The sequence below is a fragment of the Mauremys mutica genome, chromosome 3 (genome assembly GCF_020497125.1).
Source record: "Mauremys mutica isolate MM-2020 ecotype Southern chromosome 3, ASM2049712v1, whole genome shotgun sequence".
In the NCBI taxonomy this organism is placed as follows: Eukaryota; Metazoa; Chordata; order Testudines; family Geoemydidae; genus Mauremys; species Mauremys mutica.
This window is the reverse complement of record NC_059074.1, coordinates 101,308,760-101,432,425: the sequence shown is the minus strand read 5'-3', so window position 1 is coordinate 101,432,425 and position 123,666 is coordinate 101,308,760. Positions and strand designations below refer to the sequence as shown.

At 44.6% G+C, this 123,666-nt stretch overlaps 3 protein-coding genes across 4 annotated transcripts; all 3 read left to right on the top strand.

Moving 5' to 3' along the window:
* Nucleotides 1-37,563: 37,563 nt before the first annotated feature.
* On the top strand, nucleotides 37,564-67,632 carry SLC18B1 (solute carrier family 18 member B1). 2 transcript variants are annotated; one of them, XM_045008669.1, is made up of 14 exons: nucleotides 37,564-38,352; nucleotides 39,112-39,257; nucleotides 40,590-40,685; nucleotides 43,441-43,514; nucleotides 55,226-55,373; nucleotides 57,077-57,233; nucleotides 59,086-59,222; nucleotides 60,764-60,865; nucleotides 62,480-62,571; nucleotides 63,944-64,039; nucleotides 64,857-64,931; nucleotides 66,125-66,218; nucleotides 66,323-66,375; nucleotides 66,679-67,632. In XM_045008669.1, the coding sequence occupies exons 1-14, from the start codon at nucleotides 38,307-38,309 to the stop codon at nucleotides 66,743-66,745; spliced, it is 1,383 nt and encodes a 460-aa protein (XP_044864604.1). In that variant the 5' UTR covers nucleotides 37,564-38,306; the 3' UTR covers nucleotides 66,746-67,632. The 2 variants fall into 2 exon arrangements, with proteins under 2 accessions (XP_044864604.1, XP_044864605.1); XM_045008670.1 differs by lacking the exon at nucleotides 37,564-38,352 and adding an exon at nucleotides 38,463-38,751 and having other exon boundaries at nucleotides 66,679-67,629.
* An 8,574-nt stretch (nucleotides 67,633-76,206) lies between these two features.
* On the top strand, nucleotides 76,207-88,468 carry LOC123365787 (pantetheinase-like). Its single transcript, XM_045008668.1, has 7 exons — nucleotides 76,207-76,473; nucleotides 76,550-76,680; nucleotides 80,830-81,022; nucleotides 82,829-83,120; nucleotides 84,780-85,153; nucleotides 86,743-86,913; nucleotides 87,184-88,468. The coding sequence occupies exons 1-7, from the start codon at nucleotides 76,261-76,263 to the stop codon at nucleotides 87,301-87,303; spliced, it is 1,494 nt and encodes a 497-aa protein (XP_044864603.1). The 5' UTR covers nucleotides 76,207-76,260; the 3' UTR covers nucleotides 87,304-88,468.
* A 4,519-nt stretch (nucleotides 88,469-92,987) lies between these two features.
* Nucleotides 92,988-104,993, top strand: LOC123366716 (pantetheinase-like). The gene is made up of 7 exons (XM_045010370.1): nucleotides 92,988-93,240; nucleotides 93,314-93,444; nucleotides 96,904-97,096; nucleotides 99,359-99,650; nucleotides 101,666-102,039; nucleotides 104,235-104,405; nucleotides 104,727-104,993. The coding sequence occupies exons 1-7, from the start codon at nucleotides 93,028-93,030 to the stop codon at nucleotides 104,823-104,825; spliced, it is 1,473 nt and encodes a 490-aa protein (XP_044866305.1). The 5' UTR covers nucleotides 92,988-93,027; the 3' UTR covers nucleotides 104,826-104,993.
* The last annotated feature ends 18,673 nt before the right edge of the window (nucleotides 104,994-123,666 follow it).

Below are 123,666 nucleotides of genomic sequence, written 5' to 3'. Positions count from 1 at the left end.
AGAGTTTATATCTTCAATATATAAACAATACATGAAAGATTCCCATCTCAAAAAGCTCTGAGCCCTCTGCCATCACTGTAAAGCCCCATAGCTTGTATCAGGAGCACCCGGTGAGCCCCACCTCTTTAGAGTGCTGTTGGCTGCTCTCCTGATAAACCCCACACCTACCACAGTCTTCCACAAAGTCTTAGAGAAACAGGCTCTGAAGGCAATTAGGAGTGAGGAGAGTGAGTTCCAAACTCAAGGGGCTGCTGTTAAGATCAACCTGCCAGCAGCATTTTTGCTGTATACCAAGAGGATTTTAAGCACTTTGGCTGATCACAACTGTTGCAATATTGAACTGGGAGAGGTGTCCCTTTCTCTTGGCTAAGGATTTTGGTATTCTAGAAGCTGTGGGGGGTTTCCTATCTCTTTAGGAGAGACTTTTGGCACCCTTACTTGAAGAGACTGAGAGGAGTGGTTTTGGTGGTTCTCTAGCTTCTACTCTGAGGTCTTCTAGTGACATGGACATTCTTGATCTCTGGAGTGGCACCTTCTCAGCCTTAGACTCCCTGTCCCAAGCTGTACTATCAACATGCAGCAATAATTAAACCATGTTTCAGTTTGGTTTGGATATTGCTTTGTAGTCGAGAGGGTGCCAAAGTGCTACTTGTATTATCGTGTTTCTTGGTAAGGACCCTCTCACTAGAGCTGGTCAAAACCTTTTCAACAGAATGAATTTTTTCCAATATGTTGTAATATTCTATGGAACAGAAATTCCAACTTTGACCAGCTTTTGCTTCTTCCCGCGAAGTTCCTATATTTGCCTTACTCTCTATGGGAGGTGTAGGGGAGCTCTTGCCATCTGCTCCAATGCAGTGTTTTCTCCCTCCCTTCAAAGGCACACTTGCAGTGTTCCCCATTGTGCATGCCAGACTATGAATCACACCAACTCTCTGGTTTGTGCTTTGGGATCTGGGGTAGCTCAAATCCCTTGCATGCCTTTGCAAGAATTTGAGGTACCAGGATTGAAGAAGCTGAATCCAAAATTTAATCTAAATGCTAGAAGAGGATTGTAGGATGGTGGATTATGGGGCCAGTGGCCGGTTGGTCAGCTGGCTCATTATAATGAAACCAGTGATACCTTGTTTTCAGTATTATCTACTGGATCACCACTGGAAAATTAGGATGTTTTGTTCACCATTGCTCTGGCTGCTTAAGCATAATGTCTCTCTCACCCTTCTTTGACCACTTGCCCTTGATAACCCTGTTTTATAGGCCATCAGGACTTTTTCTCCATCTTGGCATCACATAGCTCTTCCTGTTTCTAGGTGCCCATTGCAAACAATGATTTTTCAACCTAAATATTCTGAAATTGAGTTCTGAATGAGACTCTTTGGTGCAGGACAACTCATACCTATACACAGAAATTTTTGTAGCGGCTGTGGGTATAATTTCAAAACTCTATAATTTTAAAACCCACCAACTGCTTCCAAAACTTTACTTAATTTTCCACCCCAGACATGCTTGCATGAGACAGCTCTTCCCAATACCCTGAGAAGCTTGGCTGACAGGATGTTGAATTTTTCGGAGATGTGTAATTTTCATCTTTGCTTCCCCCAGGCAGTAAAGTTTAGTCAATGTACGTGGCAGAGGGGCATTGCTGGCACATGATGGTGGATATCACGTTGGTAGATGTGCAGGTGAACAACCCCTGATGGTGTGGCTGATGTGGTTAGGTACTATGATTGTGTCCCTTGAATAGATATGTGGACAGAGTTGGCACCAGGGTTTGTTGCAGGGTTTGGTTCCCAGGTTGGTGTTTTTTGTTGTGAGGTGTGCAGTTGCAGGTGAGTATTTCTTTCAGGATGGGGGGCTGTCTGTAAGTGAGGACTGGTCTGTCTCCCAAGGTGTGTAAGAGTGAGGGATTGTCCTTCAGGATAGGTTGTAGACCCTTGATGATGCGCTGGAGAGGTTTTAGTTCGGGGCTGTAGGTGTCGGCTAGTGACGTACTGTTACTTTCTTTGTTGGGCCTGTCTTGTAGTAGGTGACTTCTCAGTACCCTTCTGGCTCTGTCAATCTGTTTCTTCACTTCACCAGGTCTAGCATCAAATTACCTTGTGTTGCAATATTTGTACATAAAACATCTTGCTATTCATATGATATCAGGCAGTGGTTATATGAAGCCTTGCATTTAGGTACAAAATATTTGCAAATGTTTGGAAGAAGCTTATGCCATCTTAAGCATTTGATAAACAACAAAGGGTTTTCACCTGTAGGTGGAAAACATGGATTGGAAGTAACCAGTATCTTCTGTAAAATATTTCCCATCATAAATGTTCTCCAAGTTAAAAGAATGAAGATTTTAGTGTACTTACAAAGAAATAAATTTCAGTAAAGATACTTCTAGAATTCTTTTTCTTGCTTTAGGCCCCCATTGGATCTCTCCCCAAATCTCTGCCCTGGCCCTGCCTCTTCTCCAAGCACGCCCTATTCCTACTCCTCCTCCTCCTCCCCGCTCCCTCCCAGGCTTGCGCTGATCAGCTGTATGGCGGTGCAAGTGCTGGAGGGAGGTGGAAACAGAGCGGAGGCATGCGGGGGGCGGGGCATGGAGCTCCAGTGGACGTGTTTTTTTGCTCCGCCCAACGTTATGATATTTCACCTGGGTGATCTGGTCACCCTAAGTATTTGCACTGTGTGGTTTTTTTTGTTTGTTTTTTGTTTTTAAAAACACATCTTTCAATTCACCTAATACTAGTACTGAAGTACAATCTCTTTATCATGAAAGTTGAACTTACAAATGTAGAATTATGTACAAAAAAACTGCATTCAAAAATAAAACAATCTAAAATTTTAGAGCCTGCAAGTCCACTCAGTCGTCCTTCTTCTTGTTTAGCGAATTGCTCAGACAAACAAGTTTGTTTACATTTGCAGGAGATAATACTGCCCGGTTCTTGTTTCCAATGTCACCTGACAGTGAGAACAGACGTTGTAGCCAGAATTGCAAGATATTTACGTGCCACGTGCACTAAAGATTCATATGTCCCTTCATGCTTCAACTACCATTCCAGGAGACATGCATCCATGCTGATGATGGGTTATGCTTGATAAGAATCCAAAGCAGTGCAGACACATGTTTATTTTCATTATCTGAGTCAGATATCACCAGCACAAGGTTGAATTTTTTTTTCTTTTTTGGTGGTTCAGGTTCTGTAGTTTCCGCATTGGAGTGTTGCTCTTTTTAAACTTCTGAAAGCATGGTATACACCTCATCCCTCTCAGATTTTGGAAAGTGCTTATGAGTTTTAAACCTTGGATCCAGTGCTGTAACTATCTTTAGAAATCTCACATTGGTTCCTTTTGTGTTTTGTCAAATCTGCAGTGAAAGTGTTGTTAAAACGAACATGTGCTAGGTCGTCATCTGAGACTGCTATAACATCATTAAATATATGGCAGAATGTAGGTAAAACCTAGCAGGGGACCTACACTTCTCCCCCAAGGAGTTCAGTCACAAATTTAACTAATGGTGTGTTTGTATGTGTGTTGTTTTGCTTAACAAGCATCATCAGCATGGAAGCATGTCCTCTGGAATGGTGGCCGAAGCATGAAGGGGCATATGAACGTTTAGGATATCTGGCATGTAAATACCTTGCAATGCTGGCTGCAAAAGTGCCATGCAAATACCTGTTCTCACTTTCTAGTGACATTGTTTACATTTACAGGAGCTAATGCTGCCCTCTTCTTATTTACAAACTTGTTTGTCTGAGCGATTGGCTGAACAAGAAGTAGGACTGAGGGGACTTGTAGAATTTCAGAGCCTACATTGTTTTGTTTTTAGTGCAGTCATATAACAAAAAAATCGACTTTAAGTTTCACAATAGAGGTTGCACTACAGTACTTGTATGAGGTGAATTGAAAAATACTATATCATTTTTAGAGCAAATATTTGTAAAGAAAAATAATATACACTTTGATTTCAATTACAACATAAAATACAATATATATGAAAATGTAGAAAAACATCCAAAATATTTAATAAATTAGTATTGTTTAACAGTGCAATTAACTGATTAACTCAAAATTAATTGCAATTAATCGCATGAGTTAACTGATTAATTGACAGCCCTAGTGGCTTTATTAATACAAAACTACTTTGTTGCCTAGAATTGGCAGCTAAAGATCGGTATGGCTTGTTTTTTCATAAGTAATATGTTCTCAGTTAGCTGTAGTGTATGTGTCATTTTCATCCTCTGTGCTACTTTAGAGCAGCGTGCTCTGGGTGGTTTTAGTAATAAAGCTGTTTGTCTGGAATGGCCAGTGAGAGGTCGGTTTGAATGGGTTTTTCATTAGTATTAGATTATTCTCTCCTATTTTGTATAATTTTGGTCATCTGTGCAACTTCAGAACCTAACGTTCTGGGGCTTTTTTTTTGGTCTTAAATGGTTCTGGGCCCAAACAGGTTAACCAGTTCTCTTTACTAACATTGTTTTCAAGGTTGCCTAACTGTATCAGCTACAGTGTTTTTAAAATCAGTTTTATTTATTAAAATGTTGTTCTTAGGTGTTCCAGCTTTCAGCTTTCATCTCCTGCCGTTAAATCCTATTTGGCTTACTCCATGCAAATGATCCTAATTCAGTAAATAAACTGATTTAAGGCAGAAGACTTTAGCCCAGCATGTATAAATAAGTAACAAGGTAAAGAGTAACCAGATCCTGCTATGATTTCCCCCTACCCCCCCACTTTGTTTTTCTACTGGGCTGCCTAGCCATGAATTCACACTATTGGCTCTGCCATAGACTTGCTCTGTTTCTAAATCAGCACTGCAGTGTTTCTGCAGCTTTTGCCCCGTGACTTCTATGTCAACAAAAAGGTAATTAAAATGGCACAGCATTACTAGTGCAGGTCTTCTGTCCTTTATGGTGTAAGACTTTCTAGATGTGGTAACTGTGTTGCACAATGTGGACTTCCTGTAACAGAATCCCTTGATTAAATAGGTAATGGAGGTTTCCAAAGCGAGGCAATCGGTTTTTCTGATTTAGTCCCATAGCCTTGCCCACACTTGTGGTAATTTTTGAGCAACTACCAAGCTTCAAACATGGCCTGTTCCCAGCCTTGTGTTTTACACTTCAGCTTTTATTCTGCTTGTCCTTAAGGCCTGTGCCTTGGATAGCTACATTGCAGCAGTATATGAGCACTTGATTATATTGTCAGAGGACACCAAAATACCTGTTTCTCCTGAAGATGCTTTGATGCTGATGAATAAAAATATGGACGTTTTGAAAGGGGCCATCAGAACAGCAGCCCAGCAGGTATTGTCATTGGCTATTCTGTACTTAGATGTATTTATTTAGGTGGAGGCTTTTTGTTTTAGCCTGTCTTGTCAAGGTGCATGTATCATTGTGCCTCCTGAAGATGGTATTTACGGCTGGGTCTTCACAAGGGAAACCGTTTACTCCTATCTTGAAGACATCCCAGATCCACGGGTAACTGGATTCCACATAGAGACCCTGGAAGATAGTCTTTAGTATTAAAAGGGGCAATGTTATGGTGGGAGAGGGGTAAAAATCTCTATTCAGCAGTGAAGACCAATAACCATAGTGGCTTGTATAGCTCTAAAAAGTATAGGCTAATAATGAACATATAATATCTGAAAAGTCTTTTGTGACTGGTTGCTTTCATGATTGTTCGGTTTCCCCCCGTGGCAGGTAAACAAACTGGCCTGGCACGTCAGCAGGTTTGGCCAACCGTGGCTCCCACTGGCTGCGGTTTGCCGTCCCAGGCCAATGGGGGCGGAGGGGAAGCAGCGCGGGCGAGGGATGTGCTGGCCTCGGCTTCCTGTCACTGGTCATGGTGAACCACGGCCAGTGGGAGCCGCGGTCAGCCAAACCTGCCGACGTGGCAGGTAAACAAACTGGCCTGGCCTGCCAGGGTGCTTACCCTAGCAAGCCGTGTGCCAGAGGTTGCTGACCCCTGGTATAGTCTAATTAAGTAAAATGGAGTAACTGATGTACTTGTTGGGTCCAAAGCTTATTTGAAACAAAATATAAGGGCTCTGCTTTTTCAATGAGTTCTATGTAGGTTCTATGACAAAGCCAGAACCTAAGAGATATTCACTATTACAATGCAGGAAACCTGCTCAAAGGGTTTTTTTGTTTTGTTTTTGTTTTTAAATTCTTTAATCTGTTTTCTAAAATGAGGGAGTAGCTTCATTCTAATAGATATTAGGCAGCATTTAAGGGAAAATGGTTCCAATAACTTTATAAATCTAGTGCTAAAACAATAAACATTTAAAAAAACACTACTGAACAAACAAACCCATAAGAAAAATATCAGTTGAACTTGAAAGACTTAAAAGAAGGACTTTCAGACCTTCTAACGTCAATTCCTTGCTTAAGTCATTCCTGTCTTTGTCCCATTGCACAGGTTACTAGAATTGGGAAAGGATTATAAAGTAAAAGAAGTTGTCAAATTGTTTTCTGTTATAGCACTTGAAGTCCCACAAACACATGAGAATTGTGTGTCCTGTATTAGAAATGGTCATTAGAACTGCATTGAGCTCTGCAAGGTCTATGCTTCTATCCAGAGATATGGCAGAGACTAAAAAGCAGAGCATGGGACTATGGGAGTTATAAAAACAACACACAAATGATGGGATGGAACAAGCATTATGGGATGGAGAAAATGGTGTAGGCCTGTATTTGAGGAGCCTCTGAACTCCTATCAGAGGCATTCTGCTTAGATACTGACTTTCAAGGACTACAGATCCCATGCTGGGAGTCCTCTGGAACTGGACGGGGCTTCCCAAGTCAGAAACTGAGTTGCTGCTCCTTTTTTGGGCTTCGGGCAAAGAAAAGCTGTGATGAAGCCCTTTTGTTGAATTGCAGGGGTTGAAGATGTGCGACCAGGGTTAAGACTGAGCTAATGTTGACAACATGGTAGTGCTGGGCCCCAGCCCATGGACTCTTTGTTCCCAGCTAGGTGTTCAGAGCGGAAGCTGAAGATTGTTGGTTGTACAGAAGAACTAAATTTGGCTCTCAGATGATTTGAGGAAAGAGTGAGTTGCCTTGAGGCTATGCTCTGTGTTTGAAGATACAGTGTTAAGGCTGTCTGGCTACATTTTAAGTCTAAGAAGAAAAGAGGGAGAGATTCATTGTATGATCAGATTCACAAGCTATTGCTGTCTCATACAACAATCTATATTACCAGCTATTGCTGTGCAATCTAAACTGGTCCCCGTTCAAAATCACCTCACTCCTTTTTATTTCAACTGGATTGCCTTTGCCAGACTTACAGAGCACTGGCCTGAACTCCAGCACGCCAATGCACAAAAGAGAGCCCAGTACTATAAACTTAAGGGAGACTCCCCACTCAGGAATGGGGTGGATCTGTGTGTAACGCTGAGTGTGTGTGTGTTTGGTTAGGTTTGTTGTTGTTGATGAAAACTGCAGCCATTAGCCGAACTATAGAAGGTCTACCTACTGACCTCTTGCTGTTATAACTAACAGAGGGGTGACTAGAGGATTCCTACCTAATTCCCCATCTCAGCTGGGGCCTTCTGGAATCTCTTGTCTGTAATGACATAGGGCACCCAGGCAACAGGTGTGAGTTGCCTGCTCCCAAGTAACCTAGGAACATAAAGAGGCTTGTGTGGGAACTTGACTCCTAGTTCCCAGGAATCCATGGGCGAATCATGAGTATCCCACAAAGCACTATGAAAATGTCACATAAGGCATTGCACCAAATGATGGCACAGGACACACTGGGATACCTTTCTGTAGTGCACCACACTTTCCATAGCCACCACTGCTCTTGGTTGGTATGTGCAGGGCCATTGCAAGCAGCCAAGCAGGCAGACATCCAAAGGCTATACAAATGTTGGCAGTACATCAGTGTAACTTATATCAATGAAACTTAGTACAGTAGACAGCCTTAATTTCTTATCTGTAAAATGAGGAAGAGAATGCTACTTCACAGGAGTGTAGAAATGATTAATTTTGGTCTATAAAGTGCTAACATTCACCAAAATGCGCCAAAAACCTCTAACAACTTAGCAATCCATTGACTCCCACATTCCCAGCTCATTTTGACAAATGACTCTTGAAAACATTTTAAAACATTAATAACTGCACAGACCCCAGCACAACTGGAAGATTCGCCTTTGTCTTGGACCCTAAAATAAGTCCTTTATATTTGGAGGCCCACCAAAGCATCATGTCATGTAAAAATGTTTCTAAAATCTTTGGGCTGGCCCTGTTCAGAGAGATGTGATCACAATGGACAGGAAAGAGTAATGTCTCTTGAAGGAAGGGCCAACAATATTTCACAGGCTTATACAAATATACAGTACCAAAGTGAGGAATGAGCATTCCCAGAGTGTTCTGAGCATTTCAGGGTATTGTCCATGAGATTATATATACCTAGAGCAAATTATTATTGTTTTCATGTTAGCGGACATGAAAATTAAAAATGCATGCAGACTTTTTTCAATATTATTATGACCTGGGTGAAATCTTCTTATGGATTAAGCTAGAGCCTCACTTAAGATTGATTGGTGTAAAGGCACTCTTCAGGGACCATAACTGTAAGGAAAAGCCCGCACCTAAAACAAAAGGAGTATTTGAACCTGACCAGGAGCTTTTGCATAATATTGTTTGGGTCAGAGAGTGTGAAAATTGGCAGAACCCAGAGGTTCGGTGCAAGCCAAGAGAACAGCCAGAAGGAGCTGCTGAAAGTCAGGTGTATGACCTTAGAAGAAAACCTGGGAAGACGTTTGTGGGTCAGGGAGAAGGTTGAAAAGGTGTGGTTTGTTTTGATGCTGTGAGCAAAGAAGCTGTTTCCTGTTTGATTCCTTCTGTGTTCAGAGACACAGGACTTTGGACTTTCTTTGGAAATAGTCCAGTGTTTCTTTGATACAGTTTTGATTATCTCCAATTTCTACTTCTAACCAGAATCATCCACTAGACCCTAATTTTTTGGATAGCTGCTTGAGTCAAAATAGGTAAGTGTTCAGAGTGGGATCTGGTTTCCAATGAGAGAGATTGTGAACTAGTATAACTGTTGAACCAAGTTGAAGCAAATGATGGCAGCGCTCACGGAAATTAAAGATGGCCAAAATGAATTAAAGCAAGACCTAAAACAAGATCCGGAGGTTTCCCAGAAAAGCCTCAGAGGGGACTCGCGGACTAAGCTGAAATCCCTCTTAGAGCAGCAATTACAAAGTGCTTGGACAGACTGGGAAACACAACTGCAACACACTCAGGCTGGAATAGTAGAATGGATTGATGAAGTGACCAACAATCTGATGGCCATGAACCAGAAGTTTTACCAAAAATAGAGGTGACCAAATAGCAGGTTCCAAATTGGCCAAAGCCTAACTGAGAAGAGTTGAAGCAAGGACTTAAAGAGCTGAAAATTTAGATCCTGAAGGAAATCAAAGGATCACAGACCACAGAGGAAGGCAGCCACCTGGATGATGACATGAGCCAGCCAGAGGACTTGAATAAGACTTGACACTTACAATTGCTTTCTGCTCCATTTGTAACCCACAGAGGAGAGAGATTGGGCTGTGTTAGCCCAAATAATGCAAGAGTCACTCTGAGGGAAGAACTCCTGGGAGGCTTATTTGGCTCCATTAGACATTGTAACTCAGATTGATGGCTGGAAGGGACTGAAAAGGGGATTGCGAGCAGCCAACTTGGCTGATCTGTCACGGCATTCTTGCATGCAAGCCAGACCAAGGAAGGGTTGTATCACCATCTGACTTGTAACCCTGCATACCTGAAATACCCTGTTGCTCTTATAACCAGCCTTCAAGCATGTAGGTCACAATCCATCCTAAGTGTCTGGGTGCTTGACAGCCCTGGTTTAGCTGCTCCAACTTTGGCAGCCTGTCTACAACCCCACTGCTCCACTCTGGCTTCCACCAGCCTTGGTTATAACTAGCACGATGACCCCAGATTTCCCTAAGCCTCCACTCCTCACTTGGACAACTCAGAAAAATAAATTTCATTGCTTGTTTTAAAGCGACAAAAGCATGTTGCAGCTTATTAAATAACTGGTGTAAACATGTCCTTCCCTCCACACACACAACTGAGTGTGTTTTTATAATAACAAAACACATTTATTAACAGTAGGACATAGGTTAAGTGATGCCAAGTAAAAGATATAAAAGTGGAGACAATTACAAGCAAAAGTGAAAACATGCATCTAAAACTTAATCTAGCGAGGTGTAGACTTTGTTCAAGATGGCTTTTGTTTTCCCCTCAGTCAGGACACCTTCTACAGAAGCTTCGGGCTTCCCTTGTCTTCCTAGATGGAAGATCTTTGCCTGAGCACATTTCTCACCTACATTTAGTTTCCAGAGACTTCAACTAACAGGGGTTGAAGTACCCATCTTTCTCAGCTTGCAAGACCTCTGGCCAGTTAAGTTTGTCTAGGGAGGGATGCATAAATGGCTCTCAGTCTTTGCTAACAGAATGTTGGGAATCATTAAGAAAGGGATGTCTAATAAGACAGAAAATATCAATTGCCCCTATATAAATCCATGGTATGCCCACATCTTGAATAGTATGTGCAGATGTGGTTACCCTATCTCAAAAAAGATATATTTGAATTGGAAAAGGTTCAGAAAAGAACAACAAAATGATTGGGGTATGAAACAGCTTCCATCTGAGGAGAGATTAATTAGACTGGGACTTTTCAGCTTGGAAAAGAGACTACTACAGAGGGATATGATTGAGGTCTATCAAATCATGACTGGTGTGGAGAAATAACACAGCCTTAGTTACTTTACTCCTTCACATAACACAAGAACTAGGGCTTGGCAAATGAAATTAATAGGAAGCAAGTTTAAAACAAAAGGAAGTATTTCTTCACACAATGCAGTCAGTCTGTGGAATTCCTTGCCAGAGGATGTTGTGAAGGCCAAGACTATAAAAGGGTTAAAACAACAACAAAACTAGATAGGTTGATGGAGGATAGGTTCATCAATGGCTGTTAGCCAGGATGGGCAGGGATGGTGTCTCTACCCTCGGTTTGCCAGAAGCTGGGAATAGGCAACAGGGGATTGATCACTTCAGTGATTACCTGTTCTGTTCATTCCCTCTGGGGCACTTGGCATTGGCTGCTGTCAAAAGACAGGATACTGGGCTACATGGACCTTTGGTCTGACCCAGTATGGCTGTTCTGATGTTCTTATCAATCCCAAAGTTCAATGACTTTATTTCAAGAGAGAAGATGGTCTCACATTGTTCTTCCCTTTCTGTGAGCTTCCTATTCTCCAGTATGTAAATAGGGCTTCCATTGTTTTAATTCCACCATGCATAATTTACATTGACAGGTAAATAACTGCACTGTTCCCTGCTGTCTGGGAGAGACCTGTCTCCTTCTGTTGTTGTTTACCTTATGTAAATGGTCCTTCATTGTCTCTGCCTGATGACTGGGTTGGTCAGAAGAGGAAATTCTTCAGCCAAGTGGCAAAGCAAGCACTCTGTATCTATTACTGCAGAGCGCTTATTTTCAAAGTTGGACTACCTCCAAGACAGCAAGCTCAACATGAGTGAGGATACCCTGAAGAAAATTACACAAGCATATGCAAACCAGGATTTCTGGCAAAACTAACTCTGAGACACAAAGATACTGTTGTACATTAAACAAAAAAGTTTAAATTATACTATAATAAAATATGTGTATATTATTAAAGTTGTGTGGTATGGGGAGTTTTTTTGGTTTGTTTTTCTTACCAGATTTTTTTTTCTCACTCTATTTCATCCTGGTTTTAATTTTTGGAAAATAAACACCAAAAAAATCAGATTTTTTTTTTGGGGGGGATTAGTATTCCATGTTCTCAGTTTTTATTTTTAGTTATGATCTTAAAACTGCTGGACATTTGGGGTTGCAAATACCTTAGCCAAGCTAAGGGAGAACTTCTATTGTGTAAAATGCAGGCAGGAAATGTGATGCTTATATTGCAAAGAACCCCCCCCCAAAAAAAAAAAACTGGGAGAGCCTCTTTGCAGCAGTATCTTGTGAGGGCAGCAATGGGGAGCATTGCCATTTTTGGGCCCTTGCCTGATTCAGAGACTAGCGATCAATAATTGCTAGTAGCCATGGACGACTTCACAAAATGGCTGTGACAGTAGCAGGGGCCCTAGTGAATGAATCCTTCACCAGACTTGGGGTCTTGGGTGAGTTACACAAATGAGATACTTTGAATCCAGAGTGTTTCAAGAGGTTGGTGAGATTTTAGGGATCCATAAAACTCTCACCACCCTAACAGACCCACAGTCTGATGGGAGGGTGGAAAGGTTCAATAGGACTTTGGGAGTTCAGTTGGCTACCTTTGTGGAACAGAACCAAAGGAATGGGGACCAGCGTATCCCACTCCTTTGGACTGCTTATAGAACAGCCGTCAATGAGAGTTCAAAGTGTGCAGCACTCATGTTTGGTATGAGCTAAGGACCCAGCAAACCTCTTGTATGGAGTTCCTGAAGGGGAACAAAAAGATCTGAAGTATGTAGAAACCCTACAATCCCAAACTGAAAAAAAAAATCACACCTTTGCTAGGAAAAAAATTTGAAGATTGCCTCTGACCAAATTGAAAGGTTCTAGGCTGTAAGGTCATGTGGGGAAACTTTTAAAAGAGGGGACCTGGTCTTGTTCCATAATCCTACAAGAGCCAAGGGTAGGAGCCCTAAACTGGATAAATGGTGGGAAGGACCCTGTACAATACTGACCTGAATACACAAAGTGATGTAAAGGGCACAGTTGGGTCCCGGTATGAAACCCAAAGTTATCCATAAAAACCATCTAAAGAGGCCTTGGGGGACAGTTTCAGGGGGCAGTCATGCTGATATCCTGAGAATGTGTGTGTAGAAGTCTGAGGTTGAGAAATTTGTGAGGGGGCTGTCCTAGCCAGCCAGTTCCCCAGAAACAAATAACACACCTTAGGAACACACTGTAAGGAAGTCCAGGTAGAGAAGTCCTAAGAGATTTGGGTGGGAATATAATTCTTTTGAGCTGGGGATGTGAAAAAAGCCTGACAGAAATACACTGTACATATTTGTAGATAGTTAACCTAATATAATTTTTCATTTGTTAAATTGTTTTTTTTCTCTCTTTGGGTAATATGAGGTGTCATCATTTTGAGCACCATCAGGCTGATGGGTGGAGTTATAGCGGGGGGAAGTGGGGGTCATGGTTATACTGAAAGTTATGGTGACTGCCTGGATCACAAACCTTTGAGACTGGTTATGAATGTACCCTTCAATTAGGGTAAGGATAAATTAATCACAAGCCAAAAGGGGTTGTGAACCTGCCAGGGAGTTTTGGGCTTAGTGGTAGGAGAGATTTTGCTGAGTATTGATTAGATAAGGGTGCCTGTGTGTAGGCAAAAAAGAGAGGTCAGAGCCACACAGAGAGCCTAAAGGAGCAGCTGGAAGCATAGTGTATGACCCTGAAAGAAAACTTAGAAGAGTTTTTGGGTCAGGGGCTGAAAAGAGCCATGAGCAAAAGACGCTGTTTCCTGCTATTTGATTCTTTCTGCGTTCAGAGAGAGACAGATATTTGTACATCTTTATAAACAGGGGTGGCTCTACAAATTTGGCCGCCCCAAGCAGTCATGCCCGGGAGGCGCCCCCGAGCCGCGGGAGCAGCGGACCTCCCGCGGGCATGACTGCGGAGGGTCCGCTGGTCGCGCGGCTCGGCTGGACCTCCCGCAGCTGCGGGCGGTTTGTTGGTCGGGCGGCTCCGGTTGAGTGCAGGCATGCCTGCGGGAGGTCCAGCCGAGCTGCGGGACCAGCGAACCGTCCGCAGTCATGCCTGCGGGAGGTCCACTGGAGCCGCCGGCCGAGCGTCCCCTCCGCAGTCATGCCTGCGGCAGGTCCGCTGCTCCCGGGGCTCCGGTGGTCCTCCCGCAGGCATGACTGCGACAGGTCCGCCGGCCCAGCCTGCCGCCCCCCCCGGGAAAGGGCCGCCCCAGGCGGGTGCTTGCCCCGCTGGGCTCTGGAGCCGGCCCTGTTTATAAATAAACAAAACTGCATCAAAAGAATTCCTGACTGCCACCAATTTTTCCTCCTAACTGAAACAATTTACTAATTTTTGGCTAGCTGCGAAGGTTAAAAGGAGTGACAGTATTTATGAAGAGCCTGGGGCACCAAGCCATGAGTTCAACATACCATGTGATTTGGATCCTGAACCAGAGGGTTACTTTTGAAAAGTTGCTGTGGGCATAATAAAAGCAAGAAAGCCCCTTTTTGTCCTCCTCCCCCCATCTTTAGGCCTGAAAAGGAATAAAAGATTGTGGCTATTCATCTTGTCACATGTTAGAGTCAAGTGCCAATTCCAAAGTTCAGAGGGGTAGCCGTGTTAGTCTGGTTCTGTAAAAGCAGCAAAGAATCCTGTGGCACCTTATAGACTAACAGACGTTTTGCAGCATGAGCTTTCGTGGGTGAATACCCACTTCTTCGGATGCAAGCAGTGGAAATGTCCAGGGGCAGGTGTGTATATATAAGCAAGCAAGAAGCAAGCTATAGATAACGAGGTTAGATCAATCAGGGAGGATGAGGCCCTGTTCCAGCAGCTGAGGTGTGAAAACCAAGGGAGGAGAAACTGGTTCTGTAATTGGCAAGCCAATTCCAAAGTTATAATTTATAAATATTTGTAACTGTTTTGATCATTTTCCTTTTTAAATATAGTAAGACTCCACATGCTAGTGTAGTGAATCCATATTTTCTATAACAGCACATGCTTAACTTCTTAAAGTTCTATATCAGCATAGAAAGTTCATAGCCAATTGTACCAGCTGACTGTGTGGCAGCAGACTATGTGACTTTTTAGAATTACTACTAAGGCCTTGTCTACACTACAAGACTATTTCGAATCAACTTAGTTCGAATTTGTGGATTCGACCTTATGAAGTCGAATTTGTGTATCCATACTAAATACACTAATTCGAATTTCTGAGTCCACATTCACGGGGCCAGCGTCGACTTTGGAAGCGGTGCACTGTGGGAAGCTATCCCACAGTTCCCGCAGTCCCCGCTGCCCATTGGAATGCTGGGTAGAGCCCCCAATGCCTGCTGGGGGGAGAAATGTGTCGAGGGTGGTTTTGGGTAAGTGTCGTCATTGAATCGTCAATCACAACCTCCCTCCCTCCCTCCTTGAAAGCGCCTGCGGGCAATCTGTTCGTGCACTTTTCTGGTCAGTGACAGCGCGGACGCCACAGCACTGCAAGCATGGAGCCCGCTGCGATCATCGCCGTTTTCTCCTCCTCGCACTTTATCGTCCACCTCTTCCACAGTCAGCTGCTGAGAAATTGGGCTACTTTTCAATGGTGCTGCAAGCACTGGGGGACCATAGGGGACGTTTTACAAACATCAACGTCGGGTGGCCGGGCAAGGTTCATGATGCGTGTGTTTTCAGGAACTGTGGGCTGCTCAGACGCCTGAAGGAAGGTAGTTTCTTCCCGGACCACGAAATAACTGTTGTGGATGTGCAGATGCCTATAGTCATCCTCGGGGACCCAGCCTGCCCGCTAATGCACTTGCTCATGAAGCCCTATACAGGCGCCTGGGACAGTGACAAGGAACTCTTCAAATACCACCAGCGAGCAGCGTGACCTGTGACTGTTCAGTTTCTTTACAGAGAAGCTGAACCTGCCCCTGTTTCTTTACCCAGTTACTGTTGACTCTCCTCTTCGGTTACATACCCCGTTCACCCCGTTACCCCCACTTCCAGCACACATGTAAAAATAAAATACATGTCCCATTATTACTTAACAAAGGTTTCTTTATTCATGACTTTTCGTGAAAGGGTTGAAACTGGGACGCAGACTGTGCTGGGTAGGGTGTGCGGTGATGTAAAGACCGCCTCTAAACTCAAGGAATGACAGGCTCCTGCTCCTAGAGCGGTCCGCAGTGCCGGAATGCTTCTTTCAACAGAGCCTGCCATCCCTCTTTATGGAATTCTGTGTGCGGGCGGATATGTGACCTTGTGGTGGAGGAGGACGGATACAGATTCCTCAGCTGTGTGACTCTGCGGTCCAGGACAAGGACCGCTGTATAAGATCTGTAACCGCCCTCCCCCGCTGCAAAGTCACATCTCCCCCGCCCACACAGATCCTGGAAACCACCTCCCATACCGACCAGGGTGCCTACTGACTGCACCGTGTGTGTGACCCGCTGCTGATCCTGCCCCCGTGTCTGTACCCTGGGAAAGGTGACTGTCCTATGCAATTAACCACCCCCTTCCCCACGCCCCCCATTCAAACACAGTCTTCTTTGAAAAAACATAACGGAAACAGTAATTAACAGCAAAGCATTTTTATTAATTAAGTAGACAGTTAGGGGATGGGATTGGGATTGGGACTATTGTGAGTCTGGAAGTGAAGGACTTCAGCAAATGTAGGGTATGAGAGCTTTTGGGTACCTGAGCACTGTGCTGTGGTGCAGTGACAGTATTCACGTCCCCGGCCGCCCCTCCTCCTGATTATTTTCGGTAAGGGGGGTATGGGACTTTGTGGCACAGGAAGTGCGGTTGCAGATACACTGCAGGGTGTCTCTGTCCTCCTGCGGTCCTGCAGAACATCCACAAGGCGCCTGAGCGTGTCCATTTGCTCCCTCACTCGTCCAAGCAGCGTTTCAGTCGCCTGCTTGTCTTCCTCACGCCACCTCTCCTCCCGTTCGCTGTGTGAGCGCTGGCACAGAGAGACGGTCTCCCTCCACTGGCTCTGCTGGTCCGCCTCTGCTAGGTAGCAGCCCATACGTTCCTCGAACATCTTGTCCCTTGTCTTTTTCTTTCGCCGCCTAATCTTTGCCAGCCTCTGCGAGGGGGATGCTGTGGCAGGTCTGGAGACAGTGGAAGCTGTGAGATGGGAAACAGGGAATGAATTCCTTGCAAAGATACATTTTTGCGAACAATTAACTGAGTGTAGGCTGTCTCTGTGAATTCTGGGTTGAGACCCCTGTGCCTGCTGGGGCACAAATAATTTTCGCGGTGGATTCTGGGTAAATGTCGCCAGTCATTCCTTCCTCCGGGAAAGCAACGGCAGACAATCATTTCAAGCCCGTTTTCCCAGAATTGCCCTGGCATACGCCATAGCGTGGCAACCATGGACACTGTTTTGCCTTTTGTGTATGTCACCGTATGTGTACTAGATGCCGCTGACAGAGGCGGTCCAGCAGCGCTACACAGCAGCATGCTTTTGCTTTTGCATGACAGCAGAGATGGTTACCAGCCATATTGTACCATCTACCATACCATAAATTGGTAATAAGATGGTAATAAGATGGGCATGGTTACCTGTCCTTTTGCACTGCACCATTTGGTGTTGTCATAAGTGCCCCTGGCCGAGCAGCCAGGGGCGCAAAAGCAAAAATTGGGAATGACTCCCTGAGTCAATCCCTCCTTTTTGGTATCTAAAAATAGAATCAGTCCTGCCTAGATTATGGGCAAGTGTACTAGAGAACCACTGTATCATAGAACCAGAGAGCACAGCTGCTCTGTGTCCGATCCTGCATAAATTTGGAGCTGTATGCTATTCACAGAGGGTGCTCCTGCAACAACACCACCTGTTCATTCCGGCCTTCCCACAGCCTTCCTGGGCTACCATACCATTGTCCCACCACTTGTGTGATGAAGTAATAAAGAATGCAGGAATAAGACACAGTGACTTGTTTGTGAGAAATGAGTCGAAGGAAGCCTCCAGCTGCAATGATAGTCCAGGCAGGACATTAATTACTGTGGATGAAGGAGCCCATCATCCCTCTGCTAGTCCAGGGGCAATTCAATCTTTTCTTTACACAGGAAGGGTGGGGGCTGATGGAGCTCAGCCCCCTGTTGCAATGATGAGGACGGTTACCAGCCATACTGCACCATCTACCATGAAAAATTAGGGCCAGGTGCCCTTGATCGACCTCACAGATGCTAGTACGCATGGTTACCAGTCCTTTTGCACTGCCCCATGTGCCAATAGGCTGATGATGAGGACAGATACCAGTCGTTTTGTACCATCAGCCATCCATAGCGTGGGGGGAGCAAGGATGTTGGTGTTGAGTGCTGTACCATCGCGTCTATCTGCAGCATTCAGTAAAGATAGGGTGACATGTAAAAGAGTCAACAGAGGATTGTTTTCACTTCTGGGGGTGGGTGGGGTGTGCGCGCAAATTGCCGAACTATGCCCTGACCCACCGCAGACACTGTGTTTGACCCTAGAAGCATTTGGAGCTCATCCAAGAATGCAAATACTTTTCGGAGACAGCAGGAACTGTGGGATACCTTGCGTCCTCATTCCCCCCTCCCTCCATGAGCGTCCATTATATTCTTTGGCTTTCCGTTACGCTCGTCACGCAGCTGCGTGCTGAGTCTGTGCTATGCCGTCTGTCCGTAGATTTTTTTAAAAATACTTTGGACCAGGCGTAAAATTACAATAATTGCCCTAATTAGATGCAGGAGTCTCCGAGCGAGATCACCCTGAGGACGGTCACTGAAGGAGATAGAGAGCGCATGCTGCGTGAAAGCTAGCACGAACCAGGGCCCGATGCAGCCATGCTCGGGGAGGCAGTGCTCCCTGAGTACCTCATGAAAGCCTTGCGCGGAAAAGTGTGCTACCACGGAGCACCCAATAAGGCAGCTCTCCCCAGGAACCTCCTGCTGATGCTTTTCGATTAACGCAAGGAGAGCTTCGTGGAGATCTCCAAGGATGATTTCTGTTCTATCCCCATATATAGAGAGCCCTCCTTTTCACACACTTAAGATTCCTGTTATATTAAGAATAAAAGTTAACATGGTTAAAGCACTTACCGACTGCTCCTTCCCCTGATTCAGGATCCGGGTTCATGGCCGGGGAGGGTTGGTAGGGGATCTCCGTGACGGTGATGAATAGATCCTGGCTGTCGGGGAAACCAGCGTTGTAAGCGCTCTCGCCTGCCTCGTCCTCCACAAACCCTTCCTCATCTTCCCCGTCCGCGAACATCGCCGAGGAACTGGCCGTCGACACTGTCCCATCATCAGAGTCCATGCTCACTGGTGGGGCAGTGGTGGCAGGCTCCGTAGCGTCCGTTTGCCGGTTTGATTTTTTGGTAGCCTTGTCTGGGGTCCTTTATTTTCACGCGGCACTGCGTTGCATCCCGGCTGTATCCTCTGTCTGTATCATGGCTTTGGAGACCTTCTCGTAGGTCTTTGCATTCCGTGTTTTGGAGCGCAGCTCCGAAAGCACAGACTCCTCGGCCCACACACCGATCAGATCAAAGAGTTCCCAGTCAGTCTATGCTGGGTCCCTCTTTCTATTCACAGATAACATGAACTCCTCTGCTGGAGAGCTCTGCATCGTGGCAGGTGCTGCGGAGCTCGCCCCGATGTCCAGCCAGAACGTCAGATTCAAAGTGCCCAGACAGGAAAATGAATTCAAATTTTCCCGGGTCATTTCCTGTGTGGCTGGTCAGAGAATCCAAGCTCCGACTGCTGTCCAGAGCGTCAACAGAGTGGTGCACTGTGGGATAGCTCCCGGAGCTACTAAGTTCGATTTGCATCCACACCTAGCCTAATTCGAGCTAGTCATGTCGAATTTAGCGTTACTCCACCTGTCGGGGTGGAGTACCGAATTCGAACTAAAGAGCCCTCTAGTTCGAATTAAATGGCTTCCTGGTGTGGACGGTTGAGCGGTTAGTTCGAATTAACGCTGCTAAATTCGAATTAAAGTCCTAGTGTAGACCAGGCCTCAGGGTCCATAATGGGAGATGATGGTTGACTCTTGTGAGCTGCCTACAAACCCAATATGGTGGTGCTCAGTGTAGTTTCTAGGAACTGCAGGTTCGATTCTTCTCTGGCCTATGCTGGTTTTACATGAGTGTAACTCCATGGGCGTCAGTGGAGTTAATCCTGATTTGTCAGAATAAGTGAGAAGAGAATCGGGTCTTAAAAGGGAAGGATGGATGCAAAGAAGCCGTTGTCTGAGAAAGATCACTAGACTGAGGTGGGCAAGGAATGGGGAGAGAGCTGAATTGTAAACAGGGGACCTTTTGATGTAAGGAAGCTACAGCTATAAGGGCGGCAGTGATGGTATATGGAAAATGTTCATCATCTCCCTGAACAGATTGTTTTGATTGTTCCTCTCTGCCTTAAAAATGGAGGCTTGGTTTACTGTTTCTTCCTTTCACAGCTCTAATCCCTCTCTGCAGCTTTCCCTCATTTCCTTATTTGTGCCTCTTGCTTCACCTACGCCAACCTTCTGTCCTTGTCCCTTTGCTGAACTGAGGATCACCATCAACGCCTCTTCCCATGTTGTTGTCATGTGGTTGTTGGAGGGGCAGCTTCTGGAACAGAGTTTTTGTTCTTGTATTTTGCTTTGCTGGAGGCAGATATGCAGAGGAACCGTCTAACCTCACAGCTTCAGGCTGCTCCAACTCTGCAGGAGGAATGCGATAGGGGAAAATAATATCACTGCTCAGTCACAGTATGCAACATATGATAGGCTGTCCTAATACATAGCTGCAAGGACGGATGTAGACTGGGAAATAATTTTAAAGTTTCTTAATCTCACTATAAGAAAACCATTCTATTCTGTCATATGGTGTTAGGGTTGCCAGCTTTCTAATTGCACAAAACTGAACACTCCTGCCCCGCCACTTCTCTGAGGCCATGCACCTGCTTGCTCCCTCCTCCCTCCCTCTGTCACTCGCTCTGCCCCCACCCTCACTCACTTTCATGGGGCTGGGGCAGGGGGTTGGGATTGGGGATGCGGGCTCTGGGATGTGGCCAGGGATGAAGGGTTTGGGATGTGGGAGAGGGGTCCGGGTTGGGACAGGGAGTTAGGATGTGTGTGTGGGGGGGTGAGAACTCTGGCTGGGGGTGCAGGATCTGGGGTGGGGCTGAGGATGAGGGGTTTAGGGTGCAGGTGGTGCTCCGGGCTGGGGCCAAGAGGTTTGGAGTGTGCTCGGGGGAGAGTGTGGGATCTGGGTTGAGACTGGGGATGGGGAGTTTGGAGGGAAGGAGGAGGCTTAGGGCTGGGGCAGGCGGTTGGGGTGCTGGGTCCCAAGGGCGCTTACCACGGCTCCCAGGCCTTTTGCTCTTGTTGAGCATCCTGTAGGTTTTCTTGAGCAAGGGCTAGAGTGTCTTTGAGGATATTTTGCAAGTTGGTTACAAAGTCCAAAATGTTAGTTCCTAGAGAAGATGTAACCCCCTCCCATTGCTGCTTCACCAACTGTAGTGGCCCCTTAACTTTGTGGCCATAAACCGAGATCAAAGGGTGAAAACCCCAAATGAGGATGTGGTACAGCTCTGTAGGCAAAGAGCAACTGCTGCAACGCTAGATCCCAATCATTGAAGTGCTCATTCATGAATTTACGTATCATGGTCCCCAAAGTCCCATTAAACTTCTCCACTAGACCATTTGTTTGATGGTGGTAAGGGGTCACAACCAAGTGGTTCACCCCATGAGCTTCCCAAAGACTTTTCATGATCCCTGCCAGGAAGTTGGTTCCCGTATTTGTAAGGATGTCGGCGGGCCAACCTACCCTGGCAAAAATATCTGCCAATGCCCAGCTCACACTTCCAGCCATGGTGTTGCTTAGAGCTACTGCTTCCAGCTATTGGGTGGCAAAATCCATGAAGGTCAGTATGTACAGCTTTCCTCTGGGTATCAGTATGTACAGCTTTTCTCTGGGTGTTGTCTTAGGGAAAGGACCCAGAATATCCACAGTTACATGCTGAAATGGAACCTCAATTATGGGGAGTGGTTGGCACCCCTCACAAGACCTGACATAGGTAGAAAGGTCCTTGCCCATTCTCTCCCATTGGAATGACTTCCCCAAATGGTCCTATAGCATGGTCACTAGGTTTTTGGTCCTATATCATGGTCACTAGGATGATCATGGGCTAAGCTCAAGAGCTTTTCCCTTTACTTAGTTGGAACTACCAACTGTCTCTGGGGATGCCAGTCCTCCTTGTGTCCACCAGAAAGGATCTTCTACAATAAACCTGGACCTATTAGAAGAGCTGAGAGGTAGTGGGTCACTCGTGCCACAATCCAAGCTCCCTTGAGGCTCTAATCCACTTCCTGCTCTGCCTGGAACTGCAACCTTGATGCTGGAGACATTGGTTCCTCACTGGGTTGTGGACTTGGGCTTGGTCCTCCCAGAAGCGATGCAGGTGATGGGGGGTGTCGTCTTTGACTGTGAACCACTCTCTGCTGGTGCACTAAGTTGTATTTCAGGCTCTGGTTGAGCTTTTTGTGCCAGTTTAGCTGCTGCTGCAGGTGTAGGCTCTGTGGCGCCCTTTGGTGCTGGCTCCCCTGACTCTGGTGGGATTGCAAACACAGGCTCTGGTGCTGACTGGTCCACCAGTTCCAATCCTTGGGCTGGTTCTGGCTGGGTCCCAGGAACTGGATCTAAAACCGCTGCTATAGACTCTGGTCTGGGGTCTGGTTCCACCACCCCGGCTGGGTCCCTGGGCCTGTGGTATCAGGCGAGACAGACTGGGTCCTTGTAGGAGGCTCAGGAATGGAGTTAGGCATGGAGGCCTGTTTAGCCTGGCTGCGGGTGATCATCCCCACCCTTTTTGTTAGTCTCGCATGGTTGGCTAAGTCTTCTCCCAGCAGCATGGGGATGGGATAATCATCAAAGATTGCAAAAGTCTGCATTCCTAACCAGCCCTGGTACTGGACAGGCAACTTGGCTGTATGCAAGTTAAAAGAGTTGGCCTTAAAGGGTTGCATTGTCAGCTTGGGCCTCTGGGTTGATGAATTTGGGGTCCACCAAGGATTGGTGGATAGCTGACTCCTGTGTCGCTGCACACAGTAATCTTCCTCCTGCCCACACTCAGTTTCCCTTTGGTCTGGGGGTATTTGCAAGGCATCTGGGCCTGAAGGCTCTCAGTGGGATCCCGGGGTGATGAGTTGCTGTCAGCTGGTGCTCTTGGGGCAGTTGGCCTTCATATGCCCCAGCTCATTATATTTAAAACATTGTCCAGCTGACTGTGGGCTGAGGCAAGGTGGGTGGTAGGAGAGTAGGGTGGTGGGACAAGAGGGCATCTGGGGTCTCCCTGGCTATGTGGAGGGCTCCTCCTTGTGAGGTGGGGCCTGAGGCTGACCCCGATGGTGGGGTGTCATCTCGAATTGCCCCTTCTAGTATCCCCACCAACTGCTAATAGCTTTCTTCTTCTCCACCACTTCCAACCATTTGGCTCCAATCTCCCCAGCCTTGATTAAAGTTTTGGGCTTACCATCTAGGCTGTACCTTTTTATTTCCTCAGGAACACCCTCTAAGAACTGCTACATTTGTATTGGGAGAGACAGATCTTCCCGAGGTTTAACATTTGCTCCTGATATCCAGGCATCCCAATTTTTTACAATGTGGTAGGTGTGTCGGGAAAATGCCATGTCTGGTTTCCACCTTAGGGCTCTGAACTGCTGACAGGCATGCTCGGGTGTTAGCCCCATCCTAATTCTGCCCTTTTGTTTAAAAAGTTCTTACTCATTCATGTGTTCTTTAGGCATTTCAGCTGCCACCTCTGCTAAGGGTCCACTGAGATTTGGCCTCAGCGCCACCATATACAGGTCAGTAGGGATGTTGTACCCAAGGCAGGCCCTTTCAAAATTTTCTAAGAAGGCCTCTGTATCATCACCTCCCTTGTATGTGGGGAATTTCTTGAAATGGGGAGAGGTACTTGGAGGAGGACTACTAGGGCTACCTGGTTGACCCAGTTTAGCCCTTTCCAGCTCTAAGTGCTTCAGCTCTGTCTCTGCTCCTAAGCGCTTGGCCTCCATTTCTATCTGCAAGTGCTTCGCTTCTCTCCTCTCCTCCGCTTCCAAGCGATTCATGTCTAGGAAGAAATTCCTGTCTTCCACAGTTAGAACTCAGTCTGGGTTAAGGGCAGCCTTCCACCCTGGCACCTGGATCTTGGATTGGGGAGGGCTGACCATTCCTTTTGGGGGAATCTCCAGCCCCCATCCCCTCCCTGAATTTCTGTCATGGAGATGGATGTCTGGGCTTGATCTGGGTCTGTTTTCTCCGTGGCGTGCCACTTTGGGAAGACTGGTTGCTTTAGGGTTTCGGTGCCCGACTGCATCCGCATGCACAGGGCTGCCTTAATCTAGCCTAGCTATTTCATTGCCACAAAGCTTGAAAAGAAATGAAACTGCTTGTTGGACTTCCTGGCTTTGCAGGCTGAACCCTTTGCATGCCTGTTCCCCCTCAGGCAGCACAGAAAAGAAAGAAAGGAGGGGGAAACCTCCCTGGCTTTGCAGGCTGCCAAAAGGAAAAATGTGTGCTTTTAAAATCTTGAGATCTGTGCTTCTTGGTCAAAATGATCCCACCGCTCTGCCACCAAGCTCACAGATGCCTTGTTTATATGAGAAAAGTTGCAATAGTGTAACTGAACTGATTTAGCACTGATTTAGTTATTGGTGCAAACCCCGTAAATTACTGATATTCTAAATTTAATGTAAGTAAGGTTTAGTCCAGGGGGTTGCACTGGTAAAACTGGATGAATTATAAATTGATTTAATTACTCATAGACAGATGAATGGAGAGTTTGTTTGATTATGAGGGACAACATGGATAATAATAAGGTGGCAGGCTGGCTGCAGATAAGACCAGGCAACATTTGCCAGACACTTTTTTTGTTTATGCTGACAACATTGCCTTATCGAATGGCTGGAGCAAAGGATGTGGGAGAAGTCGGTTTCAGAGTTTGTGGTACTGTCATAAACAGATGGTTAAGGGTTAATGTCTCTTTTACCTGTAAAGGGTTAAAAAGCTCAGTAAACCTGGCTGACACCTGACCAGAGGACCAATAAGAGGACAAGATACTTTCAAATCTTGGTGGAGGGAAGTCTTTTGTTTGTGCTCTTTGTTTTGGGGGTTGTTCGCTTTTGGGACTAAAAGGGACCAGACATCAATCCAGGCTCTCCAAATCTTTCTGAATCAGTCTCTCATGTTTCAAACTTGTAAGTAATAGCCAGGCAAGGTGTGTTAGTCTTAATTTTGTTTTCTCAACTTGTAAATGTTCCTTTTTGCTGAGAGGATTTTACCTTTGTTTGCTGTAACTTTGAACCTAAGGCTAGTGGGGGTTCCTCTGGGCTATATAAATCTGATTACCCTGTAAAGTATTTTCCATCCTGATTTTAGAGATAATTTTTACCTTTCTTTCTTTAATTAAAAACTTTCTTTTTAAGAACCTGATTGATTTTTTCTTTGTGTTAAGATCCAAGGGGATTGGATCTGGATTCACCAGGAATTGGTGGGGGAAGGGAGGGGGGATGGTTAAATTCTCCTTGGGTTAAGATCCAAGGGGTTGGATCGGTGTTCACCAGGAACTTGGTGAACAAGCCTCTCAAGGCTGCCCAGGGAGGGGAAGGTTTTGAGGGGACAGAAAGTGATCCAGACATTGAAATTTCTGGATGGTGGCAGTGTTACCAGATCTAAGCTAGTAATTAAGCTTAGAAGTGTCCATGCAGGTCCCCACATCTGTACCCTAAATTTCAGAGTTGGGGAGGAACCTTGACAGGTACATACTCAGTTGCTGCATCCCATAGGAAGAACAAAGAGTTGGATGACCAGCTAGCTCAGTTATTCTGACATGATTGAGTGAGTTTGTCCACACGTGATGCAGAGCAAGCCATGTTTAAACTGTGTTTGGCTGAAAACAGACTATGAATAGGTTATAAACATAGCAAAATTGCTGTGTAGACAAACTCCCAGCTTCACACCTTTAAGTCAGTAGGCGTAATAGATTTTTTTCCTACTGGCAGTTTCATAGGAATCATGTATAAGAATGTTACCACAAATTTACCACGAAATCTCCCATATGGTAAATTCTCTACTTTGGTGTGCATTTAATACAAATACTGTAGCTTTATTTATTGGAAACAATTGCTCACGACAACTGATTAAACACTGGATAATCAAAAACATGTTTCAAATATTGGAACAAAATCACATGCTTATATTTTAATATATTTAAAGGTCCCCCAAGTTAACATTTTATCTTTTCAAATCCCAAAATTACAAACATACTGTGCAGGAGTGTACTGCCCCTTTACGGACCAGTCTGGCGCTCATAGAAAGAATAGTCTGAGTGCAATGAAAATTCCCTGTTCTGCCTTAGTGACCTATTTAAACAGAAAGAGGAAGCTGGGTTGGGGGACAGAGACTAGATGTTGCACTACTAGCAAGAGGTGTTGATGTCTCTCCAGCTTCCTGAGGGATGGCCTGATCAGACCCAGAGATTTTGTTTTGGGCTTTTAAGGTTTGGGAGTTCTGAACCTTAATCGTGAGGTAAGGGCCTTTTAAACTGTTTTCCAAGTGTTCCGTTCATGGGACTTAATTTAAAAGGGGGACATACTTATGTTCATTAGGGTATTCTGAGCAAGCACACTTGTCGGCACCTAAGTAGGATAAAGTTGGATGAGGTGTACCTGCAGTACCACACCTGGACATGAGGCAAGGCATTCTGTGGCTCACCTTGCTACGGTGGTCTAGTACTGTTCCCTTGGGAGCACCCTTCTGTCAAGAAGGGTCATGGATGACATCCTAGAAGCAACAGCAAGCAGATAATGATGGAAACCACCAGGTTCAGGAGGCACCATTTAACTCCTGCAAGAAGCACAGCTGGCAGAGCAGGAGTGGAACCAACAGCTCCAGGTAGAAATGGCCCTACTATTTTTATTCAGCGGACTTCTGGATTAGGAACCAGCCTGGATGGAATCTACCAGAGCCTCATTTTAACCAGTTATGACCCGGAGGCCTATTTGACCATGTTTGAGTGGATTGCGACTGCAATCAGCTAAGAGAGAAATTCCTGGGCAGTGCTACTGGTCCCGCTACCAATGCTGAGGTGTAAGCAGCTTCCAACGCTCTAGCTGAGGATAAAACCAAATCATATAAGGCACTGAAGACATCTGTAATGGACAGGTTGGCCTCTCCCCAGAAGCATATTGGCCTTGGTTTCAGGCAGAACCCTTTCCTATGTATATCCACCCACGCGTGATAGCCCAGTGACTCCAGGATCTGACTTCTCATTGACTAGCATTAGAAACCAAGAGTATGAGGAACTAATGTACTGGTATTGCTTAAGGACAATACTGTCTGTCCTCCAAGACACAAGCTTCTATCACAGCTGGGAAGATACGCAGATATTGCTTGAGGACAATAACGTCTGTTAGTTCTCCCATGGTCTTGATCTCTGGTGCCAGGATCCAAAGGTGCAGGTCTAGAACCCGAGTCTGAGGGCACCCTGGATCTCTGACATGCCCTTGTTGCCTCCATGGGAGATGAACGCAGCAGAATCTTGCCAATCCCGTAAGAGCAGGCCCCACAGGAAGTCCTGTCAGAGCAACCAAGGCCTGCGGCTGCCCGATTGGCTTGCTTTTGCTGTTTAAGCCAGGAAGTGACTGCAGTGGGCTGTCCAAGCAACTGGGCAGACTACCTGCTGCTGCCACATTGGACCCTGCTCTTGCCTGCCTCCTGCAATCTACATCTAACCCTGTTTCTGATTCTTGCTGCGCTCCTGGTTCTTGCCTTGCCCCTGCCCTCGCTCCTCTCTCCCACCTCACTTCTACTCCAAGCCTGATCCTTGCTTCTCCTCTGGTCCTGCCCTTATGCCTTGCTCCTGACCACTGCCTACCATTCCCGGCTCTGACTTCTGCCCCGGCTCAATTCTTGCCTGTGGCATTTGGTATCTGACCCTGGCTTTGTTTCTTGGTTCTGACTCTGGCTGTACCCCAGCTCTGGTATTTGGCAGCTGACTGTTTCTGACCCCCACTTCTGTTCACTGATATGGACGCCTGCTCTGCCCACTAGATCTGACTCCTACTCTGACACCAGGCCAGACCACCTAAGTCTCGGTTCTTAACAAGTTACTTGGAACCAAGTGGGGCCTCCTCTGCATAGTACTGGAATGGCATAGGTGGGCTTGCCACTATCCAACAGTCTCGCCTTAGCACTAGAATCACAGTAACAGGTTAATTAACTCTGGACCAAGAATGCATTACGACCCAAGAGACTCAGGTGGTAGCAGTCGTTCTGTGAACAACTTGCTCTCTTCCTGGGACAAGTGGGCACGCTCCAGGCTCCTGGAGGACCTTCCTCATCTGAGCTGGTTCCTGCAGTCCCCCTACCTGAGTGCTTCGGTGATCACCAGAAGTTTTGGGAATTTTGGAACCAGTTCTGTTTGCTTTTCTTACTTCATCTTCACACATATTCCCCGGATTAGGAGAAGGGAGGACTGGTGGTAAGCCTTTCAGGGGAAGTGTTGGACTGGGCTTCACCCCTCTTGAAGCAGGGTAGCTGTGTTTTGAACAACTGGGATGCTTTCTTACAAGCCTTCTCTGCTATATTTGACAACCTGCATTGAGTCCATACTGCTGAAGCAGCATTGTGGAATCTTTGGCAAGGACAGTGACCCATCACCACATATATGCCACTCACTTTCTGTGAGATTGGCATAAAGAAACAGATACTATATCATCAATCTCTAGTCCCCTTCCTAATTCCAAACTGCTCCCAAAGAACTTGGAGCAAATGTTGATATCGATTCTCTGCTGACTGGCAGGTATCATACCTTTCAGCTCAGTCAACATCTTGCTGGAAAACTGAGAAAGGTATCTTAAACAAAGCCTTGAACCAAAACTGGCTAGATTAAGTTTTAGACTTTTAGATGCATGTTGTCACTTGTATTTGCCTTGTAACCATTTCCAACTTCATTGCTTATCCTTAATTCGCTTAACCCTATCTTTTGTTAATAAACTTTTTATATTTTAACCTAAACCAATCCAGTGCTTTGTTTAAATTGAACCATTTGGTAATGCCAGTTAAGATATCAAACCGTTGTCTATTATATCTGTATAGGAGCAATAAACCTTTAATATCTGAACTGTCCAGGAGAGGGCAACGTAGAACACACTTTTCTGGCAAAATTCAGATCTGAAAGTGAGTTGGGATCACTCTCTGCAAGTAGTAACAAAAGCTGGTGGAAGCCAGTGGGAGACTGGTGTGTTGCTGACAGGCTGCTGGGGTCAGAGCTGCCTGACCAGGACTGCAGCTATACACTGACACTCAGAGTGTAATCTGCATGCCGGTAGGCTGTTTGTGAGGTTGGGAGCTATGACAGCAAAGCATTGTGAGGCACCCAAGATTGCGGGGCAGGAGGTGACAACCCCTCACTGGTCTGGATTGCACCTGGGAATGTGACAGACCTCACTTCAGAGTTTAAACAAATCCCTCTTTCGGAGCACTTTCCCCTCTGGTCCACTCATACCTTTAAAAATCTCTTGAGTGGAGTAACGCAAATGGAGCTCCAACAGAAGCAACCCCAATACAACCCCCTTCTTCACTCACAGGGGAAGGGGGAGCCTCAAGTGTGGCTGCTAAACTGCCTCTTGGCTCTACATTTCTGATGCAGCCTGACTGTGGCAAAGCTCCACTGTACCCCGGCCCTCGTTGAGACCCCATGCCCTGAGGTCATGCCCTGCGAACTATTGCCCGAGTAAGAGGACCTAGACCCATACCCAGGGCTCCTTTTGGCAGCTGCTCCCCAGCAGGGAGCTGCAAAGGAAGCTCTTTTTCCATTTGAACATAAACTCCTATTGCCTTCACTCCCTGCACTGCAGATCCCAGGTCACCTTTGGCCTGAGGGCACAACTTCCACCCCTCTCCGACTCCAAGAACCTGGCTTGTAACATTAGCTGATAGCATCACAGGATTCACTGATCCGTGCACAGTAACCTCTGCATCAGTCTCCAAACTGACTCTTCCAGCATCATGTCCAGAAAACTTATGGGAGTGTAGTCAATTAGTTACTTTATCATCCATTTATCATTGTATTATGTGATGTTATGGTCAGTTTATATTCTATTTCATATATAATCATGTATGCTAAATAGATTTAAGTTGTAGGATTATAGAAGTATAGAAGTGATATGTATGAAATTCAGTGTTGATAAATGCAAAGTAATGCACATTGGAAAATATAATCCCAAATATACATATGAAATGATGGAATCTAAATTAGCAGTTACTACTCAAGAAAGATCTTGGAGTCATTGTGGATAGTTCTCTGAAAACATCCCATCAATGTGCAGTATCAGTCAAAAAAGCTAACACAATGTTGGGCATCATTAAGAAAGGGATAAATAATAAGACAGAAAATATCATATTGCCTCTGTATAAATCCATGGTACGTTGACATCTTGAATACTGTGTGCAGATGTGGGGTCATCCCATCTCAAAAAGGATATATTGGAATTGGAAAAGGTTCAGAAAAGGGCAAAAAAAATGATTAGGGTTATGGAACAACTTCTGTATGAGGAGAGATTAATAAGACTGAGACTTTTCAGCTTGGAAAAGAGGCCACTAAAGGGGGATATGATAGAGGTCTATAAAATCATGACTGGTGTGGAGAAAGTAAATACCTCCTTCTCATAACACAAGAACTAGGGGATACCAAATTAAATTAAAAGGCAGCAGGTTTAAAACAAACAAAAGGAAGTATTTCTTCATGCAATGCACACAGCCAACCTGTGGAATTCCTTGCCAGAGGATATTGTGAAGGCCAAGACTATAACAGCATTCAAAGAAGAGCTAGATAAATTAATGGAGAAATAGGTCCATAAATGGCTATTAGCCAGGATGGGCAAGGATGGTATCCCTAGCCTCTGTATGCCAGAAGCTGGGAATGGGCGACAGGGCATGGATCACTTCATGGTTACCTATTCTGTTCATTCCCTCTGGGGTACCTAGCCCTGGCCACTGTTGGAATACAGGATACTGAGCTAGATGGGTCTTTGGTCTTACCCAGTATGGCTGTTCTTGTGTGATGAGTGTGTATTAGGTATATAAGTAATGCATGGCTGAAATGGAAGGCCTACAGCTGGATACCTTTAAGATTTTAGCTTAGCCATACTAGGCCATAGGTTTAAGAATGCTTAACATGAGTGAGTGACATAAGAATAACCCCATGCCCATAAGGTCACAGAATAAGATGTGCTAATAGGTGAGGTTACAGAAAAATACATTGCAAAAACTGTAAATGTATTGTCTGAGACCACGAGACTCCTGACTGTAACTTCTTAAAATGTCTGTCCTGACTTCAAGATACAAGGCATGCATAAATACTATTGGGAATAAGAGGAACTATGAACAACCTATGTAAAACAGGGCACCCCTGGGATTCATGGGGTGTGAAAGTACAGATAAGGGAAAGAAGGCTGACACCTTCATGCATATGCATAAGGTGTTAGGCGTGGTCAGAATTACAATTACAGAATTACCCTGGCTGGGTAAGAATGGGAAGATCCAAGACCCCACAGGAAACCGTAACAGGAAACATCCCTCTGGCAATGATCATCTATTAAGAGGTCAATCAGATCCTAGAATATCATTGAGGATGTGAATATGACTACAATTATAATTATTGCATTGATTTTATAGGATTTCTATATGCATGGGTAGTTGTCACTTTATTGCTAAATTACATTTATGTCATGGAAGTAATGGAATCTGTGTCCAGAGACCTCTGTGACATTCTTTGCTTCAGCCCCAGGGGCTGCGGGACCCTGGAGCTGGCAGCCAGTAGGGTCCGGGCAGAGTTCCAGTGACAGGTGAGAGCAGCGACAAGTGATGGGGGGTCTCCTTGCAAGGTTCCAGCGACAGGTGACAGACTCCTGAGGGGGCCCTCCTTAGGGTTTCAGTGATGGGCGACAGCCTTGCATGGGGAGAAGAGAGGGTGACGCCTCGGGTGAGCGGCTGGGGGTGTCCCGTTTTCTCTTTAGGAAATATGGTCATTCTGCATCTCCCAGCTGCTGTGGGTGGAGTGGGGAACCCCACAGCTCCCAGCCACCATGGGGGCTGGGGAAACTATGGAGCCACAGAAGCAAAAGTCACAGACAGGTCACAGCTTCAGTGAATTTGTGTTTATTGCCTGTGACATGTCCATGACTCTTACTAAAAATAACCAATACAAAAATCTTAGCCTTACTTATTGCTTTAATAACACCTGTAGTACAGATAAGTCTTTGTACTTGTGATTGTGTCTGTAGTCATCATCCTTGGACTTCATGTGTTACTAGAGCCACTAAATTTGAGAGAAGCATCAGAGGCAGGGCCGGCTCCAGACCCCAGCGCGCCAAGCAGGCGTGTGGGGCGGCATTTTGCTGGCAGGGCGGCATTTGGCTCCGGCGGACCTTCCGCAGTCATGCCTGCGGGAGCTCCACCGGAGCCCCGGGACGAGCGGACCTGCCGCAGGCATGACTGTGGCGGGTGCGCTGGTCCCGCGGCTCGGACGGAGCTCCCGCAGGCATGACTGCGGATGCTCCACCGGAGCCGCGGGACCAGCGCACCCGCCGCAGACGCTTCTGCCCCGGCCGCGGGACCGGGGAAGGGTGGCGAGTGCGCCGCCCTGCTTGGGGCGGTGTAATTTCTAGAGCCGCCCCTGATCAGAGGAAATTTCACTCTGAGCTTGAAACTGTAGCAACCAGAGCTGAACGCAAGGTGGTGTAATATACAATGTCACCAAATTCACTTTAAATAAAATAAAAGGCCACAGGAGGAACAAAAAGCCTCCTTCAGTCCCACCATCTATGACTGCAGCCATCTTCACAGGAAGAAGTAGTAAGAACTATTTCTCTCTGGCTCCCTGGGACTTCTGAATCTGGATCCTGAGGTAAGAGCCTTTAACCAGTTTTCTAGGTGCGCGCAGTTCTGGTTGCCCCATCTCAGAGAAGATATATTAGAATTGGAAAAGCTGTAGAGAAGGGCAACAAAAATTATTAGGGGTATGGAACAGCTTCCATATGAAGAGAAATTTAAACAAACTGGAGCTAGGGTGACCAGATGTCCCGATTTTATAGGGACAGTCCCGATTTTTGGGTCTTTCTTATATAGGCTCCTATTGCCCTCCACCCCCCTCCCGATTTTTCACATTTGCTGTCTGGTCATCCTAACTGGGACTCATATTAGAAAAGAGGACTAAGTGGGGATATGATAGAGGTCTATAAAATCATGACTTGTGTAGATAGAGTGAATAAGGAAGTTTATTTACCCTTTCACATAACACATGGGACTCTGGAGCAGGGATCACCTAATGAAATTAATAGGCAGTATGCTTAAAACAACCATAAGGAAGTACTTCTTCACACAACACACAGTCAATCTGTGGAACTTGTTGCCATGGGATGCTATGAAGGCCAAACATATAAGTGGGTTAAAAAAGAATTAGGTAAGTTAACCGAGGATAGGTCCATCAATGGCTATTAGCCAAGATGGTCGGGGTGCAACCCTATGCTCTGGAGTTACCTAAACCTCCGACTGCCAGAAACTAGGTCTGGACAACAGGGGAGGGATCACTCCAAATTGCCCTGTTCAGGGCCAGATTAACCTTTTGTGGGCCTGGCACCAAACATATTTTTGGACCCCCATGTAGGCAATGGAGCATGGCGGGGAGGTCAGTCCCCGGAGCGAGGGGCTAGCCATAGGCAATGGGGCATGGCATGCAGGGGCGGCCCTGCTCCGCCCAATGTGAGGGCACTATTTACAAACCGGCAGTTGCCAGATGCACAGTGGCCTGCCTGGCCCTGTGCTGCCAGCGTGTCCCTTCGCCTTGGGGGCAGGCCCATGTCGTGCCACCCAGAGCCCCTCACCCAACATCCTCCTGACTCCCTGTGGCCAGAGGCCCCCTGGATCCACCCACAAATGCACAGTGCCCTGCACAATGCCACTCCTGCCCACAGCCCCACCACAACTGCCCAGCACCCCCCCACACACAACCCCCACTCCCTAGTGCCCCAACACACACAGATTGTCCCCACCCTTTCACAGCCCTGCACGCGCATACACACACCCAGACTACCCACAGATCCACTCCCCAAGCCCTGCCTCCCAGTCGCACTCACCGGCCCTGCTGGGAGGCGACTGTCTGCCAGGCTGAGCTGGCAGTGCAGCCAGGGCTGGTCCCAGGGCCGGGAATCGCTCTGGCCCCTCGGGAGTGGTGCGATCAGCCAGGCCAGGGCCTGCCCCGGCCAGGCTCCTTCAAGACGCATTTGCCTGGAGAGGCCTAGCCAAGTGCTCCACACTGTTTTCCCCCCCCCCCACCACCACCCCCCGCCACACACACACCTGGCTGACACTGGCCAGGCTTCTGCACCAGACCAGGCAGCTCAGCTCCAGGAAGACAGGTGGGGCCCCACAGGTGGTGGGAAGCAGAGACTGCCCGGAGCTGGAGGTGCACTGGGGTCCGACCATGGGGCCGAGAGGAGCAGGGGTGGAGGGGCCAGGGGACAGAGAGGAGCCCTTGGCCAGCCGACAGGCAGGCCAAGAGGAGCAAGTGGTGGGTGGGGGGAGCCAGTGGGGTCTCAGGGCACAGTGCAAGTGGAACAGGCCGGGGCCCCTTCTGAGCATGGGCCTGGCTCCATGACACCACTGGCACCATTGTAAACCCGGTACTGGCCCTGTTCTGTTCATTACCTCTGAAGCATCTGGCACTGGTCACTGTTGGAAGACAGGATACTGGGCTGGATGGCCCATTGATCTGACTCAGTATGGATGTTTTTATGTTATGTTCTCCATTCATGGGGCTTCATTAAGAGGGAGACATACCTGTGTTAATTAGTGTGTTGGTTTCTCATTAGTCTGATCTGAACAGCACACTTGTTGATACCAAGGTCAGATTAAGTAGGGTGAGGTGCATCTGCAATAGCACACCTGGCTACAAGGGAGTGCATAGGGTGACCCACCCCTGTATACATACATAAAAAGTTTCCATCACAGTGTGCAGTGAATGATAGAAAAAAATCTACACACAAGTGCAAATGAACAAATAAGAGGAAAAAATAAGACTGGTGACCCTGAGAGTATTGGTTTACCATGTTATGTCATATTTACTTCCTGTTTAACAGTTACTCTTTTGCAGGGCCGGCTCCAGACCCCAGCACGCCAAGCGCGCGCTTGGGGCGGCGTCCCAGCGGGAGGGTGGCAGGCGGCTCCGGTAGACCTCCCGCAGACGTGCCTGCGGAGGGGCCGCTGGTCCCGCTGCTCCGGTGGAGCATCCGCAGGCGTGCCTTCGGGAGGTCCACCGGAGCCGCGGGGCCAGCGGACCCTCCACAGGCACGTCTGCCGGAGCCGCGGGACCGGCGACCGCTAGAGCGCCCCCCGCGGCGTGCCGCCGTGCTTGGGGCAGCGGAAATCCTAGAGCTGCCCCTGCTCTTTTGACTATAATGCATGTGTCTCTGTTATCCCTTGGGAGTATCCAACTATCTGGCAAGTAACTCAAATTCTAACCACAGGGTAACTTTCCTTCCAAGCTGCCTTGCTGATCTTGCCAGGAAGGAGAGAGGGGAGTGGAGGCCCTGCCAATTAATGTTATCTGGGAAGAGAATAAGGAAGTTAGCTCCTGCTGCACTGGAGGCAGGATTCAGATGAACCCAGGCCTGTCCATCAAAATCCATAAGGAGATTGGCATTAAAGGAGGTAACCAGGTGCATAGGAGCGCTACACAGGTAACACCCCAGCATCCATCCGTACCCACCCAACATGCCCAGGTTCCTCTCTTCTTTGGATGTCTTCTAAAATTTTCCTCACCGCCATTGTTTTTGCAGAGGGAGCCAGCTGGCCTGTTGCCTCATTTGTGTTTTCATGTGAGCTGAATAACTTAGGATCTGCTGAAAGTTTCCAGCAGTATTTTGAGAAGGAGACCAGGCATTCTGTGTGACCCCTCTGTTTAGCAGTAGATCAGAAGAGGGGTTCAAGACTGGGCATAAGGTGCTCTATACTCCACCACATAGAAGAAAAATCCAGACCTTCCACCCAAATCTTGGCTCAGAGAAGTATGAACTTCCATTGTTCATCTTAATGGGAAATTGATTCTGAAACCTAATGATGACAATGTAAACATCAATGTTAACCACTCCACTGCTGATCAAAGCATACAGCAAAAAAGAGGTAGAATCATAGTGTGAAGATATACACAGTCTACTGAAAATGACATTTCTTCTCAGCATTGTGAATGGGTAAAGCCAGGGGTTCTGGAACAATTTATATAGAGGGGGTGCTAAGAGCCATTGAACTAGACTGTAAACCCTGTATATGATGGAAACCACTTCAAGCCAGGGGGTGCGGCAGCACCTTTACTTCCAACATCCATAGGTAAAGTTTGACTTATAGGCAGTTTTTTTTAAGTGTATCACCAGTTATATTTTTCCAGTATGACCCTAGGCTCCAGCTCGCTGAAATGTCTAAACCTCAGAGAACCTTTCTGTGAACATGGGCTGAGGTTTGTTGCTGGTTTGTCTTTTCTTCATCATCATCATCATGTTCCTATTACGCCTCTGGCGTTTATGGCAGTGACGAAGCTCCTCCACTCCTGTTTGTTTCTGCCAAGTCTTTCAGTGGTTCCCCAGGTTTTTTAGCTGGGCTTCCATAGCTCTTTGCCATGTTGGTTTTGGGTGGCCTCGTTTTTGCTTGCCTTCAGGTGTCCATCTTATTGCTACTCTGGTGATGGAATCAGTTTCCATTCGAAGCATGTGACCGACCCATCTCCAATGCCTCCTGGCAATGATGGTGCTCAGATCCTTTTGGCTGCATTGTGTCAATAGATCTTGGTTTGAGATTGTTCTGGAACAAAAGATATGGAGGATTTTTCTGAGGCAAGCTGTATGGAATGAAGATGGTTTGGACATATCATACTTTCTCATTCCCCAGCATTCTGCACTACAAAGTAGTGTTGAAAGTACGTCACTCTGATAAATCTTGAGTTTGGTTCTGGTGTTGTATTTAAGTTCCTGAAGGTGTTCCTGGATTTACTGATTTTGTTCCAGATGTCCTGGCTTGTTCCACCATCCTGGCTGATGGTGCTGCCCAAGTACAGTATGTGAATGTTTCTACATTGGTGAGAACATAATCCTCTGTCCGTACTGGTGATAGTGTGGCAATATTAAAGGTCATGACACATCTCTTATTGTGGTTGATTTAAGGTCCAATTTGGCGGCTGAATGTGTTGAGTTGTTTTTTCTTGTATATGGTGTTGGGTATGTGATAGAGTGACATCATCCATGAAGTCCATGTCTTCAAGGGATGAGAACAGTGTCCATTTAATGCCTCTTGGCATGTCTTCTGTTGTACATCGTATTACCCAGTCAATGGCAATGTTGAAGAGGATTGTAGACTTGACACACCCCGGATGTACTCCTGTTTTGACTTCAAAAACTTTACTAAGAGAGAATTATACATCTAGTAAAGGACTTGCTGCTGAAAGGTGTTGCCATTACTGTCACCTACCAGAAACTCAGGTCCAGGGGGCTTTTGCTTTAGGAATTTTTCAGGGGGCTGGCAGGCAGGCAGCAGAAGAATATGGGTATGGCTTAGTGTTGGGATACTTTGTTGTAATCTTAAAGAGAAAAAAGGGGCTGGGGGAAGCATAATGAGAGCTAATGGCTGGAAGCTGAAACTAGAGAAGATACCTTCCCTGGTAAAAAAAAAAATAGTAATTAATCATTGTAACTATTTATCTAGGGATACAATGAATTCCCCATCATTTAGTCTTTAAATCAGAATTGGATATCTTGCTAAAATACATGCTATAGCTCAAATGGAAGTTATGGTCTTGATGCAGAAATTTAGGGCTTCAATTCTTATAGACTATTTCCCAGAGGCCTGCCTCGCATAAAAACTGCAGAGGGCTTGAACATATTTACAGGTGCTGGCACCGGCCAGCTCCATGTGAATTTAAATCCTGCAGAAATTACCGGGTGAAGTTCTGTGGCCTGTGTTATGCAGAAGGTTAGAGCAGACCATCATGCTAGTCCTTCAGGTTATAAACTCTACGAATCTTGTGTAATGGTCACTCCTACTTTGCTACATGTTGCGCACGCCCCCCACCCCCGCAGCTCCCACGGGTCTGTCTGTGGGTTTGGAGCACTGAATGAGAGAATAACCACAGAGCATTTACACCGATGTGATTCCAGTGACCAGGCGTCATGTCCCTGTTGCTGTGACGTTAACTTCGCAGCTGGTCTTTGTAACCCTTCACAAAGTCTCAGGGTAGAAAAAGGACAAATATGTACTAAAGCCGCTGATCTGCTGATTAAACAATTATGGTGAAGCAGCCTGTGTTTGTTAATGAAAAACTGAGAGGGAACGGTAGTGTCAGCTGCTTCTCCCGCGCGGCTAATGAGCAGGCTTAATGTGAGCTGAGCATGCTCATTAATAACAACCGAGGCTGCTTCTCTAACCAGGCTCCTGCTCTCACAATCTCTCCGTGCAAAATACCGGGCTAGACAGACGGACGGACGTTACGTACTAGTCTGGTGAAGCTACATTGGGCTGCGGTATCCAGGACCCCTCGCTATGGGCAGCCAGGAAGCAGGGACCCAGGAGACTTTGCAAACCCCAGGTGGGAGTAAGAGTGTTTTTTGGTACTTTCGGATCCTGCTCTCTTTAACCTTCTTTAGTGTGTCCACGGCGTTGTTTTCTCCCCCTCCCCCCGAGGCAATTGGGCAATCGCTTAGCTCACCCCAAGCAGTCTCCGAATCCTTTCGAGACTCCGGGCTGGCTCCTGTTTGTTTCGTTCAGTTGTGGGGTTGTGTTTGCTGCTGAAGGAGTTTTCGTGATCACTTTGCAACTTGGGAGAGAGAGGATCGCCCCGGGATTATTTTCTTTTCCTGTTGTTGTTCTGCCACTAAATTGCCCATCAGAAGAATTTAGAACTACCGTCCTAAGGTCGCTGGCACGTCTTGCTGTTCACGTGTCAGCCTCTCGCTGTGGAAATTAACCCATAGCAGTCTGTTCTGGGGTAACGTGTTCAATTGGCTATTTCTTTTTATGGGACAGCTAACTGAAGCGCAACGGAAACTTGGCTTGCTTAGGCTGTGGCTACACTTAGCACTTCAAAGCGCTGGAAGTCAAAGGGACTGTGGGTGCAAGGGGCTATCTGTACAGATTAGCTTGCAGGGTTGGGGGATCTTCACTTATAGTACAGTAATATATTGAGAAAATGATGGGTTTAGAGCTCTTAATGGCAGAACATCGATTACCTTTTCCTGACCCATAGGTTTAGGTTACTAATTCCAAATTCCTGGAGGGCCCATTTCTTGTAAACAGACAGCTTGAAATTGCGTCCTAGTTTATCAGAGCCTAATACAAATATTTTTAGTTCTAGAAAATGGCAGACCAGAAGTTCCCTGTGAAGGCTCAAGTAGGTTTACCAGAGATCAGCTCTTCACAATGGTAGCAACAGCTTGTTTAAACTTCAGTTCAATGATTTGCTATTCAATCCTGGGACCCTTTTTTCCAAGAGAGGTAAATCAATATACAGTTCTGCAAAGTATTATTCAGATGTTTAAAAAAAATGATAAGTAACTTTAAAATATTAATCTGATAATTTATATTGTGGCATCACCCCTAGAGGCTACATGAGAGCTCAAGATCCTATTGTGCCAGATGCTGTAAGAGACTGTTCCTGTCACAAAGCACTTACAGCCTATTTTAGATGAGGCTGTAACTGTAGAGAGATGAAGTGATTTGCCCAACCTCATGTAGCAGGTCAGTAGGAGAACTAGGAATAAAACCCAGGTCTCTTGATTTCTATTCCAGTGCCCTATCCCCTAGATCACTCTCCTTTTCTCCCCTGCTACTCCCAACCCATCCACTTACGTCTTCCTCCTCAGCCTTTCCCAGGCAAACATTTGCCAGGCTGGCAGATAGGAAAACCATCTTTACTGTTGCATTACATTGAATAAGCTGAGGAAAAAATGCATGTAGAACCCCATGACGCTTCAGAGTAATCTTTTTAGAACAAATCCATGGGGGGGGGGAGAGAGAGAGAGGCCTTGAACATTCTAGTGTTCACTCCATGCAGCAGGTGGGTGGATCTTCAAAGCTTGCCCCCAGATTCTGCATAGCCACCAGGATCTGTGAGAGGCCAGCGCTCTCTGCACAGAGGCCTCGTTCCACTGCTGGAGTCACCCTGAGCTCCACTGGCAGTGCTGCTCCAGTGGAAAGGAAAAGTACAGTGACAGAACATATATTACTACTTCCCAGGTAATTACTATAAGGCCAGTGGGGAGATGTTGACATCTTTCCCCCTGCCCAGTCCACACTGCCTCCCCTGCATGGATCTCAAATTTGCAGGGTGTCCTCTGTGGCATCCTGGGATGTGGGGGTAGAGGAACCATGCTGTGGAGACAGCAGATTCCTTCATTTGCCCCTTCCTTGCAGGGGGGATGAGGTCTGTGCACACCAGGTTCCACCTCTGTACGGACTTAAGGAATGCGTTCTGTCCCTGGGTAAGGTCCTACTAGCTGACCTGTAGTGCAACACAGCAACTTAGAATTTCCATCCTTCACCTCTGCTTCACTTGGAATAGATGCTGCTTCTGCTCCTGACTACAGAAATACTGAATTGTGGTGCAAGGTGATTTTTAAATTGCTGTAGAATTACTGCTGAATCTCCCACTCCTCTTTAAAAGAGAAAATGCTTTATGACCATACTGGCAGGTACAATGAAAGGATAAAGATGGAAGACTTAATTAGAAAGTATTTTAACCTAAGGCTAACAACAAATCACTATATACAATGTTTTTTTGTTTTGTCCATGTTCTAAATCTGGCTGTCTCGGTGTTTCCTTTTACAGGCAGAGAAAAAGGGTGCCAGTGATGCAGTTGTTGGACTGATTTTTGGATGCTTTGCTTTATTCAATTTCTTGACTTCTTTAATATTGGGCAATTATGTAAGTATCTTTATCTTTAAAGTTTTCAGTAATGACTTAATTATGGAATAGGACCTAACAACCTCACTCAGAGCCTGTTCCAGACAAATCGGTTTATGACTGCTAGTGCACATAGGCTTGCTTTCTTAAACAGAGGAAAAGAGATGGTGGTTAGTGGCTAGGGAAAGCTAACTTACACACTCTGAGACTCACTCCATCCTCTAGTAAATGTGGTTAGGTTGTCTTCCTATATTCCAGTTGCTTTTACAAACATCCAACATCCTCTTGGTAACAAAGAGCCTGAACACTTGTAAATTCAACTAGAAACAAAGAAGACATCCAACAGCATGAGATCAAGTTGCTCTGCTGACCTTCAGCAAGTGCTCCACAGACCCCAGGAGAAACTGCTTTTCTAACAGAAGGCATGTTTCTCTCTGACTGAACATTCAGACTGTTGATTTTGAAGCAGTAGAAGTCTGTGTGCTGTTTTTTTAAATAATGGGTTGTTGCAGGCAGAGCTCCAGCAAGAAGGGGTCAAATACTCAACCAGAACACACTGTGGTCAGAGCTCTCCTTTCCACTCCTATTTTTTGGGAGTACTTTTTTTTTTTTTTTTAAATTGCACATTTGTCCGTCTTTTGGCTAATAGTACCTAAAGCTTTGAGAAATGTCAGTTTTGGAACAATGAATGGAGCACCCCCTTATGCACTCTCTGCATTGACTGCAGTCAGGCCTGCCAGTGAGGATGTAGCTAAATCATGTAAGGAAAACATTTTAAGGCTAGAGACTATCTTCTAGGTTCCTACCCTAAATGTGGCTATCAAATATAATTCTTAAGCCTGTGTACAGGTTGCTTTAAGGCCACATCTTGACCTTTTTTTTAGGATTTTAAGATTAATTTTTCTCCTCTCTCTCCCCTTCCTTATCCAAAGAAAGAAGAAAAGTCCTCTAGTCTTTTTTCAGGGAAAGTGGAGTTAGACCGCTAGTGTCTCCCAAGAAACTGGTCCCTCTAACTATATCTCCCAACCCTCACAAAAAAGGACTCTTACAACAGACCACTGATATGGGGTGGGAAAAGGGGGACACCCTACTGTCTTTTCACCACTGATGTCCTGTCTGGCATATTTACTTTATTGCACTTGTTAACTCCTTCTACTCAAACCGTGGCAAGTTCTAAGTTTACCTTATTCCTTGCTCCCCTCCATCAGTCTACATCCACCACCCTTTTCTTCCTGTGTTTCATATTATTTTCTCTCTCCTGCTACCTCCCCCCACACACATGTTAGACTCCACCTGGTGTTTTAACACAGAACTGAAGATACTCCTCTTGCTGAGCCAGGAGGCTGCCTCAGAGCTAGGTGTAGCTGGAGCTGTAGTTTTTGTGTATCTTGGCAGAAGTTGGGAGTACATATGTCTGCTTAACTTTCTCCTGTGAAGTAGGTGGGAGCTGTGTAGAAGTTGAGGCCTCCACTGGAGGTGCTGCTGTGTGAAACACATAATTCATTACTAATGCAATAGACAAGTAGATAGCCCATAGCAATGATTGGACATCTCAGGGTTTCACTGAAAGCAGGACAAACCACTGGCTTCAGTAAAACATGCTGCAGTACAGGGACTGTTTCTCTAGCCGTGAACAACCCAAAGAAACTGAAATGTGTGCTCATGCTAAGGGAGGGTTAGAATGCAATAAGAAGTCCTACTGACTTATTGTTGAAGGTGACCTCGTCATAGCTGTGCCCCCAGCCGTCCATTTCCTAGCTGGCAGAGTCAAGTGAAAGCAGGCCATGCTGTCTTGCCTCTGGGATTTCTGAGACTAGGGAGAAGTGGAGTGCATTTCTTACATCAGAGATGGTTACTAGTTTCTTTTAAACTGGCTTCCATGACAATGATCTTTTCCCTGAATAATTAGCCTTCCACGGATCCTGTTTACACTGCCTCTGGTGCTTATATGCCCTGAGCTGCATACCCTGTTGTCTTGGATTAGCTGCTTTGAGCAGGGGGTTGGACTAGATGACCTTCTGAGGTCCCTCCCAACCCTGATATTCTATGAAATGGAAACAGCCATTTTAGTCAGCTCCCCATTGCCTACCTTAATAGCACCATTACTGCCTGCTATAGGCAATGCTGGATGTATGTGAGTCACTCTGGGCTGGTCTACACTAAGGGGAAAAATCGATATAAGATACGCAACTTCAGCTACGTGAATAACGTAGCTGAAGTCGAAGTATCTTATATCGATAACTTACCCGTCCTCATGGCGCGGGATCGATCTCCGGGGCTCTCCATATCGACGACGCCAGCGCCGTTCGCGGTGGTGGAGTTCCGGAATCGATATAAGCGCGTTCGGGGATCGATATATCGCGTCTAGATGAGACGCGATATATCGATCCCTGAAAAATCGATCGCTACCCGCCGATACGGCGGGTAGTGTAGACGTAGCCTCTATCTAAGCGATATAAGAATGCTGGTGCATTCTGCCACTATACAGAAGCTACAGCAAATGGCAGTGAGAGAGTTAACGCTACCAGTGACTTACCATGGGGGGGGGAAAGTAGGTTAAGTCACTTAACCATTTAGAATATTTTTAGGTTTGGTTACAAGCTAAGTGTGTGTGTGGGGGGGGTGTCTGATTCTCTGCCTTTGTTCTGTCAGTGATTTTTCTAGAGCATGCACACTGTGTGTTTGATTTCATAACAAAACTCCCCAAATAAAGTTTCCTTTATAAAAGTGGACTTGAAGTAATTAAAATGTAACATTTATTTTTCACCAATTGCAGCTTGTACAAATTGGAGCCAAATTCATGTTTGTGGCTGGGATGTTTGTTTCGGGATGTGTTACAATTCTGTTTGGGTGAGTGTGTTTTCTTGCATCTTGTTTCTAGTGTGCAGTTTGCATTGTGTTCTAATCATATGAAAAACATATGGTCTTGCTGTTAAAACTCAGGACTAGGAGTCAAAAGACCTCAGCTCTGTTTCTTACCTTGGCCTGGTGACTTAACCTCTTTGCCTTAGTTTTCCTTCTCTGTAAAGTGTGACTAATACTTGCCTAAATCATGGGGCTATAAGCCTTGTTTAGCACTCTGAGATCCTTGGCTGGAAGATGCCATAAATGTAATTTGCAATTATAGTTATTGGAAAAACCTCAACTAAGTATGGTAATAAGTGCATACAAAATCTAGCTCACAAAATGAGATTTTTAATTGTTTTAAATCCACTTGGAAATCAGAAGCTTTGCCTGGCAATTGTAGGGACTAAGGCACTAACTTGTGCAACATATAGGCTTTATTTTTTGTAAGTGTCTAGTCCCCATTGGGCAGCTGTGAAAGCGGGGATGCTTCTTGGCAAAACGATGAGAAGCAACAGAGGAAGGCACTGGAGTTCTTCACAGGGGTGAAGGACCCTGTGCTGACCACTTGCCTCCAAAGGACAGGGGAAGCTGGAGGAGGGCTAGAGACAGTTTCCCTCCCCTTCCCAGCAATAGGTGGTAGAAGATAAAACTCACCTTTCCCCTTTCAGGTGGTAGGGGTATGTCTACACTGCGTTGTCCACTTGGGACTGTGGAACCTAAGTCTCCAGACTTGGTATTTCTGAGCCTGTACTTTTGCATACGCACTGCATAGTGAACATGGACTTGCAATTTCTGGACCTGGGTCTCTCAATCATGCTGATGCATCTGTACTGTGTGACATAGACCCAAGTCAAACCTTCTGATTCTGGGGGCATATCCCAGGCCTCTTGGTGAACTATCCAGCTGAAGGGATTTCCCTGCCCTCAGTGGTCAACTTGTTACATGCAGTGTTGCCAATTTAATTGTTGGAAATTTGAATTTAAATTGAAATGTATTAATACACCCTTTAAAAGCATATACAGCATATGATAAAATACTTGTACCTGAAAAAAGCATAATAGATTTGAAAAGTATGAACAAAGACTAGCTTCCTCACACAGCTGTGTGTTTGTTTTTTTATCGTCATGTCGGCACATTTGTTTTGGTGATGTTGGCTAACCTAATTTCAAATTATGGCTTGTAAGCAAGGTCTCAATGAGCTCTTCCCTGACAGCTAGTGATGAGCCGGGGATAGGAGGAGAAGGCTTCAGAACCAGCCTGTATTTACATGAACACACCTACTCTGCCTAGGTATCCAGCAGACAGGGCTGGACAAATGATCAGTGTTGGCTGATGTTGGGTTACAAATCACTTTTTAGTATTGAATGTGGGGGTAACAAAATGTTCTCCTTATTGTCTGAGGAAAGGGCAGCAAAACTGTACTTAGCCTGTCTTGATTTGGTGGGGGGTCACCCTCAAGGACTGCACTCACTAAGCAGGGGGTTTGGATGCCAGATCCCAGTGGTGAGAGAGGGTGGGGATAGGTGTTTTGCTTGGTGTGGGCTCTGTCTAAGAGTCATAGGCACTATTTGACCTGCCCCTCTCCCCAGTTTAAAGATAGCGTTGATTAGACTCTGTAGAGAGTCTTTTTTTAAATGACGATTAGAGCTGAAATCACTGATAATCAGGTCTAAGTGCTTAGACCTGCTGTAGGACAGTGTTTCTGTGGAAGACTCCCAGTCTGCACTAGCAGTGAGGTTCCCCTACTGAGAGCTGAAATCACTGGGAGCTGGTGGAACTTCAAGAGACCAACTCGCAGAGCTCACAGTGGCAGATGGCAGCAGAAGGTAACAGTGCAGGGCCAGTGGTAAGTTAACAGTGGCACAACTAACAGTGCCCAGAGTGAGAGTCTGGAGGAATGAGCAAGGTGCCTCCCCTGCTATCCCCATCAGGGTGGGAGGTGAGCTCACGTGAAAGCACCGCTGAATTCAAGGACAACAACTATGAGTGAGGTGGAGGGAGAAGGGAGGGAAAATTAAAAGAACATTTCTTTGTTGCGCTATGTTTAGCTCCAGAATGCTAGATTTGTGACTGGGAAACTTAACTATGTTTCCTAGTAGCCAAGATTTTTAAAATGCATTATTTTCCAAAGTTGTTACCTCCCATTGTCGCTATCTCAAGAGGCTGTTACCTTGGAGTTTCTGTATTAAACATTTTTATTTTTTACATAAGAACGGCCATACTGGGTCAGACCAATGGTCCATCTAACCCAGTACCTTGTCTGCTGACAGTGGCCAATGCCGGTGCTTCAGAGGGAATGAACAGAACAGGTAATCATCAAATGACCCAGCTTCTGATGAACAATGGCTAGGGATACTCAGAGCGTGGTATTGCCTCCTTGCCCATTTTGGCTAATAGCTATTGATGGTCCTATCCTCCATAAACTTATCTAGTTCTTTTTTTGAACCATGTTATAGTTTTGGCCTTCTCAGCATCCCCTGGCAACAAGTTCCATGGGTTGTCTGTGTTGAGAGGAAGTATTTCTTTTGTTTTAAACCTGCTTCCTATTAATTTCGTTGGGTGACCCCTGGTTCTTGTCTTATGTGATGGAGTAAATAACATTTCCTTATTCACCTTTTTCCCCACCAGTCAAAATTTTATGGGCCTCTATCATATCTCCCCCCAGTCTCTTTTCCAACCTGAAAAGTCCCGTCTTTTTAATTGCTCTTCATATGGAAAGCTATTCCATAGCTCTAATAATTTTCGTTGCTCTTCTATGTACCTTTTCTAATTCCAATATATCTTTGAGATGGTGCAACCAGATGTGCACCACGCTATTCAAGATGTGGGTGTGCCATGGATTTATATAGTAAAAGTGGAGGAGCTTGTTTTGCCAGACTGGTCAGCAAAGCCAATGCTGACAAACTACATGAAAAGGCTGCAACACACCAAGTCCCTGGACTGCATCGACATGCAGAAAGCCTTATAAGCCAATCACTGTCAAAGACAACTTTAGAAGTACTTGATGAGGCTGTTAATGTGGGAGAGACATGTTTGTGTGCATAAACTTAGTTGTTCCATCATACTTTCTATTTAAGCAAGAGCTACCACACACTACAAACTAGAGGCCAATGTTCAGTGCATTGTCACTAGTTAATCCTGAAGTTGGATACTGGTTCCAAAAAAAATTGGCAAATGCTTACTATCTTTCTGCAAGAAATTCAACTGACTGGTTAGACCAGGGGTGGGCAAAGTTTTTGGCCTGAGGGCCACATGTGGCTGGGGAAATCGAATGTAGGCCTGGGGGTGTGGTGTGCAGGAAGGGGCTCAGGGGAAAGGGTTGGGGCACAGAGAGGGTGTGGGAGGGGGCTAAGGGCAGGGGGTTGGGGTGCAGGAGGGGGTTGAGGTTCAGGCCAGCATGGGGCTGCTTACCTGGAGCAGCTCTGGGGTGGCAGCAGTGCTAAGACAGGCTGCCTGCCTGCCCTGACCCCATGCTGCTCTTGGAAGTGGCTGGCACCATATCCTTATGTCCCCTGGGGGAGGGAGGACAGAGGGCTCTGCATGCTGCCCTAGCCTGTGGGTACCTCCCCTGAAGCTCCCATTGGCTGCCGTTCCCTGTTCCTGGCCAATGGGAGCTGCGGGGGGTGGTGCTAGCAGGCAAGGAGCCCTCTGCCCGCCCTCCCCCCAGGGGTTGCAAGGACGTGTTGCCGGCTGCTTCTGGGAATGGTACGGGGCCCATGGCGCCATGGGAGTGGCAATCCCGCGGGCCGGATCCAAAGCTCTGACTGGCTGGATGTGGCCTGCAGGCCATAGTTTGCCCACCCCTGGGTTAGACATATGCAGTGCAACAGTGAAAGACTCAGGAGTTGAAAAAGTGAAGAACTCTCACCACATTCAAAAAATTTATGTACATGGCTGATGAATGCACTGATGCAAATAGGTATCAGGTATTAAGTCATTGTGTACATTGATGTCAGTGGTAGGTCAATAGATGCATTTCTAGATGTTCAGGTTATAGAAAACACATCGGCTGCATCTGTGACAATCCACATCTTAGAGTTAAATTTTTGTAATTTAAACCCTAAACAGATGGTTGCTTGTGCATTTGATGGAGCTGCAAACTTCTCTGGAGACCTAGTGGAGTACAAGCTTTGCTCAGAGAAAAGTATAACCCTAATCTCTCCTATTCACACTACAGAGGCCATCTACTCCAACAAGCACTAGTACCAGCTGTAGAATCTCCAAAAGACATTTAAAAAGCCATAAATTTAATGTCTTCATTATGCTTTTGCTTAAAATAAAGTCCAGAAAGACTGACTGTCTTGTGGGGGGGAGGGGGGAATGGATACACTGGGACTGAGATCATATGATTCCAATCTGGAAATACCCACTAGCTTTCTCATGAATGACCTCTGGCTGTTGTCTTAAAATTACTGCAATGGTTATTACTGGCTTTGGAAAGTATCTAGCAAGATAGGACAGATCTAAGTGGTGAGGCTGGTGGACTACTTCTGCTGCTATGTTCAGAGAAGACTATCACCATTCTCTCTTTTGCAAGTCTACTGTTGAAACCACTTGGGTCATTAAATAATGCCATCTGGGCATCTGCAACAACAATAGTAGATCTTTGTCCAGCAATTGATCCAAATTTAGCATCTATCAGAGTGATACGTTGAAAACATACTGGAGGAAGCAAAGACTTCAGTCCAGAAGTTGACTAATGACAGCACTTGTATTGAATCCTTAAGTGAAGAGGACAAGATGTGTTTAAGCCAGCTGAAAAAGTATACAGACTTGATTCTTACAAATCTACAACAGCTACTTCTGGATTGTCCTCCGCCTCTAGGTAGCTTTTTACAGATGCCTGTCTTATAAAACACTGACAGTTGAGTGGAGTGGGGCAGTACCAGAAATGGGCTGCCATGTGATCAGGACAGAATAGAGAATGTGAATCTACAGTGGAATATAAGTCAAATCTTCATTCATTCATCTTCAACTTCTTTATCATCACTCATGGCTTGACCCAATCTTTGTGCTATGTTTCCTGGGATGAAAGAAGTAGGAATTCATCTCTTGCTACTCCCAGTCACCACAGCTACTGCTGAATGTTCTTTTTCTTCATTGAATAGAAATTTTTTGTTCCGAAAGAAGTTGCCTTCTATCTGATCACATGAATGAACTAATGAGCATATCAATGGAAGGACTGGACCTCCGAGAGTCCACCAAAGATGAACTTCTCAAATGCATTCATTAACAGAGTTGTGCAAACTTACAAAAAGAAATCAAGAAGGATGAAGATGTATGCTTCATACAAGGCTTGAGTAGCCAACTTTAATTCGTGGTGGTGTTTTTAACATGAGTTAAATCTAATAAAATGGTTGTGGAAATATTTTGCAATTTTTACTATGATGCCATACAGCCCACCTTCACCCTCATGGTCTCATCATCATCGACCCTCACCCATTCTGTAAATTCAAACCGTTCCCATCTCTCCCTCATCTCCTCTTTTCCCCCCCCCCCCATTTCAGTTCCTGGGGAAAACACTAGCTGTAGCTACTCTAGACCTTAGTTCATGGAGTATCAAAACTTGACTGTCCATTCCATGGCACTTGACCGGAAGTTATCTCAGCCTGCCAACACATGCAGTGGAGCCATCTTTGGGTCTACACACTCCTAGCAACTGGAGCCACCAAGATGGATGAAGCGCCTTTGGAAGAACTTGTCAAGCTTTTTTTTTTAATACGTCTGAGACACTGGTGGACATCTTGGCAGCCATTTTTTTTCCTACCAGAGGGACTTATTTAAAAAAAAAATGTAGCAGACGTCAACTGGTGGCTGTTGCTCATGACTCTTGCTATAGCCACAGATTCCTCATATGTAGATTGGTGCTTCTGGAGCAGGGCTATGAGCATAGACTGGTGGGATTACATCATCATGCAGACCTGGGATGCCCAGCAGTGGCTCCAGAACTTTCACATGAAGCAGTTGATGTTTCTGGAGCTTTCTGAGCAGCTTGCCCTGACCCTGCAGTGTCAGGGCGCATACGTGAGGGAGGCCATGCCAGTCCAGAAGCAGGTTCCTATAGCCAGCTACCAGATGGCTATCCCTGACTGCTATAGGTTTATAGCTATCCAGTTTTGTGTTGGCAAATCAGCTGTATTGGTAGCAGTTTGTGAGGCAATCAGAACTGTGATTTATTCAAAGGTTAGTGGGCATAAACAAAGTCCCTGAAATAATTGCTGGTGTTGAGAAAATGGGCTTTCCAAACTGTGCTGTGGCCATAGATGGGACTGGTGCCTTTAGTTTTGCCCTCCTCTAGGAGCATTTTGAATGCACAAACCACAAAGAATTCTGCTCCGTCATTGTGCAAAATCTGGTTGAACACACTGGCCAATTGATGGACTCTAACATAGGCTGTACTGGCAAAGTATGTAATGCCAGGATTTTCCATAGATTGGGACACTCTTCCCACCAAGTGATGTTATAAATGGGTAACTGTCCCACTGGGGGACCCTGTGTTGTGCCCACTTTTGCTATGACATTTTAAACCGTACTCTGATGTCAGAGGGTCTGGCAAAAGAAGGCTAATTATACTCTCACTAGCTGTAGAATGTGTTTGGTGGATTGAAATCCTGTTGGTGTTCTTTTCAGAAACATATGAATGCCAAATTTATCAATGCCGTCTGCAGTATTGTGCCCTGCTGCATTCTTCATAATGTCTGTGAGGACTAAGTTGAGCCATTCTAACAGCAGAGGACTCAGGATCCTGCTGGATTGCTTGACTGGTACACAGACCCAAAAAGTGCACCTGTCCTAACTGGAGCAGGATCCCTATATGCAATGGAAATCAGGGATGTTTTTTGTGACCACACTGTGGGCTTGCACAGCCCTTAGGATGAGGGTGAATAATTCATGTGTGAATGTAAGTGCATCCTAATAGTATTTTGCTCACCATTTATATCTGTTGGGAGATGGGTTCTATTCACCCATCCCACTAGAGGTGGTGGTTCTTATGAGTTTGAACTTATGGATGCAGTGCAATATATTGTTGTTGTGCATTTTTTCTTTATTGTATAAAATAGGCACGTGTTTTAACCTACTGTTTTGGATTGCCATGTAAGTCAGCTTTAGTAAAGATAATAAACAGTTCTCATGACTCCATATCGGTGTGGAAATAAAATCACTATTTCTAGATATGCATCTAATAACTGACTACATATAGGACACTCAAAATTAGTGAAACAGAGCTTGGAGTGTTTTATGTCCCTCTGCTCTTTAACCCTTCTAGTGTGTGCTGCGTGCGCTAGCCCTGCTGCACCAGCGTGGAGGAGTGAACAGGGTACACTTGTCTCCACATAATGTTTATTCCTTGTGGTATGGACCACTCAGCCACAGAATTGTGCAGTTCTGACATGGGAACACTGCACCATGGAGGGGACTCATGGAGTGGGGCTGGAACAGGAGGGGCTGGAGTTGGAGTCTGCAGTCTCACTGTCGTGAACACAAGCAGTCTCTCAACCAGTTACTTCTGTTGTACACTATTTTCCCCTCTCAAGCACTGTTTGTTTTCCAGAAATTGCGCTGCCAATCTCTCCTCACTCAGCGCAGCCTCTCTTTGTCTGGACCTGGCCATTGGTATTGAAGTTGCTGACTGGCCTTATTCAGGATGTCCATCATTCTTCATGTACCTGTTTCATTGACAGGCATATGCCTCCTCCATAAGGTTCATAGCTGGCTATTGTAGCCTTGCAGAGGTGGAAGGGCATACCAAGCCAAATGAAAGAACACATTATTGTCTGAGTATTTAAAAAAAATAGTTTGACTTCCTCTGAAATCTTAAGATCAAAAAATGATACTCTGGGTTTATTATATTCAGATAACATTCTGTTCTCAGACACTGCTGAGAGTTGAGCAGAAAGTAGTTACACATTACAGTGAAGTCCAATTTACAAGATCAATTTTAATTTAAATTTAAATTGATCAACAGATCATTTTCCCCTTGTGGGGGAGGAGACAGCTTACCATGGCTTACTCTGTATGGTTTTATAATCCTCTTAGGCTGTCCACTTTCTGTAGGACATAATACTTCTGGCAATTCCTGAATGTCAAAGGGATCTTGTGTTCCAAGCTATTGGGGACAAGCCACCTGTGTATGATAAATGGCTTATTGACCCTGACCAGCAATCTACAAGAGGTGGGGGCCAGTGACCTACAGAGGAGCCCTATTTAATAAGCCTTTCCCCTGAAATGTGACCACCTATTTGGAGTTCCTGCTTCAGGAAAGTTTGCAATCTGCAAATGGGATTGGGTGAAAATTCATGGGCAAATCACCAGGAGCCCGTTATCCTGCAGATGTATTGCAGCCCCCCGGAAAGCGCCCTGCATTTGGGCAGTGACCCTGGTGCAGCTTGGATTTACAATACATCCTCAATGGACTACATACTGGACAATGTGGACTCTTAATACAGCATCCATAGAGTGTATAGACACCCCAGGCACAGGCCAGACTTATAATAGGTTATACATCATCTAAATAACATCCCCGTTCCCCTGGGATTGTACTTGTGTAACATGGGACTTCAAAGCATCCCCCTCTCCACCACATTTCTATATTCAATAACAAAATAAGAGTTTGCATTTATAAAGTACCTTTCAGCTGAGGATTTCTGGAAAGCACTTTCTAAACATTTGCAAAACACCCATGGGAGGTACAACAGGTACATATTAAACATCCATTCTGCAGATGATAAAGTGAGGCAGAGAGAAGTGACTTGCCCAAGGTCACACAGGGGGTAGTATGACACCCAGGGACTACATACAACTCCCCCAGTGTATTTCAGACTGTGAATATGGCACCAATGGATTATATACCCCCATTATAGTAATTGGATATGCAGCTCATCCTGGTCTGATTTGTATGGTGTGTTGTAATACCAGAAAAGTCTGTGTAAGGATTTTAATTTTAACATACCTGCACATCTTTGACAGCATCATTATCAAGTAAAAATTGAATCATAACTGCTTGTGTAATATTTGTATTCACTTCCCAGTATTCATTGTGTCACCCCACCACATGGAATTCAAAATGGTTCTGGCAGGTCTTCCACCATTAGTTGATATATGCTGCTACCCCGGCTTGTAATAATAATTTTCATTGGGGCATAAGCTGAAAATCCGTCCCATCCATATATTTAATAACAAACATGGGGTCAGAAACTTACCAGACTCTGGCACTACTACTGCCTTCTCTGCTTTTGTTGCTGCGGGGTGTTCCTCTCGGCTATCCTCATGTGCTGTGTCTGCTCTGGTAATAAAGCCTCTTCAGGGACCATTGTAAGTACCAGAGAGTCACTTCCTGAGCTTGATCCAGTGGCTGCTGGCTCTCCTTTGATGCTGCCTGAGAGTTGGGGGTTATAAGGATGCCATCTCTGTTAAGTAGATTGTCATGCACCACCATGGGCTCAGTGGTCAGTGCAGTTCTCTTTACCCTGCCAAAGGCCTCGTAGAAGAGGCAGGGAGTTCCCGGATTTGGGCTGTCATCTCTGACTTTGGAGTGGTTGGTCTTGAGCTGATTGAGTCTCTCTCTGCATGGACCAGCTGTCTGGTGAATCCCCAACTTCGCACACTTCTGCAACATTTCCTGGGACACGTGATCATTTCTGCTACTCTTGATGAAGTCAGACATCTTGTTTGCCTCACACCAGAGATTAACCAGAATCTGGCTGTGTTCCCATGGCCACCTAGCAGTGCACGTAGTGTGGGGCTTGTGATGAATGGGCTCACAAATTTGCCCTAATTGTGAGTTTTAACTGTAAAAAGTGAGTGTAAATTCATATGATGTCACGGTAACCTATTCTAACAAATGTTGTAACGAGTGCAAGAGAACCAGACAAAGAAGCTCAATTAGCCTAAACCACAAAGGCCACGTTGATAATTTCAACAGTCTTTGAATTATATGCTTGACTTATGAACAGGAGATGTGAAGTTAATATACCAATATTGATATTTCAGATATTAGGCCTAATTGGTGAACAAAATAATAAGGGTAGAGGCTATTCCACCCATCACTCCCTTTTTGGGGTTCTTAAAACATTTTTATGTGGGGAAAGTCTGAAAACAAAAATACAGATGAAAAACAGACAGAAACTACTGCAGTGAGCTTCACCATCATAGCTGCCCACCCTTCAATTTCCTAGAGCCCTGGACTTTTCTTATCCTGATCCTGAGAGGTATCCTGACCAGAATGGGCCAGAGAGAGAGGGACCCAGGTGACATTGCCACCCCTGCCGACTCCAGCTGAATCCCAAATGCCACCTGGGATGACCATTATACCATCTTTGATACCATCGAAGAGACTATCAAACAAGGGGCCTTTTTCTTCGGACTTCAGCAACAGCAATGAGCTGAGATGGGCTGGAGATTTCCTCATTGCTGCTGTTGAAGTCCAATTTTAGAAGAAAAAGGCCCCTTGTTTGATACCATCGAAGAGACTATCAAAGACAGGAATAACTGTCCTTTTGTGCGGGGGAAGAGAAGAAGTTAGGAAATCTCCAGCCCTTCTCACCTAACTTCTCTTTTCCCAAAAAGGACAGTTATTCCTGTCTTTGATACCATTGAAGAGACTGTCAAACAACATTTTTTTTTTCTTCTGAAAACTCTCTACAGGGAAAGGGGACGAGATGTTAAAGTGAAAGCCATATTTAATACTTTACATTTCAAATGCTTTAACTGCTTTTCCTTTTCTGTATCCTTAACAAAAGGTTAAAAGGATATTTAATGATGTTTTCTATGGTGCTAAGGAGGCTGAAGTCTCTGTATCCTAACTCCCGAACCTTGTTTTCTGCTATTTAATGTTAAACAGTGACTGGGTTATGCTAATACATTTGGCCCATTTATACCATGTATATTAATACAACTGGCTGCTTCTTGTTGCTGGGCATAGTGAACACAGGAGATGGTTGAACCCAGTTCAACTGTCAGCATGGAAAGGAAGGATTGCTTCCAATGCCTGGGAACTGACTAGGTAGTTTCGGACGTGAAGGTCTGAGAAACACCGGCCCAGAGGATTGTGGTATAGCGGTGACAGACTCTTTGGCTGCAGGTCTAGGGACCCAGGCTTGAGCTGCATCCATGCTACAGAAAGACGGCGCTTGGACCTGAGTCACAGCAGGGCTTGGGCTCACTTGCACCTCCCCCCACCCCCCCCCTTGGTGGATCCTAAGACCCAGGTCCTGAGAGCTTACTGACTCCTCAGAATATTTTTATGTGGATGATAGAGAAGAAGGGGGTAAGGACTCAAGCCTGGGTCTGAGGCTGTGTTTATAATGCAGTGTTAAACATACCCAGAGATAGTGGAGTTTCTAATGTGTCCATTGTACATTAGTCATAGGCACATACAAAAAAGCTGGAGTCCCTAAGCAAGGTCCAGAGACAGCACCTTCCACAGCAACTAGGAATAAAAGTGGAGATGAGCTTCTTACGAGGATTCTGGATCTGGACTCTGATGCAAGGAGAGCCTATGTTGGCTGCTAGGTGTCCAAACTTTTCAAGCTCTTTCTTTATGTGATAGGTAGGTAAGAGAGATTCCCATTTGACAAAGGGCAAGAGACTTGCCCTGTGCTTTGACCACTGGACCATGCCATATCTAGAAGACGTTAGGAGTTTACCTTACGGTTGTATTTTAAGGATTGGGGTTTTTATTTTGCTAAATTTCATTAGTTTCCTTGTTTTTTCAGTTTGTTGGACAAAGCACCTGATGGACCAGTATTCATTGGTTTGTGTTTTCTGGTTAGAGCGATGGATGCCATAGGCTTTGCTGCAGCAGTGACGGCATCATTTTCTATTCTTGCAAAAGCTTTTCCCAATAATATAGCTACAGTAATGGTATGTACAGAACTACACATTTTAGTCAAATATCCAGAATAAAAGTGTTTTAATGACTCTCATATCTTTATGCATTTTGTATACCAAACAGCCACTATAACCATACAGCTAGTGTCAAGTGTACCATATGCTCATCCAGCTTAAAAAAATAAAAATAAAAAAAATCTCTAAAATGCTATATGCGTGAAGGAATAAACACGATTCAGGTGCAACAAAAGTTAGGTAGGTCCTGGAACAATGGAAGGAATGAGGATGTAAAACTGAGTTCATTCAGTAATTTATACAGGAGCATTAGAAAATAAGTCTTTGACTTTCTGAGGATTAGTTGAAGAGGGATTTTTAATATATTCTTGTTGTGATCCATTTGCCATTGTTGTTTGAAACATGGGTGGAAGACTGACAGACAACGTACAACTTGAAAGCTTTTTAAAAATGCAACCATTTAATCTAGTCTTCATGAAAACTGAATTCTGTTATGACATGGCATATGACATTACACGACAAAAGGAAATGTCTTGGCTTATCATACAGCTTTCTGCTTAAGAATCAATCTGTAACCAGAGGCTTCAGTGAGGAGTTAAACCATCACAGCTGGGATTTTTTCTTCTAAGGTTCATCAGTTCTAGTGGGACTGTTACAAAGTGCTGTTGTGTCCAGCTGCATTGGTGATGGCTTCACTAGGAATAGACAGAAGGGAGAGCATGCTGACCAAACCCTGCATGATACTAATGTTGTACCCTAGCTTTAAAAACAGCAAGCCAGTAGCAATGGGAGGAGGGATCTAAAAAGTGGGTATGGCTGAAGACTTGGAGTAGGAATTGGTGCTGATGTTTAATTACATAGAAGTAATAATTTTTTTGTTTGGGGTAGCTGAGGAGAGCTGAAGTGCAGGGGAGGATGGAGGGTTAAATAAAATTTTAATTGGGGAAAAAAAAAAAACCTTTGACAAGATCAGATCCTCCATTTCCCTATGCAAGGCCCCAGGTCATGAAGGTACTTAAAGAGACTTGTTGAACTTGGGCCTCTGGCACCTGTCAATCTTGCTCTAAATATAAGCTGATCAAATGATGTAACATATGTTGGCAATGGGGACTAATGGTACTATAACAGGAAGAGATGAAGTCCATGTAGGTCCCCTTCATCCTGTTCTTTGAGGTTGTATCCAATAAAATAAACTTAATGGATCAAACGTATCTCTGTTGTAGCTTGATAGACTTCATTAGATAGTTGCAAGGGCTAAACTTGACCAATTGTATGTAGGTAGAAAAGTTATTTAATTTAAGGCACCTTTCACCCAAGCCCCAAAGAGGTGACTTGATGATGATTCATTGCGATATGCTTACTAAGTTCTCCCCTTCAGGTTCTAATGTAATTTTGTATTCGGGAAATGTGGTCACTTCATTGCTGGCCTCTTTGCAGATGTATTGGGTATATGGAATAGCACAGGAGATGTTTTTCCCTAGGAACTGAGTACATTAGGCATCATTTGAGTGGCTAAGCCTGAAAAAGGAAGCAGTACATTTGGTCTTACTCTTAAAAGCTCACTTAGCTTTTAACCAGCCAACTTTTCAGTCTCCCTTTGCTGTCCTTGCATGTAAAGGTTTTGATTTATGGTTATGATTTGTTCTAGCTCTTGATCAATGACCTACTAATGATCTACTAACCTTTGTTCTCTTTCTCTCCTTTGCCCCCTCCCCCCACAGGGCAGTCTTGAAATTTTTACAGGGCTTGGACTAGTGCTGGGCCCACCTATAGGTGGCTTTTTGTATCAGTCCTTTGGCTATGAAGTCCCTTTCATAGTGCTAGGATGCTTAGTGCTGATCCTGGTGCCTCTGAACATGTACCTCTTACCAAAATACGGTAGGCTCTTTTCCTTCCACTTCCTTTGTTCGATATTTCAAATTTGAGATGGATGAATAGATACTCACTCTAGTAAAACCCTTTAATTCCACTTGTATGTAGCTATCCTTGTGAGATCCCTGGAGATGGATCAAGCGCAAGAAGTCTGTGGCAAAACTGCAACTGATTTTAATGGTGCAGGATCAGGTCCTTGTTGAACATAACTAAAAATCATGGATGCATGTGGCTTGGAATGAATCTCCTCTCTTGTGTCCATCCCTGTAAACACTAGCTTTCTCTGTTGCATTGAAATGAAGTGAGATTTTTCTACATGATGTGTCTCTTTGGGACTTTTAAACAATAAGTTGTCTTAGGGTAAGTCTACACAGAAAAAAAAAAACCCCACAGCAGTGAGTCTCAGAGCCTGGATCAACTGACCTACTGGGCTAAAAATAGCGGTGTAGATCAGGGGTTCTCAGACTTTTGTACTGGTGACCCCTTTCACACAGCAAGCCTCTGAGTGTGACCCCCCCCCTTATACATTAAAAACACTTTTTTATATATTTAACACCATTATAAATGCTGGAGGCAAAGCGGGGTTTGGGGTGGAGGATGACAGCTCGCGACCCCCCATGTAATAACCTCGCAACCCCATGAGGGGTCCCGACCCCCCAATTTGAGAACCCTTGGTGTAGATGTTCCCACTTAGGAATGTCTACACTGCGATTTTTAGCCAAGTAGCAGGAGTCCAACTAGTTGACCCAGTCTCTGAGACTCGCCGTTTTGGGTCTTTTTGCAGTGTAGTCTCACCATGCTGTTGAGCAAGTTGGAGGTGTACAGTACCGAGGACAAAGGGATTCCTATGTATTGCATTCCACGATGCAAGATATATTTCACACGTGGAAGAGAATCCAGCTGCATGCAGTTCTTTGAAGTCTCATGTTGTGATTGCATTTCATTAGATCAAGTTTGGATGGCCCAGTTTTGGGGAGAAAAAGGTAGCTGGGAGGTATCTGTTGATCTAGCATAAATAGCCTATGTTAAAAGATAGTCATATTGCTGGAGGGTGAAACTAATAGAAGAGTACAGGTGTGATTAACATTGGAGGATCAGAGGAACTGCATGGCTAAAGACTCTAATCTTTTTAGGAAGCCCAAAAGGGAGAGGATGGCAATTATAACAAATCATAGGAGAGGAAGCACCATCTATATATACAAGTCTGTATCCTGCTTACTACTGTTAGATGAGATATGCTGGTTAACCATTTGTCTGTCTTTGGAAGATGGTTTATAGCTTGGATATAAATACTCTGAATTATGCAGCTTTGGAATTCTGCATTGTGGAAGTCCATTGTACAAAGAGCTATAGGCTCTGATCTTGTAGATGATAGTGCATGTGAGTAGCAGTCTCATTGTATGCACAATGAGACCATACACGTATTGAAGTGTGTGCAGGATCAGGCCCATGGAGCATAATTTAGAAATGTAAAACATCACAATGGCACCTGAAAAGTGGTTGTATTTCTTATATTTGTCTATTCTATCATCTTAGTCACTTAATAAGCATTTGCCCAACTACCTTGTTCTAAACTGAAGGTATTAAGTAGGAAAATTTAAGTTCTGATTGCTTTCTTCATTTGTCAAGTTTCCAAGCTGGAGATTTAAAATAAATAAATCTGATCTTATAACAATGTCCAAGGATGACCTGTAACATTCTAAATTTTGCTTCAATTTGTGTGAGAGACAGCTACCTTCAAAGCAGTGGGAGAGGGAGAAAACTGAATCTCGGAAGCAAGAAAGTGGGTTATAAGCGTATCGGATTAAACACAACCCATGTATCAAAGAACACAGTTTCTTTTCTTTTTTTAAAACAGATGCAATCGCTACCAAGGACTCGTTCTGGATGCTCATTACTCTGCCAAAAGTTGTACTTCTCTGTTTTACTATATTTTCACTAAGTGCATGTTTAGGCTTTTTGGATCCCACCATGTCACTGTTCGTTTCAGAGAAGGTGAGTCATCTTAATGTGCAAGAGATGGGTTAATGACTTCAGCAATATGGAGTACTTTAATCCAAATATTTTAAAATCAATGTTCTAATAAATCTTATTCTATCAAATGTACTTATTGTCCGTGTTATCTGAGCCTGATATTGTATTGCTGATTCTTACCCATTTCCTGTCTCTGGCTAGGTATGTACAGATAATGCATGTGAATGTCAGGGGGTTCACTTGCATGTGATTGGGTAAGAAGAGTATTTTCAGACTTTGCAATAGCTGCCATTCTGGAATATTTGAACTGACTGAGCTCTTTAAATCTAAATTTATGAATTGTTGATGGCATTGTAGCATTCGCCTATAAAACTAGGGAACGTCAAATAGCAAGTGAATAAAGCTTACGCTACAACATTCTACATAAGAATGGCCATACTGGGTCAGACCAAAGGTCCATCTAGTCCAGTATCCTGTCTTCAGACAGTGGTCAATGCCAGCTGCCCCAGAGTGAGTGAACAGAACAGATAATCATCAAGTGATCCATGCCCTGTCGCCCATTCCCAGCTTCTGGCAAACAGAGGCTAGGGACACCGTCCCTGCCCATCCTGGTTAATAGATATTGATGGACCTATCCTCCATGAGTTTATCCAGTTCCTTTTTTGAACCCTGTCATAGTCTTGGCCCTCACAACATCCTCTGGCAAAGAGTTCCACAGGTTGACAGTGCGTTGTGTGAAGAAACACGTCCGTTTGTTTTAAACCTGCTGCCTATTAATTTCATTTGGTGACCTCTAGTTCTTGTGTTGTTTACTCCTTCCCTTAACACTTCCTTATTTACTTTCTCCATACCAATCATGGATTTTATAGACCTCTATCATATCCCCTCCCCCCCTTAGTCGTCTCTTTTCCAAGCTGAAAAGTCCTTGTCTTATTAATTGCTCCTTATATGGAAGCTGTTCCATACCCCTAATCATTTTTGTTGCCCTCAAAATGCTTCTCATTCTGTTTCAGCTGCAGTGAGACTCCTTTCCTCTCTTCTTCCCATTCACTATGCTGAATATCTTTTCATCTGACTGTTTAGAAAAATCAAATCTTGGGCTTTTACACTGCAGTGTAAAAGCCAATTATCAAGGCAAGTCATGCTGTAAAATAAATGCACCAAATAGGAAACTATCAGTACTATAGAATTCTACTAACTGTTAACAAAACTAAAAATTGGAGATGTAAATACAAGAGTTACTTAATACCAATCTCTGAGATTTAGATTTCAAACACCCCAGATTAAGTTTCAGCATTCTGGATTGGGGGGCAAATCTGTTTCCTTTGAGATTAGACTTGAACTGTGTATGTCAGGGGAGTGATGGAACCTGATGAACTGAAGATATTTGAGATAGGGGAGGGAACTGAAAATCTACAGCTGATATCCCAAGTATTGAAAAATACACGTCACACAAAAATAAGGAAAAAAAAATATTGACTTCAGCCACTTAATTTAAAAGGTAATGATAATGGAATACTAATTCCCAGACACCATGCTTTTGTCAAAATTTTATTTTGCAGTTCAAATTACCAGCTGGTTATGTGGGGTTAGTATTCCTAGGTTTGGCACTCTCCTACTCCTTGTCTTCACCATTTCTTGGGTTTCTAAGTGATAAAATGCCAGTAAGTACAATCTCTAATTACTTGTATAGTGTCCTATGTTCATGGCTAATTTAGATATACAAAGTAAAAAAACAGAAGCCTCTGTTCTGAAGTCATAGACCCAGACCCCCATTCTTCACAGGCCCTTACCCCTGCACTGGGTCCCATTTTCTTCAAGTCAATGGAACTCTAAAAAGGACCACCTGCGTGTACCCCTTTGCAGGATTGGGTGCTACAGTAAGTCCATAAATAGATACAGTAAACATAATGGACAAGTGTATGTATGTTGTAGCTGGTATAGAGCAGGATTTTATGTGGGCAAATACCTCTGACTCACTACTTCAAGTAGAGCTGGTGGCAGGAGATTATGGGGCAGTGAACAAACTATCATGAAATTGTCTTTTTCCTATCAGAAAAATGTTTTGGCCCACTGTATCTTCACATTTTTAGTAACAGTCTAACTGTATGAATATATTTCAAATGAGCTCAGGATATGTGCATGGTGTAGGAGATTTTGGTGACACAGCCTTTTATCTTTGGAGATCCTTATCCAAGCCTTATGTGATCACAAGTGAAAATGTATCCACAGTTTTTTGATGTAGTGCATATCACTTTTCTACTACTTTTTCGCTGTCACTAATTGGCTGAGGAAAATAGGAAAAGCAGAGGTATTCCATGTCCAAAATGAGGGTGCATTGTCAACTTTCCTTGACAGTAGTGAGAGCCATTAATCTCACATCAGAATCATATGTACACTCTTGTTTTGTTTATGCTGCAGAAAAGTAGGACTTGCATCATTCTGCTAGCGGAACCCAAGCTTTGGGCCCCTGGTATCAGAGTCTGCTTGGAATGGGGGCACAGTGGCTTGAGATGCCCTCACCTCCTGAAAGCCTCCTGATACTATCTGCATAGTATGGAGCAGTTGCCAGGGTGTGAGCATGACCTATGAAATGTACTGATCACTGCTTCTCCGATGCATCTCCTTCTGTGGAGCCCTAGTTATAATGTAAAACAGCCTTCTGCAGGGGCCACTTCTAACAGCTGATTTTAGGAGATCTGAGGCAGTCAAGCTAAACTCTAAATTCACCTCTGGTGCTTGTCATAACTACAACATCTTCTTACACTTGGAATAGGCAATACTGTTAGACCATAACTAATGTTGAGTTTAATGACCTGTACTGTGATAGGATGGGGAGAGAATATTAACTTTGTCCAAACAACAAAGAGTCCTGGGGCACCTTATTGACTAAAAGATATTGGAGCATGAGCTTTTGTGGGTGACATGCATCCAACGAAGTGGGTATTCACCCATGAAAGCTTATGCTCCAATACATCTGTTAGTCAATAAAGTGCCACAGGACTCTTTTGCTGCTTTTACAGATCCAGACTAACACGGCCACCCCTCTGATATTTGTCCAAACAATTATTCTAAATCCCTCTTTCCACTTCACCATGTGAGATGCTTCTGAAGGAAGAGAAATTAATCTGAATGAGTCTCAAGTATCTTCCTTTCTCTGGTGGGTTTGAGGTGTCCAGAAGTACCTTAACCACATTATTTTTGCGTATGTGCTAGTTTGACAGATAAGAGTTTGATTGAGTTTGGATTTCTTCAGACCATTGATTTCTCTTTCACAGCACCTAAGGAAATGGTTGTTGGTCTTTGGGGGCTTACTGACCGCACTGTCCTTTTTCCTGTTAGGACCTGCTCCCATCTTGCACATTGAAAGGTACGGTTTACCACCTTTTATCTCTATCTAATCCTTGTCAACTGAGCCTTTTCAGAGTTGTATCTACTCACTTTAGTCCGTGTGTGGGGTGGAGAATAATAAAGGTTAGTTTTCTTATTACTGGTAAGTCCTCCAGGACCAACATAGCTGTGGGAGAGCAAAGAGAATTATTTTGTGGCTTATGCATCCCAAGAACTAACTACAGTTATGCCTTCACGGGATGGGGGAGGGTAGGGGGAGGGAGTGGGGAGAATCTCACTGAGAGAACCATCTTCATGTAATATCCAAGGGGAGACAGGTAATGTGTTTTTTGACCTCGATGTAGCTATGTGAGGTAAATGCTATAGCCTGTGTTTACTGTTTACCTCACTTAGCTACATTGAGGTAAAAAACTACAGTGTTTGTCTCTCCGTGGATATTTATGACATTGAAATGCCTCTCAATAGAAAATAATTGCGAAAAAAAATGTGAAGACAGTCTGCATTATTTTTGTAAAGCCACCTGTCCTACCCCTGTTGTCTTCAAATGATATACTCTGTTACATTTGTGAAATGACACTGATGGCAAGGGTTGCTAAGGTATAAAACCTTCTTTTTCTAACTTTTGAAGAAGAGCATAACCATTTGCAAACATTTGTGGGAGGAGGGGTGAGTGGAGGAAAAACTTCAGGAAACTAATTTGAGGTTTGTCACCACTTACTGGGGGATTGATGTGTGGCAATCGATCCACCGGTGGTTGATTTACAAGGTCTAGTGAAGACCTGTTAAATCGGCAACCAATCACTCTCCCGTTGACTCCAGTACTCCACCAGAACGAGAAGCATAAGGTAAGTCAATGGAAGAGTTTCTCCTGTCGACCCAGCATGGTGTAGACACTGCAATAAGTCGACTTAAGGTACGTTGACTCCAACTACGCTATTCATGCAGTTCGAGTTGCATAACTTAGGTCGACTTAGCCCTGTACTGTAGATCTGCACGTGTAGGGTTTTTACCCTTCTCTATATCTACACTGGTATAACTTGAATTTAACAATCCCAGAATGAATGTGCAGGGTCAGCAGTTAGTAAAACCATTCTCTGTTTATAAACTGAGCTCCTTGCACAAGGAAATCATTGATGCAACGAACATGGAATCACAGAATTCTTTATTTTTTTCACAAATTCCATTTTTCAGACTGAAGCTGCACTATTAAAAATCTCTTCTGTCAAAACATGTAGAACGATTTACTAGGTAATTTTAAAATGAATATTACAGCTAATGATGCTTTGAAGGGAAAACTAGTCTCTGAATCATGGAGAGCTGGTGTGACAGTCCTAAATAAGGCTTTATTTGAAAGGAATGGTGTAAAACATCTTTACATGCTTATTTTGCAGCAAACTCTGGATGTTTGTCCTAATGCTGGTTTTGACTGGCTTTTCCCTTGGGATGTCTGGTATCCCACTGTTCCCTGAGATGCTGCAGTGTGCTTAGTAAGTAATCCTGTCTATCACAACTTTAATTACTACTACTTAGAAGCTGTTCAAACAATTTTCAACTACCATTTCATTCTCAGGGGGTGTGGGGGGAGTAATTAATTGTTGATCTGCGTCTGAGATGTTGGGTAAAACTTTCAAAAGAGTCAATGTCACTTTTTCAAGTTTTTTTTTGAGAGATCCGGGCTTCTACATCACTTAAGCACTTTTGAATTTTACTTATTGGTAAGGGGGTGTGATGACCAAAGCTGGTTTTGGTCATTTGCATAGCAAGCCACAAGACTGATATATTTATTAAAGGGACTTTTATTTTAGGTCACTGGAACGGTTACTATCCGGCAAATATCATTAGCTCTCCAGGAGACCTACAGCAACAGTTCTATCAGCAGGAGTCAGGATTACTTTAAATACAGTTTCCCATCACTCCTGCTGCTTGGCCATAGTGGGCTGAGATCCTCTTGTTTCCATGTTTGGCCAAAGTGCATTTCTCCTTGGGATCAAGGGCTTTCCCCTTTTTCAGACCCATCTGTCAGCTTTCCTTCTCCTATGCCCCACAAGACTGACTGTGTATGACATGGAAATCCAGTTATCACACTGCCAATGGTGATGACACTGTAGTGCTGGGAATTCTACTTAGCATTGTCCTTATCTTCCTTCTCCCAGGGGGGTGGTGTCAGATGGGTGTTAATAGGCAAGACATGGGGCAGAAAGCTGTGGATCCTCTTGTGTGCATGTTAATGTATTTCCCAGTTATGGAGCACTTTAAAAGGCAAGCTGTGTACCTAGTGGAAATAACCTGTCTGTCTTTCTCCAGTGAGAATGGATTTGAGGAGGGGTTAAGTGTGTTGGGACTGGTGTCTGGGCTCTTCAGTGCAATGTGGTCACTTGGGTAGGTACACAGTCACTGTCTATAAACTTCTTGTATTTTGGTCATAAAGTTGCTGGGCTGCTTAAATGTGTAAAAGGGCCTGCTTACCCTGTAGTGCCCCCTACTGGTTAAATATGGCTCTCCCATGTCCTGCCTCAGTTTCCTCAGCACTCAGGACCCCTTCAAAATGCCACATTTGGGCAGCATTTACCAGAATTTTAGTGTGCTCCACTTTATCATCAGTATTGGCAGCTGATGGGATTCTCTCTTCTGAGTGAGTAAAATGCCTAGTGCTGGGCAGTTGAGAACAATGTTGGGAGTTCATCAACAGCCTGGTGGACATAGTACAGATATGTGCAGTTCAAGGTCACCCACACCAGTCCTCTCCTGTTACTAAATGCATCTTTAAGTTGCGTAAATTGAAGCAGCTTTTTAAATGGGTCTCTGCTTCACAGTTCTATTATGGGCATCCCAGCATGGGGGGGGTTACAAACCACTGACCAGAACTAGGCTGCTGGTGTTTTGGGACTAGTGTTGGCTACACAAATGATAACTGTTTCAGGGCTACAATGTACTTTCCCCATCTGTTTGTATCTCTCTGTTCTCTCAGCTTATGCTTACATTTTAAGCTGTGGGCAGTGGCATTGGAACACGTTGTACAGTGGGGGTGTTGAGAGCCCTTGAACAAAACTGTAAACCCGGGATAGAATGGAAATCATTTCAACCCAGGGGGTGCAGCTGCACTGCCAGCACCCCTAGTTCCAGCACCCCATGGTCTTTGGTGCAGAGACCACGTGTGAAGGGGGCCTAACACAGTGAGCCTGGACCTCTAGGCACTGCATCAATACAAATAATAAAAAAAAAATCATGTATCAACTCAATCTTGGACAGTGAAACTACATGGAGTTACCTCCCTCTCTGTTTTCCATTAACGTCACAAGAAGTGAAGTCAATTGTAAACAGACGGGAATGTGTGCTACTGCATGAGAATGATACTGCACCGTACTTTCAGTACTGTACTATTCACATTGAAGTCAATGACCCTTGTAAGATGTCAGTCACCTCCTGTACTGGGGCAACCTGTGCCATCTGTACATTAGCTATAGATCTGAAACCTCTTGTCTCAACATATTGCAATAAAGAATCTCTCTTATCTGCGACCTTTGTAATCTCTTCTTTGAGGTACCCATTCTTCTTCTCTTTGATATATTTAGAGCTTTTGTAGGACCAACATTAGGTGGATACCTAAATGAGAGGCTGGGGTTTGAATGGGCTGCCGCCATACAAGGAGGATGGGCGTTATTAAGTGTAAGTAAAGCTAGTATTCTTGCTTGTTGCTTTTATTGTAGACTGCAACTGTAAAATATTACACAAATATTAAACTGTAATAATTGGTGGCCATTTCTTTAAAGGGACTAGCTATTGGAATATTCTATATCCTAGAGGCCTCAGGAAGAAGAAGAAGGTACTGTGGGACTTTTATTTACATCCATTTCAAACCAGATTTAAAAAGGTTTTAATTAAGGAAAATACAGATTTTCTTTTTTTTCAACCATACTTCTGTTTCTTCACACTATCAGCCTTGTAATTAAAGAGACTTGAAACATTTCTCGGGGCACAGACTGCACTTGCTTTTGTTTTGGGGTGGTGTTTTTTTTTGTTTGTTTGTTTTGTTTTTTTTGTTAAATAATGCTGACATGATGTATGCAAAAGTATCCAGAAGCTCTATCAAACTGTTTCCTTTTTCCTTCCTTGCCTTCTCAAATAGATCCAATTTGCAGACCCCTCTGGGCACAAATGAAGAAAGAGCTCACCTGTTGGCTAGTGAGACATAGCCAGGAATACTTCTGGATCAACTTTTTTTTTAAATTTTTTTATTAAGTTAACTTAGTGATGAGAAGAGCGGACTTAACATCCAAACAGTGTTGCATAATTCTAGAGCTGGGAGAATCACTTCCCATAATGCATAACAAATTGTGGATTATTTGTAATGGCAACATATTGCCATATTGCTGTTCTGATGCTCTATTTAAATACTACATGCCTTTCTTTTGGATATTCCTGCTGTGGATTAGTTGAACTGGTAAATCAAATGTCAGCCTGCTTATCTGTGTTCACGGTACAGTGCACTGAAGAGAGATTTTGCACAATGTGAAAAAATTGTGTTTCAGAATGTTCGTTTCTTGTACTTGAATCTGATGGGGACTATCCCAGACCGTCTGTCACTATCATGTTTTATTGTAATGTGCATTTTCCTTTTTAAAAAAGGAAAAGAATGGTTAAAATATCATATCTGATAACATTAGCTGTTGAAAGGGAATTTGAAATAGTGAAACAGTGAGCATAATGCTCTGTTAAATAAAACCAAGTAACTTCTTATTTCTAAATTCTGTGAATTTCTTTAGCCAAATGATATTACAAGTGAGGGTGAAAAGGAAGTCAGCCATCTTCCATGTCCTCCTATTAAACATAGGATGGGTAGAAAAGGCAAATATTGGAGATTGGGAGAGCTGAATTTATATGCTGGGTCATATTCAGTAAGTACAAAATTACACCTGTTTAGACCAGGACTGAATTTGACCCATGATGGAAAGGGAATTTGGTGGAATTAGAGTCTGCATTTCTCATGGGTGTGTAGCCCATAGGGCTAGATTTAGTATTTATTTTATTCAGCAGTAATGCAAGGAACCTACAGGCCTGTATCCTATAAGACATTGGCTTCAGCAGTTAGCTTGAGGTCTATGAACTTAAGCCATTTATCTGTGCCAAATGGTCACCCCTAAGTTTTGGGGAACTGAGAATAGTGTAGAAGAGGAAAGTTTGTCCACAACAATATCAGCCCACCACAGGAACATGAGCTAACATCAGCTTGTGGATATCTTAGGATGGGAACATCTGCAGATGTCTGAACACAAGAGTGCCATGGCAATGAATTGATGTATATGATAAGTTGAGATCATTAATATACTAACCTATAGGAGAAGGGCAGCCCAACATTAGTAGGGTGAGGAGATACAAATAAGGAAGAGGAGAGAAACTTCTGCTGAATATGCATGAGACATAGTGGTGTCAGCTAACATAAAAGTATCCCAGTCAGTGGGCAGGCGGAGAGAGATATGGTCAGATGTACATTCTGTATTATCTCTGTCTACCTTGCTGGGTTAGAGTATTTGTGACTCTGCTAAATGTATTCAACTATTGCAATACTCACACTTTAGGAACCCTTCTGTATTTACAACTCTGCACAACGGGGTTCCCAACTAAACAGTAATCTTAATAATACTGGACCTGATCTTGGGACAAGAACCTGTCAAACCTCGGAGTGGTTCAACCTCAGAGTGTGAACTGGGAATTCTTAAGTAATCCATATAATTAATATACAATTGATAGATCAGGCTACACGTGCAAGTTGGGCCACTTACCCCTGCAACTATAGCAGAGTTTATTTCTTCAGTATATAAAAAGTACATGCAAGATTCCCATCTCAAAAAGCTCTGAGCTTATAATCAGGAACATCCATTCAGCCTCACCCCTTGACAGCAGCCAGGAGCATTCTAATGATTAATCCTTCCCTAAATCCTGGAGGAACAGAGGGGCTTGGAAGGCAAATAGGAGTGAGGGGAGTCAGTGTCAAACTCGAGCTCGACCTGCCAACAGCATTTTTGCCATATATCAAGAGGATTTCAAGCACCAGCTGACCACAACGGTGGTTATTTCTTTGAGGAGGAGGAGAAGAAAAAAAAAGGGGGGGGGTTGGGGGGAGGGGGAGGGAAGGATGTTGGTGTATCTGTGCAGGGCTCTACCTATAAAATTTGTATCCATGTCCAATCCGCAAACATTGTCCACGGCTATAAAGCGGATATCCACAGATTTGCAGGGCACTATGTATAGGCCCACTTTACCTTTAGATTTATTGCTCTGCTAACACGACCCTGCATTCCTTTCCCGGTTAGGTTTATTCCTACAAGCTTTAACATGGCTTATCTCCTTGATAGATGCAGAAACCTGGAATTTCTTTGATTAGCTTTAAACATTGTTTAATATAATTAGCTAAATATGTATATTATATTTCTGAGCATCCTGCCTGTAACACTTTTGTAGCTATATCTTAATACTCAGTACAAGTGCAAATAGGTTTGAAATAACTTTAAAAATAAGTGACTGTGATGGCTTTGCTCTACTCACTGCAGATAGGGCTATTCCTCGTGGAGGTTCTGGGGAATACCTCACTGGCTCAACACCCCTTCCTGCGGTTGCTCACTGTCCCTCCACCTCTCTCTCTGTCTGCAACTCCTCTCTTGCCCCAGGAGGTGCTGCAGCCTCTTCATGACTCAACTCTGCAGCTAAATCACTCAGTGTTCCCCCCGCCTTCCAGGGCTTTACCCAAAGTCCTTCTGCACAAAAAGTCCCAGGCAGTCTTCTCCAGCACTGCCCTGATGGCGCCACTTCCTCAGTGGTGGGTACAGGAACCTGGGGCCACCCTCTACTCTGACTTCCAGTCCAGGGACCCTCAACCCAAGCATTTCTGGGCTTTCCTCTTACAGCTCTTACTGCTTCTTTCCTAGGGCTTGGCTACACTTACAAGTTGCAGCGCTGGGAGTTACAGCGCTGGTCATGCAGCTGTGTAGGGCCAGCGCTGGAGTGTGGCCACACTGACAGCTACCAGCGCTGCAGTGTGGCCACACTTGCAGCACTTTCCAGCGCTGTATTGAGAGGTGCATTGTGGGCAGCTATCCCACAGAGCACCTCGTCCCATTTTGGCGCTGAGTATTGTGGGAAGGGGAAGGAAGTGTGCGGGTCATTCCGCTTCCTGTTTGCCAGCGCCCCGTGGTGCATCGCTTCACATCCCAGCATTCACTCTTTCCGGCAGCGTTTGGCGCCATTGTGAGTGTCTTTCTGTTTTACTCTCTGTGTGAATCGCGATTTCTGTGGCAAATGGAGCCCGAGCTGCTGAGGACTGTGCTGATGAGTGTCGCCAGCACAACACGTTTGGCAGTCGAGCTATTCCTTCAGCTCCAAAGTGACAGTGAGGAGTCTGACGATGATATCGATATCGATTCTCCTGCCGCGTGTGACACCAAAGTGCTTGTGGCATTCACAGAAATGCTCAGCACTGTTGAACGCCGCTTTTGGGCTCGGGAAACAAGCACTGAGTGGTGGGATCACATCGTCATGGAAGTCTGGGATGACGAGCAGTGGCTGCAGAAGTTTCGTATGAGAAAAGCCACTTTCATGGGACTGTGTGCTGAGCTCGCCCCCACTCTGCGGCGCAAGGACACAAGATTGAGAGCTGCCCTGACGGTGGAAAAGTGGGTGGCTATTGCAATCTGGAAGCTGGCAACTCCAGACAGCTACCGGTCGGTCAGGAACCAGTTTGGTGTGGGAAAGTCGACCGTGGGAATCGTTTTGATGCAAGTTTGCAAGGCAATTAATCGCATCCTGCTAAGAAAGACCGTGACTCTGGGGAGCGTGCAGGACATTGTGGATGGCTTTGCACAAATGGGTTTCCCTAACTGTGGAGGGGCGATAGATGGGACGCATATTCCTATTCTGGCCCCCCCCCACCTGGCATCAGAGTACGTTAATCGTAAGGGGTATTTCTCTATGGTTCTCCAGGCGCTTGTGGATCACCGCGGGCGTTTCATTGACATTTACACAGGCTGGCCTGGAAAGGTGCATGATGCACGCATCTTTCGGAACAGTGGCCTGTTCAGGAAGATGCAGGCAGGGACTTTTTTCCCAGACAGGAAGATCACAGTAGGGGATGTCGAAATGCCCACTGTGATCCTTGGAGACCCCGCGTACCCGTTACTGCCTTGGCTCATGAAACCCTATACAGGGAAGCTTGACAGGAGCAAGGACCGGTTCAACTACAGGCTGAGCCGGTGCAGAATGACTGTGGAGTGTGCTTTTGGGCGTTTAAAAGCCCGCTGGAGATGTCTGTATGGGAAGCTAGACTTGGGGGAAAGCAGCATCCCCGCGGTTATATGCGCTTGCTGTACCCTCCATAATATTTGTGAAGGGAAGGGTGAAACATTCAGTCAGGCATGGACCACCGAGGTTCAAGTCCTGGAGGCTGAATATGCACAGCCAGAGAACAGGGCTAATAGAGAGGCCCAGCACAGGACTACAAGGATTAGGGATGCCTTGAGGGAAGAATTTGAGGCTGAAAGCCAACAGTAATGTTTGCTGCCTTGCATGGGAGTGAATTGCACTGCTTACACTGTTATTCTATTATCCCTAATAATAATATGATTTGCAGTGCCTCTTTCTTTACTGGGCTAAGTTATCTTTAACTATCTGCTATAATAAAGACTGTTTTCAAAGTCAAGAATTGTTTTATTGAAAAGAAAAAAACTTCCTTGACAGACAGACAGACACACAACATTTCATGAACACAAGAGGGCAGGGGTGTGGGTTGGTGAACTGTACAGTCACAAGTTTGCATATGTCCTGTCTGGAGTGCTGTTTAATGAATCCTGCACTTCAGGGTGCATATACTGCATGGTGATGGGGGTTGAGTGCAGAGGGTAAGGGTGGTGGTAGGTATCAGGGCTGGTTGGTGAACGTACAGGTGTTGGAGGCAGCTGGTGGTGGTAAGAACCTGAATGCTGAGGAAAGGTGGTTTGAGCTGACATTGGGGAACAAGGCAAAAAGCTTTGGGACGGGGGGGGGTGGGGGAGTAGCATGGTAGTGCTCTGCTTGCATGGCAACGAGTGACTCTATAGAGTCCGCTTGGCGCGACAGGATGCTTAGCAGCTGCTCCGTGCTTTTCCTCTTGGCCACTGCATTTCTCTTGCGGATCCTGCTCTCCTTCTCTCTCCACTCCTTCAACTCTTTACTCTCTCGAGCAGAGTGATGAAGAACAGTTTTCAGCATGTCCTCTTTGCTCTTTCGGGGATTTTTTCTCAAATTTTGAAGCCTCTGTGATGTTGAACATCTGGGCAGTCCAGTAGTCAAGGTCACTGTAGAAACACAGAAATGACAACATTTAACACGGGCAGCATTGTATTCACTATCTCCAGACATGAATTGTTACACTGAGGGAGTTCTCACTTTAGCATTCTTTTCCCAAACGCATAACACAACAGAAGCCACGAAATGGTGAGTGAGGGGTGCTTATAGAGGGAGAAGTGGGGCTTGAGTGATAGAGGGGAGCTGGTTGCTTCGGGTAATCTGGAGTGCTAGAGGGGTTGAGTGAAGATGCAGCTGCAGGGGTGATCTTATCTCCCTATCTCTTCACTAAAGAGTCTCCCAACATTTTTCACAGGAGTTAATCCTGGAAGATGTCTCCTTGCTGCGAGTCACTAGGGAACAGCGGGAGGCTCTTTTAGAGCAATGTGGATTCCGCCCGGGACCCTACGCGGCTTGCCTGTGTTCAGAAATGGTCCCCCCACCACTGGCAGCACAGTGGCGCGGACGCGTCACCGTCACTGGGACAAGGGACACAGTGGCTCTGCCTATAAACCTGCACAGGCATATTGCCCACGCTCTGGATGAAACTTTTGCTGAGATAACTGAAGCAGATTACCGCGACGTGATAGACCACATCAACGGGCTATTCCACATCTAGAGGCTGGCATGCATGCAGCCATAACCCCCCTTCCTCTCCAGAAACATTTCCACCCAGAAAATAAAAGCCGCTTTCCGTTAACCCGCTCCTCTGCTTGTCCTTCTGCAACTGCTGGCTGCTGCGATTGGGTACTTTCCTCCTGGCTTGAGAAGAGCTCCTGGCTGCATGCCCACTCTGGGGTGTCTTCCCCCATCCCAGTAGCTTCACTCGCGGTTTCCTCCCCCCCCCCCCCCGCCGCCGCCTCCGCCTCCTCCTCCTGTCCCCCAGCCTGCTCAGAAGTGTCCATCGTTATCCTGGGATTGGCAGTGGGGTCACCCCCAAGTATCTCGTCCATCTCCCTGTAAAAACGGCAGGTCGTGGGGGCAGCTCCGGATCGGCGATTCCCCTCGCGGGCTTTGTAATTGGCACTCCGCAGCTCTTTAACTTTCACCCTGCATTGTAGTGCGTCCCGATCATGGCCCCTATCCAGCATGGCCCTTGATATCTGCTCAAAGATATCGTAATTCCTACGGCCGGAGCGCAGCTGTGCCTGCACAGATTCCTCCCCCCAAACACTGATGAGGTCCATCAGCTCGCCATTGCTCCATGCTGGGGCTCGTTTGCCACGTGGAGGCATGGTCACCTGGAAAGATTAACTGATTGCACTCCACACACACCTGGCTGCAGCAAACAGGAAGGAGATTTTTAAAATTCCCGGGGCATTTAAAGGGCGGGTCACCTGAGGCAAGAGCAGTAGAGTGCAAACTGATGAGCAGAATGGCTGAACAGGAATTCTGGGATAACTCCTTATTCCCTGGAGGACACTTAAAGCGCTGGTGAGTGTCCACACCTGCTGAGCAGCGCTGGATCACCAGCACTGCACTCCTTATACCCCTGCCGGGATGGGTTTTCAGCCAGCGCTGCAGCCAGGGAGTTGCAGCGCTGGTTGTGCCCTGCAAGTGTGGACGGGGTGTAATTGCAGCGCTGGAAAGCCTCCACCAGCGCTGCAACTTGTAAGTGTAGCCAAGCCCCTAGACTGCTTCCTACAACTCCTGGTTTTCCTCCTTTCCCTGAGTGTACCAGCTCCAAACCCTCCTCCCTCTTCCCAGGGAGTGACTGACCTTTCCCAGCAGCAGCTCATCTGTTACCAGCTTCCTGGCTTTATAGGCCCACTGTTCCTGCACAGCAGAACCTGCTTGCAATCAATTCCCTGCACCCTGGCTCTTCTTCTAGGTACAGCCTATGGAGTTAATACCTGTCAACCTTAACCCCTTCCAGTCCTGTGTGGGATGGACACCCTATCACAGTTATAGTAATTTTATTAATATCATATTTTGCATCAATATCGAGGTCTCTCTCCCACAAATGTCATCTTGAGGTTTCTTTTAGAACAGGAAACTGGAATTTTACTTGTTCCATTTTAGAAAATTTTTCTGAAACTTCAGAATTTTGTGTGGAACAGAAGTTCATGTTTATAGCCACATCTACTAGTCAGACTTAGAGCGGTGGTATACACCACCCAAGCATTCTGCAGGATGAGGGTCTTACATTGTAAGATCTTCAGATCAGAAACTTAATCATGTTAATTTTGTGCACTTAGGTAGTCCCACTAATTTTATCTAGACTACACAGCTGCATTAAAGAGGAAGGGTGGTCCAATGGCACTCTGGAGAGCCAGGTTCAATTCTCTGCTCTGTTAGAAAATTGATTTTGATTAAAAACAAAAAAAAACCCCACAAAACAATTTAGATTGTAGTACATAACCTGTTCCCTACAAAAACAAAAAAACCTCTTTGTTCAGTATTTAAAATGGTTCCAGCAGTAAAAGAGGCTACCACTACTCTCTATCTGCTACCGACAATAAGAATAACAACACAAATAGACTAATAGTAATAACTGACCATTATATAGGCTTAAGCATTATTTTTATTCTCCCTTCACCTCAGGAATATGCAGTTCTGGATATTTTTAATCCATAATGAACCAATGTATTGACCAGAATGAGTAGTTAAAGGCTAGTTTGGTTGGTTTTTTCCAGCAGTATTATGTTATTCTCACTTAGTTGTATTATATGCAATATTTTTGTTTTCCATGCTACTTTGGAACTGAATATTCTGTTATATTAATAATTAACTTTTATTGCCTGGAACAGGCAGCTAAAGGTCAGTTTGGACTGGTTTTTTTTCATAACTAGTATGTTGCTCTCTGTTATATTACATGTATCATCCCTTGTGCCACTTTAGAACAGAGCGTCGGGGCAGTTTTAGTAATAAAGCTATTTATTGCCTGTAATGGCCAGTTAAAGCTCAGTTTGGCTGGATTGTTCATTCATACTGTGTTATTCTCACTTATTTGTATGATTCTGTCTGGCTGTCCAACTTTGGTACTGACTGTTCTTGGGCATTTTAAAAATGGCTCTGGTCCAGAACAGGTTAATGACAGTGTGCTTTTAACTGGTTCTCAATACTAAAATATTCTCAAGGTTGTCTGACTGGATCTGTTAATTTTAAAATCAGTTTTATTTATTAAAATGCCATAATGGGCTGTTCAGCTTTTACCCCTCCCATGAAATCCTGTTTGGTTTACTGGTGCAAACAGTTCTACTGCAGTAAATAAATTATTTGTGTGATTTAAGGCAGAAGGGTTTAGCCCAGCATGTGTAAGTAACTGGATCCTGCTGTGATTTCACTCTACTTGGTTTTTCTACTGAGCTGGCTAGCCTTGAATTCACACCATTGTCTCTACCATAGACATGCAGTGTTTCTAAATCAGCAGTGCTGTCTTTCTGCAGCTTTTTCACAGTGACTTCTTTGGCAACAAAAAGGTAATTAAAATGGTACAGTATTACTTTTGCAGGTCTTTTGTCTTCTATGCCAAAAACAATAGGAGTCCGGTGGCACCTTAAAGACTAACATTTATTTGGGCATAAGCTTTTGTGGGTAAAAAACCTCACTTCTTCAGATGTCCTTTATGGTGTAAGACTTTCTAGATGTGCAAAAAGAACAGGAGTACTTGTGGCACCTTAAAGACTAACAAATTTATTTTAGCATGAGCTTTCGTGAGCTGCAGCTCACTTCTTCGGATGAATAGAATGGAACACACAGACAGGGGATATTTATACATACAGAGAACATGAAAAGGTGGAAGTATGCATACCAACAGGCAGAGTCTAATCAATTGAGATGAGCTATCGTTAGCAGGAGGAAAAAAAACTTTTTGAAGTGATAATTAAGATGGCCCATAAAAGGTGTGAGGAGAACTTAACATAGGGAAATAGATTCAATTGGTGTAATGACCCAACTACACCAATTGAATCTATTTCCCTATGTTAAGTTCTCCTCACACCTTCTATGGGCCATCTTAATTATCACTTCAAAAAGTTTTTTTTCCTCCTGCTAACGATAGCTCATCTCAATTGATTAGACTCTGCCTGTTGGTATGCATACTTCCACCTTTTCATGTTCTCTGTATGTATAAATATCCCCTGTCTGTGTGTTCCATTCTATGCATCCGAAGAAGTGAGCTGCAGCTCACAAAAGCTCTTGCTAAAATAACTTTGTTAGTCTTTAAGGTGCCACAAGTACTCCTGTTCTTTTTGCGGATACAGACTAACACGGCTGCTACTCTGAAACCTTTCTAGATGTGGTAACTGTGTTGCACAATGTGGACTTCCTGTAACAGAATCTCTTGATTTAAATAGATAATGGAGGTTTCCAAAGTGAGGCAATCAGTTTTCTGATTTAATCCTCTAGACTTGCCTGTACTTGCAGTCATTTGAGCAACTAACAAGCTTCAAACATGGTCTATTCCCAGCCCCATGTTTACGCTACAATTTTTACTTTGTCTGTCCTTAAGGCCTGTGCTTTGGACAGCTACATTGCAGCAGTGTATGAGCACTCAGTTATATTATCAGAGGACACCAAAATACCTGTTTCTCCTGAAGATGCTTTGATGCTGATGAACAAAAATATGGATGTTTTGGAAGGGGCCATCAAAGCAGCAGCCCTGCAGGTATTGTCATTGGCTCTTCTGTACTGAGATGTATTTATTTAGGTGGAGACTTATTTAATTTAGTCTGTTTTGCCAGGGTGCATGTATTATTGTGACTCCTGAAGATGGTATTTACGGCTGGGTTTTCACAAGAGAAACCATTTACCCCTATCTTGAGGACATCCCAGATCCACAGGTGAACTGGATTCCATGTACTGACCCTGACAGGTATTGTCTTTGCTACTAAACGGGGCAGTGGGTGGTGGGGGAGAGTCAAACATCTCCATTCAGTGGTGGAGATGAATGACTTCATAGGGGCTTGTGTAGCCTAATCACAAGAACGTACTATCTGAGTTTTTCATGATTGTTTTTTCCCCATAAAGTGTAGTCTAATTACAGTTTCTCAGTTTCATGTAATGTACTTGTTGGGTTCAATGCTTATTTGAAAGAAAAACATGAAATGCAAGTTATAAGGGCTCTGCTTTTTCAGTGATCTCTAGTTGGGTGCTGGGACATGGTCAGGACCTAAGAAATGTTCACTACTGAAATGGGGGAAGCCTGTTCCAAGATTTAAAAAATAAATCCTATCATCTGTGTTTTTATCTGAACCCCAATTGATCAATGAGACGTGACACAGTGATCTTTCTTTAGTGCTTGAACACATTTTTGGTGATTAAGTAAAAGTCAAAATCCAGTCAGTGTTAAGTGGCAATTCTTGTTATCAGGTCCTAAGAGATATTCCATGATGTCACAGTGCAATAATTTATGAAGAGCAAATATGAAATAGAAATATTTCTAAGATGAAGGAATAACATTATTTTAGTAGGTTTTAGGGTGCATTTAAAGGAAAATAATCCCAATAACTTTATTCATTTTAGTACTAACATGTTAACAGTGTAAAGAAAAAAACTACTGAACAAACAGAAATCAAAATTCAACTTGAATTACTTCAAAGAAGGACTTTCAGACCCTACTAATTTAAAATCCTTGTTTTTAAGTGATTGCTATCTCTGTATCTGAGTACCCACTTAAGCAGAATTGAGAAATGATTATAAAATAACAGAAGCTGACAACCTTTTTTTCTCTTTGTAAACTGTAACATTAGTTGAGGTCATAATATTGCAGTTTTTTAAATTATTTATTTTTCAATGATCTTAAGACACGTCACATTGTCTTTAATATTTTAATATGGCAGGATTACAGGAATCTCAATCAATAGCTAATCATAGGATGGGAAGGACCTCGAGAGGTCTTCTAGTCCAGTCCCCTGCACTCATGGCAGGACTAAATATTATCTAGACCATTCCTGAGAGGTGTTTGTCTCATAAAAGGCAATGATGTAATTGTGATATATCAGGGTACAATCCAGACTAATGAGTAGCTGTGTCACCCCCGCCCTCTAACTTGGGGTGCCTTTTACACTGCTTTGTTAATGTAGCCTCCAAATAATCTGGACTGCTCACAAACAGCAGCATCTAGTCACTCCCAGCTATGTCTGGGTGTGTGCTGCAGCCTGCCAACCATGCCTTGATTTTTATTCCAGGTGACTCCTGGAATACACATCCTCTCCTATGCTTCCCCCCAAGAAATGTATATCCTGTGCTGCCCAGCCCTCTCCTGGACAATACAAAGTCATAAAAAGTCTATTTCTTTAATAGAAATAATATGCACACACTTTGTTACCCCAAATGGAGTTTCCCAGATACTTCAATTTAAACACACTGGATTAGATTAAAACTAAAAAATTAGAGATTCTAAGTGAATACAAGTAGTGAGGCATAAAATTCAAACATGGTTACAAGAAAAATAAATATAAAACACAACTGATGCTTTTAAATTTAGCTGTTAAATTCAAAGCAAAGTTGTTCTCACCACATGCTCTCAGCAGTCTAACTGGCCAAACTTCTTAGGCCAGGACCCCGTCTTCTGTGTTATTGGTGCTTCCTTTTCCCTTCTCACGTAGTGAATCAATGGACACAAGGAGAGGAAGGGAGGTGGCGTGCTGTGGGGGTGTCTACCCCTTCTTTTTATAATCCTGGCTGGGAGCATGGCGACAGGCAGTCTGTGTGGAAGGGAATGCTGTTTCTTTGCTAAGATGTAGATTTTCTTTTTTTTTTGGTCCCTTCCCCCTTTCCTGCCAACGAATGGTCACTTAGCAGGTAATGGCCTGTTGACCTTGTTTACACCTAGCTGAGGCACTCTGAGGAACCGGTTTGGACACTCCCCAGACTTTTCTGGAAAACATACTTTTAGTCATGATCTCAGCTTATGTTTAGAACTTCACATATAACGCTGCTCTGCACATTTTGCCATGATATTATAGATCAGCAAATGAATTTTTAAATGATATCTCCCAAGGCATACTTTGTGCAAAGACTATTACAATAGCGTGTAGAGTGTGGACATGAGTACATTCTGTCACAGTAATGTCAATACATGATAAGCGGTTGTACTCGGCTACAATTCATGATTAATAATATATAGTCATAGAAATATTTGTTAACGTTTTGCCACTAGGTGGCTCTAGAAGAATGAGTCAGTTTGTTTTTTCATCTACGCAAGGGTGATTTTCCCCAGCTTGTTAGAATGCAAATGTTCCACCATCACTTGACGCTGAGTAAAGCCAGAGTTTAGCCATTCTAATATTTATAACTGCTGCAAATACTGGCTTTGTGTTTCAGCTGTGTTTACCTTTAAAATATTGTTGTGCTTGTTTGAGCAATGACATGGTAATCAATAGTATACAAAAGTAGAGATTAGGAGTTAAATCCTGGCTCAATTGAAGTCAGTGGCAAAAATTTCCGCTGAGGGACAAGATTTTATATAGTGGGGGTGCTGTGAGCCATTAGACCAAACTGTAAATCCTGTATATAATGGAAACCACTTGCATCCCCTGCACCCATAGTTCCCTGCATCAAAGAATTTCCTATCCAGAGCAGAAACAAGCAAAAAAAACCCAAAACCAAAAAACCCTCAGATATTTTCGAGCTGGAGATTTAGGCTGAAATGGGCCTTGTTTAAAGGCTTAAACACAGCTATGAGTTCCCAGAGAACATGTTTAATACATCTTGGAGCATCTTTCAATAATTTAAATTCTAAAAAGCTGCATATACACTAATCTCTGCAAACTATTATGGAACAGACCCAAATTTTAAAATAAGTTTTCCTTGTACACATCCCTCCCCCCAATAACCTGTAGTTCAAGGGTTAGGTTATTCACCAGATATGGTATTGGTTACTTAAGGTGGGTCTCTATCAGCCTTTCCTGTTGAAGATGCTCAACTTTGTATAAAATACTTGAATGCTCATTGGGCCAGAGGACAACTCTCTAGCGTGGTGATTTTGCCCATGTCTAATTATAAACTCAGGGAAACTCAAGAGTTTCAAAGCAATTCAAACCTGTTAAGGTATGGAAATGTACAATTTAAGCACTCAAACAATGTTAAATCCTGACCTGTAATGATGCCATTCAATAACCATACAGTTATGACTAAGGCATTGTAGCATTTGTGGTCATAGATTAAATTGAATTGATTTTTAAAGACACGTTGTTGGGTTTTTTTTATCCCATTTTCCCCACTCATGGTATAGAGGCAGGGCAAAGGAATGAAGGGATGTGCATGTACAGAATAAGAACTTGCTTCTGCAATGAGCTCCAAACAGGTTCCAGGGTCTGCTTGTGTGGAGCTTATTGTAGGATCAGAGCCTAAGAAATGTTCAGCATTAAGATAGGGGGTACCTGCTCAAAGATAAGACAGCACACAATGTGTGCAATGGTTCCTGAACTCAAATTGAAGAGTGAGATGTGACATTGTCCTTATATTATGTTTTAGTAACTAGTTAAACGTTGACAACCCGTACATCCAAACCTCTGATATTTGTGGGTCTGTTGGAATGTTGTTCTTTCACTTTTCCTCTTTCCCAAATCTCATTTCTGGCACTTAGTTCTGGCATTTCCTAATTTTTGAGGGCTTGACTTTGCAACCGTAATAATGTTCTTTTATTGTTTTGTGTGTGTGTGTTGTGTGAATATACATAAATACACACACACAAGTGTGTGGGGTTTTTTTCAGTGGAACAAGGAATTGGGTTCGGGTAGGTGAGAGGAATCTAGTCTAGGAAGAAAATGAGGTGTAGTGGGTGGGGAGAGACTGGAAGCCCAATATCACATTGTTCTGTCCAGTTAGGATAACCCATACTGGCACAAAGGGAGACTTCTGGATTTTATTCTGAACACTTTTATTGACTCACCAATGGTCTATTCTGTACTTTCATTTGGCTACCCTACAACAGCAGTCTTCTAACTTAAATCCATCATTCTTCTTCCCCCAAGCCTTAAGTTTAGATTTTTTTTTTTAATTTCTCACTGACAATTAGATTTGCTCCTGCACCAGTGCAGGAAAGACTCAGCTGCATGGCAAGGAGAAATGCGATCTATGTGGTTGCCAATATTGGGGACAAGAAGCCATGTAATTCCAGTGATCCCAAATGCCCCAGCGATGGTCACTATCAGTATAATACCGATGTTGTCTTTGATTCAGAAGGGAAATTGGTGGCACGCTACCATAAGGTAAGAAATAAACAACTTTGCACAGTTCAGTGCAGTAATTGACTCCTTTTAAGCATATCTAGCATTTTTTCCAAAATCCTATAACTAAAACTATTGTGGAATATATTTAGTGCCATGCAGAGGTTCAGAGTGTGATGCCATGTTAAAGCAGGAGAGGTCACATTTTCAGTGTCTGTAGTCAAAGGAATTTACTTTCCCAGCCACAGCTGCAGAATCCTAGCAGAGGAAGCTTTAGACCCAATTTGTCAAAACATTAACCTGAAAAATTCCAGTCCAGTCTAGTTCTTGCTTCAATGGGCAGCCACAATTGACTGTTCTTTCACAAACCTTATGAAGGGCAGAAAATTAATGCCACTGATGAACCCCAAGCAATACTTACTTGGTCTCTCTTAGGGCTTCTCTACACTGCAACTTTCTCGCTCAGGGGTGTGAAAAAACACCCCCTTGAGAGCAGCAAGTTTCAGCGCTGTAAAGCAATAGTGTCGACAGTGCACCTGTGCTGGGAGCCGCGCCCCTTGTGGAGGTGTTTGTTTTTGTTTGGGAGAGAGCACTCTGCCAGGACTACACAAGCCATGTTAAAGTGTTGCCGTGGCAGCACTTTAGCATTGCCAGTGTAGATTAGCACTTAGGTAGCTAGTGATTTAAGTAGTCAGCTGAGATTGTGAGGCCTTACATTCAATTTGACAGCTTTTCTTTGTTTGAGTGTAATGAGATAGCTTCTGAATGCTACATCCAATTAATTCCAAAGTTACAGGGAATGTTCTAGGCATCAGTGGACAGAACCCTATGGATTTTGGTGAAAATTGGGAAAACCTGAAGGGTATAAAGAGGAACACATGCAGCCCCGGGCATCTGATTAGCAGAGCCACCAGCTGCAACCACTTTTTTGTAATTGTCTGTAGAACAAAGAACCAATTGATGGCAGCCATTAACACCTTCCAACATAACAGCTTCCCCATCTCTGCTCTCTCCATCCTCCCAGTTGTTTAAAATGTTAAAACCCTGAAAAAGAAAGAAAAGCATGAAAATCAGAAGGGTGGTAGGAGGAAATAAGGAGCCATGAGGGTGCACCCAAAGCCCCTGGTATGGGGGGAAAGGAGGGAATGGGGGACACAAAGAACCCTGACATTAGGATTGGGAGGATGATAATGAAGGAGAATGGTAATGAAGGAGCTGGGTAGGGAGGATGGTAATGAAGGAGCTGGGTGAGGACTCCACTGGAGAGGAGTGCAAAGAGGAGTGCAAAGAACCATGGGCGTGTGCACCCTCATTCTCCTCTTGGCTCATTGTGCAATGCTCAGCCTACAGACGCAACAAATCATGTCAACCTCTAGTAAGGAATTATGAGAACAAACTGTGAAACTACAATAAATTCCCCAAACTTAAATTTATATGTAACTAAAATAATGGTTTAAAAGCAAGGACACTAGAAATGCTAGGCACTAACTTGCTGTATCACTTTTTCTGCTATTGTTGAAATTTAATTTAAACTCCCAAACGGCCATTTGGTACCATTTATAAATATGAAGGGACATTCTCTGAGGGGGTATGAAAAATCCAATATTTCATAATTTCCTACCAATGAATAAATTAAAATACCGTTCATGGAAGAGAAAAGGGAATCCTGTATACTTTGTCTGACTTTTCTTTTGCATTGTAATCCAGCCTCTTTCAATGTGGGGAAAAAAATAGAATTTAACAGAAACTTAGACTCTGTATTCCCTGTCTTTATGTAAACAATTTAATTGCACTGAGTTCTGATTTATATGACCTAATATATTTCCTTTCTCTCTTTCCCATAAACAGTATAACCTCTTTGTGACAGAAACTCAGTTTGATTACCCTAAGGAGCCAGAGTTTGTCACTTTCAATACATCCTTTGGAAAGTTTGGCATTTTCACTTGTGCGGACATACTTTTCCATGATCCTGCTGTGGTCCTGGTGAGCAAGTTACAAGTGGATACTGTGTTGTTCCCAACAGCTTGGATGAATACTCTACCACTTTTGTCTGCTAGTCAGTTCCACTCTGCATGGGCTATGGGAATGGGTGTCAATTTTCTTTCAGCAAATATACGCAACTCCAGTTTAGATATGACAGGTAATTTTACAATCTTGGGATAACTGATTTGGTATCTTAGGCCCTGATCCTGCAAACTCTTATGCACATGCTTCAAGTTCAGCATGTGAATAGTCCAGCTGACTTCAGTAGAGCTACTAATATACTTAAATTTATATGTGTGTGTAAGTATTTGCAGGATGAGGATCTTAGTAATGAATATTCACAGATGGTTCGGAATTTAACATTTTATTTCTGCTCTAAGTTATTTTTTTAGGTTAACTTGTAGAACTTACATTCCTTGTTAAGCAATAATTGCTGAAGTTTGATTTTATGGTTCAATGTAATCTCACCACAGACCTTTGTTTTCAGCAATGCCATGTAACTATCGTTCGTTAATCTGATGCAACAAACTTGTATCTCCACTAGGTAGAGACTTAGGGTACATCTACACTATCCGCTGGATTGGGTATCCGGCAGGTAGTAATCAATCTATCAGGGATTGATTTATTGCATCTAGTGCAGATGCGATAAAATCGATCCCCGATCGCTCTGCTGTCGACTCCGGAACTCCACCGTGGCGAGAGGTGGAAGCGGAGTCGACAGGGGAGCGGCAGCAGTCGACTCGCTGCCGTCCTCATGGCCAGGTAAATCGACCTAAGATACGCCAACTTCTGAAGTTGCATATCTTAGGTCAACCCCCCATACCAGTGTAGACCTAGCCTTTGTACTGATGAATACTCTTAACTGAGTTGTGATGGCTGATTTTCATGCAATATGTGTTTTGCTTTATAAACTAGTATTAAACTTTATTTATAGACTTGTGTTCCTTGATATTTTTTTTTTCAGCCTGTTGCTAGGATTCATACATTATAGTTGTGTATATGTCCATTGTCCCAGAGCAATAGCATAGTATAACAATCTGATATATCTGTTAAGGATGGGTCTAACACTTGCACAACTATTCATTTCAAATGAAGAGACTTGTCATTCCTTTTTCATGTATGAGGCTTGTCCAATTTATAGCTTAGTATTGCGGTGGGGGAGCAATTCCAGTTGATCGCTAGCACTAAACTTTTTGCTACTTGGGCCCCTTTGTTTAGGCATCTTCACAGCCAGCTCCACTGATGCTGAGTCATTGCTATGCTTAAGTTAGATGGCCCTATTCTTTCCTTTCTTTCCTCAGAGATTGTTTTTTGTGGGGGGTGGGGTGTCTTTTTTGGTATTGTAAAATAAAAATGATAGCCACACATTTAAGACCTACATGGAGGTGTAAAGGTAAGAGACTTCTTGGCACATGTTTTCCCTACAATGTTTTATTTGCTTTACAGTGTTACCAGCCACTCTGCCAAATAAAAACTACTTAAGAGAGACAAGACCAAATCCAACAAGAGTGTAATTTCTACCTTCTTTCCCAATCACTGTCATTTACACCAATTTAGTCACACTTACTAGCATGTGATTTATCTCCCATTACATGTCACTTACATGCTGTGAAACGTTTGAGTTTGGCCTAGTTCCCATTGATGTCAATGAGCATTAGACCAGGCTTATAGTAAAAGCTTTAATTTTGATTTTAAAATAGTTCTGACAATAATGGAATAAAACTCTGCACATGTTTAATGTGTGATGATAAAGTGCACAATACGAAATGGGTAATTCCTTTCTGATTAAAAGCTCCCTCTTGTCTGTCACACACAGGGAGTGGCATCTATGCACCAAATGGACCCAGGGCATTTCATTACAATACAGAAACAGAAAACGGTCACCTCCTGGCTGCAGAGCTGAGTTCACACCCTCGTCTTTCTCCCACTTACCCTATTGCTGTCAACTGGAGCTCGTATGCCGCAAGCATCAAACGATTCTCACCAGATGACCATGATTTCAGCGGAGTCATTTACTTTGATCAGTTCACCTTTACTGAACTCGCTAAGCCTGAAGGAAACCGAACAGTTTGCCAGAAAGACCTTTGCTGTCATTTGAGCTACAGGATGGCGGAGAAGCGAGAAGATGAAGTATATGTGCTAGGTGCTTTTGATGGCCTCCATGTTGTTGAAGGAGAATACTATTTGCAGGTAAACTTTTTTCTCTTTATTTCTGATGGGGTATGATGGTGGAAGGCTGGAACATCCCTTTTCCATTTGGAATCCTTCACATCTGCCCCAAGGGATAGTTAGATACTTCATCACAAAGTGCTTTCTTAAAACAAATGTTCGAGAAATAGGATGCTATTAACCCCACTGGTCTTCTTTACCCAGTTTAGGATCTTGATGCTTCCTGTTCTGATTATGATGTCTTTTCCTGGCCAAAGGCCTGGGTTTATCTTTGGTTATAAGGGTTCAAAGAAGTTGGTGTCTGTACCTGGAAGGAAACGCACACAGCCCCTTCCTAGAACACATACTAACTTTAGGAGGACAGCCTGTTGCAGCACTTGCTGACTCAGCAAATATGCTCTATCCTGTGGGACAGCTTGTTTCAGCTTTGAACATTTAGCATCAGGTTAAAGCGATGCTCATGCTGTTAGGACTCTTTAATGTATTACTTGGATTGCAAGCTAATGTATCTAAGAAACAGGGATATAATCCACCCTTTACACATAGCTTTTGAGTTCGTTCTTATTTCCAGTGTAGTACCCTTTCTATAGCATTGTGTAAGCCTAAATGGATCCTTCTGTGTAGGACAGGCAAATATCCCTGTAACGGGGTGGGACTCACCCCTGTGGCACCTCCTGCTGGTCGTCCAGGGAATTAGCTTGCCAGCCTCCAGAGCACCCTCTGCAGGCCAGTGTCCCACTTGCCACTGGCCCTGAATCCCTCCTGGACCCCGGTGCCCCTTTTAGGCTGAAATGCTGCCCCCTGGGTGCCCCCACCCTCTATCCCCACCTTGCCTCAGACTATGGCTACTGCCAGTCTTGATCTAGCCCCCGTTCACTGGGGCAGACTGCAGTATAAGTGCCACTCATCACCAGCAAGGGGGGTTGGATCTGCTGCCTCTGCCTACCCTTGGCCTGCCCTCTGCAACCCCAGTAACCTTTCTGGCCTTTAACAAGGCCTGCAGCCTGGGGGGTTTCCAGGCTGGAGCTGCCCCAGCTCCTCTAGCCTTCCCCCAGCCCTGCTCCACTTTAGGGACTCTGTTCAGCTCCCAGACAGCCAGGCCCTTCTCCCTCAGCAAGCTAGAGAGAGACTCTGTGTGTTCCTGGCCGACTGCCCTCGTATAAGGACCAGCTGGGCCCTGATTGGGACGTGGCTGCATCTGTGGCTGGCTCCCCAATCAGCCACGGCTTGCTACTTATCCTAGCAGCAGCTCTCTCACAGCCTCAGCCCTTTTCCAGGGCTGATTTCAAGTCCTTCAGGGCAGGAGGGGTGACCACCCTCCTACAATCCCCATTTCATTGACTGCGAAACTGAGACAGAGCTGAAGTGATTTGTTCAGGCCACAAATTGTGTCAATTACAGAGCTATAATTGAGTGGGTAAATACACGCGCACAGGCACAGGTGAAGCATTCTGTTGAATTACAAGGTAAAGCATCCATGGGTCTGACTTAATTATATGAGTAAATATTTTTATAATATCTTAACAATGAGAGATTTTTCCTGCTGTCGAAGCCTGGCTCTTGTTTACTGTAAGCTCTCCAAATATATCCCCTCTGTTTCTTCCCCATAGATATGCACACTACTGAAGTGTAAAAGCACAGACTTGAAAACTTGCGGGCAGCCAGTGGCTACTGCTCACACCAGCTTTGACACATTCTCTCTCAGTGGCACATTTGGCACTAGCTACATCTTTCCAGAAGTCTTGCTCACTGGGGTTCTACTGGCGCCTGGTGAATTTCAGGTAAGAGGATGCTCTTGAGCTGTTTCAGACTTGCATTTCAAAGGATCCTATTCTAAGATGACAAAGGCCAGTGCTAAACATAAAAATTGTCCAATTGTGACAACTTGGGTATGCTCAGAGGCCTTCTGCTCTTGGTAATTGGCTTGAGTCAGAGATTGGGTTGTACATTACATGCCCTTTTCCAAGCTAAACTGAAATATTTGAACATATTAATGTTCCCCACACACTGCTCTGCTAATGGTACTATTTATCTTTCTTCTCTCAAACTAGGTATTAAGTGATGGACGTCTGATAAACCAGAATGGCACTTCTAAACCAGTCTTGTCAGTGACACTCTTTGGGAGGTGGTATGAAAAGGACCCCCCACACCCACAACAGGCTTTCCCATGATGTGGCTATTGATGCTTTTCTCAGAATAGGAACATCCTGTAATGTTAATCTGTGTTAACTACAGTCGTTATCTACTATCTTATTTTTCATATTCTGCAATCTAAATATATTCTGTCTAGTCAGTGCATGTTACATTATTGACACAATTCCATTACAAAACCAATTAACTGGACAGCAGTTCTGCATCTTTATTAACTGTTAGCCTCTACTTGCTGCTGGCTTGATTTTGCTGCCATTCAAACTGAGAGAAAAACTTCCACTAACTTTAATATGGCGGGATCCAGTTCTTTATCAGCAGATATTGGCCTGAGCAACAAAACTCACCTTAGAACCTGGATTTTTACCCCTTAAAACGTTTACTTTAGGAGCTGGGGTAGAGGTCACCTCTGGGATTTTGTTCAGGCCCACATCTAAACAAAACTGTTGATAAATCAGAGATTCATGTAAACTATTAATTAGATCCATTCTTCCGAGTTGTCAATCCAATACCTTCCACGAGTACTGTAATTATTTTGAAAAAGAGAAAAAATTGAAATCCTTCAATTAGATAATGTAGTTACATTTTCAAATTAACATTCCTTTTAATAGACTACCCCATCACACCAAATTATAGTTTCAAATGATTCTGTTTTCCATATACAATGCATTTTCCCTGAGCACTGTACATTATGAGCATATTTTAAGTATGTGGTAAATATGCTTATTTTAAAAAAGGCAATACTGTAGTTGTGCTATAGTTTTCAAACAGCGATCTGTACCCATGCAAAAAGTCCTGAAAATGCCAGGAAATGTGCAATAATGTTCATGGAGGTCTATGTACCCTCAGTATTTCTAATGCACCCATCACTATCAAAATAGCAAGATAAAAAGGATTTGGGTGTGTTCTGTTGAATGTTCTGTGTTTTTTTAGGGACCTACATATACTTAACTTGACTTGTTTTAGTTGTTCTGCTGTAGTCAGGGTACTCATGTGAGTAAGTGTTCACATGAGTGGGACCTATACTTTACTGGAAGTGGAACATGTGAACTTCCTTTTTCTGGAGTGATTTAAACGGGGTGTTTAGTTTTTGATTCGGTTACTTTTCAAAGTGAATTTAAAATATCAGTATCCATTTTCTTATTATAATTAAATGCAATTGTTTAAGATTAAAAAACCCTGCATTCAGATTGTAGTCTTCAGCAATTTTTACTTCTGTTTTTATTTTGTAGATGTACTTAATCAGGTATTCAACTATTGCACATGTGACCCAGGTTAAACATCATAAGATATAATCACATTTTAGTCTGTATGCTGTCACTAAAGTACAACCATCCTACATAATTCCAAAGGCAGCCATAATAAAGAGAATGGGAAAGACTCTTTTAAACTCAGTTACTGCACACTATGGGAGCATAAGTGATTTGAAAAAAATCACAGGAAGAAAGGGAGAATGGAGGATATATGGATCAGTGGGAGGGGGGAAAACATCAAGTTTAAGATAGGTTGAGATTCCCCATACCATGACTAAGAAACCTCTTCTGCAAGGAAAGGCTTGAATAAGACTTGTGATTCTGGATTCCAAGATTCCTTCTGTCTCTGAGAAATTTGCCTTGTTGAACCTAGTTTCTTTCTGTGACACCAGACTATCAACAGCCTCTGTTTCCCCAGGACAAGTCAGGTCTTAGCATGCCACACTAATCAGGTTTTCCTGCTTCACTTTAAATCAAACGAAATAGTGTCAAGCTCTTAGGCCAACGCCGAAGAAATATTCAAACATACCGCTCCATAAGCCCAGTTTATACAAGTTGCTGAGCCCCTTTTGTCTTACTAGGATTTGAAGGGGCTCAACTCATCCCTGTTTGTGCTCCTCAACCTTTTAAGGCACCATTCTTAATTGGGAAAACCACGGTCTGATACCTGTCATAATCTCCACATCCGAGGGCAGAGATATGAAATGACTTGCCCAAGATCACACAGGGTATCTGTGGGAGAGCAAGGAATTGAATCAAAATCCTTGAGTCCCACTCCAATGCCTTAACCACAAGACAGTCCTTCTCTCCTCAGTGCAGTATGTGCTGGGTATTGCTTCTGAAGTATGGATGATGCTAAGCACTCCTGTATTCACACCCTGCACGCTATTGTTGTAGTCTTTGTACAAAATATGCCTTGTGAGGTATCATTTGAAAACTAATAACTCATTGATCATTAATAGTCATGTATGATATATGTATGTGATGGGCATTAAGAGTTGTGAATATATGCTGGAATTATGCCTGAAGAGTGTGTAAACCAGGTATGGCAGAGGGACTTGTTAAACAGGTCTATCCTAAACAAAGTAATGTTTACCTCAATTTACATATAAGCATTAAACAAACTTATCAAGCTGACAAGGGGTGGAGGTAAACCTCACATTAACTAGTGGGGGAGAAGACAGCATGGCATGTATACCCAGCAGAAGAGAGAAGCTTGGTCTGGGTTTTAGTTTTCAGAATAATTCATTTTGAAGGCTTACTGGCATGGGCAGTGAATGAACCATGGGCCTGGGGAGGCTAGCTCCTACCAGCCTGCCTCTTCTGCCTGGGGCCCCATCTCTCCCACCCCTCTTCCCCTGCTGGAGCCCAGCGGCCCCTCCCCAAGCCCTGGAGCGCCAGGTGGGCAGGCAGCACGGCCCGGAGCGGCGAATGGGCGGGCAGGCAAGTGTGTTGAAGTCTCTGGCTGATCACAGCCCCCAGCATGCTGGGTGGGCGGGCAGCATGGCCTCCAGCCTGGTGCGTGGGTGGCACAAACACCGGCTCCAGCCACTCAGAGTCCCTGGCTGTAGGCCGGCCCCCATTAGCCCGAGCCCGGGGCAAGGTGCCGGAGCCCTCCCAAAAGTGGGGAGGGCTGGGGACCCCCACCCGAGGTGGGGGTGAAGGAAGCCCCCTGCCTGGGGCAGGGACCCAGGCTCCCCACAGCTGCCCGCGCAGCTCTCCCCAACTCAGCTCCATCTGGGGGGCCTCAGAGCTGCAGCCTGGCCATGATAAGAGCCGGGCAGGCAGCTGTGGGGAGCTGCAGCGAACCCTCTACCTGCACGGGAGTGGGGCCTTTGGGGGAAGAGGAGGGGAAGGGAGCAGGGTCTGCCTTGGTGAAAAGTGAACTGGGCCAAGCCCATCCACTTTCAAAAAGTGGGAGGGTTATGGCTCCCTGCATCTGAAGTGAGGTTTTTTGGTTTTTTTTACCCACTAAAGCTTATACCCAAATATATCTGTTAGTCTTCAAGATGCCACCAGACTTTTTTTTTTTTTTTTGGATACAGACTAACATGGCTACCCCCAATACCTGTGTCTTTAGAAATACAAACTAGCTATATTATTTCTCTGAACTGTCCAGGAAAGGGTTGGACATTGCAGAACATGCAATTTGGGGGAAGTCCAGGATTGGGAATGTATTGGGGTCACCCTGCAAGTAGTAACCAAGACTGGTAGAAGCCAGAGTGGGGCAGTGGGACTAAAGACAGGATGATGGGTTCAGAGCCACTGAACCAGAGCTCTCTAGCACACAGACAGAAACTCAGAATGTGACCTGCATGCTCAAAAGCTGGTTGGGAGCTACAACAGCAAAGCATTGTGAGGCACCCAGAGCTGCAGGGCAGGTGGTGACACAACTTCTGACTGCTCTGAACTGCACCCCAGAACATGACAGTATGCATAAGCAAGTAGTTTGAAAAGTATGATCGTTTCTATAAATATTTGTCAATTTACCCTTTTATTCTGTCTATTTTTGTTAGACTCCTCTTTGGCCACATATGAATGTGTGTCTGGATTCAGGCACTACAACAGAGCCAGTCTCCAGGCAGCCTAATCAGCACAGCCGGCCTGCAGCAGACTGCCTGATTGGCTGGAGAGGCCAACAGGCTGGCTCTTAATCCAGCAGCAGCAGCTCCTCGCGGCCTGCTCAGTGCTCATGCCCAACACTGTGACTGCTCCTGTGTTACCTGTTTGTTTCAGTTCCCCACCTCCAGTTTGCCCTTCAGCTCTAGTTTCTGACTGCTGACTCTGGCTCCACCCTTAGTCCCGATGCTTGGTTTCCTGCACCTGCTGTGACCACAAGGCCACCCCCTCACCTGGCCAAGTGTGAGGAGCTACAGCTGGGGTTTTTAGTTTTCCAGGCCAATGGAAAAAAAATGAGCTAATTTCAGGAAGGCTTCCAAGTTACCTTACCAAAAACATCAGGAAATATCAGTTGCTTCCTTTTTGCTTCCTTTTTAAAGGATCATATCTGCAGCCAACAGCTGACATCCTTCCCTAGACCTCTTGGGAATCTAAATTAGTGCTGAACATTTTAACTGCAAGCACAGTCAAAGACAAACTGTGTTCGACACTGCTTTAAAATAATGTTCGACACTGGTTTTGTAGTATTCTTAATAAGGTACAGAGAGCTTATATTTAATAACAAAAATGATTTAAAATTAAACATGGCATGACACAGCAATGAGAGCCTGCTCTAAGCTTCAGCCAGTCACAGTCTGTTCTGTCTCCTGCAGTCCAGAACCCTTCCTTCCAATACTGGAGATGAGCAGGAACTGGCTATTTAATTTCATGGGAAAGTTCACATTGCTAAAAAAAATTCATTTTGAATTGGAACAAGAAGTTGGAAACGAACATTTTTGCACAGAACAGCTTTTTTTTTTTTTTCCTGGGAAGGGAGAAAACCAGCCAGGGAGCTGGCCACCCAGAGAACCCATTAAAGGGGGATCCTGGGAATTGAGCAGACTGCTAGAAGCCTGGCCAGTGCCAGCTGGCAAGAAACCAGGCAGGGCAAACTAGTCAGTCAGTTTGCCTGACTGATTTTGTTGCTAGTTTCAGTGGAATCAACACATTCCAGTGGGATTTTGTTGAAACAGCATTTTCCAAAGGAAAACTATTTGTCAGAAAATTTCTTGACCCGTTCTAGCCAAAGTAGAGGCTGAACTTTGGTCTCTGCAGTCATTCCCTGTAGGTTTAGCTGCCCTAGTGTAAACAAAACTAAAGAGGACAAACTGTCTTCATTTTGCTCACTGAGACTGGGACTACTCACGTGAGCAAGGTGAGCTGGATTTGGTTCAAGATGTATTTAAGTTCCCCAGCTATGTTTAAAAGAGCAGCATACATTATTGTTCCAATGCTGGCCTACTCTAGGTCAATTTGGGCTCCTGACAGCTCTGTGTTCTTGGATCAGTTCTGAGATGCATTCTGTGGCCTTCCTTGTCACTTTACAAAACGGTGTGTTAATGATTATTCTGAGAGCCGCTGGTACAAAAGATAAGACAATATACAATTCAAACTACTACCTGTGTGAATTGCACATGTTTATCTTGTATCAGCCTTAATGAGAATTGGACTGGACACAAAGTACAAACCTGGCACAAATTCTACTCTGCACAAGTCTATTGAAGTCAATGGAATTGCAAGTTATAGCAAAGCAAAATTTGGGCCACTATTTCTAGACAGATGTCATTTAGTGTGTTCCTTTGACACAGTTATTCTCATGTCAGTGATTCAGTGAATATCACTTCCCTGTTTAACTGTGTAGATGGTTTGTTGTTGTAATATGTTTTTTTTAGCTGTGGTAATCTTATTGCATAATGCTGTGTTTTCCCAGATAATTTCACAGAGAATTGTTGCCAAAGTAAACTCAGAAGAAAGCTGGACTTTGCCACCTGTCTACCTTTCTCCTTTCTCCTTCAGAAACTTGCTCTGTTTTCCATTTACCACTGAGCTTCAGCAATGATCATGTTCCAGCCTCACATATATGCTACGGTTTTTATACTCTCAATCCTTCAGGCCTTTGCCTTGGACAGCTACATTGCAGCAGTGTATGAGCACTCTGTTATATTGCCAAATGTCACTGAGAGACCTGTTTCATCTGAAGATGCTTTGACACTAATGAACAAAAATATGGATGTTTTGGAAGGGGCCATCAAAGCAGCAGCCCAACAGGTATTGACTCTTGATTTTCTTGGTTATTTGTTTTGTTCCTGGGGGCAAGTGCTTAATTTAGCTGTTGTTTCAGGGTGCACACATCATTGTGACTCCTGAAGATGGCATTTATGGCTGGGTCTTCAAAAGAGACGCCATTTTCCCCTATCTTGAAGACATCCCAGATCCACAAGTAAACTGGATTCCATGCACTGACCCTGAAAGGTATCCCTTATGCAGTGTCTTCCAAATTGCTTTCAAATACTGTGTTAATGGTCTGAAGAGAAGTGGATTAATGAGAAATGCAAAAGACCTGAGAGGTCTTTTGAAATTGCCTCCAAGATTATTGTACACAACAGTTAAATAACCTAATGTCTACAATGTCCTGACTAACTGAACAGGCAATTCAGCTAATGATAAGCACTTTATCAACCAGGCAGTCAGAGGCACCATCTTTCTGAGTTGCCGGAGGCGCTTGACCCCTGCTCCGCCCCAGGCCCCATCCCCACTCAACCCCTTCCCCTAGCCCCCCACTCTGCCTCTTCCTACCCTGCTCCACCACCACCCCACCAATTCTTCCCCTGTTCTGCCCCTCCCCTGAGTGCACCCTGCCCTTGTCCTCTCCCTCCCTCAGTGTCTCCTCCATGCTGCTGAACGGCTAATCACTGGCACTGGCAGGGAGGGGGAAGCAGCTGATTGGTGGGGCCCACCGGCTGGCAGGAGCTGCTGGGGGAGGAGCTGATCGTGGGAGGCTGCACCCACTATTTTTTTTCCGTGGGTGCTCCAGCCATGAAGCACCCACAGAGTCAGCGCCTATGCAGGTAGTTATCAAGATGAACTCCATAGTTGAGCAGCAATGCACAACTCTGGGTGAAAGGTTATGAGGTAACATCATTAGTATGTTTGGAGAAGATTCTGCTGCTAGAATTTGCCAATTCCCATTCTAATCTCCTTTCTGTATATTTTTCTGAACACAATTTATATGTGAGTTTATCAGAGATTACCATGTGATGGAGATGCGGCGTGGGGAGTAGCTGGATGGGAGATGTCTAAAGAACATCAATGTGCTGCAGGAAGTTGAGTTGATAGCTTTATTATTACTTATAGCACCTAGAGGCACCAATCAGATCAGGGCCCCCCAGTAAGAGCTTCTCCCTGCCCCAAACAGGTTTTTCACCCTAAGTTAAGACAAGGCACAAGTGCGTAACAGGCTGAGGGAATGGAGGAGGGAAGGATAACTGTGATGGGAACACAGAGCTGCATAGGCAAACTGCAGGTACAGTTTTCAGGGTTTGTTTGTTTATAAAGGTATTCTTGGCAATTTACTGTGGTAGAAGAGGGTCTTGAAGAGGGATTTCAAGGAAGACAGAGTAGTGGCGTTACAAACTAGTTCAGCCAAGGTACTAGGCATAAGAGGCAGCATGGCAAAATGCTCGTAGGAGAAGCAGATAACATGGGTTATCAGAGCTAGCATTGTTGGTGGAACAGAGAAGGCAAAGGTGTAACATAAGATACAAGTGCAAATATGGAGCTTTGCGGGTGGGGGGAAGCCATGAAGCGCTTTAGAGGTATGCGTAAAAGATGTGTACTTATCGTGCAGAAGGGGGCACTAGTAGAGGAGGGGAAGTAACAGGGTCAAAATAACAGTAACAATAACTTCTCCATGGAAAAGTAACACACATCAGCTTGCCGAAGTCTATGTTACTGAAGTCAGAGTTAAAAGTTTGCATTATATTCAATTGTGAGGAATGGGGTGTGTGGGGGGATGGGTTACTGAGCATATTGGAGGTGTATGAGACTCATGCATATGGGGTGGAGTTTCTTAGGCTATGTCAGCACAGAAGCTGATACCATGCTTCCCAGTGCAGGAAGACAGACATGTGTTAGCTCAGCTTGAGCTCATGATCTAAAAGTAGCAGAGTGGCCGCAGTGGCATGGACAGTGGCTCACACTAGCCACCCACGTATGTTGCCAGGGTTCGGGTATGATTGTACCCCTGGCAGCTGATTGACGGTCCCAGTAAATGTGCTGTATGTGTGGTGGGGGGTACAGTGTATTAAATACAACTTAACTGGAGCTTTCCTTGCTTTCAAGGTTTTGCATGGCTGGGTATTGGTCTTAACCATCTTTAACTGGTTTTTAACTAACTTTTTTGTTTGTAGGAGCAGACAGTATGCCTTTTGGTATGTAAGCCATGCCTCTAAATGGATTAGAATATTTGTGAAAGGATTAACGTTTGTATTAGTTTACCTAGGATCTCACTTAAATACAATTTGTAAAATACAGGCTCCTTGTAGAGCCAGATAGCCTTTGTGTATAATTTTACATGCATTTCTGTCCTCATTGCTTGAAAGACGAGACTTTTAAGATGAAGGTTATATGGGATTCTACCATCCCCTAGGCTCTGGAATGACACCAAGTAATAGATCACAGTGTTCCCAGATATTGACCTCTCAAGTCTGTTGTTAGCCTGCTGAAGGGGTAAGGGGCATGATATTTCAATCCTGCATGTGTCCCAAGATTCATGAGGAATTCTCAGAGCATTTGCACAGTTCTAGGGCATCTGTGCTGAGGATCAACCTCTCCATGCTGCTACTACTACAGCTCTCTCCTACTGGCGCTGTTGACACAGAATAGCACTTGAACTCTGCCCCATGAGCCATCATCTTGGCTATAGTTTTAATTGTTTTTTATAATGCATTATATTTATAGTGACAGGTAAAGGTTGCTGCTGATGTTTTGAAGATTATTGTAAAGTCTGGGGGAGCCATGAAGAATAAAGAAAGCAGGCCCTACTCCTCCATTCTTTCCCATTAAACAAAAAGCACGTCAAGGAGAGGGATTCAAAATGCATTTCTTAGTGTTAAATAATTATACTGTAATACAAAGTTGAGAGAAATTTTTTCAGCAAGTAGATTTAGTTGAAAAATGCATTTTTTGGTACTCTGAAACTATTTACAAACTCGATAAATAGTTACAGCTAAGAAAAACAACAATTGTTTTGATAAAGTCAAAATGTTTCATTCCTACTTTTCATTTCAAAATAAATTAAAATTTGGCCAATTTAAAGCACACACACATGCGTACACAATGAAAACACCCCAACAAGTCTGAATCGAAATATAAAACTAAAAGTTAATTTTGAGTCCACTCAAGATGAATCAAAAACATAAATATTTGAAAACCGGTTTTAGTTTTTTCAGTTTGATGACAAATTTAGGAAAAAATTGATTTTGTTTCAAATTGACCTGAAAAATCCATGCTACATTCAGCTCTACGGTAATAGCCCCCGTCCAGTTTCAGGCAATCATGGTAGGTGCTGTACAAATAGCTAGGGAGATGCACACCCTGTTCCATGCAGCTGACATTCTAAGGCCTCCATCCTGCTATAGGATCGCTGAGGACAGACCCTTCCACCCATGCAGAAGTCCACTGAGGTCAAGGAGCTGTCCATGAATTCTGATAGCAAGCCTGCACAGCTCCAATTGCAGGGTTAAAAAATAAGCAATATCTGTCAGAAGGCCTCCTAGTACTCAGCTGCTCTATAACAGCTGCTGCTCTAAATGCCAGTGTTCCATTGAAATAACTTTGAAGCCTATTTTCTCATTTTTTCAGCTTTGAATTTAGTTTGATCCTGGTCTATTTTTTGTTTTGTGTATCTTCCTTTTGCCAAAAATGAACTAGATTTGCTCCTGCGGCAGTGCAGGAAAGGCTCAGCTGCATGGCAAGAAACAACTCTATCTATGTGGTTGCCAATATTGGAGACAAGAAGCCATGTAATTCCAGTGATCCCAAGTGCCCCAGCAATGGACACTACCAATACAATACTAATGTTGTCTTTGACTCAGAAGGGAAATTAGTGGCACGCTATCATAAGGTAAGAAATAACATGACACTGTTCTTTTCTGTCAGTCTGGGAGAGAAATCTCTCAAGGTGTCAACATTTTTAAATATCAAGGGGTAGCCGTGTTAGTCTGTATCTACAAAAACAAAAGGAATCTGTTGGCACCTTAAAGACTAACAAATTTATTTGGGCATAAACTTTCATGGGTAAAAAAACCTCACTTCATTTTTAAACTGCATTGGGAGGATTAGTTGAAATGGGATGGGGGCAGGAAGGTGCTAGGCTGGAAGGTGTTAATGGCTGTCATCAACCAGTTCTTTGATCTACAAACAATTGCAAACTTGGTTAAAGCTGGAGTACTTGTGGCACCTTAGAAGACTAACAAATTTATTTGAGCATAAGCTGTAGCCAGTGATGAGCTGCCAAAATACTAACAACCGGTTCCCTCCTCCTCACCCCATGAGGGGGTCATGCCTCTCCCCGGGGACTCCTGCCTCATCCAACCCCCCCATGTTCCTTGACAGCCCCCCCCCGGGACCCGTGCCCTATCCACCCCCCTTCCCTGTCCCCTGACTGCCCCTTGCCACCCCATCCAACCCCTTCTCTCATTCCTGATGGCACCCTGGGACCCCTACCCCCATCCAACCACCCCTTCTCTCTGTCCCCTGACTGTCCCTAGAATCCCTACCCCACCGCCCCATCCAACCCCTGCTTCTTTCTGACTGCCCCCCCCGGGACCCTTGCCCCCGTTCAATCCCCCTGTTCTCTGCCCTCTGACCGCTCTGACACTAATCCACCCCCCCAACTCCCCTGCCCTCTATCCAACACACCCTCCCTGCTCCCTTACCGTGCTGCCTGGAGGTGGGGGCCCAGCTGGGCTGGGGCTGGGACCGGAGCCACCCGGCCGATGTCGGGGCCGGACCCAGGGGCCGGCCGAGGTTGGACCCGGGAGCCAGGCAGGAGCCGCGCCGGACCCGGGGGCAAGGCAGGAGCCGTGCCGCCCGGCCAAGTTCGCGCCGGACCCGGGGGCAAGGCAGGAGCCGTGCCGCCCGGCCAAGTTCACGGCAGGACCCGGGGGCCGGGCAGGAGCCGCGCCGCACTGCCCAGCGAGGTCGCAGCTGGACCCGGGGGCCAGGCAGGAGCCGTGCCGCCCCGCCCCAGGGTCCGGCCGCGACCTCGCTGGGCGGCGCGGCGCCTGGAGCCCTCCTCCCGCTGGCGCCCCAGCCCCGGTCCCAGCTCAAGCTCACCTGCAGGAAGCCTCTGCTTTCTTCTCAGCCCTCCCAGGCTTCCTGCGCGAACAGCTGATTCGCGGGAAGCTGGGAAGGGGGAGGAGAAGCCAGAGGAGCTTCAGAAGAGGAGGCAGAGGCGGAGTGAGGTGAGCTGGGGCCGGGGGAAGGGTAGGGAGCTGCTAGAACTTTTGTTAAATTTAAAAGCCCTTTTGGAACTAGTTGTCCCTCCAGGAACAACCGGTTCTAAACGGGCTTCTAAATTTAACAACCGGTTCTCGCGAACCGGCTGCAGCTCACCACTGGCTGTAGCCCACGAAAGCTTATGCTCGAATAAATTTGTTAGTCTCTAAGGTGCCACAAGTACTCCTGTTCTTTTTGTGGATACAGACTAACACGGCTGCTACTCTGAAACCTTGGTTAAAGCTGCCAGCTTTGCTAACCATATATCTCCCTTTATCCCCTTCTAGTTTTCCTGATTTTCACCAAAATCAATAGGGTTCTGACCACTGGTGCCTAGAACATCCCCTGAAATTTTGGAGTTGCTCTAGTGTGGTGTTCAAAAGTTATTGCATAACAAACAGAGAAATACCATTGAGTAGAATGTTAGATCAGGCTTCACTCAACCAGTTATTCGGGTGGACTTGGAAACTTAGGGTATGTTTACACTGCAATAAAAGATCTGCATCATGGCCACAGGGTTGGACCAAATCAGATGACTTGGACTCAGGCTGTGAGGCCAAAAATTGCAGACGTTCAGATCAGGCTCTGAGATCCGCCCCCTTGTGGGGTTTCAGGCCCAGGCTCCAGCCCAAGCCCAAATGTCTATGCTGCCATTTTTCTCCCACAGCCCAAACTCCGTGAGCTCGAGCCAGCTGACCCAGCCTCTGAGACTTGGTGCCATGGGTTTTTTATTGCAGTGTAGATGTACCTTTACATGTTCAATATGAAGGCTTTTAGAAATTTTTTTTCAATAATGCAGGTCACCTTTAGCAGTTTTATAAAACGTTTCAAGGCTATTGCATTAGGTGCCTTTTAACAGTTTTTTCCCTATCGTTTGTTTTGTCAGTATAATCTCTTTATGTCAGAAACTCAGTTTGATTCCCCCAAGGAGCCAGAGATTGTCACTTTCAACACATCTTTTGGAAAGTTCGGCATTTTCACTTGCTTTGACATACTTTTTCATGACCCAGCTGTGACTCTGGTGAGCAAATTACATGTGGATACTGTGCTGTTTCCCACTGCTTGGATGAATGTCCTACCACATTTGACTGCTATTGAATTTCACTCCGCCTGGGCTATGGGGATGGGTGTCAATTTCCTTGCGGCTGATACACACAACACCAGCCTGGCTATGACAGGTAATTTGCTGTTTGGGGTAAGGTAAATTATCTTTGTAATTCTGGATCTTTAGTCTCTATCTCTTCTCTGGGATTGTTTGATGCTGCACAATGTATTTCCTCTGAAGCCAAAAACCCCTGTGGTAGCCTCATTCCTAGCCTCAATATTCCTGATGCCAAATGAGGGCACAGCAAAACTCACTGTATTTTTGTTTTTTTTTCTTCTCCTCTTCCTAGCTTCTCAGGAACTTCCTTAGTTCTTTTTACTGACTTGCTATGTATGAACAAAATCTTGCAACTCCTCTGCTTGGCTTCCCTGAGCTGTTAAATCTAGCTTTTTGCTGATAAACAGTCCTCTTCTATCTCCTTCTATCTCCTTTCTCAATACATGTCACCTTCAAATGCTCTAGTTCAACTAGTTCATACAAAGTTTTCAACAGCTAAAGAACAAGACTCATTCTGGATTACTATAAAATACAGTCATAACACTGGGTAATAAATGAAAACCAGCATGTAAGATTCCATTTATACTAACCAAATGCAAGACTAGTTTGTAGCACCATTCAGCAGTGTTCAGACCCTTTGAACCAAGTTGTCAGGGCTGTCACAGGAGCACTGTTCTTCACCCACTTCTTTTAAAAGAATGTGACTTTGTGTTTCTGAGAACTAAGCAGATGGAATATGACCTTTTAGCCAAGGACAACATTTATATTTTGAAACCTATTAGATCTCATGCTTACACAATTTCAGGGTTGGGTCACTGATCATATTCACATTGTCTGAAATAGAAGAGATGTCTCCCAGTCTCGCCGTCATCTGTGATAGGAGGGCTTATCAATCTAGCAGATAAAGGTAACCAGATCCAAAGGGTGGAAGTTGAAGCTTGACAAATTTAGGCTAGAAATAAGGACAATTTTTTAACCGTGAGGGTGATTAACCATTGGAACAATTTACCAAGGATTCTGATGGATTCTCCATCACTGGAAATCTTTAAATCGAGATTGGATGATTTCAAAAAGGTATGCTCTTCTTTATCCCCAGCTGATGGATTTGAAGCAGGAATTAAAGAATGGAAGTCCTAAGGCCTATGCTTTGAAGGACCTCAGACTAGATGGTGATGATAATAATAGTGCCTTCTGGTCTTAAATTCTATGAATATGGGATGCTTGTCATAGGATTCATCCCTTGCATAGAAACTCTTACACAGTGCTGACTGGAGTGTCATGCTGAGAACATCTGATATTTTGTCCCTCATGATCCATTCTGATTGGTAGAGGTGAAGAGCTTCAGGAAAGTATATAGGTGTGGCATGGAATCCAATACTCTAATAAATGGTCCAGTTTCTCGCCCGGATTTGGCTTTATCTGGTCAGCCAGATTCCCCTAATGTGGAGTTCTCAACTGGGATAAAGCCAGCATAGCCAGCTCCTATGCCACCCCCCTCCCAGCCCTGAGATAGGGCTGTAGGGTGAGTGTGTTGGGCTCTGGCTGTTCTCGGCTGGTGGTTGGCCCTTTTGGGTTTGTTGTCAGCTAGCATAGGTCAGAGCAGCCCTCAAGCTGCTGTGTTCTGCAGGGGGGTCAAGCTGAGCAGAGAATCAGGGAGCCAGAATTGGGCTCCTGACAGCACTTCATGCTACTATGCCCATCCCCCTTCTGTTGTGTTGAGGAGATCTCAGCCACAGTGGCAAATCTGGCCCATTGTCTCAGTAAGAAAGCCATGCACCGTAGGATGACCAGATGTCCCAGTTTTATAGGGACAGTCCCAATATTTGGGGTTTTGTCTTGTATAGGCACCTATTAACCCCCACCCTGTCCCAGTTTTTCACACTTGCTATCTGGTCACCCTAATGCACCCCGTCCTTTCTCTAGGAATTGTAAGAAAAGACTTGAGTTCTTAAAGGTTTAATTTGGGAGGTTAATTTTTGGTAATGTTCTAAACACCATCATAGAATAAAACAGCATTGGGAAAAATGAAAAGGACAATATCATTCAAATGTCTGATTCTTTTGGACTGAAAATTCTGCCTGTCACTCACAGGGAGTGGTATCTATGCACCTGATGGACCCAGGGCATTTCATTACAATATGGAAACAGAGGACGGTCACCTCCTGGTTGCGGAACTGAGTTCACTACCTCGTCTTTCTCCCACCTACCCTTCTGCTGTTAACTGGAGCGCGTATGCCACAAGTGTCAAACGATTCTCACCAGATGACCATAATTTCAGTGGAGTCATTTTCTTTGATGAGTTCACCTTCACTGAACTCACTAAGCCTGAAGGAAATCATACAGTTTGCCAGAAAGACCTTTGCTGTCATTTGAGCTACAGGATGGCAGAGAAGCAAGAAGATGAAGTTTATGTGCTGGGTGCTTTTGATGGCCTTCATGTTGTTGAAGGAGAATACTATTTGCAGGTAAAGCTTATTTTTGGGGACATGTGGAATACTTCATATATATGTTTATGAGACTTCTTTGCATGGGAGATGCTTTTGGATCCTGGGAGAAAAAAGGGACAATGGTGTTTTCTCATGTTCCCCTGCATGGCCCTTTGGTTGCTAGTGATGAGTTGATCCTGTAATTTCTAATGAGTCTGCTTGCCCTTCATGCCAAAAGTAGCAAGTCTTGGAATGGCCCTGGGTACAAACTCAGAGTTCATGTGAAAAGAGGGACTTGATCTTATATGGTAATAAATTATTCCACAATATAATGGATCTTTATATTCTCCACCCCTTTCCCTCTCTTCCTCCCCCACTCCCATTCACTTCACCATTTGCATTGTCCACTATGCTGTTTTAGAGACAGACTTCAGGATGGTAAGTAGCAGAAAGATGTCTTTAAGATGCTGCTAGAGACTTTGAAAATTGGAATGCAACAATCTTTTTCTGTCTCTTTCATCAGAGTTGATCTTTATCTGATGATTATTTTTAAAATATCAGTTAATTGCATTCAATTGTACAAGACGTTTTACTCAGCTGAATTCACAAAGATTGATTTTTTTCTTATTTGCCATGTCATGTCAATGAAGCATATATAAAGTATCAAAGTTTTATTGGAAATGGCCAAGGTTTTGCTCTGTTAACCAGACATTTGGGAAAGACTGTGATTTACCATTAAATGCCATCTTGCTGGAAATATTAATTGGTTTAGTCACATTACATAATATGGACTGTCCTTTGGTTTTCTGAGCAAATCTATTGCATTGGCTCATTACTGACAGGTTCGTTTTAGATTTACTTTAGTCTACCTATCACCAACCACTTTCCTTACCAGTTGTCACAGATTATATTCCCATTATGTGTCTTGATGTTTTAGCCAACCTATATCTCCTTTGATACATTTTAAAAAAGTCACTTTGATGGAATCAAAGTTCTTGTTCGGTCCCCATGATAAAATTATTTTAGTTCTTGCTGAATGTCCAGTGCTGTGGACCAAGTCTTTTTTCTCCATAAAACAAGCTACAGCAGTTTATGCTGCCTCACGTTCCCCTCTGATACACATGAACCCCAACCTGGAGGGATTGTCTCTGGGAATAAAAGGCTAAGTCAGTCTCTGTACCCATTCCAACCTTGGCATCTCTGCTGAGATGGCCAGCACAAGGGTGTCAGTTGTGGTGCTGGCTTTATTATGTAGACACCTATCCACCAAGGATTGGATGGAGACATCCAAATTAACTTCTGATATACCACCAGCCAGGCCACTAAGTGATTTTGTTGCTAATAATGTATATAAGATTGCCTGAGCTCTCCATCAAATAACTTGTCTTAGTTTTATTGGTAAAAAGTCAACTTTTTGATGGAGGAGTGGGAAGAACAAGTGGAAACTCTTGAGGTGGCTCTTAGGGAGAGCATAAAAAAGGGTCCAGGCCAAAGGTGCTGACTTTTAGTTTTCCCTGCGGGTGCTCCACCCTCACTCTTCCCCGAGGTCCAGTCCCCACTCTTCCCCTTCCTCCAAGGCCCTGTCCTCACTCTGCCTCTTCCTGCCCCTGCTTTGCCCCCCTCTCCCAAGGCCCTGCCCTTGCTCTGCCCCCTCCCCTTAGGTCCCGCCCTTACTCTGCCTGTTCCCATCTCTGCTCAGCCCCCTCCCTGGACCTTTTCCTGCCCACTGCTCTCCACCCTGCCCCAAGCCCATCTTCCAGCCATCAAACAGTTGTGGCTGGTGGATACTGAGCACCCACTATTTTTTTCCGTGGGTGCGCCAGCCCCAGAGCACCCATGGAGTCAGTGCCTAAGGTCTAGAAAACTGGAACAGTCTAGGGTGGAATAGGACAAAGGAATGGGGACAAAGTGTCAAGCAGGAGCAGAGGTTTCCAGTGGGTGGGTGGATCTGGAAAGGCTACTAGGCCAAACCCAGCTGGTAGAGAGAAACCACTGCCTTTGTATGCACTACGTGAGGGAGCAGAGAGCAGTGTGGAGAGACATGCTGGGGAGAGGAGCTGGAGAGCAGGAAACTTTTTGATCCAAAAAGTTGTTCCTGATGCACTAACTTAGTGCATCATTGGCATAAGAATTGAGCTGAGTTGGTACCATCTGGTCTTGAGGAAAATAAAGTCAAATTTTACTGTTAGTAAAATGGTTCTCCTAAATGCGTGTTCCTTTTCTCTTTCCCATAGATATGCACACTACTGAAGTGTAAAAGCACAGACTTGCAAACCTGCGGGCAGCCAGTGGCTACTGCTCACACCAGGTTTGAAGCATTCTCTCTCAGCGGTACATTTGGCACTAGTTACGTCTTCCCAGAAGTCTTGTTCAGTGGGGTTCAGCTGGCGCCTGGCGAATTTCAGGTAGGAGAATGTCTTTGAGCTGCTTCAAACTAGCTTCTCAGAGGCTCATAGGGGAAAGTAACAAAATATTGCAACAAAGTCAAAACAAAGCTACGACAAAGTTTTTAATTGTGTGTGGGGGAAACATGTATTGGGTGCTCTTTCGGTTTAGCCATTGGCCTCAGAAAGCAATTTGGCTTTGTATGTTATGATTCCAAGACTTTACTTAAACTGTTTCCTCAAACTATTGAACATTTACCTTATAAATGCATGTCACTTGTGTGCCATGTAATATTACTGCTTTGTTAATGGTATAATTTTATTATCCTCTTCTTCAACTAGGTTTTAAGTGATGGACGTTTGATCAGTCAGAGTGGTACATCTAAACCAGTTTTAACAGTGACGCTTTTTGGGAGGTGGTATGAAAAGGACCCACCATAACCACACTAGATATTGTTATTTCAGAATAACAATGTCCCATAATGCATCATCGACCTAAACAATAACCAGTGTGTTGTTTCCTGTTATAATTGTGCTTTGTTTAGTAAATATACAGCAGCCTATTTCATTACTATCGCATATTGTGAAATAAATCAACTGTGACTACTATTTTATGACTACTTATCTTTTATCACTGTTGAATAGCGGTTGCCTTTGTCTCACTGACTTCTGGAATTTGTTTTTTCTAGCATGCAAAAAACTGAGCGTTATGTTAACTGCATATCAAAATACTTACATATTTTATAATTGTAGATAACTATGGGATTAATAAATAAAATAACTACAGGCCTGATCCTGCATAATAAATGCCAGATAGAAAGGCACACAAATGCAAGGAATAGAACCTCCCAGCATGCTGCTCAAGGATATGTGGCCTGTTCACTTCCTGTGTTTCCTATTGTGAGTCCAACACTCGCCATGCTTACCACAGCCCCTTCCTTTCGCAGTTTCTCCATGACCTTCTGTGTGCCATACCCTCATACCCTCTGGACTGTTGCACTATATTTAAGACCCTTTGTTTTCAGTTTTAACTAGTTTTTATGGGAAAATCCCTGGGTCTAAAAAAAAAAAGCCTTTGTTTGTTTGTTTGTTTGTTTTACCAATTTTAAAGAAAATTTTGGAAGTGCCAGAACTCCATGGACTCAGCTACCTGCTCCAGAAGAAGAGATGGGTGGGAGTCAGCTTGGCGACTCTGACTCATCCCCTGGGAATATAAGGGCAGAAGGTTTTAAAAGCTGTAAGTCTGGGTGTTAGAAGCCCCTTCTCCAGACAACAAGGAAGACAGCACTCACCCTCCTTTCCCTTGAGGTGGCAAATATCAGGTTTAGTTAGCCCCTGCTGTGGGCATTGTACTAGTCACTCCTTTTTAGTGGGGCTGTGAAGAAATTTTTCCCTCACCACCATATTGGCTTAGGTGAAGTGGGAGTTTCAGGGAGGACCTATTATAGTGAGGAGGAATGGGAGCTAAGCCATATGTTGCAACTCATTTTGTAAGTGTGGGGTGGATGTCCAATGCAGCTACTCCATAGGGAAGGTCTCCAGTGACTGGAAAAATCATTGAATCATAGAATCTCAGGGTTGGAAGGGACCTCAGGAGGTCATCTAGTCCAACCCCCCTGCTCAAAGCAGGACCAAACCCAACTAAGTCATCCCAGCCAGGGCTTTGTCAAGCCTGACCTTAAAAACCTCTAAGGAAGGAGATTCCACCACCTCCCTAGGTAACCCATTCCAGTTCTTCACCACCCTACTAGTGAAAAAGTTTTTCCTAATATCCAACCTAAACCTCCCCCTCTGCAACTTGAGACCATTACTCCTTGTTCTGTCATCTTCTACCACTGAGAACAGTCTAGATCCATCCTCTTTGGAACCCCCTTTCAGGTAGTTGAAAGCAGCTATCAAATCCCCCCTCATTCTTCTCTTCTGCAGACTAAACAATCCCAGTTCCCTCAGCCTCTCCTCATAAGTCATGTGCTCCAGCCCCCTAATCATTTTTGTTGCCCTCCACTGGACTCTCTCCAATTTATCCACATCCTTCTTGTAGTGTGGGGCCCAAAACTGGACACAGTACTCCAAATGAGGCCTCACCAGTGCTGAGTAGAGGGGAATGATCACATCCCTCGATCTGCTGGAAATGCCCCTACTTATACAACCCAAAATGCCATTAGCTTTCTTGGCAACAAGGGCACACTGTTGACTCATATTCAGCTTTTCGTCCACCGTAACCCCTAGGTCCTTTTCTGCAGAACTGCTGCCCAGCCATTCGGTCCCTAGTCTGTAGCAGTGCATGGGATTCTTCCGTCCTAAGTGCAGGACTCTGCACTTGTCCTTGTTGAACCTCATCATATTTCATTTGGCCCAATCCTCTAATTTGTCTAGGTCCCTCTGTATCCTAGCCCTACCCTCCAGCGTATCAACCACTCCTCCCAGTTTAGTGTCATCTGCAAACTTGCTAAGGGTGCAGTCCACACCATCCTCCAGATCGTTAATGAAGATATTGAATAAAACCGGCCCCAGCACCGGCCCCAGCACCAGTGCCCTTGGGGCACTCCACTTGATACCGGCTGCCAACTAGACATGGAACCATTGATCACTACCCGTTGAGCCCGACCAAAATGGCCTGGTAAAGGACTTAAAAAGGAGGTGCTGCTTAAAGGAATAGGGGTGTGTGGGGGGGGGGGGTTCAGGGCTCCTGTGATTGGTATATCAGGGAGCAACCAACCCCACCTTTCTTGTAGCCCACCTTAACCCTCCTCGAGGCGGGTAAGGTCCAAGCCATGGGTTGGCTGGGGGACCTGGATGGAAACTAAAAGGAGTGGGGACTGGTAGTAGTCCTGGGTAGTTATTTAAATGAATATCACACTGCCTACGCTGTACACTTTTGTCTGCTGAGTAATCCCAGACATCTAATAATAAAGCTGCTGCCTGATTAAATCCATATCAAGTGTTGCCTGTCCTTTCGGTATAGCTGGACAACAAATCATCCAAACCAACCTAATTTCCTTCTTTGATGGGATACTGGCCCGGTGGGGAGAGGAAGGAAGCAGTAGACACATTGTATCTTGATTTCAGTAAGACTTCTGATGCAGTCCTACATGATGTTCTCATAAAGAAACTAGAGAAATGTGGTCTAAATGAAATTACTATAAAGTGGGTGCACAACTGGTTGAAAGACCGTATTCAGAGTATTTATTAATGGTTTGCTGTCAAACTATGGGGACGTATCCATTGGAGTCTAACACTATTTTCATTAATTACTTGGATAATGAAGTGGAGAATGTGTTTTATAAAATGTGCACGTGACACCAAGCTGAGAAGGGTTGTAAGCACTTTGGAGGATAGAATTAGAATTAAAAATGACCTTGACAAATTGGAGAATTTGTCTGAACTCAACAAAATGAAATTCATTAAAGACAGATGTAAAGTGCTACACTTAGGAGAGAAAAAATCAAAGGCACAACTAAAAAAATGAGGAATAATGAGCTAGGTGGTAATATTGTTCAAAAGGATCTGGGGGTTATAGTGGATCACAAACTGAATATCAGTTAAAAATGTGATGCAGTTGCAAAAAAGGAGTATCATTCTGATGAGTATTAAAATGAGTCTGGTATGTAAGGCATGGGAAGTAATTGTCCCACTCTGCACTGCACTGGTGAGGGCTCAGCTAGAGTATAGTGTCCAATTTTGGGTATCACACTGTAGGATTAATTGGAGACTGTCCAGAGGAGAGCAACCAAAATGATAAAAGGTTTAGAAAACCTGACCTATGCAAAGGTTAAAAAAACTCAACCCTGTTTAGTCTTGAGAAAAGAAGACTGAGAGGAGACCTGTGAAGAGAATTCAAATATGATGAAGGCTGTTATAACAAGGATGTCAATCAATTGTTTTCCACATCCACTAAAAATAGGACAAGAAGTAATTGGCTTAATCTGCAGCAAGCTAGATTTAGGTTAGATATTAGGAGAAACTTTCTTACTATTAGGATAGTTAAGTTCTGGAATAGGTTTCCAAGGGAGGTTGTGGAATCCTCATCACTGAAGGTTTTCAAGAACGGGATGGACAAACACCGATCAGGGATGGTCTAGGTTTACTTGGTCCTACCTCAGTGCAAGGAGGAATTGATAGGGTGACCAGAGAGCAAGTGTGAAAAATTAGGACAGGATGTGTGTGTGTGGAGGGTGAGGGGGTGATGGAGGTGGTAATAAGTGCCTATATAAGACAAATCCCCAAATATTGGGACTGTCTTTATAAAATCGGGACATCTGGTCACCCTACGAATTGATCTGTTGTCCCTTCAAGCCCTATGAATCTATTATTTCAACACTTAAATGTTAGAAAGGAAACAAAGTGAGGCGGCTTCAGGCAGGATTTGCCATGTTGGTTTTTTTTCCCCCTTTTCCTTTTGTCATGAATGAGTTTTATTCTTTAAACTATTATGGCTCAATAATGTTCAATGAAGATGGTTGTAACAATATTACGTTTGGTTGTTATCTCATCTGATTTCAGGTCTAACAGTATATGGATGGCAGATTTACAAATCAAATGATACAAAATATAACCTAAAATATTTTTTAGAACTCAAATTAACTGACATGTTTCCATGAGTTATCACGAGACATTTTGAATGGTTTGTCAGTAGGTGGCACCAGAACTACATGTTCTTTGGAAGTTTTGTGTTCCTCTGTCATTTCGGTGCTATATGTAGCAAGGATTCAGCAGGTGTGGAATTGCTATGGCTACCTTTTCTAAGTGCTGCTGTTGCACTTGTAAGCTTACTCTGTTAGGGTATGTCTACACTACAAGACTATTTCGAATCAACTTAATTCGAACTTGTGGAATCGACCTTATGAAGTCGAAGTTGTATATCCACACTAAATACACTAGTTTGACTGTGTGAGTCCACAGTAATGGGGCCAGTGTCGACTTTGGAAGCGGTGCACTGTGGGAAGCTATCCCACAGTTCCCGCACTCCCCGCTGCCCATTGGAATTCTGGGATTTCCCCCCAATGCATGCTGGGGGGGAAAATGTGTTGAGGGTGGTTTTGGGTAACTGTCATCATTGAACCGTCAATCACGCCCTCCCTCCCTCCCTGAAAGCGCCTGCGGGCAATCTGTTCGTGCACTTTTCTGCTCAGTGACAGCGCGGGCGCCACAGCGCTTTGAGCACGGATCCCGCTGCAGTTATGGCCGTTGTCAACTCCTCGCACCTTATCGTCCACCTCTTCCACAGTCAGCTGCTGAGAAATAGGGCTACTTTTCAATGGTGCTGCGAGCACTGGTGGACCATGGGGGACGTTTTACCAACATCAACGTCGGGTGGCCAGGCAAAGTTCATGACGTGCGTGTTTTCAGGAACTCTGGTCTGTTTAGACGCCTGCAGGAAGGTAGTTTCTTCCCGGACCACAAAATAAGTGTTGGGGATGTGCAGATGCCTATAGTGATCGTCAGGGACCCAGCCTACCCGCTAATGCCCTGGCTCGTGAAGCTCTGTGCAGGCGCCTTGCACAGCGACAAGGAACTCTTCAAGTCCCAGCGAGCAGTGAGCAGCGTGACCTGTGACTGTTCAGTTTCTTTACAGAGAAGCTGAACCTGCCCCTGTTTCTTTACCAAGTTACTGTTGACTAGCATCTGCAGTTACATACCTCGCCCACCCCGCTTCCCCAACTTCCAACACACGTTTAAAAATAAAATACATGTTCCACTGTAACTTTACAAAGGTTTCTTTATTGATGACTTTGCGTTACAGGGTTGAAACTGGGACACGGACTGTGCTGGGTAGGGTGTGCAGTGATGTAAAGACCGCCTGTAAACTCGAGGAATGACAGGCTCCTGCTCCCAGAGCGGTCTGCAGTGCCGGTCTGGATGTTTCAACGGAGCCTGCCATCCCTCCTTTTTGGGACTCTGTGTGCGGGGGCTATGTGGCCTTTTGGCGGGGGAGGACGGATACAGATTCCTCTGCTGCGTGGCTCTGTGGTCCAGGACAGGGACCGTTGCATGAGATCTGTAACCCTCCTCCCCCGCTACAAAGTCACGTACCCCCCCACCCACACAGAACCTGCAAACGACCTCCCATACCGACCAGGGTGCGTACTGACTGCACTGTGTGTGTGACCTGCTGCTGATCCTGCCCCCATGTCTGTACCCTGGTAAAGGTGATTGTCCTGTCCAATTACCAACCCCCTTCCCCCCCTTCAAACACAGTCTCCTCTAAAAGAACATGACGGAAACAGTAATTAACAGAAAAGTATTTTTTATTATCAACTAGACAGTTAGGGGATGAAACTGGGATGGGGGCTTGGGTGAGGCGGGAAGGAAAGGACTTCTCAAAATTTAGGGTATGAGAGCTTTTGGGTACTTGAGCACTCTGCTGGGGTGCAGTGACAGTTTTCACGGCCTCTGGCGCCCCTCCTTCTGGTTATTTTGGGTGAGGGGGGTATGGGACTTTGTGGCGGGGGAAGCCGGTTGCAGATACACTGCAGGGGGGCTCTGTCCTCCTGCCTGAGGTCCTGCAGAACATGCACAAGGCGCCGGAGCATGTCCGTTTGCTCCCTCATTAGTCCAAGCAGCGTTTGAGTCGCCTGCTTGTCTTCCTCACGCCACCTCTCCTCCCGTTCGCTGTGTGAGCGCTGGTACAGAGAGAGGGTCTCCCTCCACTGGCTCTGCTGGTCCGCCTCGTCTCGGGAGCACCCCATAAGTTCAGCGAACATCTCGTCCCGTGTCTTTTTCTTTCGCCGCCTAATCTTTGCCAGCCTCTGTGAGGGGGATGCTGTGGCAGGTCTCGAGACAGTCGAAGCTGTGTGATGGAAAAAAGGGAGTGAATTCCTTGCAAAGATACATTTTTGCGAACAATGAACACAGTCTAGTCTGTCTCTGTGAATTCTGGGTTGAGATCCCAGTGCCTGATGGGGCAAAAACCATTTTCGCGGGTGGTTCTGGGTAAATGTCGTCAGTCATCCCTTCCTCCGGGAAAGCTACAGCAGACAATCATTTCAAGCCCGTTTTCCCTGGATTGCCCTGGCAGACACCACAGCGTGGAAACCATGGAGCCTGTTTTGCCTTTTGTGCCTGTCACCGTATGTGTACTAGATGCCGCTGACAGAGGCGGCCCAGCAGCGCTACACAGCAGCATGCTTTTGCTTTTGCATGACAGCAGAGATGGTTACCAGCCATACTGTACCATCTACCATACCATAAATTGGTAATAAGATGGTCATGGTTACCAGTCCTTTTGCACTGCACCATTTGTGCTGTCATAAGTGCCCCTGGCTGCTCTTAGCCAGGGGCGCAAAAGCCAAAATTGGGAATGACTCCCTGATTCAATCCCTCCTTTTTGGTATCTAAAAATAGAATCAGTCCTGCCTAGAATATGGGCAAGTGTACTAGAGAACCACTGTATCAGAGAACCAGAGAGCACAGCTGCTCTGTGTCAGATCCTGCATAGATTATGAGCTGTATGCTATTCACAGGGGGTGCTCCTGCAACAACCCCACCTGTTCATTCCATTCTTCCCCCAGCCTTCCTGGGCTACCATAGCATTGTCCCCCCACTTGTGTGATGAAGTAATAAAGAATGCAGGAATAAGACACAGTGACTTGTTAGTGAGAAATGAGTGGAAGGCAGCCTCTAGTTGCTATGATAGTCCAGATAGGACATTAAGGAGTGTGGAGGAGAGGAGCCCAGCATCCTGCTGCTAGTCCAGGGGCAATTGAATCTTTTCTTTACACATGAAGGGTGGGGGCTGATGAAGCTCAGCCCCCTGTTGCTATGATGAAGACGGTTACCAGCCATACTGCACCATCTACCATGAAAAATTAGGTTCACCTGACATTGGGGGACCTGACAGATGCTAGTCGGCATGGTTACCAGTCCTTTTGCACTGCCCCATGTGCCAATAGGCTGATGATGACGATGGATATCAGTCATATTGTACCGTCAGCCACCCATGGCGGGGGGGGGGGAGCAAGGATATTGGTGTTGAGTGCTGCAGCATCGCATCTATCTGCAGCATTCAGTAAAGATACGGTGACATGTAAAAGAGTCAACAGAGGGTTGTTTTCCCTTTCACTTCTGGGGGGGGGGGGGAATGTGTAAATTGCTGAGCTATGCCCTGACCCACCGCGGACACTGTGTTTGACCCTAGAAGCATTTGGAGCTCAGCCAAGAATGCAAATGCTTTTCGGAGACAGCAGGAACTGTGGGATACCTTGCGTCCTCAGTCCCCCCTCCCTCCATGAGCGTCCATTTGATTCTTTGGCTTTCCGTTACGCTCGTCAAGCAGCAGCGTGCTGAGTCTCTGCTATGCCGTCTGTCCGGAGATTTTTTTAAAATACTTTGGATCAGGCGTAACATTACAGTAATTCCCCTAATTAGATGCAGGAGTCTCCGAGCGAGATCACCCTGAGGACGGTCACTGAAGGAGATAGAGAGCGCATGCTGCGTGAAAGCCAGCACAAACCAGGGGCCTATGCAGCCGTGCTCGGGGAGGCAATGCTCCCTGAGTACCTCATGAAAGCCTCGCGCGGAAAAGTGTGCTACCACGGAGCACCCAATAAGGCAGCTCTCCCCAGGAACCTCCTGCGGAGGCTTTTCGATTACCTCCAGGAGAGCTTCGTGGAGATCTCCCAGGAGGATTTCTGTTCTATCCCCATAGATAGAGAGACCTCCTTTTCACATACTTCAGATTCCTGTTATATTAAGAATAAAAGTTTACATGGTTAAAGCACTTACCGACTGCTCCTTCCCCTGATTCAGGATCCGGGTTAATGGCCGGGGAGGGTTGGTAGGGGATCTCCGTGACGGTGATGAAGAGATCCTGGCTGTCGGGGAAACCAGCGTTGTAAGCGCTGTCGCCTGCCTCCTCCTCCACAAACCCTTCCTCATCTTCCCCGTCCGCGAACATCGCCGAGGAACTGGCCGTCGACACTGTCCCATCTTCAGAGTCCATGGTCACTGGTGGGGCAGTGGTGGCAGGCTCCGTAGCGTCTGTTTGCCGCTTTGATTTTTTGGTAGCCTTGTCTGGGGTCCTTGATTTTCACGCGGCGCTGCATTGCATCTTGGCTGTATCCTCTGTCTCTCATGGCTTTGGAGACCTTCTCGTAGGTCTTTGCATTCCGTTTTTTGGAGCGCAGCTCCGAAAGCACAGACTCCTCGCCCCACACACCGATCAGATCCAAGAGTTCCCGGTCAGTCTATGCTGGGGCCCTCTTTCTATTCAGAGATTACATGAACTCCTCTGCTGGAGAGCTCTGCATTGCTGCCGGTGCTGCTGAGCTCGCCCCGATGTCCAACCACGAAATGAGATTCTAACTGTCCAGACAGGAAAAGGAATTCAAATTTTCCCGGGAGTTTTCCTGTGTGGCTGGTCAGAGCATCTAAGCTCAGACTGCTGTCCAGAGCATCAACAGAGTGGTGCAGTGTGGGATAGCTCCCGGAGCTACTAAGTTCGATTTGCATCCACACCTAGCCTAATTCGACATAGCCATGTCGAATTTAGCGCTACTCCCCTCGTCGGGGTGGAGTACCGAATTCGAACTAAGGAGCCCTCTAGGTCGAATTAAATGGCTTCCTGGTGTGGACGGGTGCGCGGTTAATTCGAATTAATGCTGCTAAATTCGAATTAAAGTCCTAGTGTAGACCAGGCCTTAGAGTGATGTGATGGCTTTGAACAGCAGGAGGTGCACAGCCTTAAAGGAGTGAAGATACTTTAAAAGGCTGGAATTTAACATTTCAGAGGGTCCAAGGAAGGGATCTACCTGATAATTATTTTAACTCTGATGATAATTTTACATAGTTATGTTTTTTATTAGATTTGACCACAGTGACATTTGTCCTTTTTTTTTCTCTAATCCATTGCACAGCTCAATGCAGGTTCAGTTAATTTAGCAGTAGAAAATCCAACATTGATTCCAACTCTGCTTTCCAAAAGGTTCTGAAGAACTCATCAGCTTTGCTGGCTGTGGGCATGTGGGAACTGCAAGACAAGTAAACATGGCCACAGATGATGCTGTCCATCAACACAAGAACATAGATTTGGGCTCGGGTTTGCCAGTGGGCCAGCAGCACAGTCCATCAAGTGAGCCACCTATCCATGGGGAAATCAGTTTGATATGGACAAGAGTAAGGAGCTGTTATGAGGGACAAGAAATCCTCTCCATGTAACCATGTGTCTTCTGTGTGTGTGTGTGTGTGTGTGTGTGTGTGTGTGTGTGTGTGTGTGTGTGTGTGTGTGTGGTTCTACACCTTGTCTTCTGTGACTGACTGTCACTTCAGGGTATGTACAATATTCCCATTCAAACCTAAAAAGGAGCTGGGGAAAGATACTGTGTTGTGAAAAGAAAAACGTTAAGAAATTAGAAGCTAGGTTTTTTGGTTGCTTTTTTTTATTATTTTAAAGCTTAACAGACCAAGGGTTTTAAATTATGGTAAGAGCAGAGCAATAATGAGGTTTAAACTAGAAAGAGAAGTTTTTGGGAAATGAAAGAGTCTGTGGATTCATGCCATTTGCACCACCCAAAGGGAATTCAGTGATTGAAATATTAACTCTAAGGCCAGGTTTACATTACAGAGCTATATTGGTATAACTGTCACCCAGAGGTGTGAAAAATCCACACCCCCAAGTAACGTAGTTTTACGAGTTGTGTAGACAGCACTATGTCAATGGGAGTATTTCTCCAACCTACACAGCTATCACCTCTCAGGGAGGTGGATTCTTCCACTATGCTGATGGAAGAAACTCACCCATCAACATATGGCATCTTCACTAAAGCACTACAGCTCAGCTGCATCGATGCAACTGCACCGCTCTAGTGCTGTATGTGAAGACAAGCCCCGAGTCTGTTTCATCCCCAGGGCCGGTGCAAGGATATTTTGCGCCCGAAGCAAAACTTGAACCTTGCGCTTCCCCTCCCCTGGTTGCCACGTCCGGCCAGCTGTCTCCTCCTTGCTCCACCACAGGCTCCCACTGACCATCCTGCGTGACGGCCCTGGCTGCGGGGACAGGTTTGTTATGGAGGCCTCTCTCCCTACCCTGCCCCACTCAGCTGACTCCCGTGATGCCAGTCACCGTTTTTTGGCACCCCCAAATCTTGGTGCCCTAGGCGGCTGCCTAGTTTACCTAGTGGTTACACCAGCCCTGTTCATCCCTTATTCAGATTCTTACTTTGCTTTGATCCTGTTCATTCAAAATGAACCAAAAATGAAGTAGATTTTGGTGGTGTGTTAAAATTGTGATCTATCACTTCAAATTCTCAGGGGTTTTCCTGGTCCTGCTTACCAGCAGGAGGTTCTGTATGGAAGCACGCTATCAGTGTCGGTCTGCAGACAGCCTGCTTATAGTAATGCGGAGTGAGTTGTGTTTCTGTTTTAGGGAGCAGCCTGCTTTCTCTCTCTCTGGTTTTGGTTTCTTTTGTATTATTATTCTGAATTCCAATTGGGGCAAGAAGGGAAAAGAGAACAGGGAACCTGGGGACAAGCAGCCATAGGTTGGTTTGTTTTTTGCCATGTTGGCACTTGTTCATGCACTTTTTTCCCCCTCCTGAAATGTGTTTTTTGTAACTGCTGTTTGGGTATTGTAATGGCAGGTGGCCTGCCTGGCAATGGGTGACTGTTATTAGAACAGTACACTTTTATATATAAAGCCTTTTATGTCTTCAAGAAAACTTGCTGCTCTCACTGCATCTCATTATACAATCATGATGTGAAATAATAAAGCTAAATTCACGATCAAGAACAATTAGGAATTAGTAAGCAAACACTATTCCTCTGTACAATCAGGTACAACAATCCACACTTCAATCACTTCCTTATATGAATCATCTTACGCCCTCAACCCCCATTTCTTAAGTCGTAAAGGTAATAATAGGAGATATACCAATCTCCTAGAACTGGAAGGGACCTCGAAAGTTCATCGAGTCCAGCCCCCTGCCTTCACTAGCAGGACCAATTTTTGCCCCAGATCCCTAAGCGGCCCCCTCAAGGATTGAACTCACAACCCTGGGTTTAGCAGGCCAATGCTCAAACCACTGAGCTATTCCTCCTCCTATGTCATTCATAACTTCATTGCATAGCAATCAAACTCCCACACCCTGCAATCAGTTAGCCCTCTGCCTTAGCACGTTCATAGAGGTCCTAGTCCCCCTCTTCCATTGGGCCTTGCAAGGCCCCAGTGTGGGAGCACAAAGCATCCCTGACTTCAGTAACCCGGGTGCATCCAGCTCCAGCTGTGGTAGCTGCACTTTCTGGCTGAGGGGACCAGTTCAGCATCCCCTTGCTGTCATGAGTCCATTCGGGGGGAAATGGCTCACCGCTGGCTTCAGAAAGATTGTGAAGATCGCAGCAAGCCACAGTAAAGCAGGCAATACTGATGACACTGGTGTCCAAATAGGTCTGTAGACATCTCTGAAAGCACATTCAACAACCATTCTGCACCTGCTGAGAGTGTAAGTAAACCATCTTTTCAAGGGCCTCTGAAATCAGGGTATGGTTTCATAAGCCCAGGCAAAAGGAGGTAGGTGGGATCCCCCAGATTAACGGTGGGAGTGGTAATTCTGTTTATGACAATGTCATTTGGTGGGAATAGTGTCCCAGCCTGTCCATGAATGTATACTCCTAATTGATGGAAAAAAATTGGCATCATGAACTTTCCCAGTGCAGCCCACACTGACATTCATAAATCGACCTCTGTGGTCCATGAGGGCCTGCATAACAATGGAGTATAGGATCTTTTGCAGTTTATATTGTCACATGCTCCTTGAGGAGGGCAAACTATGGGCACATGTGTCCCATCAATGGATCCAGCTTGGTTTGGAAACCCCATTCTCAAAGCCAGCACTTACCACAGGAATATCTTTTATGTCTGCCACTTTGGGGCAAACCACACACCTAAGTGCCTCAGAAACTTCTGCCACCAGTTTACCCCCAATTGACTTTCCATCACCAAACTGGTTGGCAACAGATCTGTAGCAGTCTGGAGTAGGTAGCTTCCACACAGCTATAGCAACCCACTTCTGGACAGGCAAGGGTAGCCTCATGCTTGTGTCTTTATGCTCGAGGGAGAGGCAAGCTGCTCACAATGCTCCAGAAATGTAGCTTTCTTCATGAGATTCTGGACCACTGCTGGTCACCCCAGGTCCATATGAAGATGTGCTCACACTAGTCTCTGCTTGTGGCCCTGCATTCAAAAGCACCAGTCTGTGTAGAGGGCATCAGCTACTTGTACCAAGCATCCTGAGCAGCATCAGCCAGTGCAAGTCTGCCATGCTGGGTACTCTTTCTCCTCTGCTGCCTCCTCTTCCTGCTCCATCTGAAGCTCTGTCAGGTGCTTTTGGTGGGTCAGAAAATGCTGCTGAAATGTCCCCTAGTGCCTCACAGAAGCTTTGCCTGTTTCCTGTCGCTCAGCAGGCAGTGTTTGTAAGCTGTCCAAACTGCCTGTAATGTGCAGGAGGGGGGCAGCAAAGTTTTCCCAGAGTGCACCACAGTCAAAAGGCTAGAGCAGCCACATTTAGGGAGGGTGCTAGGGAATCTGGGATATGGTTGGTTTGACTTGAGTCTGTGTGCTGCAGTGTGAACTCCAGATCCCCAGGTACCAGCCTGGGTTAGAAAATTCTTAATGTAGGGTTAAAAATCAGTGCAGATGCTTCAGTCCCAGGTTCTCTAACTCAGATCAGCTGACCTGAGTCCCACTAACTCTGGGCTTACATTGCAGTGCAGACATACCCATAGACCTTGCTTATTATTGAATCTTCTATTATCTGTTGAAACTTGTTTGTAACTCATTTGTGTATGTATGTTTACTACTTTAACCTGTAAATAACTCTTATTTACTTTTCCTATTAATAAATCTGTATACAGTTTATTTCAGAATTGGCTGCCAGCAGTGGCTTTGGTGTGAGATCTAAGGTGCAATTGATCTGGGGTAAATAACTGGTCCTTTGGGATTGGAAGTAATCTGAATATTGCTGTGATTTGTGGTGTAAGGGACCATGTATCACAATGGTAGGCTTGTCTAAGCGACAATATGGATCGGAGTAGCCAAGGGGACGGTCTCTGACTCCATGTTTAGGCTTTTATACTGCCTGAGGAGTTTACACTTGGTAATTGATTGGTGAAATCTAAGTGTAGCACTCACAGCCAATTTGGAGCTTGTGTCCTGGTTCTTAAGTCTGCGAGCCCTGAGGCTGGTACTCTCACTCTTGAGTTACTGCAAGACAACTTGACAACCACCCCACTCTATTGAAAGCCATCCTGTCTCTCACTCACTGTACCCAATGGGCCCAGAGCATTTCATCATGATACGAAACTGAAGGAACAGTCACCTCCTGGTTGCAGAACTGAGATCATACCCTTGTCTTTCTCCCACCTATTCTGCTGCTGTCAACTGGAGTGCATCCATCACAGGCGTTAACCAGTTCTCACCAGATGACTCTGCTTTCTTGGGAGCCATTTGCCATGATCAATTCACCTTCACTGAACTCATAGATAAAGAAGGAAATTATGCACTTTGCCAAAAAGGCCTCTGTTGCCGTGTGATCTATAGGATGGCAGAGAAGTGGGAAGATGAGGTGTATGTCCTGGGTGGTTTGGATGGGCTTCTTGGTTCTACCATCAAATATTATTGGCAGGTGATTTGTCTCTTTTGGCGTGTATGAAAATACAGCTTTTCCTTATGGCAATTTAAAGATTAAAGAGTTAAATTGATAAATAATGTTGGCCTTGTTTTGAGAAGAACAAAGTTCTGGACAGTAAAGCCTAACTGTTCAAAAGTGATTAGTGATTTTCTTTGCCTCAGTTTTTAGGTGTCCAAATGGAGACATTTTAAAAAGGGGCCTGAATTTAGGAGGGAGTGCCTCAAGATGAGTACCTGAAAATTTGAGGCATCCAAAATAATTACCATATATACTCATTTATTAGCCCATTCGTTTATAAGCCAACCCATCAAAATGGATAGGTAAAAATAGCAAAAACTGTATGATGCTTTCATAAGCCGACCCTATATTTCAGGGGTTGGCAAACTTTGGCTCCCGGCCCATCAGGGTAAGCCGCTAGCGGGCCTGGACGTTTTGTTTACCTGGAGTGTCTGCAGGAACAGAGCCCCTCAGCTCCCACCGGCCACAGTTGACCATTCCAAGCCAATGGGAGCTCCGGGAAGTGGCAGCCAGCATGTCCCTCAGCCCACACTGCTTCCCGCAGCTCCCATTGGCTGGGAATGGCAAACCATGGCCACTGGGAGCTGAGGGGTTCCGTGCCTGAAAACACTCCAGGTAAACAAAATGACAATATATTAGATATTCAATTCAATAATTCCATAGAGCTTAAAATCATCAAATTCTGGTGGAGACCCATTGGTAAGTCGATCCCCCCCTCTTTGATGCTTCACTTTTTACCAAAAAAAATCAGCTTATGAACGAGTATATATGGGTTGCTAGTGAAATATTTGGTATGGGCAAGGGCTGACTGCATGTTCTGTCTTGTACAGTTCCTGAGCATAGTTGGCTCTTAAATAACATACTTTGTCAAAGTCTAGAAAGAGCCTCTAAGTGCTTTCAGGATTGACGTAACAATCACAAATGTGTGACTGTTCACTTAATGAGGCTCATGAGATGTAGCTATTAGCCATAACAGTTTGCACAAATGTTTCTAAATTTGACTCCATCATGATGAATTAGCTTGAGAAGCATCAGGGTCAAAATGCAGCTTCATTAGCATGCTGGAACATTTTAAAAATGATGACTGATTTTTGTTCTATTTTGTTTCACTCCCTTTTTCCTAATGTGTTTATAACTTTGAACAGAAGCTCCTAGAAGACTTGCAAATGTAACAGTCTATCTAGGTACTTACCAACCTGCATCACTACACCATGGGAGCAGCTCATAAATATGTAGTGAATTTATCGTGTAAACTCACTACCTATGAGGTGGATGGTATTAGTCTCATTTCAGATGTGGGAAGTCAGGAAGAAAGACTGAAGGACTGCTCCAAGGACATACAGGAAATCTGTGGGACAGCTGGATGAAATTTTTCAGCCAAAATGTTTTTTCATTGAGAAATGCAGATTTGGTGACACTGAAATGCTTCACAAATCTCTATTAGTTTCACAGAATTATTTTCTTTAAAAATTTTCAAAAAAATTGAAATTTTGTATTGACGCTTTTGAAATGAAATGTTTCAAATGTTGGGTTTGAAATGCGTTTTTGATTAAAAATTTCCTTTATTTTTACTTTTTAAAAGTCCAAACATTAAAAATAGTCAAACTTAAAATGAAGTGATTTTGTCAAAATAACACATTTCATTTGACCTGAACTTTTTTTTTACATTTTGAAATTTCCAACGAACTGGAAAATCCATTATTCTCACAGCTCTGCCAAGATCAACTGAGCTCCAGTCCAGTGATTTAACCACAGATGTTTTCTGACTAATCAGTTTTTGACTTGACAAAGAGATTTAGGTCATGTGTGTCATGTTCCTAAAACTGCCTTTAGTTAGAATGCTGCATCAAAGTATTTAACATTTAAGTTATAAACTCATGTCCTTTTGTATGTCCGACAATTACTGCTCTATTAATGGTTTATTTTTCATTCTTTCTTTAACTAGGTATAAAGTGATGTACCACTTTTGCTTTTCAAAAGTCCATCAAAACCAGTTTTAACAGTGACACTTCTCTGGAGGTGGTAGGAAAAGGACCTACCACACCCACACAGTATCTCCCCATGATGTTACTGTTGCTAGTTTACACATTTGCCATCACTTCAAGATAATAATTTCCTGTAATGCATCATGTCTCCTTGGAAATATGGCAGTTACTGTTTGTCTTTCACTTTATGTAATCTTATAATCGTGCTTTGCATTAGTAAATATAGATCAATTTATTTTAATTGCTTTCACTCACTGAGAAATAAATCAACAGTCCTGGTATTTTGTGCCTACCAGCCTACTTCTTCCTTAATCACTTTTAAATAGCAGTTACACTTGGCTAATTAATTCTTCTAATTTTCCTGTAACACATAGATTTGGGCCTCACTTTCCTGTTGACTCCATCTTTTTATGGTGAGTGTGAGGTCCCGCAGGGATCTGTTCTTAGCCCTAGTGAATATCTTCATCAATGATCCTGAAAAAAATAAAATATAAAAAACTCATTGCTAGTAAAATTTGCAAATGATACAGAAAATGGTAGAGTGTTCACCTGAGATGCATGTGTTTTAATGTAGGCAAATACAAGGCTAGATATCTAGGCACAAAGACTGTACATCATACTTGAAAGAGTAGGGAACTGTATCCTGGAATGCATTGACACTGAAAAGGACTTAGGGTTATCTATACTGGAATTAAACACCTGTAGCTGGCCTGTGTCAGGTGACTCTGGCTCACAGGGCTTGGGTTCACACAGCTGTAAAATTGCAGTGTAGCTGTTTGGGCTCTAGTTGCATCCCTAGCCTTGTGACCCTTCCCCCTCACAGGATCCCAGAGCTTGGGCTGGAGCCCAAGCTCTGGGATCCCGTGAGCAGGGGCGGCTGTAGGTATTTTGCTGCCCCAAACACGGCATGCAGGCTGCTTGCCTGCGGGAGGTCCCCCGTCCCACGGATTCGGCGGCACGCCTGTGGGAGGTCCGCCGAAGCCGCGGGACCAGTAGACACTCCGCAGGCAAGCCGCCGAGGGCAACCTGCCTGCCGCCCTCACGGCGACCGGCAGAGCGCCCCCTGTGGCTTGCTGCCCCAGGCACGCGCTTGACGTGCTGGTGCTTGGAGCTGCCCCTGCCTGTGAAGGGGGAGACTCCCAGAGCACAGACTCCAGTTCAAGCCCAAACTTCTGCACTGCAGTTTTACAGCCTTGTAGCCCAAGCCCCATGAGCCTGAGTCAGGTCAGTTGTGGATGTTTCATTGCAGTGTAGATCTGCCCTAAGGGGTCATGGTAGATAACTAACTGAACGTGAGATCCCAGTGTAATGTTGTAGCCACAATGGTAAACAATCCTTGGAGGTACAAGGAGGGGAATATCAAGTAGGAGTAAGAAGGTGGTAGTACCACTGTATATGGCATTAGTGACACCACTACTGTGTCCACACTTCAAAGAGGATATTGAAAATTTGGGATGGGTTAAGAAAAGAGCTTTGAGAATGACTAAAGGTGCAGAAAACATGCCTTAGAGTTACAGACTAAGAAGCTCAATCTATTTAGTTTATGTAAGAGAAATTGACTTGATCACTGTCTACAAGTACATTCACGGGGGAGAAATTTCTGATAGTGGATGGCTGTTTACCAGAAATGGATCCAATGGTTGCAAGCTGAGGTTAGACAGATTCAGACTTGAAACAAGGTGTACATTTTGTTCTGATGGTAAATCCACCTTTTAGTTTACCTACTGATGTGGTGGATTCTCCACCATTTGAAATCTTTAAACCAAGACTGGATGACTTTCTAACAGATATAGCTTCCAAGGCCAGAAGGTACTGTTGTGATCATCTAGTCTGACTTCCTGTATAACACAGTCCATAGAACTTCCCTAAAATAATTCCTAGAACAGACCTTTTAGAAAAACATCCAAATATATAGCTATATGCTATAGCTCAAACAGAAGCAATAGGTGCAACTGATCAAAAAAATTTAAAGGAAATATTTTTTCATTGGAATTTGCTGATTTGTCAAAATCTATATTCATAAGAACATAAAAATGGCCATACTGGGTCAGACCAAAGGTCCATCTAGCCCAGTATCTTGTCTTCCGACAGTGGCCAATGCCACTAGAGCTGGTAATTGTATTCAATTGTGTTCAATTCAATTCAATTGTGTTCAATTCTCATCTGAGGGAATGAACAGAACAGAATTGGTCCTGGGGCCGGTTTTGTTCAATATCTTCATTAATGATCTGGAGGATGGCATGGACTGCACTCTCAGCAAGTTTGCAGATGACACTAAACTGGGAGGAGTGGTAGATATGCTGGAGGATAGGGATAGGATACAGAGGAACCTAGACAAATTAGAGGATTGGGCCAAAAGAAACCTGATGAGGTTCAACAAGAACAAGTGCAGAGTCCTGCACTTAGGACAGAAGAATCCCATGGACTGCTACAGTTCTGCAGAAAACAACCTAGGGGTTGCAGTGGACGAGAAGCTGGATATGAGTCAACAGTGTGCCCTTGTTACCAAGAAGGCTAATGGCATTTTGGGCTGTATAAGTAGGGGCATTGCCAGCAGATCTAGGGATGTGATCATTCCCCTCTATTCAACATTGGTGAGGCCTCATCTGGATTAGTGTGTCCAGTTTTGGGCCCCACACTACGAGAAGGATTTGGAAA

Bases quoted from the DNA above. Each gene is read 5' to 3' on its own strand.
- SLC18B1 (XM_045008669.1), top strand. From the start codon at position 38,307: ATGGGCAGCCAGGAAGCAGGGACCCAGGAGACTTTGCAAACCCCAG. The intron at 40,686-43,440 runs GTAAGTATCTTT...CACCAATTGCAG, and splicing joins CTTTAATATTGGGCAATTAT to CTTGTACAAATTGGAGCCAA. The intron at 66,219-66,322 runs GTAAGTAAAGCT...ATTTCTTTAAAG, and splicing joins GAGGATGGGCGTTATTAAGT to GGACTAGCTATTGGAATATT.
- LOC123365787 (XM_045008668.1), top strand. From the start codon at position 76,261: ATGGTCTATTCCCAGCCCCATGTTTACGCTACAATTTTTACTTTGTCT. The intron at 76,474-76,549 runs GTATTGTCATTG...CTGTTTTGCCAG, and splicing joins TCAAAGCAGCAGCCCTGCAG to GGTGCATGTATTATTGTGAC. The intron at 85,154-86,742 runs GTAAACTTTTTT...TCTTCCCCATAG, and splicing joins AAGGAGAATACTATTTGCAG to ATATGCACACTACTGAAGTG.
- LOC123366716 (XM_045010370.1), top strand. From the start codon at position 93,028: ATGATCATGTTCCAGCCTCACATATATGCTACGGTTTTTATACTCTCA. The intron at 99,651-101,665 runs GTAATTTGCTGT...TGTCACTCACAG, and splicing joins CACCAGCCTGGCTATGACAG to GGAGTGGTATCTATGCACCT. The intron at 104,406-104,726 runs GTAGGAGAATGT...TTCTTCAACTAG, and splicing joins TGGCGCCTGGCGAATTTCAG to GTTTTAAGTGATGGACGTTT.